This window comes from Primulina tabacum, chromosome 16, assembly GCF_025594145.1.
Source record: "Primulina tabacum isolate GXHZ01 chromosome 16, ASM2559414v2, whole genome shotgun sequence".
Lineage (NCBI taxonomy): Eukaryota > Viridiplantae > Streptophyta > Magnoliopsida > Lamiales > Gesneriaceae > Primulina > Primulina tabacum.
The window spans coordinates 30,818,872-30,927,344 of record NC_134565.1 but is presented as its reverse complement, the minus strand read 5'-3'; the positions used below and the strand labels follow the sequence as shown (position 1 = coordinate 30,927,344).

Below are 108,473 nucleotides of genomic sequence, written 5' to 3'. Positions count from 1 at the left end.
CAGATATAATACAAATCTATATATTTTAATTACCTATTTTATTTTTTTTACATTCTAAATTAAATTGAAAAAAAATTATTACTAAAAAAACATATATATTAGAAAGAAATAAAATTAAATTATAAATGATGAGTTATTAGTAATTTTTGCGAGATAGATAGTGTAAACATAATAGGGTATTTTATTTAAAACAAAAAAAGGTTTCACGTCAACACCAAAATTAGTATTTGTATATTTGCTATATACAATAATAACTATATAAAATCAATGTGATTCGTGGTCAAAGCTGATATATTTCATTTTAACACAAAAACTTTAATAAAATCATCTGACAAATCAATTTTGTGATACATATATATCTTCTAACCCGATCCGACCCAATTAATAAAAAAATACTTTTAACTCGTCTTAAAAAAAACTTAGTCGTATTTTAATTTGTTAACCCTTCATTTATAAATAAAATATTGCAAACGTTCACTGGTGAAAGCTTTGACATTAATATGCGTTAATTGTCACCTTACAAAATAATTAGCGCCAAAAACGAAGGAAAGAATATTATGGTTAAACGATGTCATTTTCTTAAAATGTTGTATCATTTGGTGCATATGCCACCAAACCTAAAAATCCCGATGAAAGTTATATTAATTCATTTAATAATCTTTACATATTACATTACCTTCATAACAAATTATGTTTCAATGGAAGTTATATTAATTCATTATATATATATATATATATTTAGAAGATGAGTTTTTATTTAAAATAATAAGTTCCCATAAAAAACGATAATTCTAAAAAAAATAAAGATATATAATGGATATCGAAATAAGTATATTGCAAGAAATGGTTGAAAATATTTAATTTTATGCAATTTTTATTGATATTATTTTTATAAAGACTTTTTTATTTTCTTTAGAAAAACTCAAATGTGAACTGAAGAAATTTGAAAAACTTCAATTATTATTTGTAATAATTATATCAATTCGTTAAAATTTGAATTTAATTCATTTTTATGTCAATTCAAATATAATTTATAAATTATATATTTTTTTCTTTATTCAAATTAAAACTGAATTCCATTGAAAACATAAACTACTTCTATATTTTTGCATTTTTATTTCAATTCGTTTCATTTTATATATGATTTTGTGTTATTTGATATATTTAATTGTTATTATAAACTCTATAAATAATTCAGTCTGATTTCTGTATCACGTTCAAACAATCAATTTTCAATCATAATTAAAAAAAAATGAATAATGTTCAGTATCACTCGTGAGTTAAATTCAAAAATACATTTGGCGCTTAAAATCTGATTAATTCGTTGATTCGATCTACCTGCATACAAAAATAAATACATAATTAAATATGAATTTTTTTCAATTTATTTTTTAAAATTCAAATTTAAATTCGATGTTACTTGAAAATATAAACTAAATTTAAGTATCTCCATTGATTATATCATTCTATTTAATTTCGATTATAGTTTTAAGTTGTTTGTTACTTTTATATATGTATCTTTACTGCTCCCTATCATACTAAATAAAATATAAAAGCTTTTATCTAATATTATGTTTTTCAACTTTTTAAAAAGGTGTCCATAAACTGTTATCATCATTTGAGCATTACCTCAAATGACATAAACATTTTGATATAATAATTTTTTATAATAGAATTTAAAATTTAAATATATGCATTATAATATATCAACAATTTTAAATAATTATTCAGACTCTAATAATTACTAATTTTAATCATTAGTTATAAAATAGCATTTCATAGATCGCATGGGTGAAATGCTACTAATAAATAAAAAAATTTGTAGTGGCAATAGCTGCTAATTTATTTATATATATTGTTTTATAATCTAGTATAGATTTTGTGGGGACCGGAATGCTAATTCATTCCTTAATCGTATTTAGGAATAATTCAAACAATTATAATAAACAGGATCTAAATTTTTTTTTAAAATACAAAGCGGAAACGTAATGTAATTCAATTCAAATTACATATTAAATATAACATACAATTCTTGTATTATCTACAAGAATTCAACTAGGTTCAACTATATATCAGTGCTGAATCCTAAGTTGCTTCGAAGCCGGATCTCCACGCTATCTAGTCCAGCCTCTTTCTCTTCTTGACCCTGATTCTATCCCACCTGTTGCCATGCACACATACAAACAAGACAACAGCCGGATAACTCCAGTGAGAATTACATTCTCAGTACAAATAATGTATACATGCAATCATAAAACAATATAAAAGCATATAACAGATATGTCTAACATGTATTCAAATCAGAATATAAATCCATATCAAGAATAAGTCATATTCTAAACATGTACCATCATCAGGAACATAAATCAATATGTACCATATTCAAGAACATAATCAACATTAATCAATATAACTGTCAATTAGACTCATGACTTCACAATTAAGACTAGACTCAATCCTAGTCTAGGGATCCCGGTTTCCAGAAGCTGGCATTCCCATATCGACCAATAGTAATAGAAAAGACTCCAGTTCTATCTACGTCGATAGGGTATCGATCACCAGTAATAGAAGAAATACCAATTCTATCCACATCGATATGGTATCGATCACCGGTAATAGAAGAAGCTCGTATTCTATCCACATCGGTATAGTATCGATCACCAGTAATAGAAAGAACTCTGATTCTATCCACATCGATATGATATCGACCATTAGTAATAGAAGAAGTTATGATTCTATCCACATCGATACGGTACCGATCACAAGTAATAGAAGAAGCTCCGATTCTATCCACATCGATATAATATCGATATCATCAGTAATAGAAGAAGTTATAATTCTATCCACATCGATAGTCAAACATCCGGTGACAGACTTTGGCACAATCGCCAATACACTATCTTGTGACATCGTGCAATGTGCCCGTGGCGATCCCACCACTATCAGGCACTTCTGTCACAAGACTACTCGTCTAATACCTGCTCTCTATAAATCAAGAGAACAAGTACATCAATCAAATCAATACAATAAGGTAAAGTATGTGATTTAGGGAAACTCGAGCCCAAACCTCACTCGAGTTGTGCAATCTCAACTCAACATTAATTTATACCTTTATCTTCTCGGTCCGACGAAGACGAAGTATTGAAGTCAACTCTGTCCATACCCAATCTGATAATGACAATCGAATAGATACAATATCAGTATATGACTCAGTTCAAAACCTTTTCTGATTAATACTCAAATCATGTTCTGATTAATACTCAAATCAAAACATAATCTGATCAATGCCAATCGACATATGATACAACCATACAATCTCAACCAATACCGAATCTGCTCAATATCAATCAACTGATGTTTCGACGGCATAACAATACAATTTCGATAACCCCGTCAATTCCAACACCACAGATATAATACCAGAACTCATAATTTCAATAACAATACAAATCTGATATCGAATCTCAATTAATCAATTCCAAAAATCATAACAATTACATAATCAGTACGTTTCTTAATCTGACTTCGATTCTATGATGTCTAACATGTCAAGAACATCATATATGACGGGTATTCAATTCCAACAACATCATAATTTCAGAACATGTCTAAACGTAACAAAACTTACGTCCAGTTGTAGCTGTCGTCGCTAGGAACTCGGTGCTGTACTTAGATTCAAAATCAGAAGGACGGATCACTCGTAAATCTCAAATCTCACGCAAAGCTTCCTCGGTGCTTCCCTTCTCCATTCTGAGGAATTTGTTTGGATATACCTATATATATATATATATATATATATATACACGTACACGTTGCCAGGTTATGGCAAGTGGCTTGTTCTTGTTTTGCATGCCGCGCGCATATGCGCGCCCAAGGCCCGCGCATATGCGCCGGAAGTTCTATCCGGAACTCAGCTGCTGGACTGCTCGCGATATGCGCGCACATAAGTCGCGCATATGCGCGAGACCTACAGTCTCGGCATTTCAATACTCGCGCATATGCGCGCCTTCCTCCGCGCATGTGCGCCGAACTCTCTGGACGTTCCGCGCATGTGCGCGCATTCCGCCGCGCATGTGCGTGCATGGTTCTGTCTTCCTCGCGCATGTGTGCCCATACACGTCGCGCATATGCGCCGAACTCTTCTTGCACAAAATGTCAAATCGTCTTTCGACTCTCCCGGTCTGATCCGTTTCATCCATAATCATCTCAATTAATAAATAAATCATTCCAGATTAATCTCGGATTACGGTAATTAAAATCTCGGGCCTTACATTTTTCCCCCTCTAAGATATGATTTCGTCCTCGAAATCACAGGCGATCAAATCAGATAAAGAAGGAATGTATAATAGAGGTTGCTTCAGCAAATTCATTCTATCAAACCATTCTGATAAAATTACTTGCAAATATTGGCTATACAACATCCGTATATACCAATCAACAGCTCATACCCAATCAATATCATCAGCTGTTATCAAATTCAATCTCAGATATCACCGTAATATCATTCCCATTCAGCGGAAATCTGCAGTACTCACTGTACAATGTCTCGTCTGTAGCTATCTCAATACTCGTTTGATAGCTATCATTATACAATAATTCATAAAGTGACAAGACATCAAGTCACTAGTGCTAAAATCCAGCACTACAGTTCCTGGATATCCTCCAGTATCTAGATAGTTCGCTCCGACTATCCGTCAATCTATAAACCATAGATAAAAAAATCATGCTATACATTCTGCCAACAGTACTAAATCAACCAAAAATCACGGTATGATATAATTAACTCTGGCATTCAATACCATCGGACCCTTTTTTCTGACATACCTCTCAGTCGTCTTGTCATATCTGCACGTCATCTTGTACAATATACATATGCCGATTTGAACAATCGTTCAATCATAACCACATCCTGGTACATTCTTGGCACGATTTCGGTAAGTCTATCACCAGATCCATAGAATTATACTCCTATTTCTATTCAGGAATCGATAATCTGTATAACCAATCTTCTGGTTTCTATCTTCCTGTCTTCATCTGTCAGCGATTTAGACATTTCAATACAAATTCTGACATAACTGATTTCATTTGTTTACATCAAAACTGTCCGTTCGAATTATCACACATTTCCTGTTACCAGAATCATACTGAATCTACTACTGTGTGCCTCTGACAATACCTGTCATTTCAAATTCGAAATATCTGGCACAAACAAATCATCTAATTATATAAAATAAAGCATTACCTACCTGGTATTCTGATTAACACACTGTTCTGACTATCGAAATCAAGTTCTGAACAATCTGATCACTGTCCCAACTGTGCTACAATCAATCAGTATACTATCTTCAGATATCACAGACTCTGAATACAATATGTTGCAATCTGGATTCATAGCCGAACAATTCTGTATACAACAATCTCAGTTCCCAGAATATTCGATACATATTTCAACTGTTCGATTCAATCAATCATACGCTACGAATATATCAAAATATCATAGATAAAACGAGCATAAGATCATCAGAACACTTCGGAACACAGGATTTATCAACCCATACACAGAACTGAAGTATTTCTCAGAGGAACACATAATGAGATGTAACTCTAACTCTCAGGCAGTAAATCTTCTAACTGACATTTCAGTTCTTTCAATTCACTCAATATCATTATGTACAGAGGTCTAAAATGAAATCCATACCTGATATCAAATCAAGGTTGAAGTCACTCTCCCTGATATAAGACAAACCCGGAATTTCATCTGGAACAACTATAGCAACTCTCCATGCTACTGACAAATTATTTCGAGATAGGCTCAACTTCAGTAATCAACTGAATACATAAGGAATTTCTCCATTCTTTTCGATAATCATCGAATCATACATAATACGGATATCAAGGAATTCAAAATCGAGAACCCTTACCATATATCATTCGTTCATCGGCCATTTCAGGTCCGAATCTTACCATCTCCTGGCAAGAATCTATAATAGTTCTGTACTTGTTAGCATATTAATATCAATAATGTAATCAGAATCAGATAACACAAGTACAATACAATCTAATTCAATCTCATTCTCTTTTTACTGCAGTACACAATATATCACAAAATTCACTGATATCAATTCATTTCCCCAAAAGGTACAAGGATCAATACTACAGTACTACAGACCCAGCAGGTACAACATATATCAATACAACTCAGTCAAAGATAATCGTAGGGAATGTATTAGTATATATCAATACATATGCAACATAATCATAAAAGATTATTACCTGCCACTATATCATTACGTATGTCCTGGGTCTGTTCCTCGATCACTACCACCAGATGATTCTGCTCCCTGAAATCTTCGGGAACCTTTCTGTGGACAGACTCTAGCAAAGTGTCCCTGCTGTTTACAGATATTGCACTTACCAGTCACTCCCTGGCACTGCTCCATGGGATGTCTCCCTCCGCAAATCCTGCAATAAACTCCAGTATAACTCGGGCTAGAACCACTGGAGCTAGATGAACCGCTCCCTAACTTCTTGAACTGTTTCTTTCGAGCTTTCAACTGCTCTTTCTTTCCACTACTGCTGCTGCCAATCTCAATTCTGGAAGGCAGTTGTTGTGGTATCGATGTTGGAAGAACATATGAAGCTTCCTTTTGTCGCCTCAGAACGGTTTCTGCTCTTTTTGCTCGATTCAGAATATCAGCAAAATTACTCGGTTGTTTCACATTCACCAATGTGCGTATCTCCGGATTCAATCCCTGGATAAACTGATCAGATACAGTTGTATCATTTCTAGCCACTTGAGGGGCAAAATATAGCAAGGTGAAAAACTGGGCCAAATACTCATCAACATTCAACTGACCATTGTCTCAGATTTGTAAACTATGCACTTTTATCCTGTCGGTATGATAGAGGTACAAACCTTAGATAAAATTCAACCTTAAAAATTTTCCACGTAATCGTTGAACCATGCTGTGCTATGGCTTCCCTAGTTACCAGCCACCAACTCCTAGCGACTTCCCGTAGTTGATTTCCAACCACTTTAAATTCTACAATCATCTGTAAAACCAAGAAATTTAAATAACATTTCTATATCCTCCAGCCAATTCTCACAATCGACTGGCGCCTCAATACCCCTAAGAATCGGCGGTTGAAATGACTGAAATCTCATCAACTGTGTTTCCATCAGAGTTTCTGACACATCCATCAGATCAGTCGAAGTACTACCTCGTTCTAGGAATTCTTCTAGGAGGAATATCTGATAATCACAAACATTAGTAGTAACAGGAGACAAAGCCCTCTCAATCCCAATCCTGATCAGCTTACCTCTGATCAAGAATTGGTTCTGATCCAGTTTCAAATAATACATATTACCAAATCAACTCAGATATTCAGGTAAAATGTAACTTCCTAAACAGTAAAAATATACTGAAATCTTAGCATATACAATGTAATTTCAACATTATATTCCATCATATGCCATGCACTTAGGCAGTAAAATATAACATCATGCTAGCATACACATGCAAGGAAAGAAACTCCTTCTACCCCGCTCACTAGCTTCTATCTCAGTCCAAGAACCTACAGTTCTAGAACCTAATGCTCTGATACCACCTGTTGTGGGGACCCGGACGCTAATTCATTCCTTAATCGTCTTTAGGAATAATTCAAACAATTATAATAAACAGGGTCTAAATTTTTTTTTAAAATACAAAGCGGAAACGTAATGTAATTCAATTCAAATTACATATTAAATATAACATACAATTCTTGTATTATCTACAAGAATTCAACTAGGTTCAACTATATATCAGTGCTGAATCCTAAGTTGCTTCGAAGCCGGATCTCCACGCTATCTAGTCCAGCATCTTTCTCTTCTTGACCCTGATTCTATCCCACCTGTTGCCATGCACACATACAAACAAGACAACAGCCAGATAACTCCGGTGAGAATTACATTCTCAGTACAAATCATGTATACATGCAATCATAAAACAATATAAAAGCATATAACAGATATGTCTAACATGTATTAAAATCAGAATATAAATCCATATCAAGAATAAGTCATATTCTAAACATGTACCATCATCAGGAACATAAATCAATATGTACCATATTCAGGAACATAATCAACATTAATCAATATAACTGTCAATTAGACTCATGACTTCACAATTAAGACTAGACTCAATCCTAGTCTAGGGATCCCGGTTTCCAGAAGCTGGCATTCCCATATCGACCAACAGTAATAGAAAAGACTCCAGTTCTATCCACGTCGATAGGGTATCGATCACCAGTAATAGAAGAAATACCAATTCTATCCACATCGATATGGTATCGATCACCGGTAATAGAAGAAGCTCGTATTCTATCCACATCGGTATAGTATCGATCACCAGTAATAGAAAGAACTCTGATTCTATCCACATCGATATGATATCGACCATCAGTAATAGAAGAAGTTATGATTCTATCCACATCGATACGGTACCGATCACAAGTAATAGAAGAAGCTCCGATTCTATCCACATCGATATAATATCGATCATCAGTAATAGAATAAGTTATAATTCTATCCACATCGATAGGCAAACATCCGATGACAGACTTTGGCACAATCGCCAATACACTATCTTGTGACATCATGCAATGTGCCCGTGGCGATCCCACCACTATCAGGCACTTCTGTCACAAGACTACTCGTCTAATACCTGCTATCTATAAATCAAGAGAACAAGTACATCAATCAAATCGATACAATAAGGTAAAGTATGTGATTTAGGGAAACTCGAGCCCAAACCTCACTCGAGTTGTGCAATCTCAACTCAACATTAATTTATACCTTTATCTTCTCGGTCCGACGAAGACGAAGTATTGAAGTCAACTCTGTCTATACCCAATCTGATAATGACAATCGAATAGATACAATATCAGTATATGACTCAGTTCAAAACCTGTTCTGATTAATACTCAAATCAAAACATAATCTGATCAATGTCAATCGACATATGATACCACCATACAATCTCAACCAATACCGAATCTGCTCAATATCAATCAACTGATGTTTCGACGGCATAACAATACAGTCTCGATAACCCCGTCAATTCCAACACCACAGATATAATACCAGAACTCATAATTTCAATAACAATACAAATCTGATATCGAATCTCAATTAATCAATTTCAAAAATCATAACAATTACATAATCAGTACGTTTCTTAATCTGACTTCGATTCTATGATGTCTAACATGTCAAGAACATCACATATGACGGGTATTCAATTCCAACAACATCATAATTTCAGAACATGTCTAAACGTAACAAAACTTACGTCCAGTTGTAGCTGTCGTCGCTAGGAACTCGGTGTTGTACTTAGATTCAAAATCAGAAGGACGGATCACTCGTAAATCTCAAATCTCACGCAAAGCTTCCTCGGTGCTTCCCTTCTCCATTCTGAGGAATTTGTTTGGATATACCTATATATATATATATATATATATATATATATATATATATATATATATACACACACGTACACGTTGCCAGGTTATGGCAAGTGGCTTGTTCTTGTTTTGCATGCCGCGCGCATATGCGCCGGAAGTTCTATCCGGAACTCAGCTGCTGGACTGCTCGCGCATATGCGCGCACATAAGTCGCGCATATGCGCGAGACCTACGGTCTCGGCATTTCAATACTCGCGCATATGCGCGCACATAAGTCGCGCATATGCGCGAGACCTACGGTCTCGGCATTTCAATACTCGCGCATATGCGCGTCTTCCTCCGCGCATGTGCGCCGAACTCTCTGGACGTTCCGCGCATGTGCGCGCATTCCGCCGCGCATGTGTGCCGAACTCTCTGGACGTTCCGCGCATGTGCGCGCATTCCGCCGCGCATGGTTCTGTCTTCCTCGCGCATGTGCGCCCATACACGTCGCGCATATGCGCCGAACTCTTCTTGCACAAAATGTCAAATCTTCTTTCGACTCTTCCGGTCTGATCCGTTTCATCCATAATCATCTCAATTAATAAATAAATTATTCCAGATTAATCTCGGATTACGGTAATTAAAATCTCGGGCCTTACAGATTTATTATCTCTTGACGGCATGGCCAATTTAAAAAATTATCGCAATAGTCATGGTCGATTTTCATAATTATGATATTATTTCTATTTTTAATACAAACAAAATAATTATAAAAAAATTTGCTTAAGCTCGAAAGAAATTTTTTAAGCTTACGCAACGCATGCACCATAGCACTAATATTTAACGCTATATCATTAATATCAATAACTAACGTGCAATTTGAAGTAGCGGTATAAGTTCTTGATAACACAAATTTTTGTGTAGCAAAGGCGCTCTAAATTTTTTGTTTGAGATTAAATTTATAAAAGATGAGACCGAGCTTGTAGCTCAATGGTTTCACCCTCTGCCGGATTAGTCGGTATCCCGGGTTCGATCCCCCCTTCTCGCGTATGTTGTAATAAAAAAAATAATTTATAAAAGGATTAAAAAAAATCTATATTAAAAAATAAATTGCAAAACAATGGTAGCGCCTACTACCTAAAGCTGAAAAATAACATCCTTAGAATATCTTGAAATTTCAACGGCAACACATGCAATCTATATATAACCTTAAAAATGAAATTATTAGTTCCGGGGACGAGTATTTTCCGGTGAGGCGGTTCCGGTGACGACTTTCGCAACATCCAGTGCAGTAGCCTCAGGTTTCTTCTTAGAGTACAAGGTGAAATAGCCAATGATAGCTGCACACACGAACCCGCCAATGGCCATTCTTGCCGGGCAAAAAGGCATCTTGCTCCTCTGGTGGAGAACCTCTGTGTTATGTTGTGTCGCCGCAGGCATTCTTGGCGGCCCTTGGTAAGCTCCCTCCGAAGCCATGGTGGGGGTGACTACCCCCGCAGCCTTGATGACTGGCTGGCCCTGCCCCGGTGGAGGTGGTGCCCGCATTCCTGTTGGATTCACATTCCCTGGTGCTACTACCATTGTTTATATTTTGTTTCGTTTTTTGTTATGTTGTTTGATGAATTTGTACGAGGGGGATTGAAAGAAAAATAGGGCTGGAGATTGTTACATATTTGACAAGTGGAGTGCGATCAGTGAATTAAGCATTCTAACAAACAGGAATCGTTTTTATTTTCATCTGCTGAATCGGTCTCTATATATGAATGCAAATATGTGGATATGTCTGTGTAAAAAAGTGGACTTGCAATGCGAATGCTCCTGTCATGCCAGAACGGATCCAGCAAACAAGTTAACGAAATTAGCCACTAATTAATGCTATACTAATTAAAAAAAACTCCCTTAATTAATTTAAAATCATCCTAATAACAAAATCATAATAATGCCAATCCGAATTCAACAAAATCAAGAAAAACACAATACATAAAAAACATTATTCTAATACCAACCAACATGCCATGCAAATTGTCTCACGAAATAATGAACTACTGCTTTATAGTCATATTTCTCTAAATCGAAGATAAAATTCCCACCACAGCAGCGCCGGTGACAAACCACCATGTCTTTGGTCCAGAGCCAGCGGTCGAGGGTGCCGGAGCTGGTGCAAGGTGGTCTATATCCGCTGGAGAAGGTTCCGGCGTCACGGGCTGCAGGTGGCTGTGGTTGGCTGACAGAACTTTGATCTCAAGCTTTTGGCCTTTCTCGCAGTGGCCTTCTGCCCCACTGATGAAGAAAAATGGGCCACTTTTGTCTAATGTGATCTTTGTATTTCCATCACTATAAGATCTAATCGGGTTTGATTTGTTGCAGTTATTGTAGTTTTCTTCCGTCACTTCCAGCGCAGAATCTGTCTTCGAATCGTACTTCAACACTTTGGGATTAAAATGTGAGAAATGTCAGCGCAAGATCGATTTAACGTGGAAAAAAAATCAGCGATATCTTATTACATATATGTATAATACAAAAGGTTCTTGAACAGCAAAAAAATGGTGATACGTGCGTTACAAGTAAAATTGGTTGAAAGCAAAACATAAAAAAATGAAAGATGGGTTTTAAGGAAAAAGTTTTTGAACCACGAATTTATATGCCAAACTTCAAGTTAAAAATGGATGGTCCGATCAGTGGCAATTTAGTTCCTAAAACAGATTATTCTAAATATTTCCATCAAATGAAAAACCATGCAAGATCCAAAAGAAAATAATCTGAAAAAATGGATTTACCAATAGAATCGCCTATTTGGAAGCGAATTTTGGCAGCCCATTTGTTGAATTCGTCAGAAGAAGACGGGATTTCCCACTTCTTCTTATTTCCACCAACCACGAATTCTCTTGCTTCGGAGAGATTAGTAGCCATAAACAAGGAAAGAAGAATATGAAAACAGCAAATAAGGGTTTTCAGAGAAGCCATTTAGCAGACTGTAAGTATTATTAGAGAGAAAACTACTGAGAAAGGGGAAGAGTAGGATTTTGGTCTTACACAATTGCTTCCTATATATAGTGCTACACCAGGTGATTTGGCTTGGTTCGGGAATCTCTATGGGAGGTTTGGTTTGGTTGGGCTCTTTTTCTGAAATTAAGTACCTCGGCAATTAATTTATTTTCTGACTTTTTTTTCAAAGTTTTGTGTTTTCTCTATTTTAATCAGGGAAAGATTTGAAAAGAAACTAAATAGGAAAACTTGTAAAAATCATCACGTAATTTAACATGTTTTACTTTTTTGATCCAAAAACTAGTCAAAATCTTAATCCGATAAATTTTTTTTTTTTCTGTCACAATAATAAGTAGTTTAATATTGCTGAAGTGACACCATGAAATTGTTCAAATGAACTCGAATTAGCAATCTTCTCTTATTAAATAGCATGAGTAGGTCTTTTGTAAGACGGTCTCACGAATCTTTATCTGTGAGACGGGTCAATCTTACCGATATTCACAATAAAAAGTAATACTCTTAGCATAAAAAGTAATACATTTTCATAGATGACCCAGATAAGAGATATGTATCACAAAATATGACCCGTGAGACCGTCTCACACAAATTTTTGTCTAATAGCATAGACTAAAGTAGTCTTTGAATGGTTAGTTAAAATGCAAAAAAATATGAAAAAAGATGTTGAATTATTTCAAGATTTTTTTTTAAAAAAAAGTTAGAAAAACGAATTGAGCAAATAGGTTAGGCATTTCCGAGGCTCCATAGTCCACACCAGAACAAGTGACGCGTGCTCGCAAGAAATGTGGGATTTTTTATTTTTCGAACGTTGGGTCTAAATTTACTTAAAGGGTAATTATTCTTCATAGTTATTATTAATTAGTAAAAAACAGAGCCGTTTCATGTCATTTTTGTGATTACCGAAGAAGGTGTTAAAAGAGAAATTAATTACTCCTATTTATGTAAACAAATGAAATTTGAAAAAGAGTCGTTTAAATTTTAAAAACATGAAATTTGGATATATATGTGTGTGTGTTTGTTTGTGTGTGAGATTTATCAAGAATAGTAGATCTTTCGTTAGACGAATTCATGTAACTTTATCCGTGAGACGAGTCAACCATATTCATATTTACAATAATAAATAATACTTTTGACATAAAAAATAATATTTTTTCATTGTTGATACAAATAGGAGATATGTCTCACAAAATTGACTCGTGAGATTGTCTCACAAAAGTTTTTGTGTATCCAGAATCGTGTTAATTTTAATTTAAATTTAAATTTTTAATAAAATTTTAAGCGGTAATAATTGGTGTTCTAAACAATTATTTTTGGAATTTAAAGATTTTAAAATTTTCCTTATATATATGCGTTGAAGGATATTATGATATTATCTGCTGATGATGTGCATGTGTGTCTAAGTATATAATTTAGTTTTTCGAGTACTATAATTTTTCATGTTAAGTAATGTTAGTATTAAAAATTTGGAGATTATATATAAGATATTTGGTAGATGTGAACCAAAAACCAAACTAACCCAGTGATTTGTATCGATTTTTAGTCAATTATATGTTTGATTGGTTTTAAAATCAATCAAATCGAAAAAAATTGGCTCAGTTTAAATTTTACTTAAAATTCCTAACTGATCTTTGAGTATGTATCTTGTGAGACGGTCTCACGAATATTTATCTATGAGACGGATCAATCATATCGATATTCACAATAGAAAGTAATACTTTTAGCATGAAAAGTAATATTTTTTCATGGATGACCCAAATAAGATATTCGTCTCACAAAATACGATCCGTGAAACCGTTTCACACAAGTTTACCCTCATCTTATACATATGAAAATTATAGGATAGGCTTTGTTTAAAACTCAAGTGGCAATTATTTTTTTTAATCATAAGTACTTTTTTATTTAGATTAATCACGAGGTTCTTGATTTGTTGTAATAATTGATTTTATTTTCTTTTTAATTTAGTTATTCCTCTTTGCTATTTTATATAATATTTTTGTTGGTCCATATCATAAGTTATAACGGATGCTTGTGGAGTTTCTTTTGAAGCTAAAATAAATCATATCATGAGGATTTATTAATCTTTATTTTAAATTTATAATATCATTATCATGAACTTAATTTTTATCGAAAACAAAACCCTAACTTATTTTTAAAAATTTATTTTAAGATTTAAAAGACCAAACAAAATAGCATCCCAAAATTCACTGAGACGGATGACGGATCCCAAAATATGTCCAAAAATTATATATATTTGTATTATTTTCAAAACATCATTTTTTTTTTGTAATTAGGGTAATAAAAAGATTTTATAATACAAAATATATTAAAATTTTTCAGCTCAATTATCTTATTTCTTATTTTATTTAAAAATATTATCAGTTTACTTTAAAAAAAAATTTATAGTTCAATTCAGGGTTTATAAAACTTAGCACGTGTGGTCAGTATATTATATGGATAATTTTAAATAATCATGATTCAAATATTAAACTTATTAATTTTCTCATTAATTACATAAAATAATATTTTGTACATCGTACGAGTAAAATACTAGTAAATCTAAATCGCAAGTGATGCATAAGATATATGTTACTGTGTGGCCACAAATGGTCTACATTTGTTGGGCTTCTTGTTAATGAAATTAGTAGCAGGCCTTTTGTTCGGCTGATCTTAATTAAAGCTTTAAAAATTTACTTATTGGGATAACAAACGACGTCCATTTCAATGTACACTCGGCTTTAATTTTCATCTTGGACAACTTTAAGATTAAACATGTGCCATCTCAACATAAAATTCGAAGTCAATTTTTTTTTTTTTGGACATATTTCATGCAACAACCATATAACAGCGGTTAGATATAATTGGATTAAATCTTTAAAAATTTTACATATGAACTTAGACAATCTTTTCTCTTGAACTTGCTTTTAGGGTTGAATTATGTCTAAATCTCAATCTCAACATGATATCATAATCAGATTTACTGTTATGTGCTGGATTACATAGTAGCTGAATTTTTAGAGGAAACATATGTATATATATAGTTCACTATTATAGACAAAATCTTTTTAAAAAAATTAAGAATTTTCAGAGGAAACATATGTATATATATAGTTCACTATTATAGAAAAATCTTTTTAAAAAAGTTAAGAATTTTTTTAAAAAAATATGTTAGATTATTTCAAATATAATATATTACGCGGATCATCCGAATTTCTATATTCGCCTAAATATCATTGACATTTGGAACCGACCCCTTTGGAATTTTAAGGGATCCTTTGCTTTTCATTAATCACTTGTCAGACTCGCTCACAAGTCACATGCATGGTCACTGTGTTATTGGTTCTTACTCAATTGTGATTTTTTTTTTTTTGGTTCTTTTTTGAGATTTCGTTGAGTTCACAATTGCAGACTAACTTCTTTGTATATATAAATATTTATGCTCTTCGAAATAACTAAATATATTTTCACAATAACATACTCTATAAACCAAAATTTAATTATATAAGTCACATTTACTTTTCCGTTGGTCTAAAATATATAGACATGTATTCATACTTAGCAATATTTCTCCTGTTTTTTCCTAACATATCACTATTTAAATTAAATAGTTTTATCACAATTAACTAACTATTGAAAAGATAACAAATTGTACAATTTTTAAGATCAAACATTTATCACTGGACCAAAAGTTATAGATGTTACTCAATGCACAACTTTATTTTCTTATACCCGTGACTGTGCAGAGTGCACCTACTTTGATGTTAATAAGTCGGGCTGTTAGGCCCATGAGTTCGGGGAGGTACGTGTTTATTTGCTGGTTGTGTTTCATATATCTTAGATATCAGTACTATTCTTTTCCTACCACAATATTACTAATTAAGATCTAGTGTCACTCTTTTACGACACACATCTCAGTTTGACACACGAGAACTTCCTATGAGGTCATTTATCTGAGAGCTACTCTCGTTCATACACGCTTAACCCAACATCCTCCAATTATAGAAATATGTTTTTAGAAAAACTTGAACTCACGACCTCCTTCTGATACCACCTAACCTATTACAAATGTCGATGGATACACGATTTCGTTCACGGGACAACGGGCGTTGATGTCTTTCAAAAAACGGGTTATGTAAGCACTCGCTAAATGAACACTTACTAAATAATAGTTAACTTGGAAAGTTATTTGTATAATTGATATCTTGAATTTTTTAATTTGCGTGAAAGAAAAAAAGAGAAAGATGTATAATTGGGACGGATGTAGTATAATAAAGATATTTTTTTAAAAAAAATTGTATAATAAAGTGCTGATAAATTATTCAAGATATATTTTGAGTATGCATGCAATCTCATGGATTATTCTATTTACACCTGAAGTATTTCTCCCCTTGTGATATGGTTAAATCTTCGTTCTTGAATCACCTATGTCAATTTTTACAAAAATTTGATAGATCCATATAATCTACTGATATTGGAATATACAAATAAACACTCTCGATGTAGTATAGACTAACTCGCACTCTCATTTAATCATGCAACTTCATTTTCCCTTTTTCTGACTAGTTCAATTATTTATATAGTTTGTCACAAAAAAATTAGCGGAGCCATCTAATAAATTAGTATGTTTTGGATTTTAATCCTCTAAATTAATCAAAACATTTAACTTGATGCGATGTGTTGGTCAATCGACAAACAGTAAATTATTATGGATTTATTTATTATTTTCGTCCAACCTCTCAATCTCAATCTCAAGTTATAAAAGTGCCAGCGCTATGACAACCGTTTTTGTACCCCAAAAAAAAAAAAATCTCACGAGTTTGCTGAGTATTTATAATGCAATTAATTTTTAAAATTTGAGAATAAATCTATGTAAAGATTCTGTCAGATAAATTAATTAATTCAAATTTTGAGGAAAAAATAATTTATTCTTGTGTAAACTTTGATATAATTGGGTATACATTCAAATTTAATGTATTTATTTTAATATAAATGATAACTTTGATATAATTGGGTATACATTCAAATTTATCTATTTATTTTGGAGTAGATCTCTTATAAAACCCCAATATAATCCACTAAAACGAACAAGTTATATATGATTACAACTCTCTCTCAGAGCCACACCACCACCGAGTTCTCAATACAATTCTATATATGTATAGCAGGCTTGTATATAGTGTTCGGTCTCCCTTTTTTCAGCAATTCTGGACTCGAGAATTATATAACGAAGGAAGGAAGTCAGAGTGAATTGAGTGCTCTGTGTTTAGAGAGTTTCACATGAAGAAGAAGCTATTTTTAGTTATCTCCGGTTAACAACCTTTTAACCACCTCATTCCCATATAATCCGTTGATCTCAAAAATATTAGTCACAACCATTGGATGAACACCCTTTAGCCATAAGTAATATCAGCCATCCGATTAACATAATGCGTCAAATAAATCTTCACATCGATAAATCACCAACTTCATCTCACCAACTTACTAACACCATTGGAGATGTTCTAAGTGAGACTCTTTGGGGGCGTTAAAGAGGCGCTCACAAAAGTTATTTTTGGTTGGACAACGATGGGAAAACAAATAATACTATTTATGAGTAACCCACGCTTTACATGCACGTGAGGGCTTCTTTGCGGTATTTATTATTATTTTTTAAAAAATTATATACAACTACATAAAACGCAGAAAAGGGTGGAAACATTATCTCTGATATTTCGGAAAATGTTTGCTCCATGGAGACTATTCATATTCACACAATTCCAACATTTTATTAGATAATTTAAATTATTACGTGCCATTTATTTTTTCTAGATGGAAATTAATTTGGAAATCTATATTTCAAAAGTACATAATATAGTTTTAGAATATTTTCGTGAAAAAGGAAAAAAACCAAACTTTAGCCACAAGTGTACGTCTTGAAATCGAAATAAGATCCCTACAAAACACCCATCTGTATTTTCTTGGTCAACATGACACTAATGCTATAGCTTTGCAAATTCGTTCAATTCTCTAAAGCATATGAAAAAGATGGCTAATGGAGTAGCTTATCTTATAGCTCCGCAAGTTGTTCATGACTTTCGAGTGGTTTAATGATGAATTTCCACCATGTTTATTGAATGTTGTAGAATATGATGTAAAGTCTTTGTCTTAATGAAATTTAGTTTCTATATATATATATATATATATTGTGTTTCTTACTAAAAATATGGATACGAGTTACAATTATCATTACAATTAGAGTTCCACTTTTTTCCGATCCAGTTCCTCTACCATCGCGAACCCAATGAGATTCAAGCATGCTACACTTTTTAGATATTGGGAGAACATAAATACTCTCTTTCGAATTCAGGAAACAAGACTCTAAAACTTGTAGATCACCAATTCACCTCTAATTCATTTCAAACTTTAAAATTTTGAAGGAAAAAAACCAAGAAATACATGTATCGGTGATGGGATTCTTTGTTCATACACATAATAGGATTTAATTTATCGAATGTTAGAAATAATATTGTAATATTCAGAGTCGAATATCTTTCCTAAAAGATTCAAATATTGCCAAAAAAAAACATTATGACAAATTGAACTGAAGTTATAGCTAAGGTAGTATACCGTATTGAACCGCAAATCATATATTGAACCGAGAAATATTGTATAACAAAATATATATCGATACATCACCAAAATTTTCGTTACGTATAACTAATATCGATTATACCGAAATTTTGCGGTATACTGAGATTTTGGTACGACATTGGTATATACTGTTTTATACCGGAAAAAAACTCTATATTTTTTAAATTTATAACTTCAACATTTAAAATTATTAATTATTTTTTAATTTATATATATTATTTTGATGTTTCGATATATACAAATTTTTTTTAAAAAATTTCATACCGCTACCATACCGAAAATTTTGATATCGTTATCAAACCATAACGAAATCCTCGATATACCGAAAATTTCGATAAATTCGATATTTTTCGATACGATAACCTCGGTACATCAAAAATTTCTACATTTTCTCTTACCCCTAGTTATTTATGGCTCCTACTCGTTGCAAATCAATTATTTCGGTATAAAGAATTATTTACCAATACTGATAACTATTTTGACAACTAAACTCTTTAATTGGTGATAATTATTTCAAGATTTGAATCATCCTATAATCAGTCGAGAATCAAGATTAATCGAGTAATCTCACGCATAAATTGAAAGGAAAATTCAATTTTCTAATTGTGGATTAAGACCCTTGTTAAATAATGAATTGTTATCCTGAATTAATTATTTATATTCGCATTGTCTATGAAAAGTAATCGTGATACCAAAACCGTTACAATCAAATTAATTGCATTTAAATCAATCTATATAGTCTATACTTAGGATCCTACACAATAAATTTTATCTATTATTGCACAATTATACGTTGTATATAATTATAATGTATCTTGAAATTAAATTTTAAAATTATAGCGACGGTCAAAACCGTCGCTAAATCCGTCGCTACAAGGGTATGGCGACGGTTTTAACGACGGTTTACATGTCCGTCACGGGAAGTCGCATCGCCTTCTATAGCGACGGTTTCTCAATAACCGTCGTTAATTTGGCGACGGTTTCTTTAAGAATACCGTCGCTTAGCGTAGCGACGGTTAAAATAAACACCGTCACTGAGTTAAGCGACGGTTTTTTATAACCGTCGCTAAAATAAGCGACGGTTTTGTCATCAACCGTCGCTACAATACCGTCGCTCTAATAAGTTTTGTAATAAACCGTCGCACAATTAAGCGACGGTTGTGTCGAAAACCGTCGCTTAATAAGCGACGTTTTTTTTGAAAAAACCGTAGATTCATGAAGCGACAGTATTTAATCCAAATACTACGCAAAATTTCATAAATAAAATACTACGCAAAAATAAAATATTAAATTTTCTGTAAAAAAAAACGCTTTAAAAACTTGACGTGCGCGAAGATATGCAGATCTACGTAACGTTGAAATATCACACCGACGAGCAAATCTACAAAATTAATACGAAAAAATGTTAGTACAAAAAAAAAAAAAAACTTGAAAAAAATTGATAGACCTTAAACTCCCAGAGAAAAAAGGCGCAAATCGCGAAAAAATGTTCGCAAATCTCGGTATATATAGAACCATAGCGACGGTTATTGCAAAAACCGTGGGCACTAGCGACGGTTGCGATTTCAACCGTCGCTATTGGCGACGTTTTTTTGATAACCGTCGCCGATCTAGATCGACGACGGTTAATAACGACGGTAAAAGAAACCCTCGCTAGTCGCGACGGTTAACAAAAACCGTCGCCGAATTCAGCGACGGTTTTAGAATTATTCTAAAATCGTCGCTTTTGTTTTTCTTAAAAAAAATTTCTTAAATACGTAGTTATATAAAAATATATTTTGTCAAGTATAATTGAAAAAAAATTAACAACAACATTTGAGAAATGTAATTATATTACTAATCTACAAATAATAATACAAGTGTTTGGTACAAATGTCGTAAAAAAAAGCAGAAAAAAACGTGGATACGGTGACTGGGATGCGATCTCTCAGCATGGCGTTCTCCGAGGACTGACTGACACCCGATGACCCAACACTTCGACCCGGAGCTATCTCATCTTGATATAAGGTGCTGGCCATCGACCCACACCTATACATCCTCCCCTTCTTCTTCCCCACAACCACAGTCTTGAACATGCTGTTCACCGACTGTGGGCTGGGACAACTTTGATTTTTTGTCATCGACTCAGTCATGTAGCGCTCCATCTCCTCCTGTGATGTTGATAAAAAATTAATCATGTCGATTTTTCTTAATGTAACGTTAATGTGAGTAACGAAATTTCATAAACTTACGTGGTGCAGGCAGGATCGCGGGTCAACGAACGATTACTAAATTGTTGAAAGAGAAAATTCGTAGCGACGGTTTTTTGCTAAAAACCGTCGCTAAACCGTCGCTTTTAGCGACGGTTTTGAATCAAACGTTTTAGACAAACGGTCGCTAAAGGAGATCGGCGACGGTTATGGTTTAACCGTCGCTATTGGCAATGGATAAAAAATATTGTCGCCTTCTATTGCGACGGTCTTGTTTTATACCGTCGCACATGGCAACGAATAAAAAGCCTGTCGCCTAATATGGCGACGGTAAAAAATCCCGTCGCACAAAATGGCGACGGGTCAGTTCTAACTGTCGCAAAATAGCGACGAGTTTTCAAAAAATGTCGCTATTTCAGCAACGGTTTTTGAATAACCGTCGCTATTATAGCGACGGTTTATTATCGCTTAATTTATTAGGCGACGGTCTCTCAGATCGTATTTTGTGAGACAGATATCTTATTTGAGTCATTTATAAAAAAAATATTACTTTTTATGCTAATAATATTATTTTTTATTGTGAATATCGGTAGGGTTGACCCGTCTCACAGATAAAGATTAGTGAGACCGTCTCACAAGAGACCTACTCAACTTTATATAGATGACGATAAATGTTACATGTACAATGAGAATTATAAATACGATTTGACTTTGTTTTTGATATTAATAAACTATCCCTGATATATTTTTGAAATTAAATTGAATTTGAATGTGTGATATTATTATCATAACAATAAATGATTAGAGATGAAAGGGCCAAAGTCCCGACTGCCATTAAGCTCTGCGCAATGCATTGGAATGGACCACAGTATAATATTGAAGCCATTTATAAGCTCTACTACTCGCCCAAATCCCCATATCCTCTCTCTCACGCGCACCAGCTAGATCGCGAGAGAAGGGAATGGGAAGGTCCACCGAATTAATGCGCCAAGTTCAGAGAATTCAATACCGAACCCATCATTGTTGCATCATCATCGTAGTTAAAAACCCCGTGAATCTGCTCCAATCTCAAAACTAAGATTGCTACCTAGCTAGCTCTCTCTCCACTAATGGGTTCACGGAGATTAATTCTCCTGTCTCTCTTCATTTCCGTCTCCCCGTTTCTGATCATCGCCGCGGAGGAGCAGCAAGAGTTGGACCGTATAACGGCGCTGCCAGGGCAGCCGCCGGTGAAGTTCGCGCAATTCTCCGGGTACGTTACTGTGAACGAAGAGCAGGGGCGTTCACTATTTTATTGGCTGACGGAGGCTACCGATCACGCACACGAAAAGCCTCTAGTTCTTTGGCTCAATGGAGGTTAAGTGTGTTATTTTTATTTCTATTTCCATTTTCATTTTTTATTTTTATAAAAACTTAAAAAAATCAATATATATATATATATATATGATTTATTTTGCCCCATAAAATGAAATATATTAAATGATTTTAAATCTTGGCTTAAGAATATATGGAAATCTAGAACACGAATAATCAAAACATATTTGAATATGTCGATGTACGTGCATGTATGGTGAAAATATTCAATTGTGCACTCACTCGTACTACTTGAAATTTTTTGATTTTGTCGTTAGATATTTTCATTATTGTTTATGGCTTTCAATTTTCCATAGTACGTATTAATTGTTTTAGGGGGAAAAAAATTACTCACGTGAATTATGCAGGGGTCATCAAATAAAAATTTAAAATTAAAGAGTAGGTCTCCTGTGAGACGGTATCACGAATCTTTATCTGTGAGACATGTCAACCCTACCAATAATCACAATAAAAAATAATACTTTTAGCGTAAAAATTAATATTTTTTCATGGATGACCCAAATAGAGACCCGTCTCACAAAATACGACCCGTGAGACCGTTTCACACAAGTTTTTCCCAAAATTAAATTCAAATTTAGCTAAGCTATATTTTTACAAGAAAAATCTAATGACACAGTCTCGATACAATTTTCGTGAGACGAATCTCCTATTTGATTCGACTTATGAAAAATATTAATTTTTTGCTCCAAATATGGATCAAGTCGATAATCTAACGAATACCATCTCACAAAAAACTTTTTCGTTTTTTTTTTTTTGAGTTGTGGATAAGTTTGTTATAACTCTTCCTGTCGAACTACGTAGACGAGTTAATTATAAGCTATTGGCAAAATATTTTTATGTTTGTTTTTTTAAATAAAAAAAATTAATTTTTAAAATATAAATATTAAATTAAAATAAAATAGAAGTTCAAACCAATTCAATTAAAGGAGTAGACCCACACTGCTGTTGCATTGCTTGTGTCAGCAAGCTTCAAAAAGTCATCCTCCCCGACTGACCTACTTCCTGTTCTCGCCCATGATACCATTCCCCCCACCCCCTGCCCACATTATCAAAGCCCAGCATCCCCTCACTAATATGCGCCCTCACAAAAAAATTGTCAATTTTGATATTGAGATTATATCATTACATTGAAAAGAAACTACAGAAAGAAAGAAACAAAAAGAATCCCTTTTGGGAACATTTGAATAGTAGAAAGCATAATTCTGTGCTGTATATTCTGTAGCAAAGTGCACTAAAATGCCATTTGATCGTGGCTTTTATGTTTTGACTTGTTTGTTTTGCATATGGAATATATTTTTGTTTGTTATATATGCAACCATGTTTCCAGTCAAGTGACTTTCTAACTAATTTGCTGCTGTCCATTACTTTTTCCATCTCAATACCAATAAATAAGGCAAAAACTTGTGTGAGACGGTCTCACGAGTCGTATTTTGTGAGACAGATATCTTATTTGGGTCATCCATGAAAAATATTACTTTTTATTGTGAATATCGATAGGGTTGACCCGTCTCACAGATAAATATTCGTTATACAGTCTCACAAAAGATATACTCAACAAACAAAGCATGGGCAACATACCCACAAGATATACCATATTCCCACCAGTCACCACCCCCTTGCCTAAATAAGATGTTCATTTTGTAAGATTTCTAGCGTCAAGGAGTTTCTATTTTATCCTGCTTTGTAATTTATGTTTTTTATATATAGATAATATTATTTAATAATCTATTTAGTAATCAACCAAACATTTTAATTCATACTTTGTTCGTGTCACAGAAATCATTACATCGAGTGGTGTTGCAACATATTAGGCATATTTAGTGCTCTAGGAGGTTGGTTTGTGTAGCTTTTGCATAAAATATATAAATAAAAGGATATGAGCATTAAAATATGTTGAATGCCAATCGATAATTTGACTAATTTATTTCATATCTCCAATATTTGGACAAAAAAAAAAGAAGATTCATTCATCCTCATTTGTTTCTAATTGTCTCATTACAACAGTTAATCAATCAATGATTTGTCTAATTCTTTACTCTAATGTTAAATCAATATTAAATTTTCTTTATTCTTTTTGAAAATGATGTTTTCATATAGTATCAATGACTTTTTCTTTATCGTTGTTCATTAAACGAGTGAATAATAAAATAAAGAACACAAGAGCACACAGATTTTGATTTGGTTCGGTCCAACTAACTTACATGCACGGACGTTTTGTTCCCCGAAACTCGCGCACACAACTTATACTTTCTCATAATAATAGAACCATCACAGTGTCTATCACCCCACATAATCTCCACAGCAGATTGAATATATCTTGAGTAGTTTTATCATCTTCCTTTGAAACTTGCAATACTAACCTAACCTGGACAATTATTCCGCACATATTATTTATAGATAATCAGTAAACGTAAGAGTTTTGATAAGCCGTATCGACATCGATATAATCTGAATAATATCTCTCAATCATACTTTATCAATTTCCAAAAGATAAAAACAAACCACTCTTATCACTATTTCAAAGAATATCAAATAAAATCCACAACCATCCATATCTACTAATCAACCAATTCCATACCTAATTTCTCTAATTATTTATACGAGGGCAGTACTTGCGTTGACAGAGTTGGCTAGAACCTAGAATTCCACAGAGAGCAAAAGTTGGATAAGTTGCCAACTTTTAAACATTTATCATGATTCCAAGTCACGCACCTAACAGGGAAAAAAACATTATGTTCGGCAAAAGGCTTTAACCCACATCTCCTTTTGACTTCAGTTAGCTTTGAATTAGAGATTCATAGGAAACCAACACAATCATTACATCATATTCTTGAGTAAACCCTGAAATTTAACAAGTAAAATATATACAACTCTCGATATAACATTAAATATTATACATCTATGTTACGTTTTGCTCAAGTTCGTTACAAAAAATCGTAATTATAATTTGAGCAAAATGTTAGACGAAATAAGAATGTATATAAAAAAATTTGTGTGTATATCGATTATTCTTAAATAGTATATCATCTGTGATTTTATCTCAAGGATCAAAAATTGCTGACTGCTGATCTCCTTTGTGTAAATGCTGTATAAAATTCAAAAATTGTCATTCATTAATTGCATGGATAAACGTGTAGGTAAGGCAAAGAAGTCATTGAATATGCCTCCTAAAAGGGTGTGTAACATTTACTTTCTACATTGTATATATTATCTGGAATCCCTTCCTATCCTGTCCCTCTTCCATTCACTTCTGCACACTAGTCTACTGTCAAACGACTCCTTTGCTTCTATTTTCATGTTCATTCTTGCATGTATGCACATTTATTAATACGCTCAACCAACTTGCATTTTCTGTGACGGCTTTATTGATTTCATTTAATTATCAGCATGCATGTGTGAACTACACAAATCAACATAATCACTACACAAATAATTCACGTGGTTTGTAAAGCCAGTAGGTTGGTCCAAGAAAGTAAGACGGTCGTTAATATCCTCTATAATGCTCGTCATGGCTAGCAACACGAGCCCGTTGTTTGATAGAACTGCCTTGAAATTGTCTATCAAACTGCAAACCATGTTTACCAAACAAAAGTTCATACTTTGCTCAAACTTAATTCCATTCAGTTTAAGGTGGAACATATATCACATTGTTAACTATTAAAATTGGATTGTTCAGGACCTGGATGTTCATCTATTGCATATGGAGCATCTGAGGAGTTAGGGCCGTTTCGAATTAACAAAACTGGTTCATCTCTCTATTTGAACGAATATGCTTGGAACAGAGGTACAAACAAGCGTCAACTGACGTTAAATTTAGGCAATTTTAATTGAAGATATATCAAGTAGAAAAGCTTAATGTTTCAAGCTTGTTATGTAAACTGATCAAATTAACTTGTAATAATCTTACACTGATAAGAACAATAAAAAATTTGTCTCAAACTTATATTTACATGCATGTTTTGTGAATTTTCTTATGCTGACAGTGGCAAATATTCTGTTTCTTGAGTCACCGGCTGGTGTTGGCTTCTCTTATACAAACACAAGCTCTAATCTAAAGGATTCTGGGGACAAAAGGACAGGTATATACTTGTTACTTTCTTTATATAGATCAATCGGAACATGGAGTTTGTAAGAAAATTACACATCTAGAATCTTGCTAGAACATCTATTAAAAAAGGGGAAAAAATCTGGCTAGAATGCAGCTAATCAAGGTTTCCTATTTTTCGTCACAGCTAAGGATGCTCTAGCTTTCCTCATTAAATGGATGTCTAGGTTTCCACAATACAAATACCGAGAATTCTACATGTCTGGGGAGAGTTATGCAGGTAAATTGATCACCATGACGTTCGTCATTTTAACGATGGTTTTTACTTAAGTTCTCTCTCAGAATACGTACAAAATTTCCTGCATTCACAGGCCACTATGTCCCACAATTAGCACAGAGAATATATGATTATAACAAGAAATCTTCCCATCCAATAATCAATTTGAAAGGATTCATTGTAAGATTCCTTTTTCCCATCTGAATAAATTTGATTTTTTATTTCTGTTTCATACAATGGCGGATCCAAGAATGTACTTGATCCATCCCTATTGCAAAGCTATGCAGCGGTACAGAATCAGATATGTATGAAAGATGTATATATGCAGGTTGGGAATGCTGTTACAGACAACTACTACGATAATGTCGGGACCGTAACATATTGGTGGAGCCACTCCATGATATCAGATAAAACCTATAAATTGATTATGAAACTATGCGATTTTAAGTCGGTGAAAACATCACACAAATGCGATGAAGCTTTGAATTATGCCATGAACCACGAATTTGGTGGCATAGATCAGTATAGCATTTACACCCGGACGTGCAATTCGTCAAAGACAAATATTAGGAATACTCCAAGGCTCAAGAACACTCTTATACGCCCAAGATTTTCTGGGTACGACCCATGTTCCGAGAACTATGCTGAGAAGTTCTATAACCGGCCAGATGTGCAGAAGGCCCTCCATGCAAACACCACGGGGATCGAATACAAATGGACTGCCTGCAGGTTTTTACCAAGCTCAATTTATCTTACTAGCAACAAATTGAATTATAAAATATTTGATGAAATTGTTTACCCGTTAATGTGACAGTGACGTGCTTTTACGGAACTGGAAGGACGCGGATTTTTCAATGTTACCAATCTACAAAAAACTAATCGCTGCCGGGCTTAGAATATGGGTGTTTAGGTACAGATATATGCTAAAAATATGTGTTTTGGTTAATAGTACTTGATGATGAACCTGTTGCCATATTTTACAATATCAAACGTCCTAAAAATGGGAACTTCTCATGTTTAATGTAGTGGAGACACAGATTCGGTGGTGCCCGTTACAGCGACTCGGTTTTCCTTGAGCCATCTTAATCTCAAGATCAAAACTCCATGGTATCCTTGGTATTCTGGCAATCAGGTAAGATTAGTATTTGTTTCTTTAATTATATCGCAGGAACTACATTGTAACTTGATCCTCTAGCCCTGAGGTGCTGGGCTCGTCATCGGAACTTTACTATAATAACTTCTGCTGCTATTTTAATCGGTTCTCAATTTGCATTTGCCAACATGTTTAACTTAAATTGTTAAAGAAAACACTCCCTCGATCTTGTAAACTTTTTTACACTTGCCAGAAACCAAAATGGGTTTTGCAATCACCCATTAAATAAGCAGTGTCATCACCCCAATACACATCTGTTCCAACTCTCTACACTGATATTATGCAAGTTGTATGTCCCCTACACTGCCACTATCTTGCTTTTTGACAGCAGCCATTCCTATGATCTGTAAAATCTGCATCGCCCCAAAGGACACTTCCTTTACAAAGAACCTACCACACAATGAACTATGTTCAATACCGTGTTTCACTTCAAATTGTGTTGTAAAGCATGCGGAACAGTTGCTAGCACAGCCTAGCATGCCGGGCGTGCGAGGCATTGACATTCGATATGATACTCTAGATATCAATTTATACAGTGATTTCGGGTATCATGCAATGCAATAACTGCAGATTATTTTACAGGTTGGGGGATGGACCGAAGTGTACGATGGGCTAACATTTGCCACAGTTAGAGGAGCAGGGCATGAGGTTCCTATGTTTGAACCTAGGAGAGCTTTCATTCTTTTCCAGACATTCTTGTCTGGCAAGAACTTGCCAAAATCTTGAAGTGTTTCTGTCACAGAAATATAGACTGTGGTTCTCGTCATATATAAGAAATAAAATAGAAAAGAAAAGAAAATAATAGGTGGGAAGGTTATTATTAGATTAGGATAATCATTCGATTCCAATTGTATTTAAATTTATGAATTATAATATGCTTGATTGCAGTCAAGCTGAACTGTACTCTAGTGATCTACTGTTACAATTCTCTTGTTACTTGTCACAATCGGAAAATATCTAAATTGGGTTTGTTTGGTACGATCTTCTTGCTAAATATTGGTTTAATTCTTATAATTTATTTTCTTTAATGTGAAATTCCGATGGATTTTTTAAATTCTTCTAAAACTAAATTGCACAAACTTGTGTGAGACGGTCTTACGGGTCGTATTTTGTGGGACAAAACTCCTATTTAGATCATCCATGAAAAAGCATTACTTTATATCCTAAGAATATTATTTTTCATTGTGAATATCGATATGGTTGACTTGTCTCATATGTTAAGATTTGTGATACTGTCTCACAAGAGACCTACTCAAACTAAATATACGTGTAAAACTTATAATTTGGATCAACCCACAACTACATCAAGTCTTCCAATCCATAAAAAATGGGGATGGTGTGAGAATCTCGACGAAACTTTATTCTAAAACTTAATCGCATGTTGTTGGAGGTATAAACAATGTATATTCTTGTGACTTAGCGATTGAGAATATACTTCTATGAATGATTTTAATGTAAGATGATTGAAATCTTTAGATTTCTCCATAAGCCATAAAAATAAAATTAATTGAAATCTTTAGATCTCTCCATAAGCCATAAAAATAAAAATAAGAGCTTGAGAGATGTTAGAACTGGTGCTTCACCAATAATCAATAGTTCTATTTTTTTCTACTAATATTTTTTTCGGACGAATCCGTCGCACAAAATTTGTGACTAGCGTGGTTACAGCTATTACACTAATTTAGAGATATAACCAACGTGTAACATCATGAAAAATAAATAAATGAAAAATAAATTAAAAATGAGATGGTGTACAAAATTCAACGTGTGCGCTATGAATTGGCTAACCTTCCTCCACCTTCCGGAGGGAAAGGAGTTGATTGAGGGTGCTGGAGTGTTTAATTACAATATTACCCTCCAGCAGGGGACACCAAGTAAATGCCTGCAAAAACCAACCCAAATTAAATGAAAATCTGAAGTTTGAGGGCTATAAGTGTAATTACAGCCTAGAAAACATGCTCCTCCTACAGTCCTACGAACAACGCATCAAGAAATGAAAGAAACAAACAGAGACTTCATTTGATCTCCAGCACCCTTTTTTGTTGTCGCTTTTCCATCATCAGTCTCTTCCCAAAGAAATTACTCTCTCTCTATCTCTCTCTCTAAATTAACATAAAGACTCCTCCTTTCTCTCTCTTTCCTCCAGTATACGTACACGTTTTGTGCATATACACAGCAGGAAATAAAGAAAAAGGAAGACTCCACACACCACCAAACCATCTCTCTAATGGCCCAGTTGGACCATTATTTATGTATGTATGTATGTGCAAGCAGGAAATATGGGGAAACAAAAGTCTTCGGAATTCCTCAAAATTAACGCAATCCCACTTCATACACAGCACCAAAAAGGGGGATTTTTCTTCCCACAATTGCCCTTCTGCCATCTCCCAAAATAAATCCCATCTTCGTCATCGACTTCACTATCTTCCCATGCAATTATGTTTTTATTTTTTGCCCGAGATGTGTGGGCTTTTTCGGCCTTCGCATTGGTCAGAGTTTTTCACAGAGAAAACAGGGGAAAGCAAAGAAAGAGCCTTCCCACCTTCCCCCTCAATTTTTTCTCTCTTGCTGTCCTTTCTACATCTCTATTACTCTTATCTTTTCTTTATTTGCTTATATACAAACCACCTTTCATTATTGCTGGCCAACCCTTTCTTTTCTTCCTATTCATACCTATCGCCATCTATTCATTTTCTTGTTTTCATCCCTATCTGTTTGTTACGCATCTGACCTTTTGATTGTTTTTTTAATCTATCGACTGATTATTTTCGAGATCTCAATTATTTGGCAAAGGGGCTTGCTTTAATCTGGGATCTGATGTCTGGGAAGAGTAAAGAGGCGTTTCTGGGTCAAACTCCTTTTTATGGCGTCGGAGCATATGAGGATGCTAAGTCCAGGTTCAGGCATCAGGCTCTTATGCAGGACTATCAGGAGCTGCGAAGGGTATGATTTTCCCTTTATGGGTGTTGATTTTCTTTTGTTATTTTGATCATCTGGTGCTTTATTTGATCTGATTTCGTGGTGGGTTTGGTCTCGAATGCAAGGTTTGCTTGGATTTGAAGGCTTCGGTTAGTTCTGCTTTGTGGGTTGATCTGTTTTTTTTTTTTTTTTTATCCCGAATTGCTCTTTTCTGATTCTTCCCTCTTATATTTTACACGGCCTTTATTTTTTTCTCTCTCTTGGGGGGTTGTGTTTTTGCTTTATCTGTTGTTTTTGTTCAGAATTATGTTTGATCGTCTGTTATTTCGTATGAGTTATCCGTTTCTTGATATTATGTTGATGTCCAGAAATAAGTCGTCTCTTATGGCTATTTTGAATCGTTTTTTAGTCTTGGGCTTCATTTCAGGATAATTCAGGATTTAGTTTGTGTTTTTACTATTCACTTTCGTAGTGCATGTATCCCGTTGAATATCAAATGTTACTTTACCCGAAGTATCCAATATGCCTAATTGGTTACCTGGCCCCGGATTTCTTGATACCTGTTCTTGGGATGATTACAATTCTCAATGTTTAGTGAGCTTGGTGTATTTGAGATAAACAGTTGGAATCAATGCTTGTTGAATTGAATAGGGTAAAAGACTTCAGCAAAAGCATTTGATCCACGAGATTTGGTGTCGACACACCCTTCTTTGTTTAATTCAAGTTCTTTATTTATTCTACTTGGGCAATAAGTAATAAGCTCATGTATAAGATGGAATGTGAAGTGAATGTTTATTTTACGTGATGTTTTCATTGCTTATACCCTATTGGTACTCGACTTCATATAAATCATAAATGTTTTCTTGTTTCGTTAAATGGGCAGTGGTACTGATTTTCTCTAGATATATATTCATAAAAAAAATTTATTTAAATGTTTAACTTTAGATTGCATTTGGTTTGCTAGAATTGCTTTTGATGAGTGGATTTATGATTGGATTTCAGATTACTCCAATTTGGAAAATGATTGGAACTGAATGTTTAAGATGTTGAGGATTTGAATCATGGTTTAAATTCCTTTTGTATTGAGATTGAATCATTTGAATTTTGTAAATTTATAAGATCAGTATTTAAAGATTTCTTTTTGTCCAAAACTTACAATTGAAGTTGATGAAATCCATGATTTGAAAATCACTCGTCAAAAAGTAAGAGTGAATTTTTATAAGAAATTTGAAATCCAAATTGCCATATCCTTCGATCCAAAGGCAAGCCATCCAAACAAACTTTTAAGTTGCATTTGGATTTTTAAGTCATTTTAGTTCGAGGAATCCAAATATTCGATTTCAAATCCATTCTGGTTGTCTCAATACTTTCGATATTGTGAGATCTCCAGTATCCTTTAAATTTTAAGCTTGTGCATAAACAATTGTAATAGATTTCAGGTGTATCAAATACGAGTATGGTTTGGAACCTAAATATGAAATTCCTTCTCTAAACATTCAAACCCCTTTGTGGCTTTGGTGGTATAAATTCATTATCAGAGACAAGAGGAGTTGTAATTGTACCATGTTGCAGGAAGCTATTGTAATGAGAAGCAAATTGGAGGCAGCAAAACAGAGAAAGCTTATACTTGCTACTGAAGTACGGTATGCAAATACTCACCTAATTCTGTAAATTACTCAACATAACGACCCTGCTTCTGAATTTCTGGGAAGATCACTTTAATTGTTAAATTACTTGCAATTAGTCGTTTTATTTGCTTTGAATAATTTTTGCAACACTTGTGTGTCAGTGATTCAGTTGCAGAAAAGGGGCCGTTCTTGACCAAAAATATTTTGCAGTGTGTCTCACCAATGTGATGTAATTCTATTCTAAAAAATAAAAGCATCACATGATGTATAGTAACTAATGCGAGAAATTTTATGCTCAGTCCTATTAATTGTCTCATCCGCACATATGATGTAATTGCTTCCTAATCCAATAAAATAGTTTCTTATCAAAAAAATAAATTGTCTCAGCTATATAAACTCAGGGCCTGAGGTGGATCTAGGATCTATGACTAGGGATTGGGGGTGATTAATTGAACTCTGGGGGATGAAACTTGCAATTGTTATACATTAAATTTTTCAAACCACTCCTAATTGCACTTCATGAAGTATTCATTCCCATTTTTAATTCACTAATTAGTAGTAATTCAAACACAATATTATACCTTATTTCTCCCCAACTAATTACTAAATAAATCATCGAAATATGCAGCAATAATAAGAGCAAAGCAATCGGCAGCTAAGGGAATGAAAATGCATCTCAATTCCATTCAAATTCCCACTTGTAACTCTCAACTAAATGCATTTCAATGCCTATTTATCACCTCCTATAATACTCATCTCTATTGGCAAGCAAACACACACCATTACCTTCGAAGATCATCAGAAAATAGCAACTAGAATCGAGATAACAACAGCTGAAAAACAAGGAAGAAAACCAACTCGACTCCGCCGCTCGTATTCGTCGTATTGATTTGTTTTTGTCAAAACAAATTTCCAATTTGTCGGTTTTTTGGTTGAGTAGTGTGATCACACTCTACTGGGTGTGACATTGGTCACAAGTTGTGACTAAATATAAATCATTCGATACAGCTATTTGTGTGTGGTTACAACTGGCCCAAAATTCATAATTGTGGCTGATTATTCATCATTTGATATATTGGTAATTTCTTTTTAAGAAAACTTTTTTCTCTAGAACATGGAGTTGATCATACATTCATACTGTTAGGAGTGGATTTAGGAGGACTGAGCATAAAATTTATCGTCAACCTATAAATTATTATTTCGAACTCCTTGAATCCCCCAAGCGTTCAATAAATCCTTATTCATCGGATTTCTAAGTGCACCGCATGTAGTTGGTTTTTTCACATCTTGTTTTAGAATATGTTTACCTAATTTGATCTTTTACAATACACAGGTTTTTGCGGGGAAGATACGAGATTCTTGTCAAAACAAAGGCTTTGAATTCATCACTAGATGCGAAACATGTACAGTTTCCAAATCCGACTAAGAGAACCAAAATATTGAAAGAAGCTACAGTCCATAGGTTACCACCAATTACAAGACAAAAGCCAAGGAAGAAACATAATTTTCGTAAGGAAGCCACTTTACGTAGTGCTTCCGCAGTGATTGATCGCCATAATCACGAAATAGTACATGTTGGAAATGAAGCTGCTCAACCCATATTGATTACCGTTTCTGGTATGGACTACAAGAGAAGGAAAAATAGCAGGAAAGTTGTTTTATCTCACAACACAACCCCGATTCTCGATTTAAACCTTCAGGCAAAAATTCATGGTACAAATGAGGCAGCTCTGAGGAATTCGAACATGACTTTTGATTTGAACCTAGACGGTAGTCTTAGTGGCAAAGAAGCTTCTTTGCCTGGCCGAGCTCCAATCTTTGACTTGAATGAGATCTCGGTACGTAAACTAGTTTTATCCAAGTCGTAACATCCAACTTTTCATTAAGAACATAATGGTAATTTATCCTTTCATTTTTTAGACTGGGGATGAGGAATTCCAATTCAACACCGATGCAGCAATGTTTGAAGAAGCTAAGAAAAGTTTGATTAGAGGTAATGAAGAGCAACAAACCGATTTAAAGTTATCCATCTGCCGAAATGCGGGGGAGGGTTCGTCTCGTACGGGGAAGCGGAAAATATCATGGAAGGATCCTGTTGCATTGAGAGTTTAGATTTTTCGGGGCAACTGAAAAAAGTTTGTGAGCTGACTGGTATTCAGCTCCCTTTTAGACTATTGACCCAGCGCAATTCCTAACGCCTAGAGGATTCCTAGATTGGTACCAGTATTGTAACCATATCAAGATATATGTTAGAAACAGTTGTCTGTAACAAGAAATATTTACTGGAGTTGTTTCCTCTGAATTAGTGGCTTCTATGGTTGAATCTAAGGAAAGAATGAAGTTTGGATACTGGTACATGTATATGTGTTTCAACACTATCATCGACCACAATCAAATGCCACCATCCCACTTGGCATTTCGGGAGCTTGCCAGGAAATCGGGTGTAGATGTGGCGAATCTCACCAGTTCAAATCTCTGTGTCGCCTGATTGAAAAACCCAAAATCTCTTCTTTACTTCTGTTCTTCTGTACACTCGTGGTATACTCAGCAGAATTATTCTTTGGTAGAGACTTCTCTTCTGTTGGTATATCGTTTTGTAAATTTATATGGGAATATGAATATTTTCATAGTCTAACGACTTGAATTATACTGCGTACTTCTTTGAAATCAGGGTGGACTAACTCGGCAGGGTAAAGAGAAATAGCCTCACCTTAAAAACAAATGTCTAATTAATGAAAATATTTGCAATTTTAGTCTTTTTATAGAAGAATACAACAATTTTGTTATGACCTACGTTTTTTAAAAACAAATTGCACTGATTTTTGATAATTTGCTTGGTTGCATTATTTCATTCAACTAATTTTCCGGGTTGGTGGATGGGTGGCTGATATCCATATGGATAATGTCTTCATCCATTCAGTACAAGACATATGTGCTAGATGTGATCATCATTTATTTACTCAACACACGTGTCTTATATTGAATAGATAAAAACACTACTATGGATAATATCAACAAAATCTAATTTTTTTACGCTCGTTTATTCCTAAAATTGTGGAGCTTGCCTCCGCCTACATGTCCAATTCCAAAGGGGTATTCAAAAGAGGACATATTTTAGCAGTGATTTGTGGGATTTGTTTCTTTTCGGGTACCACATACTTGATATAACGTTAAAATTGAATTAAGAAATATAATCTCGATGTGAAATTGAATTAAGCCATGGCAGCCCACAAATGCCAAACAAGCTTATAAAAAAAACATTCGTCATATTAAAAATGGAAATTTACAGATAACTTTGCTTGAATATACTCACTCATTAGTCTTTAGGACGTTCAGAGATTTGTCTAAACATGAAAAGCCATTAGCCTTGAGAGAATTAAAATATAAGGATAGAAAGCAACAGGAAAATCACAATAAATTTCCGAGTGAACTGACTTGGCAGCTTTCTTGGGAAAAAGTGGGATGCTACAGTTTTTCCGGTCCTACGAGCTTCTCAATGCAGCCTCTTTCAACTTGTGTTTCTTTCCATGCATATGTTCATTTAGATCCTTTTTGCTAGTGGCACTAACTTGGCAAAGGGCACAGCTCCACTCCTTAGACTTCTTGTTTGCATTAACATCAGCAGGAAGCTCAATGTTCCACAATTTATGAGCGTTCACGACTTTGCTAAACTTACTACTCTTCTCCCTCGGATCATTCTCATTCTTCTGTACATTTTGAATCACTTCTGCTTGAGTTTTCTTCAAATGTTCTGACTTTGGATTTTGTGACAATGGCAAATTATCTTTCTTTGATGTTGCCTTACCCCCCTTCTGAGAATACAAAGATTGAGCCTTAAGTTTCACCCCCTTCTCTTCCACGTGAATTGACTTGGAAGGTTTCTTGGGAAAAAGTCCGGTGCTAAGGTTTTCTCCAGTCCTCTGAGCACTCAATGCAGCCACTTTCGACTTATGTTTCTTTCCAAGCACATGTTCATTTAGATCCTTTTCACTGGTGGCAATAACTTGGCAAAGGGCACATGTCCACTCCTTAGATTTCTTATTTGCCATAACATCAGTAGGAAGCTCAATATTCCCCAATTTATGAGCGTTCATGATTTTGCTAAATTTACAACCCTCCTCATTCTTCTGTACTTTTTGAATCACTTCTGCTTGAGTTTTCTTCAAATGTTCTAATTTTGGGTTTTGCGACAATGGCAAATCATCTTTCTTTGATGTTGCCTTCCCCCCCTTCTGAGAAAACAAAGATTGAGCTTTAAGTTTCTCCCCCTCTCTTCCACGTGAATTGAGTTAGTAGGTTTCTTGGGAAAAAGTCCGATGCTATAGTTTTTTCCAGTCCTCTGAGCTCTCAATGCAGCCACTTTCAACATATGTTTTTTCCCAAGCACATGTTTGTTTAGATCTTTCTCGCTGGTGGACATAACTTTGCAAAGGGCACAGCTCCACTCCTCCTTAGATATCTTATTTGCAATAACATCAGGATGAAGCTCAAGATTAACCACTTCAGGGGGGGACACATCCTTCGTCTTCGATATAGATACATTTTCATCTGGCTTGCTCTACAAGATTGAAACAAAATCAATATGCTGTTATTGTAGTCACCACAGGGAAGGTGGGAAACATAGGGGAAAAAAGAATAGGAAATGAGATATTCTATCAAATAAATCACTGAATGTTTTACTTTTCCAACATCTGAAGGCACCAATGATTGTCACTAGGAAAAGAAGAAAATAAAATGAAGCGGGGGGTCACTCACTATGTTGTTTATTATCGATTCAGGGAGGGTGGAACATTTAAGAACTCGAGTAAAGAAAACAAAAACAAAGTAGGTATAAGCTTATGTTAACATAAACAAATACCTGACCAGAACCAAGCATATGGTCGAGGAAGTAAACATAAATTTTGGAAAAAAAATCAGAAACTAACTTTAGAAAAAGATACAAAAAGGAAAAGGTCTTGTTTTAATGTGCAAATTGATCAATAGGACGCAAACACTGCGATATTAGCTGAAAGTGCTATAAATACTTCCTGTGTCACTCTGTCATTATCAAAGACATCATGTATATTCCTTGTCCCACTTTTCGTTTTAGGAAACTTCAACTGATTGTTCATGGTTCATTTCATGCAAAACTCAATTTTAGAAATCTACAGCAGACCTGTTATTGCTTTCACCCAGATGGCGACATAAATGTTGAATTCATATAATAATTGTCCACAATGACTAAGTCAAACTTTCATACAGTATACAACTTAAAACAATCCCAACATTCATTAAAAAAAACAATTCCAACATTAATCAAATTTAGTAGGCAAAGTAGAGTTGATTACTCCGTCAATCATCCGATTCATTTACGTCCACAAGATGAGAAATGAGCCTGCTGAAATAACAGTAAATGCCAGTGTCCTCATTTCTATTTGTCGCACATTTTGGCATACTTAAAAAATTATCTACCAGTAACACTAGGTATATATCTATTAACAGGCACCAAATAGAAAAGAGGGTAACCATGCGATGTCTAAGTTTCTCAAGTGTAACATTGTTCCGAAGATCTTGACTATGCAAAATTACATTCATGTTCCCACTCCTCAGTTATGCTAAACTCTAATTCTGATTCGATCCTATTGGTGGAATGATGTTCTAGCCTTCAAACACCCATGAATTATCACTTTTATGATCTTTGATACATGTAATATAAAAAAATGTGGTAAATCATGTAGGTACTCAAGGAGATCGATTCTAAGATGTCTGCTTTCAAATCTTTCCCAATTTTTTGCTTCTACTTAATTCAAGTATCCAACTCTAACAAGGAAAAAGCTTTGATGGGCATTCTATAATAAAATGCGTCAGAAAATTCAAATACCAACATTTGCAACTCCTCCAATGATCCTTTAGGCGCTTACAACTGACAGCTGGAACACGTTATTCGGTCATCACAAAATTTTAGTTCCTAGACACTCACACATGAAAGACCTAGAGGTATACTAACCAGCAAAAGAATTCTTTGTTTTTCTATGTTACCCTCTGATGCAGGTTTAATCTCTGAAATCCTCAGGTCAGCCATACCCCTCTGAAATGACACAGTCTCCAATCCTCCATACTCACTCCTTTTCAGCTTCTCCTTATCCTGAAGTGACATTCCAAGTCTTTTCTCTGCAGACCATCCTTCTGCTCTTGTCACCAAAAGTGAAGGCCTCACTGGTGATTCCAACCCCATTACTGGTGGTGATGAACCAAATGGAAACCCATTGCGATCTTGCAGCAGAGCCATTTCCCTCTCCATCATCAACTCCCTCCTCACCTCTGCTTCTAGAACACGCCTTCTCACAATCTCTGACATGATTATTTCCTTCCTAATTCTTTCCTTTTCGATCCCCCTTTGAATCGCCTCATGGATGTCTTGAAGATAAGGGTGGGGATATTCATTTCGTCCATATCCATTCTGATTCCACCTAAATTCTGGGTTCATATACCCAGCTGAAACAACATAAAGCAAACATGAAATAAAGTCAAAACTAACACATCAGAAGTGGCATTTCAAGTCTAATGCACAAATATCAAGTCTTATCAAAATATGGGAACTACAAGACAAACTAATCAAAAACCAAAATGGTTAATGTAATATTCCAGAATGAAAGAAACCAATGCTTCCATAAAACACCTTTACATGTCCAGATCATAATCTAGCTAATATCATTACACATACGCATCTTTGCATACATTTTTTCAATGTAAAGGTAAACGTGAAAAGACACATTAAAAAAAAAACCCAATTCTCATCTCATCAAACCACTCTCCCATCCTCCAGAAGGTCAAAATACACGTACAAACTCATACACAGTACATACATCCTAAACGAGTATAAAAAATCGCAGAAAATAAATAAGAATAACAGCCAGTAGAAATATCGAAGATCCAATATTGGAAAAAATTACGATCAAAGCAATTGGGAGAGTGTACGTACCCCCATGGTATACAGGATCCATGTCTATTACTCTTCAGTTGACGACGAGTGAGTATGAACAGACTTTGGACGTATGGGAATCTATAAAAACAAAACCAAACCAAACCCCATTTTTCCCAATAAAAATATCGGACGCGCAATCAGAACGCGTAAGCTTACTCAATTGTATGCGTTGCGTATCTATACAATTTATTTTTATATAAGGTTTTGCGTGTCTATATAATTCGTTTTTTAATTAAAAAAAAAACAAATGGTAAAAAATAAAATGAAATAAAATAAAATAAAACATAAAGAGGTCACACCAACTTACCAAAAAGTCGATCAACCAACCATCTAGTTGTTATAGATGAATGGAGAATTGTAATTATGGTGCCTAAATATGAAAATTTAATGATACTCATGGAAAATTTAGGGTATTCCAGCAAGTGTCACTAATCCAGACGCATGTTTCAAAATTGTCCCGAGCCTGAAACCACAAATAAGAACGTTAGAAGGAGGTCAGGAGGGTATCATAGCGTAACCCCTCCGACGCTCAAGTCAAAGACCGAGGATATAAGTGGCGAGAAGCTAACGGTGCTGTTGAAAAACAATATAGTGAATGAATGAATTAAACACTCAAACCTGATATTTCTCACCCCTCCAATTTCTCTCATGTTCGACACATTAATCCCATCTTTTAAGATTTTTTTTGTGGAAATTGAGTTGAGTATTTCTCCAAATTAGAATTTTTGGATGTTGGGAGTTGAAGCAAGTTTTGTGGTCGTTAAAAGCGTTTTTTTAGGCACGCTTGGGTTATTGTTGTCGAATCGTCCCTATGAGTCTCCGCTCGTTCACTCTTAAAAATGTGCACACTCGCTTCCACCAACACACGAAAGAAAGGAGGAGAAACTTACAGTAGTGATTTCTGGGATTTGTCTCTTCTTTTGGTAGCAATGGCATACTTATTTTTATGCTAAATTGGAATTAAGAAGTATAAAACATCCCATAAACGCCAACCAGCTAAAGGAAAACATAATTTTAAAATAAAAAAGAAAAGGAATGGACATCTACAAATAATCTAGCTCGAGTACACGTAACTCTTGAGGATGTCTAGAGGTTTCATCAAACTTGTTAAAAGGTAATAAGCCATTAACCATGTTGAGAGAATCAAAATAAGATGTGAAAGCAATAGGGCAGTCGCAATAAATGTCCCAAAGACATTAAAATTCATGTTCTTAGACTTGCGGCTTAGTGATTGAAATCATGGAATAAATAGTTTGTTATTGGTCCTCGGGCTCATCTTCATCATTTTTTGAGTCACTTGCATCTCAGGTTTCTTCTCTGATTACGCCTACTTCTTGTGATCTTCCTGCTCGACTGCATCCAAGAATTTCTAAACCTCGGACCTCTTTTCATATAAAGCCTTGTTAATATTGTCAGAATTCAAGGTTTCTCCTTCTTGTTCTTCGTGATGGAATGCATCTAACAGCTTGCGATCCTCTGAACTTACTCGATCCAATGCCTGGTTGAACTTTACTGAATTTACGCCTTTTCCATTTTCAGAAGCCTCATCCATGCAAGCAGCGAGTGCAGCACTCTTCTTTTGGTTGATTGATCCAGTTCCACCATTTTTCTCACAATTTCTCAATCTGTTGAGATGTTTCTTCCCCTTTTTATGATCGTTCATGACTTTCATAGATAAAGTCCCTACCTGACACATCTCGCACCAAAACTTATAAACCTTCTCCTTTGGATCATCCTCATTCTTATGTACATTTCGAATCACTTCTGATGGGGTTTTCTTCAAATGTTCTGATTTTGGTTTTTCCAACAATGGCAAATCATCTTTCATCAATGTTGCCACTCCTGCCTTCTCAGAAAACAAATATTGAGCTTTATGTTCCACCGCTTCCTCTTCCCCTGGATCAATGGTCCCAACAACATGATTTGACTTGGAAACTTTACTAGTAAAAAGTCCAATGCTATGGTTTTTCCCTCCCCTTTGAGCTATCAATGCAGCCTCTTTCGACTTGTGTTTCTTTCCAAGCACGTGTTCTTTTAAAGCATTTTCGCTGGTGGCACTAACTTGGCAAAGGGCACAACTCCACTCCTCTTTAGCTTTCTTGTTTGCAATAATATCAGCAGGAAGCTCTTCCTCAGATGGTGTTACGGCCTTCCTTTTTGATCCAGATACATTTTCATCTGGCTTCGTCTACAAGATTCAAACAATCCATATATGTTATTATAGTCGCTGTAGGGAAGGTGAAATGCGGGGAAGAATAAGAAATGGGATAATCTTTCTAACAAATCACAGCTGAGCAGCACAAATAATTATGACCAGGAAAAGAGGAAAATAAAATGAAGGGGACCATTCACTATGTTGTTTACCATCAATTCAGGGAGAGGGAGAGCAAAAACTCAAACAAAGAAACCCAAAAAAAAGTAGGTATTGATTTGCATTCATATCAACAAATACCTTACCAGAACCATACAGTCGAGGAAGAGAAAAAAATAATGATGCAAAAAAAAAACCTAAAAAAGAAAAGCCCATAGTGTTCATGAGCAAATTTATCGATAGAGTACAGATACTGCAATGTCAGATAAAAGTGCTCCAACAAATAATACTTCCTGTGTCACTCTGTTTTGATTAAAGACTTCATCCTGTACATTCCTTCTCCCACATCTCATTTAAGGCATCTTCAATGATGGTTCGTAGTTTGTTTAATGCAAAACTCAATTTTAGAGAACTATAGTGAACTCGTAATTGGTTTAAATCATATGGCATCATAAGTGTTGCATTCATATACTGATTGTCAACAATGATAAATATGCTATATTCAACTTTCATACCCTAGAATAGTTGAAAGAACTATGTTCGACTATCATACACTAGAATAGTTGAAAGAACTCTGACATTAATCAAATTTAATAGGTAAAATAGAGTTGATCACTACTTCAATCATCCCATTCGTTTACATTCACGATAAGAGAAATGAGCCCTCTGAAATAACAGTCAACATTGTATGCTCTTTCATATTTGCCACACATTTTGTCATATTTTTAAAAAAAATTATGTGTCCATAAATCATCACAAAAATTACAAGTACCATTTGGCATGTATCTACTTACAGACACCAAATAGCCAAGAGGGAAACCACAGTGTCTAAGTTTCTCATATTTAACCTTCTTCCAATATCTCGAGAAGTGCAAACTACATTCATATTATTTGCATTCTTCAATGCAGCTGAAACACCTATGGATTATCACTTCTACAGTCCTCGTTACATGTCGTAAACCAAATGCTTCAAAGATGTCTGCTTGACAATCTTCCCCAATATGTGCTTCTACTTGATTCAGCTATCCAACTTTATCAAGGAAAAAGCTTTGATTAGCATTCTCTGAACACGATGCGTCGGAAAATTCAAATACCAACTTGTGAAATACCTACAATAATCCTTTACATGCTTAAAACCGACTGCTGTCGCACATTATCAGGGTCATCACAAAATTTAGTTCCTAGACACTCACACACAAAAGACAGAGATATACTAACCAGCAAAAAAATTCTTTCTTTTTCGTTGTAACCCTCTGATGCAGGCTTAACCTCTGAAATCCTCAGGTCAGCAGACCTCCTCTGATAGGGCAAAGCACCCAATCCTTCATTCTCGTGCCTCCCTCTCTGCTTTTCCTTATCCTCAAATGCCATTCCAAGTCTTTCCTCTGCAGACCATCCTTCTGCTCTTGTCCCCAAATTTGAAGACCTCATTGGAGATTCCAACCTCATTGCTGGTGATGAACCATATGGAATCCTATCGCTGCCTCTTCCGCATAGCCATTTCCCTCTCCATCATCAACTCCCTCCTCATCTCTGCTTCTAGAACACGTCTTCTCACAATCTCTGACATGATTATTTCCTCTCTAATCCTTTCCTTTTCGATTTCCCTTCGAATCGCCTCGTGCAAGTCTTGAAAATGAGAGTGGGAGTGATGGACATTATGGGGATAGTCATTTCGGATGTATCCATGCTGAAGCCGTCTGAACTCTGGTTCCATATGCCCAGCTGAAACAACATGAAATAGGTCAAAACTAACCCATCAGAGGTGTTATTTCACGTCTCATGTATAATTATTATCAAAATACGAGAACTCCATGACAAACTAATAAAATACAAAAATTAAAAGCAATATTCCAGAATAAAACCAATACAACACTTTCAATGTAAAGTTATAACAAGTGAAAAGGCAAGGTACTTCATTCCCCCCAGATCGCAATCAAATTTCAAACAACCCAACCATCCTTTACGATATAACATGCAAACAAACTCATACACCGTACACTTATTCTAAAAGGGTACCAAATAAAATAAAGAAAAATAACACCTAATAGATAAATCGAAGATCAAAGAAAATGGGAGAGCGTACGGACCTCCATGAGCTTGCTCTGCTGAAAAATAGTAACTGGGGGAGATGACATGAGGAATGCGGGGACGTATCTTGTTCGTTGTTGACGCGATATTTGGGGTCCATTGTTCTTCAGCAATCCTGTCAAGAAGTATCTGAATACATCATAACGAAGATGGGGGAATTTTTCGGGATTTGGGTTTTGGAGCTCCAATTTTTTTTTTAACCTATATTCTTGCGCAAATCGCGAAAGGTACGAAGAAACGACCGAAACTTAGAGTGGTTTGTGGGAATGGTAGCCAAATAGTTGAAAAAATATTATTTTTTATGTTAAAAGTATTATTTTTTATTATGAATATCGATAGAATTGACTCATCTAACAAATAAAATTCGTGAGACTGTCTCACAAAAAGATCTACTCTATTATCATTAGTGGTGTTTGGTGGATCATCAATATCATTTATTTTTTTTGTGAAGGTTTATTTTTGCAAAAGACTCGGGGTTGCTCTAAATTCTCTTTGTATAACACTTGCATTAGCTTAACATATTAGATATTGGTTGTGTTTTATATGAGATTTTTTGGATAATATTTGATTTGATTTTTTTTTTTACTATATGGATAGGAAAATTTGTATCTACCTACACAATCTATACAAGTGAGATTCTAACTCGATTTCCTTTGGTATTGAAGCACGTATTTGTTATTAGACTAAGAGATCCTTGACATATAAGATTTAATCGCGATCTTATCTTTATTTTATCCTTGAATCTTGAGTAAAAGGGGGTTAAATTTTATTAAAAAAAATTACTGACAAAAAATTAATGAAACAAGATATCTTACATATTATATTAGTCTATTAATCTCTTAATCTTTGTGTATATTTAATGCAATTATAACTATTAATAATAATAACTAATAAAAAACAAAGTTGCATAAAGATTTAATTAGATGAATAAATGTATTTTTTAAAATAGTTTGATGTCAAATAATTATGCTCTATACATTCGCTTATTAATGAAAACAATATTGCCCACTTAGTAGAATTTTTGGTTTTTACTTTGCTAACCGGTTACTTCGACGATTATTAATTATGAAGTAGTATACACCAATCAATTTAGTAATAACACCGATGAAGTAAAACATTATTTTTTACTTCAAAATTTAAAAAACACGGGCTTCACTTCTAATTTTTGGTAACATCTTACTTCGACAGAGTAGTTTTGATGAAGTAAAAAATTAAAAAAAAATTAAAATTTATATTTAGTGAACTAAAAAAATGAATCATATTTAACTTTTGATTTCTCTTAATTACTTTGTAAACGATAAGTTAACTTTTAATCGATTTTTATTTACCTTCACAAATTAAGCGGCAGTGGAAAATAAACAACCGTCATCCCCATTTTTCCACAACCCTAGCGGCTACCATTTTGAATCTCCAATTTTCCACCGCCTTCGGTAATCTAATCTATTGCAGTATGTTTTTCACCCAATTCGCCCTCTTTTTTTATTTGACCGTGAAGCATCGAGGGGGCAAAATCTCAAAGGAAGGAGAGTTGCATTCATTGTTTCAACGAGTGGATCGGTATGTGTGAGGCCCGGGATCGAAGAGGGCTGTAGTGATCGCTGGTGCCATGAGGTTGCACGGATAATGAGCTGCTCATAGCAGGCTTCTAGATGGAAGTAACATGGATTAACCAATCTTACGAGACGGATTCCAAAACTGTTCAGATATGAGACTGTGCAGTTTAAGAGGATTTAAAAAATTTCATATGTACTACTCATATCAATAAGGTGCATCTTCTTTTCGACAGCTCATCACATAAGAACTACAAAGTTAAGCGTGCTTGACTTGGGACAATTCTGGGATTAGTAACTCTCTGAGATGTTTCCCAGGGTGCGTGTGAGTGAGACATAAGCACTGGAAAGACTCGTCTTGATAGACAGTTGTCGAATCTGGAGCGTTACAGTATGCTTTCTTTTCTCCTTAAATTTATTATATGAATGTTGAAAGCTGCTCGTATTTTCTATGTAAAAATTTCAAGATTGCTACATTTTTTTTTCCTCGGAAATATGAAAAAAAAATCACCTCTGAATTGGGGGTTAATATGAAATTAAAACGTTGGAATTTTTTGGATTTAGGATATATCTACTTAATGTGCATCAGGACTTGTCCAAATATGCCCAAATGCTTCGTAATCACTGTGCAATTTTACATGGTGCGATAATGTGGAAGAAATGTCAGATCTTTGTTGTACATTTTGTTCCTGCCGTGGGCTCTAACTCTTCAAATATTAAATTCTTTGCAATAATTTTGTGAGGATATCTTATCACTGATGTGTTATAAAACATATGCTTATTGGATTGGAAATGAAAAATTCATTGAACGAAATATTTCTAAACCAGTTCTGAGGCTTCCGCTTCTTGATCTCAAACATATAAATGTGTGCTTTGTTGGTCCATGATGTTGAGAATATTCAAAGATAATAATAAAGGATTTTGGTTTGAATCCATGAGGTCGATCCCCGTAATTTTCCTCAGTGGTAAACATTATTTATTATCGGTAAACTAATTATTTTCTGAAATTGTTATAACACATGATATTATGCATCCTAAATGGTGTTTTTATAGGGAAACACCATCATGCATTTCAATTGACTTTTATTGGAGTTTTCTTACACGAACTTCAGGAAATTTATCCCTTCTTCTTTGAAATTTGACATAGATTCCAAGGTTTTTTTGTCAACTATTATTCATTACCTCTACATCAAAATTTCAAGTAAGCTCTTTCAATTTATAAAAGATTACTCTAGCTGCAAAGAATAGTAATTTTCTATGTTAAATGTGGTTTGTATTGATACCTATGATTTGTAAGCTATATACCAGATATAATTAAATTTTAAAAATAAATTTACAAAGAATCATATTTAATTAGGTGTTAATCCCTTTCAAAAAAAAATCAGGTGTTAATCATGATATTAGTAGTCGCGTTTCTTTTATTCTCATTTTTCTGCTGATTGTTTTTATTTTTTTGTACTAACTTTCTTGATTAAAATATATGCTTAACAAAGTTTGTTTATTTTCATTAATAGTTATTCTTCTTTCGTTTTTGTTTTTTGTGTTCAAGAAATTAAATGGCAAGTGACATTATTGAAGTCGATATTGAGAATCAGAATGTTACTTTACCATTTATTTTATCGTTTTGATTTCTGTGATCTCTAAGTGTTGGATTCTATAGCTTTACACAATTTTATCGTATAACTTTTTCTTATTTACTATAATATTTTCAGATTTTGATCAAATCCACGTTGAAGAAAGTTAGGATCCTTGAAGCAGTTTGAAGAAAATCTTCATCCAGTGGTAAATAATACAAAAATTTATCGTGACATAACACCCTTGTTCTTTGGAGGAGTTGAAGGTTATAACAGAAGATGCTGTAAGAAAAAGTGACACATATCAATTCATATCAGAAGAAGAATAAATATGTAGGAAATGACGACGGCCATAGCCTACAATTTTGAAAAAACGGTACATGCACCGCCTCAACTTTAGAAAATTGAGACGCGCATGCGGCTCTTCTTTTGACAATAAAGCTCCCGCAATCACTTATCGATGGTATGAGAAATGTCTATAAATAGCTGATTGAGGTCCCTAAGCACACACTTTATAAGAACAAAATACATCATCTACAGATAGGGTTGAAGTGTTTTGAAGGCATCAATCGGAGAAAAAAGAAAAACTTTCAAATTATTTAATGACCGGAGGTAACACTTGATTCGCTTCGGCATATTATTTATCACGTTTATAATTGTGTTGAAACATGATTTTTGTGAAAAAATTCTGACTGATGCAACTGAGGTGGATGACAAGCAGGGCCATGTAAGGTAGAATTTTTTTTTTTGTTCTGTGTTTGTGCCTTGGGTATTGATGTTCTTTCAGTCTCATTAAAAAAAGGATCTTCTTCAGGGTCACATTTACTCCAATGGTCGAGCATTGCAGCACGGCCACGATAATTGGCTTTTGCTTGCGGATTAAACTTGTGCGATGTTTGCCGCCTCGATACAAAGTCTGCCTCCATAATTTCATTGTGTCTGGTTTTGGTCCTTATTGATGAATGAGTGGGTGCACAATTATTATTTGTATACCGCGATGCTAGTCATATGTCTGTTTGTGTTTGTAGAAATTGATGTCGAACTTAGTTTTGTACATGATAAAAGAAGAAGGAATTTACACAAATATATTTGAATCAATCACACTATTTTCAGGAATCCTCGTTCTTTAATTTTGAGACTGCTTCTAACATCATTTTGTTTTGATACGAGATTTAATTTGGAGCAGCACTCCTTTGATGCAAAGCCATGAAATTTTTCCAGGTTAGCTTTTTCCTTTTTGTTGGGGAAGGTATTACAATCCTTTTTTCTGATGGTGCAAGACTATAGAAACCCAGGATATCCAAAATATTACCTATTTTTGTTACTAATAGTTATTGAGCATCTTTATTAAAATAAAACTTGTACAGAGCATTTTCTGTTTTTTCTTGATCATTTCTCTGACATGTAGCGAAGAATGCATGTGTAGCATGAAAACATGTTTCAATGACTAGTATTTTGCAAGATTATGATGTTGTAATGGATTTATTAAATATCGTACGGTGTTAAGTATTGTCGATTGATTTTTTAAAAACTTGCGCTAGTTGAATTTTATGACATTATTTGCTGTTTCAATTTCCTTTTCTAGTTGGTTTTATTTTACCCAAGTTGTTTAGAATGGGAAAAAGAAGCGGCTTTCACACAACGTCTCATAGGGGGTTTTTTTCATGCTACCCACATGGATAATGCTTTTATCTACTCATCACATAACACAGTACTGAGTTGATAAATCGTGACTAATACATATATCATGTGTTGAGTGGATGAGAACACTATCCATAAAGTAGCATCTACCAAGTTCTCATAGTCCAGGTCCCCACTTGAGGAATTTTCTCTTGTGAAACAAGATTAAAATTTTCAGCTACTAAAAATCCCTGTGTGCGGTTTCTTCTTTATTCATGTTAACAACGATGAATCGGCTTCATTGCACACGGGTGTAAGTATATAAGATTGATTGAAGTTAGTATAGACATGGGACAGTTTTGATAATGCCGGAAGTTTGCAACCGATCTTAACAATTTTTACTTTTCCAATCGAACTTGTAGAAAACATGTTTTTAACTTTGGTAATTTCAACCTCTACACTTGCGATTGTTGTTTGGTGCATTCAATTGTCAGTTCATCATGATCTCTAAAACTAATGCTAGTGTCACTTTATTATTTTTCCCAGGTGGACATCAGAGTAACACCTGGTTCTCATGCCACCGAAGCTGCAGCTCTCTCTCTCTCTCTCCCCTCCATTTGTGTGCGTTTGTGTGTGTTTTTTTGGGAAAGTTCACAATTTGCCACACGATACGAGGATTTCTCCGGTTGATGAAATCCTACCTACGTAGGCACTACCCTCACTTCATTTCAACGGGTAAAATCTTGCCGCACATACAATTTCAAAAAAAAGTAGGTCCTACATATACATGGGCAAATCTTGGTCATCCATCATATCATGGGGCAATGCCCACATGGGTAGATGAAATAAACCGATTTCTCCCCATATAGCATAGAAAAATCTGGGGGTTGGAGGGAGGAATGTGTCGCTCTTTGAAAATTCAATATAGGAAACCATAATGCAGCCTTTCATGATAAGCTCAACTTTTAAATCAGAACCCAATTCAAATCTATTCAAAATTCTGCTTGTAGGTCCAATTTTTTGACAATCCCACCATTGTTTTGCCTTAGCATACGTGGATTAGCAGCTAGTTTCATCTTTCTTCGTTTAAAAGTGTAAATCTGTTATATTGGCCACCATCTTTGGCTTGAGTTATATAGTGCAGTTATTATACAAATAAAATAGAATAAGCACCAATTATTTGATTCTCGACATTTTCCGATTCTTTGAATATTTATTCAATCATCAGTTTCTTTGTTCAGTGAATAAACAACTGAACGATAAAGAACGTGTTGCTGCTGTTTTGGATCAGTGAATGGACTCAATGATTAATGGCGCCGTAATCGATTCGTTACGAACTTGGGAAAAAACTTTCTATATAAACCAAAAAATATCTGATAGGCCCCAATTCCATCTCAGTCTGACGCAAAACAAAAGCCATTACATCCAAGATTTGCAGGCCTTCAACATTTTGCTTCCGACGTATCTTACACCATGAACCACACCACCAGTCAACAGACCAGCAACAACCTGTCTCGCACTGGAAACTGCCACTTTCCGTCTCAAAATCTTGCGAACACATTCTGCGACCTCTTTCTTTGAATTGATCACCACTGTCTGTACAGCTCGACCTGCATAAAGAAGCCTCCTTATCACATGCAATACTTTACGTTACGCACTTTTGGTTTTAGTTCTCTGAACTCGTTTTTCATCCCCAAAATGAAAACTAACACCATCACATTATTTTTTATATTTTTATCAATGTCCACACATTTGAAGCATATTTCTTATATTCAATTCAACTTTTCAACCACTTCTCAAATATAGATTGTTACTGTATCATGGCTTCAATCAAATATACTGATTTTATGAATTTAAACAATCTCAAATTTAATTACCACAAAAATTATAAATTCAAATTCATTTAACAATATTTACCAAACAAAATACTTATTATTTGAGATACGCTGTATAAACTCTGAAATAATATCAAACATTCCTTTTATTTTCCAAAACTTCTTTATAAAATATTTTCCGGAAAAATTTTCCCAAAACATAAATAAAATCAAATACGGCATTCAAACTTGTGAAAATCGTAACAAAATAAATCTCGAGGAAATCAGACATGAAAATTCAACTCAAATGCATTGATTGAATTTGAGGCTATGGTAAAATTGTCATGCCAAATACTTATCAAGTTATTTCTTAAAAGAGAGCACACATGTATTTCATAGCAATTGACTGTCTGAGATCAAGTCAGAAATCATACCAGCTCCATCAATAATTTTCTTTTCTCCAAGTTTAGAACCCATGAGACCTCTGAGTTGCCAAGGAAGGGAAGATACTAAGGAATAAACGGTAGACAACTCGCAGTCCTGGTTTGACAATAAAAATAGATCAAATATGTTCAGACACAATTATGTAATAACCTCCTAAATTAATTAACTTGAAATATTGCAAGAGTTTCTGATAAAAAATCATAACTCAAAATCATCAGACATTGATGTTTTCCAAAATGTCTCCTATTTTAAGATGTTATGTCAATAGCCCCTCAACGCACCATTCACCTTCAATCTTCCAAGTTCTACATTCAATTAATTTCCAAGTTCATACAACATGCGGAAACATAACAACTCAGTTTGCTTAAATAAGGATAGTGAAGGAAAGAAGACCAGGGAAAATCAACTCTTAACCTTGAAAATTATTTTTATAAACATATCTTGAAGATTTGAATAACCTGCATTATATTTATATTTGCTGAAGATGAGAATCTAAGCAAGTCCTGGGCAGCATATTCTTCCAGTGTTGGTTTATACATAGTTTGGAATAAATTAAACTGTCCTTGTACGATCTTTTTCACCTGACAAATGGAAACAAAAAATAAGAATATTTACAGGATTTTAAAACAGAAATGATAACAGCTAAAATGATTTTTTATTTTTTATTTTTCATTATTTGTTAACGTGGTCGTTTTTAGAATAGCTACGGTGACAAACTCAATGAGATCAGAGCCGTACCTCATGTGAGGCGACAGAGGCCATCGCCTCAGGGCCCAGCCTTCACAGGGGCCCAAAAAAAATATTGGTCCCATGTTGTTGAGGCATGCACCTAAATAATATTTACATTAGACATTTTAAAAAAATTAGACATTGACATATTGAAAATATAATTAAATATGATTATTGTGTTCATTGGGATTTAATCAAATTATGTAGAGCCAAAACAATAAAGCTACATGGCTCATTAATTAATTTTTTAAAAATTTTGTATGCATAAAATAATAATGTTTATCCAACATATTTATTATTTTATCTTGTGTCAATTCATATGTTAAATTTTTATATTTTACTTGGCGATTATTTGGCCTCTTTTCTTGAATTTATATAGTTGAACCCATTTCAAAAAATAAAATACAAAAAATTGTGATACTTACCTATTTTACATATCTTTATTTTATATTTTCTTGAATAAAATATTATATTTATTATTTAAAACAAATCATACATTTTTACAATATTGATTCATTATATTTATCATTTTGTTATTTGATAGTTTATATTGATAAATTTCAATTTTAGCAACATATCTTACAATTTTTGTCAATTTCAATCTTTTTCCAATATAATTGTTCATATGACACTGCATTACGTTATAGCTATGTTTATGTTGTAGAGCACGAAGAAAAAAATCACAAAGAGATAAATATATAACTCGTAAATTATATTTTCTTTATATCTATTGTTTGGTTATTTTTAATTTACAAACTGAGCTTTACGGTTATTTATCACAACAAGATTTTTTTTTAACATATCGCTTCAGGCCCTGTGAATCACAGGTACGGCTCTGAATGAGATAGAGATAAAATTTCGAAAACTCGGCTTTAGATTAGGAGTTCTCTCTCAATTAAATGATCGTGATACTTACAGAGAAGTAAAGTCATTTATCCTCACTATACGCTTATAATTTTAATGGTATGACTGAACTACAAGGGATGCCAGCCTCATAAGCACAGCACATGCATGAAATCAAAAGTTAAGTTATCTTCGAAAGTTGCTTGCTAGTGTTTTTGTCATATTTCACCTTGTTTTTATCCTCATAAGCACAGCACATGCATGAAATCAAAAGTTAAGTTATCTTCGAAAGTTGCTTGCTAGTGTTTTTGTCATATTTCACCTTGTTTTTATCCTCTGCAAAAAGCATTCGAATGTCACCCATGTATGAGAGACCACATATTTTGGCATATAATTCCTCCTGCATTTTTGACAGATCATACAATAAATGCTTCATGATTTCCTCGCGTAACAGACATGAAAAAAATGTAAAACGGTAAATGTGAGACTGAAACCTCGCTGAATTTTGAAGGTAAAAGGAGGAGAGCTGCAGAGGTTGCAGCCTTTAAATTTACGGAATTCAGTTCTGCTATACGCAAGTAATCCAATATGATATTAACCTGGAAAATAGAAATGTCTATGATGTCAAATGCCAGATATGAACCTAATGTGTGTGCCTGTATCTACTAAAAGATACAGCATATCGGGAAAAGTATATCTACAGTAATAAAATAAATGACAGCAAGGATAAAATAAATTAAAATAATTAGCTAATTATGAACTGTTCTCATATGTGATTGCTGTAAGATTCGATAATTCACATAAACAAAATTTCATAAATTAACTAGGGAGGAAGATATAAAAGCTACACAAATGACAGCGCGTTCAAATACAATCACAACAATATATCGACCCACAAAATAATACAAGTACAGAGTCAGTACTTGAGGAAACAAAAAGAGAGAAATGCTCGTTCACATGAATTATAGCTCTCTATGCCATTGAAAACAATAATATTCTTCCTACAGAATATCCACAAGATACAATTGACGAGTCCAGATCCAATCATGCTTTCTTCCAAGTCTTTTAAACACATCTTCTCTCCATTCTGTTATTCTTCTCATTTCCTTCACACTCTTCATCGGCAGGTAAACCCCCTTAAAACGCTCCACAAAATATACCAAATCAAAAGACAAAAGCAACAAAAATCATTTCAATGATAACAGAGTTCCCATTCTTAAATTTCTCATCAAGATGTAGCCTTTTGAGAGATTCTCGACAGATATTTGTATTTCTTTGACCTAGCTTCATCAATTAGTAGCGAGAGTGATTTTCAAATTCATACCAGTGACATATTGTCTTAAAAAGTTCAGAGACATTTATAAGTTGTAATTTTTATAGCCAATATATTTCTTTGTAGTGAACCTATCAATTACAAACTTTTGAACAAAGAATCAAGTGGCTTGGAAACACAAGTCGCAATTAGTTATTTAAGAAACCAGAGGAATGACCAAAAGCAGGTAACAGTGAGGTTTAAAACGCAATTACTTGTATAGTGGATGATAACTTCACATTAGCACGCATGAAAAATGGAGAAAAGATAAAAGACAACATAAGAAAGGGAATGACACACCGGTTTCTGTAGACGTCCGCTCAAATAGAACCTCTCCCATCCTAAAACATCCTGAACCAAATCATGCATTCGGACAACACCATACTTGAAGCTCTAGAAAAAAATTTGCACCAAAATTTCAGAGTAAGTAAACAGAATTATCTGTAAGTAGTTCAAACATCCAAGTATATTTTAACACTCAAAAGAATATAGATAAAAATAGCTAATAGAGCTTCTTTACCCTGTCGTTGTGAGTTATAAATGGGTTGAAGTGTACGCCAACCCCAATATCATCAGCAACATCAGTGATCTATCTAACCAAACATCACGTCAGAATAAAACAACATAGAATCATATTTAAGATTAGGAAATAAAAGCAGTACCAGTCGTGCTCCACCAAGGCGCATCATCCAAGACGCATAATGGCTCGGATTCAGTTTAAGATTCTTAATTTAAATAAGGATATAGCATTCATCAGTGATATAAACACAAATTATAAAATTCAAGACAATGGAGAAATTCTAATTGTTGGAAGGAACAATCCGCAAATACCTCTGCATGCCATTGCCGGGGGTCTGCTACACCAAGAATGTAATCTATCATGGATGTCTGGTCAAACAAAACAAACATAAGAAACATCATAAAACAACAAAAAATCAACGAAGGTGTGTAGTTGGTAACTTCATTAAACCTCAATAATATGCTCAAACAATGACCTAGAAAAAATTAGAAGAATAAAGTTTCCAAAACAATAAAAGGAAAAGGGTACCTTGTCCAAATTGTTTGGATGGAGGGAGGACCCATAGATGCAGCAGAACTCAACTGGAGGAAGAATTTCTAGCAAACTTGTCAGCTCAAGTCTTTCATCGTTATCCATTCACTATTACTGCCACTTCTAAGAATGCAAAAAGTATGAATGTGAATAACTAAAAATACACATTACGTCTGAATATATGATGAGAAAATTCGTCGAACAGGTTAGGTGCCTGGCTCATTTTCAAGTTTCAACTATTTACGCAATTCATATTTACAGAAAAGTTAATAGCCGGAAAGGGTTTGGTTGTAACACACAAATCATACGGCCAGCGTTGGGCAAATTGATAGGCTTGCCATGATTGCTAACAGATAACAGTACAGCAAGATATTCACCATTACCTAAGGCAATACAATTCTAGTGACCAGCTTTGCCAAGAAATATTCAGACAAATGTGTATGAGATGGGGGTAAATCAAAATCAAGACGCCATTAAATAAACTGGTCTCAAAGATTAAATTTGGTGATATGAATTTGAATAGGTATTCTGAGACTATCTCACGAATTTTTATGTAATATTTTTAGTATAAAAAATAATATTTTTTCATGGACATTCAATTTTATCAAATAAGTTATTATAAAAAAAAATATGAAACTTAACTAGTATGAAACTTAATTATATATATTATATATAAAATTATAATATTTTAATACACAAACAATGATGTGTGCACCACGATTATACATGTCAAAACGGGTTGACGAGACGGGTCAGCCTGCAACCCGCTATTAAGCGGGGCGGGGCGGGGCGGGGCGGGCCTCTAAATGGCCAACCCAACACAACCTACCTTGGGCCACAGGTTAGGCGGGCCGACCCGCTTATTATTTTTTTAAAAAAAATACTAAACAGTATTAAAATAAACATAGAAGAAAAATATATTTCAGTCAAATAGTTTCATAATAAACTTAAAAACATTGAAATAAAATATTAAAAACATACAACAATCAATATAATCCATAAAAAAATAAAGTGTTTATTCTAATTAACACAAGATTTCATCGTACACATGTACTAAAAATTAACTCATGTAATATCACCAACCGTAAATACAATGAAACCTTTAAATGTGAATTCCAAATCTTTTTTAGTATACACTTTCTCCAGTTTCTTAAGGGTTTGTCTTCACAAGAAAACAAAAATTAACGATCTTAAGGGTTTGTCCGCACAAGGCACCTAGCTCTTACCATCCACATTTTCTTAAAAAGTGAGAAACATTGGAAGATAACAGAAAATCGAGGAAACATATGGTTGCAAATTTCAAAAAATATTATGTGTTCAACAATACACATAATTACTTTATTTACTATATTATTTCGATAATTCTGGATTAGTTCGAGTTAAACATTAAAAAAAGGAGGAGACTGGAGAGTATAACATCTTCAAAAAAAAATAGAAGCATAGAGATTTTATCAGATTGATTGAAGTTAGGCACATGAAAAAAAATAAGGAAAAAATAGGATTTTTTTATATAAAACTTAAAAATATAAAATTCTACTCTGATTTGGTCCAAACAGGCTCAATCCATTTGGTCCGCAATCAAAATGAGCTCAATTCGTTTGACCCACCTCCAAACGAAAGCTACTCCGCTCAATTTTTATGGCCATAGCCTAACCACGATGGCTGTTTCTTGTTAATGTAATCACATTTGTCAAGATTGACAGCGAAAGAGATTTGGATGGATAAGATGAAGTGGCTGCATGATGTGGAGGACTGATTCCGAAGCTCCTTCCTCCTCCAATGGCAGGTCTCTCCACTACTTCCCACCATCCCTACATCTCCGAACCCCTCAAACCATTCTCTTCTGCACACCTTCTCACCGCTTCTCTCCGCCTCCGCGGCCTTAACGACTCTGTCCGTTTGCCATTCGTTTCCGGCGCCAACACCATCTCCGCCCGCTACGGAGGTGGCGGTGGGCCCTCGAGAACGTCCCAGTCAGATGATGAGGAAGCCCTCGACTTGTCTACCATTAGGTTGGTTGAGATTGACTCTATGCTTTGATGTGTTGATGAGTTATTGTTTTCACCGCCCGTGGACGTGTTTTGAGGGCGAAAGTTGAAATTTTGGTATAGAAATATATAGTATCAATTGAAATATTTGATCATTTGATTGTTGATTTCGGTGTGGGTGGTTTGAAATAGGTCAGATTCTGTTAGGCTTATTGATCAGCAGCAGAAAATGGTGAGCTCGGCTGTATTTATCATGTATGTACGTGGAAGATGATTGTGTGCAGGGAAGGTTTATATTATTTTTTGTAATTTTTTTAGGTGGGAGTAGTTTCAAAAACTCAGGCAATTCAAATGGCTGATGATGCTGAGCTTGACTTGGTATGCTATTAATCAATCTTCTCGAATCATAATTTTTCTTCAAGTTATTGTTTTCTTTTCCTAAAAACTTATCGTTCTAAATTTTTAATGCGGTAGGCGCCTTCCATTGATCTTCGGCATTGTTCTCTTTATTAGGCCTAAATTTTCAAATAAATAAGTTGATAAAAAACTTGACATGTAGATATGCTGTAATCCGACAAATTGGGGAGTTAGATTGATTGACTAGTCTATTTGATCTAGCTACCGAGGCAAAAACATATGTTTCTTTGGTTGGAATCCAATCCTTGTACCTAAAACCCCTTGTAGATTAAGGGAACTGATCAATGATCATGAAGTATCTATCGAACAGGTTAGATCAGCTATGCAAATAAATGTCCAACATGGGATCAGAGAATGCGATTTTCACTAGTGTAGCCGGTTTAAGACAAACTTGGATTTTTCCACGGTATAAAAAAAATACAAGAGTATATCTTATGTCAAATTGCAAGAAAACAGTTTTGTACATGTAATCTTGAGTGTGAATCTGATGTTTCTTTACTCTTTTCTTTTTAAATAATCTGAGGATGCTTGCATTCAATCAATTCATCACACAGTTTGTACAGTGAAGGCTTTTAATCATGACTTGATTAGGAGATAGACTTCTGTTTAAAAAACTCTCATGTAATGACGCTAATGCATTTTTTTTTGGTTTTTGTATATCGTGCAAACTATATTGCTTGATGTAGAAGTACCCTACAAACTGTGGATAGTGTAACTTTTGAACAAGTCAGGCCTGTAGCTTTTTCTTTAACTGTTGTACTTTGTTCACTCCAGGACACTTACCAATGATCTAGTGATTGATCTTACCACCATACCCTCACAATGCCTTCCCGACATATCCTTTTGAGTTAAAATTTTAAATAGAAACTCCTTTGGTTCTGAATAAGGGATTGCCTGAATTCCTTATCTTAAAGCGAAACCATTATTTTCAGCCAAGTGTTTGGAGTGTTGATTTATTTTCTTTTTGCTTGAAATTTTTTTCTAATGTCTTTCTGCACACAAGTCTATGCTGCTTAATCAATTTATTCTGCGCTTCTTCCATCTTTCCATGACGATATTTAACCTGTCCAATTTTGTCTAGGCTCTCCCCTTCATGCACATTATATTTTATATTTTTTGGTGAAATTTCATGTGCATTGTTGTCATTGAAGTGCTATATTTAATCTCACATCAACTTCTCTTGTTTCATTCAATTGTCTCTGAAGCAACAGATGACGTTTTTGTTCAATTGAGTGCTGTATCTTTCACAAGCAGTGGAGAAAAACAATTTAATCCCAAGATCGAGGTTTACTTTTAATGTCTCTCCTTGTGTTGTGCTCCATGTTTTAGGTGATCTTATCTCCAGATGCAGATCCCCCAGTCGTAAGAATCATGGATTTCAAGTAAGATATATTCTGGAATCTTGGATTCACTAATTAAAAATTGTTTGTTCCATATAACCACTGCTCATGATAATGTATTAGATAATCTATTCATTTTGTGGTGACTTGATTCTTAATAGAATGCTATTTTGATTTATTAAGTATATTACTTTCTGTTTATTTATAGTAGCTATATTTCTTATCCATTTTTGTTACACTGATTGAAGGTTGAAGTGCATCTATGTGTTGCTTTATGACATGCAGTAAATACAGATATGAGCAGCAGAAGAAGAAAAGAGATCAGCAGAAGAAAAGTGCTGGTGAATGCCACCATTGAATTTTTATAATATTTTATTTCTCTTGCATTTAGTAATTTAAGTATCGAAATTTTATGCAACTAAAGTGATGAATTGAATGGCAGCTAGTCGTATGGACTTGAAGGAACTGAAGATGGGGTAAGTGATCTTTAGTTTGATTTTTTCCCCAAACTTTAATAATTGCTAGTTCCTGCTTGATATGGTTTTAATCAATCCTCATTCAAAGACAGCTCAGGCAGCACTGTTTTCCAATCATGTAAGTGTTAATTTACATCTCAGTGCTCAAGTCATTTTTTGAGTCCCTTGGTAGGCATAACTTAGTTCAACTTGGCTTATTTAGTTATAAAGAAATCCTCTAGTTTTTTCCATGAGGTGTTTCATATTCAAGACAATTATTTTGATAAACTATTTCACTCATTTAACTCTAAGTTGTATGCTTTTATATACGATCTTAATCATACCCCAATGGCATTCCTTCTCTGGGTCAAAATTAGTATAAGAAAAGGAAAATGAAAAGGACTATGAATAAAACTATGTAATTTTCTTAATTCCTCTATGACATTCTGCTATGCTGCATAAGTTTTTTATATTCCATTATATATTAGAGGCCAGTTAGTGGTTCAGATAAAAGAGAATTCCACCACAAATGTACTTTTTCATATACTGATACCAAACTATTTGGGTTTTAAAAAGAATTTAGGATACATCGACATGTTACCTGACAACAATTCTACTCGATCCTTGTGATTGATAGCCAGCTATGTCATTCATGCACATTGAATTAGATACCACGCTATTCTAGCGTGCTATGAATAGATTTAAATCCAAGAAGTTTGCTCATGTCTTACTCCAACACTTTTAGTCTTTTGGATATGCGGAGTGAAGGCTGTTCCATGACATGAGGAGCAGCTGGATGCTTGAGAAATTCAACCAAAATCTTGAATGTTGATGTTTCTCATGGTACACGAAGTCCAAATGTGTAAATTAATCATGGAGAAGTAAAGAAATGATCGTTTATAGGAAAACTATAAACCACTGAGTTTTGCCATCATACTACTTGATTCTAGCCATAATTTGACTAATTCCACCTTGGCGTGGATCACTCTAGGAAAATAATTATTCCATCTTGCTTCGTTAATCCATGTCATTCTCTCTGGCTCTCTCTCTCTCCAGTTTGATGATTTCTATATATTTATTTGATATTTCTTCATTGTTATCGCAGTTATAATATTGATGTGCATGACTATTCTGTGCGTTTGAAAGCAGCACAGAAGTTTTTGAAAGATGGCGATAAGGTTGCTTGAAATTCATGAGCTGGATGTTCCAGCAGTTGTATGCAATTTCTTACATTTAGTCAACCCTGTGATGAATTTTTTTTGAGTTGATTTCTGCAGGTGAAGGTGATAGTAAACTTGAAAGGGCGTGAAAGTGAGTTCAGAAATAACGCTATCGAGCTTCTTAGACGGTTCCAAAATGACATAGGGGAGGTATATTCTGCAATATTCTTTTGCTATTTCTAATCAATGTTGTAAATGATATTCTAAAACAGATTAATAACGAATAAATACCCTTTTGCTATTTTTGTACATATAATATTTACTCATATCTCACCACAACCAATAAACATAGTTTTTTTTTATCCCATTTTCATATTTTTTACTTCTCCGGTTGTCTTATTCTTAACAGTTAGGAATCGAGGAAAACAAAGATTTTAGAGAAAGGAACATTTTCATAGTGTTGGTACCAAACAAGGTCGTTGCACAGAAATCTCAAGAACCACCTACCAAGAGAGAAAACCCATCAGAGTCTGAAGTCTCAGCTGGTGTTTAAGCGCATTCGAAGTATTAAAATTATCATCACCTGCCCGAATACGAACAGGTATTGTACTGAACCAAGGTTCTTACAAGATCCTCTGCTCTTGTGTATATAGACAGCTCTTTAGCATAAGATTGTGTACAAACTTGCATACAGAAGCAGCCATTAAACAGTACTCGAGCTTGATTTTCTACTACACTTGTTATGCATAGAAACCAAGACGTAAATTTGTGTTTTTGAGCTGTTAATATTAGCCGCCCTCGTTTTATTCTATGCAAAGTTATGAGCACACGTGTTACGTGTGGATAACGAAATATACATAGTAAATTAACCTTTTGAACTAACATCTTAGTTGATTATCAAAATACATGCTTTTTGTCTCAAGATATTAGGTGTTCTATCGTTATTGCAGTTGTACAGCGACAATAGGATGGAGAGAGTCGAGATAAACAGGATGTTTGGCGTTTGTCTGAAGTGAAAAATGATTGATTTAGCGTTGATGGTTGTACTGTGACAATTTAGCGTGGAATGAACACTAAAAATCACAACAAGATTCAAAAACTCGGTTCGCCATGATCCGATCTGATTGAACTCCATCAGTTGGCATGTTCATGGTCGATTTTGTTGTTAATCATCTACTTGGGTTTGTGATCAAATAATTTTGGATTTACATTTGCTTGTAATGTCTTCCCTGTGCATTTCCGTTATCATGGTTGATAATTTTTTTTAGTTCTTCCCTGTGCATTTCAATTACCGTGGTAGATAATTTTTTTTCGTTGTAAAGAATTTGCTATAAGTGGATCTCGATTTCAAATCTCGTCCCAAACTTGAAACATTAATGTTAGATGAATTACAAGTCATCGACCAGTAACACATAATTCATGGATAGTAGCATTTGATGGATATTTTGCGAATACATGTGTGTTGCTTCCATGGGCTTCAACAAAAGTATCTATCGCCAAAGAAAATATTTGTACTTGCGCATTTATTAGATTTCCATGGAATATAAAATTCTATTACGTATTTTGATTGAAGAAAATATTCAGAAATTCACAAGTTATCAGTTGTTGACTTTAGGTTTAGATTTGGTATATATAATTATTAGGGATGTAAATGAACCAAACCGTTTGTGAGGTATTCGAAGCTCGATTCGATAAAAGCTCGTTTGAGCTCGTTTAATGAGGCTCGTTAAAATAAACAAACCAAATTCAAATTTTACAGTATTCGGCTCGTTAGCTCGTGAACATGTTTGTTGGTAAGTTCATGAGTAATATTTTATATGAAAAAATAATAGTTTTGATATTTAATTTATTGATTTTGCATATTATTTATGAAATATATAAAAAAATCTATTAAATTTATTTATTATAATAAATTTACAAATTTTAATAAGAATCATATATTTTTCTTTAAATATATAATTTATTTTTTAATTAATTTAATGAAAATTTAAATGTATAATTCATATTTATTAAGCTTGTTTAAGCTCGATAAAGGCTTGAATAAGCTTGTGAGCCATGCATATATTCGTTAAATAAAGCTCGAGCTCGGCTCGATTATAAACGAATCAAGCTCAAACGATCAAGAGTTCGGCTCGGCTCGACTCGACTCGATTACATCTCTAATAATTATTAGCTCGAACATAATGTGAAATAATTGTCAAATGAGTTCCTCGTCTACACAAAAACTATATAATTATTAGCTCGAACATAATGTGAAATAATTTTCAAATGAGTTCCTCGTCTACACAAAAATTTTAATAAAATGATCTCATAGATCAATTTTGTTTTCATTGTAGATATAAATCTAAACAATTATCTCACGTAAACAGATATGTGAGACTATTTGACAAAAACTTAATCCCTCGCCTAAACTTTGTTCGAGTGTATGTATATAAACAAGCTCAATCATCATATACTTCAGGATTATATTTAATCATTGTCCTATTATTTTCGGACATCATTACATTCAAATATTATATTTATAGTAGTAGAGAATAATTGAAACAATGTATATCAAATCTAATGTAAAAATGTAATATATATATTTTTTTAAATAGACAAATTGCACACGTTTATTCGGGGACGTATGTGTATTTGTAACGCATGATTGTACATAAAATTATTAAATAATTAATTAAGTGAAATCAATCAACGAAATATTCCTTAATTAATAAAGCTATCAAATATTCGGATCTATCTAATAAATAAGCAAGTATTTGACTCAACTTTAATAATCATTAAAAACAAAACCTTTGTCTTAATGGATATACAACTCATAAATATCGAAGCTTTTGACAATAAAACTAAAAGAGTACTTAAGCAAAATTACACCTGAAAATCATTTGGTATGAAAGACAGAGTGATGTTATATACACAATGATAGTTACAAACACGGTTACACATTACTTTTGAGATTATAAAATTATCCTAAGCACTTTAATTTCAAAAATACATTTGTAGTAGTTCTGCAATCTCAAAAACAATATGCAACCGTGTATGTAACTCTCAATATATCCGTAAGAATAATCTTGAGCTAATAATTGATTATTTATTATATGAAAATGCCATTATTAACAAGCTAGATTTATGTGAGTTGATCTTACGGATATTAAATTTTCAAAATTTTTACGCATAAAATCTTAATTTTCTTTGGTTTGAGATGGATCCATTCTCGGTTATTTTGCTATTAGATTTAAGATATATTTATATAATTATTATCGACAACAAATTTTTTTAATATAATAACTTGAGCCCAAAAAAAATATGAATGAATAGGTAGTCCCTTGGTGGGGTTGGGATGGGAATAGTTGTAAAAGAAGGCAGAAGAGAGATAGCTTAAGGTGGTTGAAACAAAGAAGCTTAACTTGGAGGCAATGGAGACTCTGCAACCAACAGAAATATACTCCAAATGTTGCCTTCATTAAGTGGGTAAAATAGACGAGAAAGTGATACAAATTCTGCCCGAGCTACCTAAAATGCTGTATTAAAAAGAACCCTTTACCATATATTCCATTACAACTCACCTCCATTTTCTTGTACTCTCTACCACACACAGTATACCATCATCACCGGCAATGGAAGCCAGTGCCGGTCTCGTTGCTGGTTCTCACAACCGGAACGAGTTAGTTGTCATCCATGGCCACGAAGAGGTATGTAACGTTACCTTGCTTTTATGCATGCAATATAGATATATAGGATTATAACCAGAACATCCACCCAATTCAATGAGAAAATGTCTCTGATGTTTTCTCGTCTTTGCTAAAATATATTAAATGCTTTGCTTCGGTCGAAACAAAACCATAGTTTTAATCAGGGTCAGCAAGAATGTTACTCTAATGGATTTTGCAGCCTAAGACACTGAAAAATCTGAATGGACAAGTCTGTGAGATATGTGGGGATGCGGCTGGGCTAACGGTGGATGGCGAACTCTTCGTGGCATGCAACGAGTGCGGTTTCCCAGTGTGCCGGCCGTGCTACGAGTACGAGAGAAGAGAAGGCAATCAACTGTGCCCTCAGTGCAAAACCAGATATAAACGTCTAAAAGGTTTAGGCACCGGGCTAGCACTCTTTCCTTCATGACAATGCCAAATTTGCTTCCAACCGAACCAAAATTATTTTGTTTCATAGCTTGCTGCAAACTCGAATATATTCATTAACAATTTATAAATATAACTGAATTTTGTCGAATCGTTATTCTATCATTTGCTGAGTAGAGCTCGATTCTTCCTCTAATCTTATAACAAGACTCTAGTTGATCAGGCTCAACGTAAAACTTTTGTTGCACTTCGCCCTCAAGTGATGACTAATGATATGTGACTCAATTCAGTCACCAATGAAAATCATAAAGGCACTATTGCAAAAAAGAACTTTCTTCTTCTTCTTTTTTCGTTTTTTAAAGACAGAGAATACTTATTCAACATATACTTTATGAGAACGAAACTCAAATTCTATCTTGGAGCTCAAGATCAAATTTAAACCTGGCAATCCAAGTCTTTTGGGATGTTTCGTGGGTTTTCCTATATCATCTTCCTCTTATATTTGATTTGAAGGGAGTCCGAGGGTCGAGGGAGATGATGACGAGGAAGATATCGATGACATTGAACATGAATTCAACATAGATGAGCCAAAAAATAATACAGATATTGCTGAATCCATGCTCCATGGGAAGATGAGTTACGGAAGAGGACAAGACGAGGAAAACGCTCAATATCCGGCTGTTGTAGCCGGCCGTCGCTCCCATTATGTAAGAGCGATTCACCACATTTATTTTCTCTTTTCATCTTCTCATGCTGTAGCTTTCGGAGTGTGATACGACACTTCTTTGCCAAGAGAAGTTACTCCTTGTTGCTTCTTATAAAAATGAAGGTTAGTGGAGAATTCCCGACTCCAAGTCATGCTTATGGTGGAGACCAAATGATGGGATCCTCTCTGCACAGGCGCGTGCATCCATATCCAATCTCTGATGAAACTGGTAAAAAGAACTGTTGTAGAACCATTTGAAGAGTGTTGAAAAATGAAATTTTATAGCGAACTTTGCACTGAGTTGTAAACTTCAAATTGCAGGAGGTGCAAGATCGGATGATAAGAAACTGGAGATGGGTTGGAAAGAAAGGATGGAAGACTGGAAAATGCAGCAAGGAAATCTGGGGCCTGAATATGACGACTCCGCTGATCCGGAAATGACCATGTATGAGTTCGATATTTCTTTTCATCGTTGGCTCTGTTACATACTATAATCTGATGGAGTTTCGAACCGTCATATGTATGAAATGCAGTTTAGATGAAGCAAGACAACCGTTGTCAAGAAAAGTGCCAATTGCTTCGAGCAAAATTAATCCTTACCGCATGGTGATCGTGACTCGGCTGGTGGTACTGGCCTTCTTCCTTCGTTACCGAATCTTGAATCCCGTGCATGATGCATTTGGCCTCTGGCTCACTTCAATTATTTGTGAAATCTGGTTTGCTTTCTCATGGATTCTCGATCAGTTTCCAAAATGGTTCCCCATTGACAGGGAGACGTATCTTGATCGCCTTTCCCTCAGGTAAAATTAAACACAATCAGAAACTAAAAATCTTGCAAGATACTAATCGTATCTTGAATATATAACCTCCGCTTTGTAGCGGCGCCAATATCCGCCCTTTTAAAGAAGAAAAAGGAAAACAAAAGGAGAAGAAAATATAGGATACAAGTACAGAATACAGCACCACGTGAATAATATTATAGTCGCTTCCACTGTGACAAGTATAACCAAAAAGTAGGATCATGAACGGTAAAACATTAAATATTCTTTTTTTTTATCAGGAACGTTAAATATTCTTGATAGTACATGTTTGCATATGTTCTATTTTGGCAACTGTTTATATTATATGGGTATTTCGTGAAATTGTAAATTCTAACAAATTTTGCTGCAGGTATGAAAGGGAAGGTGAACCAAACATGCTAGCTCCAGTCGATATATTTGTCAGTACAGTAGATCCCATGAAGGAACCACCTCTTGTTACAGCCAATACGGTTCTCTCAATACTTGCAATGGACTACCCTGTTGACAAAATCTCATGTTATATATCTGATGATGGTGCTTCAATGTGTACCTTTGAAGCACTATCAGAAACAGCAGAATTCTCTCGAAAATGGGTTCCTTTCTGTAATAAGTTCTCTATAGAACCTCGAGCACCGGAGATGTATTTCTCGGAGAAGGTTGACTATCTGAAGGATAAAGTGCAGCCAACTTTTGTGCAGGAGCGAAGAGCTATGAAGGTATAATCTCAAACCATATAATTTGCTCATCCTGAGGACTATAAAACAATGAGAAAGTTAAAAAAGCTTATTATTATGTGTAACAGAGAGAATATGAAGAATTCAAGGTCAGAATAAATGCACTGGTTGCAAAAGCCATTAAAGTTCCTCCTGGAGGATGGATCATGCAAGATGGGACTCCATGGCCTGGAAACAACACTAAGGATCATCCTGGTATGATTCAAGTCTTTCTAGGCCAAAATGGAGGCCTTGATGTGGAAGGACGTGAACTTCCTCGCCTAGTTTACGTTTCTCGGGAAAAGAGGCCAAGTTTTCAGCATCACAAAAAAGCTGGTGCGATGAATTCCCTGGTAAATATCATCACTACACCATGACTTTTGGCTTTCCATTTCATCCATGTGGCAACATAATGGTCAGCACGTAGTCAAAATCCTTCATCACTATAATTATTCCCATGCCGCGAAATCCGCAGATTCGAGTTTCTGGAGTTCTTACCAACGCTGCATTCATGTTGAACTTGGACTGTGACCACTACTTAAATAACAGCAAGGCTGTAAGAGAGGCAATGTGTTTTTTGATGGATCCTCAGGTTGGAAAGAAGGTTTGCTACGTCCAATTCCCTCAGAGGTTTGGTGGGATAGATAAACATGACAGATATGCCAACAGAAATACAGTCTTCTTTGATGTAAGTCTCTGCAAAAACAGTGAAAAAATATCAACACTTCTTAACCGAGTAGTAAAGATATGAATAATAGCAACAGTTTTTCGCCCACAATCAAGTGAATTAGATGACATTCATCTTCTAACTTGCAGATCAACATGAAAGGTCTAGACGGCATTCAAGGTCCAGTCTATGTTGGGACAGGGTGTGTCTTTAGAAGACAAGCTTTATACGGCTATGAACCTCCCAAGGGTCCTAAGCGTCCAAAAATGGTAAGCTGCGATTGCTGCCCATGCTTTGGACGCCGCAAAAAGCTTCCAAAATACTCTAAGAATGATCCCGATGGAGGGGCAAACATTCAAGGTTATTTGAAGCCATTAAGATTGTCATAATTTTTCACGTGTTGACATATTAAGATAATTAGTTTATGTTCCAATCCACTGAAACGTTAGAACCTTCATCTATTTGAAACAGGATTTGATGAAGACAATAAGATATTAATGTCTCAGATGAATTTTGAAAAGAAATTTGGACAATCACCAATATTTGTGACTTCAACCTTCATGATTGAAGGTGGTGTCCCACCTTCCTCAAGCCCAGCAGCTTTGCTAAAAGAAGCCATTCATGTCATAAGCTGTGGTTATGAAGACAAGACAGAATGGGGTTCTGAGGTACTGCCGACATCCCTAAACGAGTCGCATATTATTATCCCCAATAACTTTGTAGCTTTTTATAATTTATGCATCATTCAAATTACATCATGATTCATGAACATGCAGCTGGGTTGGATTTACGGCTCTATCACAGAAGATATCCTCACAGGATTCAAGATGCATTGCCGCGGTTGGCGATCCATTTACTGTATGCCTAAAAGGGCTGCATTTAAGGGATCAGCTCCAATTAATCTATCAGATCGTCTCAATCAGGTGCTGCGATGGGCTCTTGGCTCTGTCGAGATCTTTTTCAGTCGCCACAGCCCTCTCTGGTATGGGTACAAAGAAGGAAACTTAAAGTGGCTAGAACGATTTGCATATGTCAACACGACTGTCTATCCCTTCACCTCTCTACCACTTCTTGCCTACTGTACCCTCCCTGCTATCTGCTTGCTCACTGGAAAATTCATCATGCCAGAGGTATTATAAATACAATATCTATCAATGCTATTCGGCAGATACATCATTGTGTACTGATTTTTCTGTTTCTCTGCATATTCCAGATAAGCACCTTTGCAAGTTTATTCTTTATTGCTCTCTTCCTGTCAATATTTGTGACGGGTATTCTAGAACTAAGGTGGAGTGGAGTTAGCATCGAGGAATGGTGGAGAAACGAGCAGTTTTGGGTGATTGGCGGTGTGTCTGCTCACCTCTTCGCCGTTATTCAAGGCCTTCTAAAAGTTTTGGCAGGAATAGACACAAACTTCACAGTAACATCCAAGGCAACAGATGATGAGGATTTTGGGGAGCTATACGCTTTCAAGTGGACAACACTCCTTATCCCTCCAACAACTATTTTGATAATAAACCTTGTTGGTGTTGTGGCTGGAATCTCGGATGCCATCAACAACGGTTATCAATCATGGGGTCCCCTATTCGGTAAGCTATTCTTTGCCTTTTGGGTGATCGTGCACCTCTACCCATTCCTCAAAGGTCTCATGGGCAGACAGAACAGGACTCCCACTATTGTTATTATATGGTCAGTGCTTCTAGCTTCAATCTTCTCTTTGCTTTGGGTTCGAATCGATCCCTTCATACTAAAAACTAAGGGGCCTAACACCAAGCAATGTGGGATTAACTGCTGAAATATTGGTTCCATTATTTCAGTAAGCCACCTATATAGTATGGTGTGTGCATTTTGATATTTGAGGATATAATGTGTTGTTCGACAAAGCGGAGTTGCACAAATACAGAATAAGGATAGCTGTGAAATTTTGCTCAAGTATCAAGAATTATTTACAATTTTGTACATTTCTGGAATAGATGATTCAGAGACCGATATTGTTTGCTGATTGTTAATTATTTTATTTGATTAAGTCTACGTGTTTCCCTGGGGTGGCTTTGCAGGAACCATACAAGTATATAGCATAAAAATATATTAGGACAAAAATCACTTAAACAAGGTGGAACCAATAAAAAATTATTGTGAATTGTGAACATATATATTAATCTAAAATGTTGACAAGCTTTGAGTTGAGAATGTACCTCATGGACACCCTCTAACTACGCTCCCGTGAAGCCCTCTAAGTAATCTAGAGAAATATGTCAAATACCACCACATAACAAAACCTGGATCCCTGCAAATTCCTGAAAAAGAAAATGAAACATTTATCATTGGATTCAGAAAGCTAATACAGGCTCGATGAGGTAGAAGACCAACAGTTGTATGTTCTCTTCTACTGCACACAAATATTGAATATTAATTACTCTCAGCAGGTTTATGAACAAAAAAGTTCTATCACCAATAGGCAATAGTTTCCACAAGAACAATCACCACCTTAGAATTATGAAATCAATGATCATCCCATGGATTTTTTTATTACAGGATCGTGGGCTAAGTTCCATCAAGATTTGCTTGAAGAGCTGCCTTGGATTGCACTATACGTACAACCTGATATAAAGAGGGAAAAAAAATCATTCTTAGCGCTTCACAAGTAACTACATTTTTAAGAATGAATTAATAACCAAGAGAATTGAGACATGATTGAAGAAGGGCCTTCTCACAAAAAAGAAAATGTTTCCTCAACAAACATTGATCGCAGAGTACTCTGAATTCTAACATGATTAACATCACAAGTCACAACACAAGACATCGCAGCTCCATTATTACAATCAAAATCATAGATCATTGAGGTCCGAAACCAAATTCAGCCTCCCAATCAACCCAAACTTACAACTAAGCAGTCACTATGTCCCCACTCTTGGAATACAAAGAAATCATAGCAGTAAGCGCATGATCGGGAACATACCAGCAAGCTTCATATCCGGTTCTGACCCGCCAGCAACTCAGATACACCAGAAATCACCTCAGGCCTCAACCATTGTAACCAAGCAGAATTGCCCAAGTCCTCTTTTTTGAAGAAATGATATTAACCAAATACCGAAAGAACCGTGTCTGACTCAAGTGTTCCATCAAACATCTTAAATACAAGTCCAAACCTTTCGCCAGAGCCCAGACGGCCTTGAACCCACAAATCAATTCAATCCTAGCCATCCTCGGGAATTATCGTAACCCCCGATAAAGCAAGAATCCAACATTTTCGGACCCAGATGAAAGAAATGCCTATTCCGTTTACCAACGTGTAAAATTTAACTGACAGCATTTCTGATCCGCGTAGGATTGAATAAAAGGGATATTATCTGTTTTGTTGTGAATATCAATAATAATATAATTGAGTTTGGTATGGGTACTTATTAAATTATTATTTAGCTATATTTTTATTTAGTACGTAGTTTTTTTTTACCAAGTCAAAATATAACTAATTAATAATGTAGATTTGATTTCATTTATATACTTTTAAAAAAAAATAGTTTATACTAGTAATTTTAAGTATATCTTTCAATTTTTTTATCAACTAACTTATATACAATTTGTTTATATATCAAAAATATCATTCTAGATATTAAAAAAATCACAGCTATATGGTTTATATATAAACATACGATAAAATATCATATTGTGTTATACACACAAATTGATATCATTGATATCAAAATCGAGTCAAAAAATAATCTCAAGACGAGTTTTATTGCCTTGAAAAACCAAATAAAGCGAATTGAACAGAGACAATTTGATGTTTTTATCCCTTGTAACTTAAGTACATATGGAACTTTAGCTTCGAAATTAACCTAATGTTTGCCTATATACGTTGGTTGTGCAGGTGCTCATCTCTTGATTTCTTTCTCTGAATTTTAGATGTGACCAATTCCAGATTCAACAAAAATGCAAAAGATCGTTACACAACATTCAATAGCTAGTCAACTGAATTTGTATGCTGATTAAATCGCAATGAATCAACAACAAAAAAATGCCTAAAGCAAGTTAAGTATCGACGCTTTTCTTTGACATTTACTTGTAAAATTGGTTTTACAAATAAAAAATATGGAAAAAAAATAAAGACACGTTTGAGCCTGTTGACTAAAAAACAGCTTGTCAGCTCTAACTAAACTATTAAAAATAATGACAAGAAACCAAAGGGGGAAAGTAAAATCAATATGCATTCACAAGCAAATTGTTACCATAGTCCTCCACTCGATTCATTGCCGGCGAGACAGAAGCTAAAGTTGTGAGCATCGAATTTTCAACTTCTTGAAGGATTTTAAAACCCGAATATTTCTGATTCGTCATTTCTCAAAGCTTGTCTCGACTGAGATATATGGGTTCTGAGGCTGTATTCTTGCACCTGCTCATGTACATTCAAGCTGATCTTCAGGAATTTCATATACCAAATATGTACTAGTCCTTGTAAAAGAAATGTAATGCGAAACAACAAATAAAACAACAGAAATACGTGATAATGATGTCTCTTTAGCAAAACTTGAGTGTCTATTTATGACTTCTAAAAATATACGTTGATAGTTAAAGTAGATAAATTTTATTTGAGAAGAAAAGTTATATAACCTCACCTGAAATGCAGCTGTAATGCTCATTAGTGATTCACATTCATCAAGCATTGCTCTTTCTTGTGCTGCTATATCAGCAACTTGGGAAACCAAAGAATTCATCCCCTCCATCTGTATGATACAATTGAAATCTCAAGGGTGGTTCGTTTGAATAATGTTATCCACAAACATCAATGAAAAAATAGACTACTCAAGATCGGTGACTCATGGAATAAATAAGACACCAATCTCGTCAACTTTTGTGAATCAATTGATTCCCGCATTCAACAGCTCATCCACATCAACATTTTTTGTGAATCAAATATAGTCACAAAGTTTTAATACCTTCTCAACGTCACTGACTTATACAAACCAATACCTACTACGACAATGATAATGTCATCTTACCACTCAAATTAACGACTCAAAGATACACTGGAAAAATATTATGACAACCACGTAAATAACTCGTCTATTCTTCCACCAACTGACGAAAGCAGGTAAACAATCCCTTCACGAATGAAGGCTCGACTACTTCAAAATCAGTAATTAGAGCCTAATATGCCAGATTAGAAAGCTGGTCAACCTTACCACAAAATGTCGGCTTAAAACATCCTATGGTAAAACATAAATATAATGCCTATTCAACATAGACTTTAGTAATCGCATAAACGAAATAAATTCTTATCCATCCAATTCATCTCTCCATTATTTCACAATTAGTTACTACCTTACAACATTGGAGAATAGCATAAATGAATAGTGCATTATTCCTGATAAGTTCCCTCACTCACCTATTATAAAAATGTACACTTGGATAGAGGTAGAATCTTGGGAGTATCTATAATTAGTAGACATAAAATTCTTCTCATGGTGGATCACGCCATCAGGATGTGGCATAAGATAAACGTACACAGAGCAATAATATTCTCCTTTTATGCATTAAAAGATATAATATGATGGGCAATAAACCTAAAGTTCTCACCTGTGAAAGAATGGAACATAAAGAGGATCCCATAGCCTGCATCACATCAACAGCAGAGCATACAGCTGCTTTAATAGTTTCAATATCTCCCTGTAAAATATTAGATTGATTTTAATGACTTTTGCTTTATAAAAGTGAACATGGAGAGCTAGTCAGCTGAAATACCCTTGCTCCTTCAGTGACTGGAATACGGATGGTACCTTCTTGCAGTTCTTGGGTGACCAAGGTTAATGAGTTGGCATGGTCTCTTTCAACCAAAGCCCACTGATCAAGACAAGCCAGCTGAGGAAGTTACATTTTGAGTTAGTAAATATATAAACCAGCTGTTTCCTATAAATACAGAGTGATGCGAGAAAAATATATAGTTCCATGCATATATGACCACTGTTTAGAATACATGAAAATCAAGAAAAACGTGACCAATGGGAAGACAATGCTGAGATGCCTATTGAGAGAGACAATCTATAGAAGCTAAGCAAGTAAACGCTGAAAAATAACAGCAACTCCAACCATGCCAATGGTTTCACAACTGAAATCATCTGGTCACCCAAGATTATGTATCATGTTTTCCTATACCCGTCAAATATATTACCACACGAATTTATGGTACTCGGCTATAATGCCTTTTTCTGGATAAATAAGGTGTTACAATGTGCTACCAAACATCAAATTAGGTCAAAACAATATGCTTTGAAACTAACCCACATTATTAATTCAGCAAAAAAATCGTAAACATCAAAATTCGTTGACTCTAAGTCGTTCACTATCATGAGAAGAAGAAAGGGATTACATGATAATCCAAAATTGAGTAAAGTTTCAAGACGAGCCTCAGCTCCTGAAAGTGTATCCTTTTTGCGGTTGCCGAGTCCAACAGAGATGCAATTGTCCTCCACGTGCTATACAATATTTTCTGCAATTTATGGGATTATGGCCACATGAAGATGAAATTAATTTGGAATAAATAATAAAATACCGTTGTCACCATCACCGGTTAATTCATTACATAAATATTTGTTCGATGGTTAAGATTTGAGAGAACATCACAAACTTTAAGTTGAAAACTAGCCGGTGAGGAACCTCTACCAATTATAGAATATGAAATTCTGAGCAAAACACCGTCAAAGCATGAAAACTGCAGTAAATTGCGCGGAAAGAGAAGAATTTTGAACTTGGTTAAAAAAATTGAAAAGATTTATATCTGAATCAGTCGACAAAAAAAAAAAACCCATTGATGTAAGTGAAACATTAAAATAGACTTGCTAAAGTTTCATAGAGATATACTCGAACCTCTGCTTTTACTTTCAGTGAATGCAATACAGCATCACTTCGGGCATTTGCATAATGCCATTGCAAGTGTCTATTGTATAACAACCGCAGCTGATGCACGTCTTCGATGTGATTTGCAGCCTTATTTCCTTTCTTAATATCAGCAATAAAGCTAAGAACAGAAGTTGAACTTTGAGGTTGTCGGGATGGACTGGATTGCCTTGCCCGAGCAGGACTGGGTCCTCTAGAAGAAGGCTTGCCAACCTTATTTCTAGCTGGACTAGTCCCTCTAGACACCGGTGGCGATGGAGGGCGCAATCCAGAAGTTGGCAGAGATTGGGCTCTTGCTGCAGCGTACATCAATGGTGTTTTATCTGGCGAACTTGAAGAGGTAAAATGTGTCCTCATGGAACTATCATCAGATGAGCATCCATTCAACATAACTTTGCCACTGTTAGAGCAAGTTCTTGACATTAACAAATCACTGGTAATTTTTTCCAAAGATAATCTCCTGGGGTAAGACTCAGCCTTAATGGAATGGGATAAAGATGCAGTTTCGCTTATCTTATCAGTCAGATTGATGTTTCTATTCAAAGCAGAAGAACTCGCTTTTCCGTTAACTCTTCTCGGCCATCGATGCTGATCCACTAGACAAGCAGGTAAACTGTCAATGGGTTTAGAATTCTCTGATTTATCAAAAGACCTCTTTCCTTTATTTGAAGTACTCCTTCTCTCTGGTGTGGATTTTCTTGAAGCGGGTAGTTCAGTCTGTTTATGAGCTATGTTTGACGAAGGCCTCAGAGCTGGATCAGAGAGAACATTTGAAACTGGTTTTTCTCTCTTGCTCATAGGAACAGATATGATATCAGATTTAAAAGAAACGCTGAGACTCCGCATTGCAGATGGTCTTAAAGACTCAGGTAACTTATTGCCCGCGATCTTTTTTGATGTCAGTAGCATTTCTGAGGAGGTATCCTGCACTGGTGTTGATGGAGATGGACTGGGTGGTGATAATGGTCCACGGGAGCGCTTTCTTTCTGTTGATACAGCCCTCTTTGGACCAGATACAGTCGAGGTTGGAGCTGTCTTGCTGGTTTTGGGCGAAGGGCAGCGTTTCGGTCCAGTGGACCGTGCGGGTGACTTGTACCTAGAACTAATTTCTCTGATTCGGGACTGGAGGGTTCCATGATTGTTAACAGCTTGGATCAACGGAGGTTTGGTTGCATCTGATATAGATTGCTTCTCTAATGCTTGCGGTAATTCACATACGTCCATCCAGACTGCGCAAATCAGACCACATTGATGTCTCTTTCATATGCTATTTACAACTGTAAACATACTTTTCAACAGTCTTTCACAAAACCCGATCAATATGTCATTAACGACACCAATTACTCTAAAAGAAGGATCCTTTCCTTGCACAATATCTGCATCCCATATTCGCAGTCATAAGTGTGATGCTATAAATTGGAAAATGGATAAAGAAAAATAAAATGCACCTTGAAAAAGAGAATGATGATCAAAAGAACACATCTTTAAAAACACCCAGATCTCAACAACATTGAATTCACAATTACAACTGTGCCTCCTAAGACAATAAAACTAAACCCAACTTAAGACAGATCTCACATCTTGGCAAAAGTAAAAAAGAGGTAATCAAATGAAACAAGGAAATGAGAATACACAGTAAAAAGCAGTCCCTTCCTCAGTCTCAGGGAGGCGTCGAAGAAGAACAAGGGATGGGAAAAAAAAGTAGAATAAAAAATTGGAAAATATTAGGATAAATAAAGAAGCCTAGCCCCCTCGCTTGCTTTTAGTTGTCATTTATATCTTACTTCCTTTTCTTCTCCCCACTTTTGTTTATGGTCCCGACCATTTGTCCCTCTCGCGGGAATGCCATAGTAGATGTGATGGGGCTGCCTCCCTAACACAGTCCCCCACCCCCACGCAATATAGATACACGTAGAACTCACATTTAGAGCGTTGCTCTCCCTCTGTCCTGTTCCTTCTTTCGCCTAGCCAACCACTTGACATGAAAAGCGGAACGAATAGCTGGAAATGATATCTTCACACAGAATGCAATAAGAATATTTTAAATAATGGAATCAACTCAAAATAATTCTAGGAAAATGGGAACTGTGGTCGGAATCACGTGCGGTTAGAGTTTAAAGTGCTAATATTACAGATTACAGTAGTATTTTAGACGATAATTAGCCATTGATATACAAAAATATGTAAAACAACAATATTATTTCTTTTGACCTCTCCACTTCTTTATTTGCATTTCGCAGACGAAACAAAACTCGACGCGAACTTAGCGAAAATATCTAGGAATTTTACATCTGCGCTTCGACTTTGTCAGATTTAGTTACCAAATTCGCGAACGTCCGTAGATTTCACGTAAACTGCATCAAAAATTACCCATCGGTAATTTATGATAAAAATGTGAAATTTTCCAACAAAAGGAAAAAATTCCTCGTAATATACTCATTGATTCAACTTCCGCCACTCAAAACCAATTGGAAAATGAAACAAAGATCCCGTCCAAGCTTACTCGTCATGAAAAGCATCCATCGAGAAGATCACAAAAACGATTTAAATCCCAAAACCCACATTGGAAAATGAAACAAAGATCCCGTCCAAGCTTACTCGTCATGAAAAGCATCCATCGAGAAGATCACAATAACGATTTAAATTCCAAAAACCACACACACACACAGTTCAAAAGTAACGAAGAAACAGATAAAATTTGCTGAAATAATCGCTTCCATAATTAAATTAAACCAAAGACACAAGCTAACATACATCGGCGTAACCAGAAAAACCGTACTTTTTCCCGGCGACGAAGATTAACCGAATTTCTGTGGACTTTAGAGCAATTTTTACAGTCTTTTTATAAGGCCAAAATTACATAGAGAAATATAGTAAGGAGAAAGATTCGAACGAGAATTTTCAGTTAAGGTGGACGAACGATGGAGCCAGGAGACGAGGCGGCAGTTAATTTCGCGCCACCTATTTTTTATTATTTAGAAAAACTTTCTTAATTATTTTTAATTTTTCTATATTCTCGTAAGAAACCTCCTGTTAGGTCTACTCAACTATTAAAAAAAATTTGTGTAAGAGAATCTCACGAATCGTATTTTGTGAGATGGATTTCTTTTTTGGGTTATCCATGAAAAAATATTATTTTTTATGCTAAGATATTACTTTTTATTGTGAATATTGATAAGGTTGACTCATCTCACAGATAAAGATTCGTGAAAACATCTTACAAGATAACTACTTTCGAGATTGAGTGATCACTGATTGATTTATTAAAAAAAATTTCCAAAAAAAAATTTTGTATTCAATTTTAAGAAAAAAAAATTATAATTAAAAAATATTATTTTTTATATTAAAATTATTATTTTTCATACGAGATATAAATGTAGATCTGTCTCACATAAAACTTACTCCTAATATTTTTTTTGTATTTAAAGGTTGATTTTAATCGTTTCAAAATTGATATGCAAAATATAATTCTAAAATAACGTTGATTGAGAACGATTGAAACATAGTTTTTAGACTATAATATGTTTGCAAGACCATCACATATTAGCATCTATTACGAAGTTAACATATTTTTATATCATTGTTGGTGAAGTGCAGCAATCACATGTTCAAAGGCTTGTTTTATTTAACGTTAAAAGTTATATTTTTTATTGAGTTACAATTAATATTTATTGTGTTGTACTCTACGAGATATAATTTTTTATGCAGGCATATGCACATACATAAAAATTTAACATACAACATAATGTGTATATACATATATATATATATATATATTGAATGAACTTCTTCATTCGAAATACATTTTATTTTTTAGAATGAATGTTACTATGATATGTTGTTTACTCGTCGTATTCATATACATGTCCATCATTGAGGTGACATTCATCTATTAGATATAAAAATTGATATACTTCATCACATTTAATAGATGAGTGTCATATCATAACAACGTATCAAAACATATATATATACACACCTTAAATTCTGCCGTCCAACGCTGCATATTTTAAATTTGGGTAATGAATGAGCATAAATTTGGAATCTGATATGGGTTCGAAGAAAAGTCCTCATTTGTACTGATTACAGCCAAAACAAGGGCCAGGGAAAGTTCCAAGTTATTTTTAAGGTAATTTAATTTTAGATATATGTAATAATATATTACAAAAATTTGTGTGAGACGTCTCACAGAGTCACAGGTCATATTTTGTGAGACGGATCTCTTATTTAGATCATCCATGAAAAGTATTACTTTTTATGCTAAGATTATTCTTTTTTATTGTGAATATCGGTAGGGATGACTCGTCCCACAGATAAAGATTCCTGAGACCGTCTCACAAGAGACCTACTCATAATATATTTGCGAGATTCATTGAAAAATCAATGGACTACACATATATGAATAAATATTCACTTTTAAATAGGTATTTTAGATAATCTGTTAAAAATAACATCTCATTTCTCATAACAAACTTACAAATTTGACCTAGTCGCAATTAAATTGCCATAATTTAGTGCACAGACTATTTTGTTTTTTTGTATTTATATAGATATTATATAATACTATTAGATATCATTTACATTATTAATAAAAACAAATCATAGCAATAAGGGTGAGTCTGAAAATAATTGGATAATTAATTAGGCTTTGATATTTGGGAAGGTACATTTAATAATTACAAAATAAATCCGGATATAAATACTTCTTGTAGTACTACGGATGTTGCATGTATTAAATAAAGGGAAAAAAAAATTTATTAGATATATCTTATGAGTCAATTTTATGAGATTGATCTACTATTTGACTTGATCTACGAAAAATTAGTATTTTTATGTCAAAAATATTATTTTTCACTACGGTTATAGATCGAATCGACTCATTTCACGGATATAAATACGTGAGACTGTCATATCATAAATGTATTCATTATTAGTGTCTGCACAAAGATATATGATGAATACTTCTTCCCATTATAAATGTTATAACAATACTAAAAATATACAAAATCTAGTGACCAACAAATGTATGTCTTTTGCTACATTTAAGATTTAAGACAAGATAATATTTACATTATAGATGCTCTTCGGGAGGAATCCAGGGCCCAATTTCAGATTATAAATACAAAATTTAAATTACATTTGAAAAAACACAAAATTTAAATTACATTTAAAAAAAAACAAAATTTAAATTACATTAATTTTTTTAAAAAAATAGAGTAATTAATTACAGTACAGTTTGAAAAAGTAGACGGTGGGTCTTACGTGATTGATATAAAGTTGATAATAGTAATATTAGTGTATTAAATTTAATACATATTAAAGAGATGGGTGGCTAGTCTAATTTTATTATAGAAAGATAACAATTTTAAAATTTGTAATTAAATACAACCGACAATATTTCAAAAAAAGTGGTTGATAAAGAAGTTAGATCCACTTAGTGCCATGTCATGAATGTACAATCCCTTGTGACAATAAAAGGGTGGAGTATATATAATTTGACAAAAACTTATGTGAGACGGTATCACGCATCGTATTTTGTTAGACGTATTTCTTATTTGGATCATATATGAAAAAATACTATTTTTTATGCTAAGAGTATTATTTTTAATTGTGAATATCAGTAAGATTGACCCGTCCCACAGATAAAGATTCGTGAGATCGTCTCACAAGAGACCTACTTTATAATTTGTGATCAATTAGTAACATATTTTATTTTCTATCAATATTTTTTAAATTGAGTTTGTTACATAAGCTTATTTAACGTTATTTACTTTGTTGACGTGATTTACAAGTTATTGTGTTCATCCCGATAGTTTATCTAGTACACATCTATATGTAGCTACTGAGAGTTTCTCCTTATGTGTGTGTGTGTGTGTGAAATTTAAATTTGATACAATGCTACAACTATTGTGGTGTTGTAATGGTAACATGATTACTTGATGATAAGATAACTAAGATATTATACTAAAATATAGACATTTTTCGTCAAATATTTGAAATTTTAATATAAATTATTGAAAAGTTAAAAAAAAAATTGTTGAGGGTGAAATAAGTTTCGGAGCAATTCAAACGATAGCATTTCGACTGTTTTACGACTTAAAAGTTTTGAATTACAATATTATCATCAACTATAATTTTTAGTATAATAACAAATATTAAGCCTTACATAATTTCATTTATTTTTTAAAAAATTGGTGAATTTTAAAATCCGATTCCATCAGCGTCGGAACAGCAAAAAAATGTCAAAATAATATTTACAAAAATGACAAGAATTTGCAGCCCATGTTATGATGAGAACCAGTCAATGCCATGTTGCACTCTCTTCTCTCCAAATGCGTTTGTCCCCACTTTTATCAAGTGTGGTCTAACTCTCTGCGTGATTAATTAAAGATAAAAATTTGTGTGAGACGATTTTACGGGTCGTATTTTGTGAGACGTATTTTTTATTTGGGTCATCCATAAAAAAATATAATTTTTATGATAAAAGTATTACTTTTTATTATGAATATCGTTAGTGTTGACCCGTCTCACAGATGAAGATTCGTGAAATCGTCTCACAAGATACCTATTCTTAATTCAAAATGCCCCTATACATTGCTCTCTGGTTATATTTTAATATGTGTTTTTGACTTGCTTAAGCCTTCGCAATGCAATCAAGTTACTTTTTAAAATATATATGTATGCCAAAATATCCATAATATATTATGATATGATATTTTTTAAAAAAAAAAAACTTTAAATGACATTAGTTACAAATAACGAATTAAACAGAAAATATGTATCCTCAGATATCGTCTCGCAGATTTATCCGTGAGACGATCTCATATATCTATATGTGAGATGAGTCCACGTAATACTTTTACATATATATATCGGATTGAATAAGATATTCATATCACAAATTGATATGTGATACAGTCTCACATCAGTTTTTATGCTAACAAACAACCGAATAATTTTCGGTGTCATCAAGTGTTTCCATAAGGTTATATGAAACAAAAGCTATATCATAAAAATGTCCATGTTTATATAAACAAAAAATTAAAATGCAAGTAATATATGATTATGTTGAAGCTTAATTAAGAGCCTTGTATATATATATGATAGACTTTCTCCCGCAAAGGAAATATGAGTGTTTTTCACTAACAAGTACGAGAACAGACAATGTTCGGTGTAGAAAAGTTTGAGGTGAAAACTGATTTGTTTGATGACGTCACCATGTCATTGTGCTTTTCGTTAATAAGTTTAAATAGTTAAACTGCTTGAACAAAATACATGCACATACTTCACCAACGAATCATAAATATTCTCTTTTTCTTTACCAAAAAGAATCACATACATGTGTGATGGAAAACAATAATCGTGAGGGTAGAATGATCGAAACATAGTGTTTGTAATACCGTAAAGTTTAAGATGTTGAAGTTGTATCGTTATCGTTATAGTTTTTTGGGATAATACTTGAACTTATTTTGGTGTATTTATTAAAAAAAACTAGTGTATAGAGTTTCAAAACACTTTATAAATCCACTTTAAGAAAACAAATTATAATAAAATTCACGATTATTTTATCATACACATTCATTCGATATCAATAGTAATATTACTTTTTCTCCCCAAAAAATAGTAATATTACTATATCTCTTCCCATCTGATAATTTATTTTGGTATTGTAAAGCAAATGGATAGAGGTGCATGCAGCATTGAAATTGAACTTGAAATTGAACTTGAAATGGAAAGCTATGAGATGAAGCAAAGGGCAAATGATTGTGAGTCATGTGCTTTGCCCAAATTGTGTTATTTTATTCAACTTTCTCCTGCTTGGAAAAAAAGGGATTTTGGGTGACCTACTTGTCACTTTTGACAGGTTCATGCCATTCTGCCGGCAGATTACGTAAATAATAATCTCATGTGGGGTTTCATTCTTTTGGAATTAAAGTTTGTCATTTGTCTTTCCACTGGTACATAAAGTTATGATTGAGGATAACGATATAATTTAATCAATGTTTTAAAAGACATTGTCTAAGACCGTCTAGGTAGTGTTTAGACGTTAGGTGGTCACTGATCGTTCCGATTTTTAAAAGTTAGTACGTCTAGGTGGCTGCCTGATATAATATATTTAATTTTTTTATATATAAAAAATATTGTTTGACATATTTTTTAATCAATTTTTATCATATGAAGGAGAATAATTTGTCATCGTTTTTGAGTTTGAATTCGCTTAGGCGGATGTGTGGGTGAGTGGTATGCCGTCTATCGCTTTCTAAAACAATGATTTTTAATATATAGAAATATACAACAATTCAAACGTTATGTCTCGATTGTACCTCTATCGTTCTTGCTCCCAACAATATTATTCTTTATTTTTTGAAAGAAACATAGCAGTTTCTAATCAATTACAAATACATAATATGCATTAAAAAAAAATATTGCTCCATATACTTCTTGTTTGATACTATGCGAATATTCTATTTTAATTTATTTTTCGAATCAAATCGATTCTTCTCTTCCTCATCCACCTAGCGCGTATATGATGGATGAACATAGCCCAACTGGCCCGATTTAATATCTGATTTATATTAAGTTTCGTTTAGATAAATATTTTATAAAATATTTTTCTAAAAAAAATTAAAAACTTACTAACAAATATATGTTTGAACAATTATTCTAAAAAAAATTACAATTAAAAATTATAAAACTTGATTTCTATCATATTTATTAGTGTAGATTGATACATATTTTTTCTATTTTCAGCATTAATTTAATCACTGATTAATCTGACATTTTATTAAAAAAGTGAGCATGATATAAAATATCTAAATCATGTCATAAAATGTAAATGAAAAATATTTTTTATATATCCGTTCTAGTTTTAAATTGAATTATTGTAGTTACAATTAATATTTTCAAAGATATCAACTATTATATGATTATATTCCACGGAAAGCAATGTAAAATTATTTATCAATGCAAGCCAATTGTCTCGAGCTGCTAAATAATATTAATTCACTGAAATAAAGTTTTACACATATGCTTCAAAAACTCAGCCAACAATTGCTTTGATAGGGATGCTCTTACTGAAAAATTAAAAAAAAAATTAACTTTCTAATTTAAAATTATTTTTACTTATAAATATTAAGATTCTTTAAATTCAAGATCTTCCATAAAGCAATTATACACATGTATCGTAATGCCCGGGATTTTATTTATTGTAATCTGAGATTAATCTGAAATGATTTATGGATTAATTGATGTGATTATAGACGGAAAGAGGTGCGAGGGTAGTGCACTCGCGCCCATGCGCGACTTGATGCGCGAGCATGCGCGGAATGGGCAGAAGACCCCGCGCATATGCGCGGAGTGAGGGCGCGCATATGCGCGAGGTGTCCAACAGCATTTTCAGAGAATGTGGCGCACATGCGCGGAAGACGAACGCGCATATGCGCGAGAAGCCAAGCGACAGGTCCAGAGAACCTCGCGCATATGCGCCGAGGGAAGGCGCGCATATGCGCGAGAGCTGCCGAGATGCACGCGCCGAGACTTTGTGTCTCACGCATATGCGCCGAGGAGGGTCGCGCATATGCGCGAGACGTGTTTCTTGAAGGAACGAGCCACGTTTCTTCATCATGCAACGTGTATATATATATATATATATATACAAGAAATTCTTCTCTAAGAATCAAGAAAGGAAGAGCCGAGGGAAGCTTCATATGGGATTTAAGTTACGAGCAATCCGTCCATCCGAATTTAAATCTGAGTACAACAATGTGTTCTTAGCGACGACAGCTACAATTGGACGTAAGTTTTGTTACGTTCTGATATCGTTTGAAATTATGCTATTGGGGGAAATTATGACTTGACTAATATTATGTGTTCTGAATATACTGATCAGTATATAATCGAAGTCAGACCGAAGAACAGACTGTTTATGTAATTATTATAATTTTCTGAAATGATATGACCGATATTATACAGATTTGAGATTATGATCTGTTATGGCTGAGATTATGATAGTTTGGATATCGATTATGAGTCGTGGTATTGTATCTGTGATGTTGATATTGCTGGGTTATTGAGATTGTATTGTTATACCGTCGAAACATCAGTGGGTTGATATTGATCAGATTCAGTAGTGACTTCGATTATATTGTGATATCATCGATATGGATTAGATTGTATCTTGATCCGATATTGATCAGATTATGTCTTGATTTGCGTATTAATCAGAACAGGCCGTGAATTGGGCTGTATATTGATATTGTGTCTATTTGATATTGTCATTGCCAGATTGGTTATGGACAGATTTGAAATAGAGACTTCGACTTCGTCAAACGGAGAAGACAAAGATATAAATTTATGTTGATGCGAGATTGCACAACTCGAGTCCGATTGACTTGAGTTTCCCAAAATCACATACTTTACTTTATTGCATTGTTATTTGCAATTGAATGAGATTGATATCTTTGATCTATTGATTTATGTATTGAGTCATAGGCGGATATGCCTAATTGAAAATGAGTAATCTTGTGACAGTAGTGCCGGATAGTGATGGAATCGTCACTGGCACATTGCACATGGTCACAAGATAGGATATTGGTGAAAATGCCAAAGTCCGTGACGGATAGGTCAAGACACCGGATGTTTGGTCATATCGAAGTGGATAGAATTGGAGTTTCTTCTATTACTGACGTTCGATATGGAAAGGGCCAAAGTCCGTGAATAAGAACATACCACCACCCCGATCGGGAGTGTAGGTGGGTGTATGTTCTTATTCCGATCGGGATCCTTAGATTAGGACGAGTCGAGTCAGAGTCCATGAGTCACTGAGTGTGATTCAGAATTTGTGTTAATTCATGTGTCGGATTTGATACATGTTATATTCAGAGTTTATATTGATTCATGTTTCTGATTTTGATACATGTTATGAATGTTTATTTCATGCTTTTATAACTGTTTGTATGAAATGCATGTATACATGATTTATACTGGGAATGTAATTCTCACCGGAGCTATCCGGCTGTTGTCTTGTTTGTATGTGTGTTTGACAACAGGTGGGACGGGATCAGGAAAAGGATGAGAGATTATAGTTAGCGTGGAGATCCGGGCCCAGAAGCAGAGTAGGATTCAGTACTTGATGTATAAATGCTGAACCTAGTTGAGATAGATATCTATAGTGCATGTGTTGTACTTTTATACTGACATGTATATTAGATAGAGTACATTACGTTTCCGCATTTATAATTTAAAAAGAAAATTTTTAGTCTCATTTTTCTTAATTCTTATTTGACGTTAATAATGATTAAGACATGAATTAGCGTCCGGGTCCCCACATGCATGTTCTTCAAAATTTCTCTCTATAACATTCAAGAGTCGATATAGTTTGTAGAGTCGTCGAAACAAACTATCGGTCACAATTTGAGTGAAAGTGAGAAATTGGCAACACAACCTGTCTATTTAACGGGACATGACGGGTTTGGCTAACAGTTTTTAATCATATATAGCGGGTCAAGTAGATTTGGCCTGCCATTTGGGCAGATTGGGAAATGGTCGATCCAATCCATTTTGACGACTATAACAATTTGTAGTTTAACGCCGTGTTAAATACACCTAGTGCAGTTGTAGCATTTGAATGGATTTTGGCCCTCATAAAATGCCTTGGGCCTCGCACCCATAAATGGTGAATAGTCCACTGGATGTGTTATACTCGATGAGACATATTTTTTTATGCACATACATAAAAATTTAACATACAACATAATATGTAGTTTTTTAATATAATATAATTATGTTGGATGAACTTCTTCATGACAAATAATTTTTTTAACTCTTAATGTTATATATGTGTTTGTGCGCGCGTTCGTGCGTATGTTTTGATATGTTTATTCACCGTATTAATCTATCTGCTCACAGTTGAGCTGACATTTACTCAATCACATTCAATAACGAGTGTCATTTCAACAATGAACACGGTAAATGAGCAGAATATCAAAATAATATATAGTTATGTGTGACTATTGATATAGGGATGTACCTTAAATTCTGCCGCCCGATGCTGCATATTTTAAATTTGGGTAATGAATGAGAATAAATTTGAAATCTCATATGGATTCGAAGAAAAGTCCTCATTTGTATTATTTACAGCCAAAACAAGGGCCAAGAAAGTTTGAGTTATTTTTAAGGTAATTTAAGTGTAGATATATGTTGTATATTTTTCGTTCGCAAATACACAGTTGTCAAGTTTTAATAAATTAGAGTAAAGTATCGTTCCCACGAAGAGTTTATATGTAAAAATATATCAGTGCTTGTAATTAAAATAGTCCCGACTCTATTCAGAGTAATCAATAAAAGGTTTGATCTACTTAAAACGAATCAACAGAAAATAAATAAGAGTCGAAGAACCGAATTTATGCAAATATCAGTGAGAGAAAATATTTAGGTGAATGATTTCACTAAGTTTCCATGATAACCATTCCAGATTTTATATTCATGAATTCCAAATGTATAATAGCCAAGAACAATTAATTATTTTATTTTCTCTTTCCCAAGTGACGAATAAATTGTATCATTCAAACTTTGATTCAAACATTTCTAATAAAAATCTAAGTTATAAGAATCTAAGTTTAGATGATATATGCAAACGATGATCTTACCTATGTCTCGATAAAGTTATACGTCTTCCGAACAATATAAACATTTAACGATGTGTCTCTAATGATCCATAATTCTAGTCTCTCTCCCGAGTTGTAGAATTAATTAGATAACAAACAATTTACAGTAAATTGAAAGCGAATAAAAATTAGAAAATAAAATTAAACCACAGAAAATTCAATCATATAAACAACTGAGTCAGAACATATCAACAAAGCTACGTCATCCTCTAGAATGAAAAAATTACCGCATGACAAAATATAAACAAAAACAACGCATGTTTGAAAGTCTAGACATCTCAACACATGAAATAAAAAGATAAAATATTATATAACAAATCAGAAATGACGTCTCTGTCCTCAGATTCGTCGTTGTTCGTTTTCATGATCGATCTTTGCGCTCCAGATTGTCTCCCACGTGTGCTCTATGTCTCTCTCACCTTTTTTTCTCCAAAAACGGTCGTCCCCCTTAGGGGTGTGCAAAATTTCGGTTAAGCCGAATTAACCGACCGAGCCGAATTAATTCGAAAATTCGGTTCAGTTAATTCGGAAGTTCGGTTTTGATATTTTAAATAATCGGTTCGGTTTTGGGTTTAATTTGAAAAATTCGATTAAACCAAATTAAGAAATTTTGTATATATATTAATTTAAATTGTATATGAGCGTTAAAAATACATTAGAAGAAAGCAAAACTTTTCATACATTAGAAGGAAGCTCATTTATCCAATGATTTTATCTTCAACTATTTTTTATTGATATTTTTTTCAATATTTTTTGTTATTTATGAGCTCTGCATTGGTTTTTTTTTTTTTTGTGTGTGTTAAAATTCGCATTTTTTTAAAAATATATCGATTATTTCGGTTGGTATCCAAAATAACCGAATTGAAAATCGGTTCGATTAATTCGGTTTCTATGAATATTTCGATTGTTTCGGTTATTCGTAAATAAAATCAGTTAAATCGATTATAGGTCTATTTGGTTCGATAGGTAACCGAATAGATCGATTGCCCACCCCTAGTCCCCTTTGTTCTAGGTTTTCCTTCCTTTTTTATACACGATCAGCGGCCGTACGTTTATTTATGCACGCCTCTACCGCACGCAAGCTCCTGGAGTACTGCATCTGTGCGCGCTCTCACGTGGCCGCACGCGAGCCCCTACCTTTCTGCGGCCCTTCTGTACGCGTATTGCTTTTATGTGCGCGCGGCTACATGTGATTTGGTGCGGGTGCGCGCACAGCTCTGTCCTTCTCATATCAATGTGGCTTCATGTACATATTTTTGTCCATTCTTGTATTGACATTCAAAACAACCCAAAAACGAATAATTTACTTCAAATGGTCGTAACTTCATCATCGGTCGTCAGTTTTCAAAATCGATTGTAGATTCGGAAAGCCCACGGCATAAGCTTTCTTTTAATACCAAATTTTCGAAGTTTCTTTGTCGTCTTGAAATAAGCCATCGCCCAACGGTCGCCGTTTTCACCAAAAATCATGGAGGAATCTTAATGTTAGACTTTCTACGGCTCGTTCTTATTGTTCTTAATTAGATTTCGAATTTTAAGGTAATTTCAGATTTTAGTGTTTCGAAATTTAGGTATTTTGGTTTTTTTAAATTTCGATAATTGATATATATTAAATGGTTGATTGTAGGTACTGTATTTGAGCCGATTGATGGTATTGATAATTTTTTGGAATTTATTTGAGCATTATTTCGAATTTTCAGATTTTATATTGGGGATTGTCGATTTTTAGTGTTGATTATTTATTATTTGGATGTTTAGATGATATAGAAAATATAAATGCAAATTTATGGAATTTTGTAGGAATTTTTAAAAAATTCAGAATTATATAAATGAGATTTTCAAACTTATAAGGATGTAAAAATTTTTATATTTAATTATATTATGCCTTAAGATTTCAAATGTTAACTTCGGAATTGTTTTGAAATAATTATAATTGTTTGAGGTTTATTGGATTAAAGTAACAATTATTTAGTACTGGTAATGTTGATTTGATTCAGTTAACCATAATAAGTTAAACTAAAGTGATATTTTATGGTGTAGACGACAAAATAAATTAATAATAAGTTAAACTAAAGTGATATTATTTAGTGCTGATAATGTTTTTAGGTTGAAAAAATTGATAACGATTTAATAATTAATGAGTTTTATTCTAAGAAGAATTGAAGAGCACAATTTCAGTAGTGTTTTAGCTCCATGTTTTTGAATATATTAAATATTAAATACTCTTATTCTATGTTTTCATAAAATCAATGTTTACATATTTTTTATTTTAAATTTTTTAGTTAATTATTTATTTTATTAAATACAGAATGGGACGGAGCCAGCCCCAGGTAATTTTGAATCCTGGCTCCGCCCCTGCCTAGTCCCTATTAAATTGCCATAGTTTAGCTCTCAGACTATTTTTTTTTCTAAAATGTTTTATTATTAATATCATTTGCATTATTAATAAAAAGCAAATCATTCACTTTATCCGGGTTAAATTCATTTGTCGAATAAAGGTCTATTAATCCAAACTCAACAAAAAATCGATGAAATTGTTACATAGCAAAAGTTGGTGTACGAAAACGATTCGAACCCAATTTAGAAAACGAATCTAATTTTTATTTATAACTCAAATCGAATTTTTATATATATATATATATATATATATATATATAAAATTCTGAAAATAATTGGATAACTAATTAGGCCTTTGAAATTTGGGCAGGTGCATGTGATAATTATAAAATAAATCCGACTCGGAGGTAAATACTTCTTGTACGGACTAGGATGTTGCATGTATTGAATAAAAACAAAAAATTTATTTTTGTACGACGAATCTCTTATTTGATTTTACTCGTCAAAAAATATTAATTTTTACGTTAAAAATATTATTTTTTACTATGAGTATATATCAAATCAACTCATCTCACGAATATAAATACGTGAGACTACTCAGAATAGATATATCATAAATATATTTATTAATGATGTGAGCACGAGAGATATTATGAATATATATCTACCCATAATAAATGTTATAACAAAACTAAAATATACCAAATCTATTGACCAACCAATGCATGTCATTAGCTATATTTAAGATTTAAGACAATATAATATTGACGTCATAAATGCTTTTCGGGAGAAATCCAGGGCCCATTTTCAGATTATATATAAAAAATTAAATTACATTTAAAAAAAAACAAAATTTAAATTACATTAATTTTTTAAAAAATATAGAGTAATTGATTACACTACAATTTGCAAAAGTATACGGTGGGTCCTACGTGATTGATATAAAGTTGATAATAGTAATATTAATGTATTAAAATTAATACATTTAAAAGAGATGGGTAGCTAGTCTAATTTTATTATAGAAAGCTAACAATTTTAAAAAAAAAAATTAATTAAATACAACCGACAATAAACTTAACGTTCTATACGATTATTTCAAGGATCGTCCGATGCTGATTTTTAAGTCACATCCAATTTCAAATATTTTATTATTAAGTGTGAGTTGTCATAGAAAATTTGTATGAGACGATCTTATGGGTCGTATTTTGTGAGACAGATCTATTATTTGAGTCATCTATTAAAAATATTATTTTTATGCTAAGAGTATTACGTTTTATCGTGAATATCGATAGGATTGACTCGTTTCACTCCACACTTATTTCACTAGTTGTCTTCTGAACTTAGCAGATTGAGATAGGCTAATTTCTTTTAACATCAGTGATAAGCCATTCATATTATTTGGCAAAGAGAAATTTAAGAGGTATTTATTCACATCTTATAAAAACAATAGCCAGTATTAACATTTTTTAATAATTAATTATTTTATGATATTCAATTTCGTCTTCGTCCTGAAAATTCTAGCTCTCTCCCTGTATCTCGGCTTAGTTTCCACATTCTTTTCTTCTTATATTGAGATTTTATTTATTCTTTGCTTCGACTATATCAATGATTTGATTTATATCGTAGAAAGTCTGATGCTGAGAAAAAAAAAGAAGAAAATGTCAGAGCCAAAACTAATGGCGGTAACACGAATACAAAATTTGCAGGTTTGAATTATTTTTCATCGACCGATTTAGGAAATGTTTTAAAAAAATTAATTTATGTGTTTTTACCTTATAAAGTTGCAAAATTTTATGAATAAAACTTGTGTGAGACGGTTTCACGGGTCGTATTTTGTGAGACGGATATCTTATTTGTGTCATCCATGAAAAAATATTACTTTTTATGCTAACAATGTTAGTTTTTATTGTGAATATCGATAGGATAGACCTGTCTCACAGATAAAGATTCGTGAGATCGTCTCACAAGAGATCTACTCAAATTTTATATAAAAAAATCCATAAGCACTTTTGTGAATACTATCGTAATTTGTTTTAATTTAAGTTGCAACTTGACAAAAAGATTTGTTACCCTAGGAAAGACCAAGTATGCACGTGCTTATGAACAAATGTCAGTTGCACCTACCTCCACAAGTAACACCCCTTCTAGATAATCTTCATTTCCCATCGTTCTCCCCAATAACCCGGCGGCGGCTAAAAGAAAGAAACCACGTGGCCACATTATTATCATAAAAATAAAAATAAAAATAAAAATAAAAAATTAGAAGATCATAAATTTTATTTAAGTTATTAATTAAATATTATTTTTATTGTAAAAATATTTTTATTATTGTAGATATAGATATGGATTGACTGATGTCTTCGTTATTATAATTTATTCATGTCTTCATAAAACCGGACCTACAATAATTAACACAATTCTATTTGTTGTTGTTTGTCTGATTAGGTTTCTTGTATGTGTTTACAAGAAATAAATTATCGAGGTAGATGATGAATTTAGTCCGTATTTAGGTCTCTTGTGATGCGGTCTCACGAATCTTTATCTGTGAGACATGTCAATCTTACCGATATTCATAATAAAAAATAATACTTTTTCATAAATAACCCAGATAGAGACCCGTCTCACAAAATACGACTCGTGAGATCGTCTCACACAAATTTTTGTCAGTTATTAATACGTATTAAAATCCATTTATATTCGTGTGTATTCTCAAATTTTAATGTGTGTTATACATTTAATTTGTTATCTTCGAATGTGTGTGTGAGACGACTACATTCAGTAGCTGAGTCAAGAAAATTAATTTAATCGATTTAAATTTTGTAATTTTTTAATATTTTAAATTAAATTATCGGATTTATCCAAAATTTTCTAAATTTAATATATAAAAGAATTGGTGGTGTGACTACTAATGTGGCTACATGGAATCTGCAATGTGTTGTGAAAAAGTAAAAATTTATGGTAAAAAGTAAAAATCTCAAACTCTCAAAATTTACCAAACTACACACTTTATAATATTTTTCTCTCTACTCAATTGTGATTTTCTTCACAAATGAGAGATCTATTTATAGGAAATCTTTACAAATAATCCAAAAATAAAATACATCATTACCTACATCATCACACACTAATTTTCAATATTTACAACTCTTATTTTCAACATTCAAATATTCAATACACACATTTTAAATATTATTTTCCAATACTCCCCCTTGTGATGATTATCATGATACGATGATGTCTTCATTACGTGTTTTTGTACTGCCTCGTTAAAAACCTTACTAGGAAAAACCCAGTGGGATAAAAACCATAGCAAGGAAAAAAGAGTGCAGTCACGTAAACTCCCCCTCATGTTGATACGAACAATTCTTCGCAAAATTTCGTAGATTGCGCATCCCAATATTATATATATGCTTTCTGAATATTGACGTAGGAAGCGCCTTTGTGAAGAGATCTGATGAATTTTCACTTGATTGAATGTGACGAACATCAATACATCTATTCTTCTCAAGCTCCTTGGTGAATGCGAAGAACTTAGGAGGAATATGTTTAGTTCTGTCGCTTTTTATGTATCATTCTTTCATTTGAGCAACACATGCAGCATTATCTTCATATAGTATCACAGGCTTCTCATCAGATGATAATCCGCATGAAATTTGGATATGTTGGGTCATTGATTTTAACCACACACATTCACGACTTGCTTCATGTAGTGCAATAATCTCGGCATGATTTGATGAAGTTGTTACGAGCGTTTGTTTCTGAGAACGCCAAGATATTGCAGTGCCTCCACGAGTAAATACATATCCAGTTTGGGAACGTGCCTTGTGTGAATCAGATAAGTATCCAGCATCAGCATAACCAATTATACTTGGATTAGCATCTTTTGAATACAAAAGTCCCAAGTCTGTCGTTCCTCGTAGATAACGGAATATATGTTTAATTCCGTTCCAGTGTCTCTTTGTTGGATATGTGCTAAATCTTGCCAACAGATTCACGGCAAAAGATATATCAGGCCTTGTACAATTTGTAAGGTACATAAGGGCACCGATGGCACTTAGATATGGTACTTCTGGACCAAGAATATCTTCATCATCTTCACATGGACGGAATGGATCCTTTTCTATGTTTAATGATCTAACAACCATTGGAGTACTTAAAGGATTTGCTTTATCCATATTAAAACGTTTAAGGATCTTTTCTGTATAATTTGTCTGGTGAACAAACATTCCACATTCTTTTTGTTCAATTTGTAAACCCAGACAATACTTGGTTTTTCCAAGATCCTTCATTTCAAATTCTTCCTTCAAGTATGACACAACTTCTTGAATTTCTTTATTCGTTCCAATGATGTTTAAATCATCAACATATACAGCAATAATTACGCATCCGGATGTTGTTTTCTTAATGAAAACACAAGGGCATATTGAATTATTTACATATCCCTTTTTCATCAAGTGATCACTTAGTCGATTATACCACATTCGACCTGATTGCTTTAACCCATATAATGATCTTTGTAATTTCACAGAATAAAATTCCCTGGGTTTTGAACTTTGTGCTTCAGGCATCTTAAATCCTTCAGGGATTTTCATATATATATTACTATCAATTGATCCATATAAGTAAGCTGTAACAACATCCATAAGACGCATTTCTAAATTTTCAGATACCGCCAAACTAATCAAATACCGAAACGTAATTGCATCCATCACAGGAGAATACGTTTCTTCATAATCAATTCCAGGCCTTTGAGAAAAACCTTGTGCAACAAGTCGAGCTTTATATCTTACTATTTCATTTTTCTCATTTCGCTTTCGAATAAAAACCCATTTGTATCCAACAGGTTTTACACCTTCAGGTGTAAGGACTATAGGTCCAAAAACATTACGTTTATTTAGCGAATTTAATTCAACCTGGATGGCATCTTTCCATTTTATCCAATCCTGCCGATTTTTACATTCACCAAAAGATTTTGGTTCATGATTTTCTCTATCATTTATGATGTCGATTGCCGCATTATAAGAAAATATATCATCAATTTCATCTATATCTTTTCGGTTCCATATTTTTCCAGTATTAATATAATTGATAGAGATTTCATGATTCTCGTCAGTTTGTGGTTCTGACAGAACATTTTCATCATCATGTGTTTCTTTAGGAACACCATTCTCTATTTTGTGATCATCATGTGTTTCTTCAGAAACATCATTATTTATTTTGTGATCATCGTATTTCTCTATGAATTTTCTTTTTCGAGGATTTTTATCCTTGGAACCGACTGGTCTTCCACGCTTCAGGCGTTTAATGACATCATGAGTATCTTCCATTTGTTTCTTTGGAATTTCAATTCGAGCAGGGGCATTTGCAGCATGTATATATGATTTAGTTACCCCTTTTGTGTCTGCAAATGCATCTGGTATTTGATTTGCTATTCTTTGCAAGTGTACAATTTGTTGTACATCCTTTTCACATTGTTTTGTTCTTGGATCTAGATGTAACAATGATGATACATACCATGTAATTTCTTTTTCGGTATGTTTCTGTTCTCCCCCTAACATTGGGAAGATTTCCTCATTAAAATGACAATCAGCAAAACGTGCTGTGAACACGTCGCCTGTCTGAGGTTCAAAATATCGAATGATTGATGGACTATCATAACCGATATAAATTCCACCCTTTCTTTGAGGTCTCATTTTCTTTCGTTGCGGTGGGGCAATAGGCACATACACCATACATCCAAAAATTCTCAGATGAGAAATGTCTGGTTCTTTACCAAATGCAAGCTGCAATGGGGAGTATTTATGATATGCACTTGGTCTGATGCGAATTAATGAAGCAGCGTGTAAAATTGCATGTCCCCATATAGAAATAGGGAGCTTTGTTTTCATAATCATTGGTCTAGCAATCATTTGCAGACGTTTAATCAATGATTCAGCCAATCCATTCTGTGTATGTACATGAGCAACAGGATGCTCAACAATGATTCCCATAGACATACAATAATCATTGAAAGTTTGGGAAGTAAATTCACCAGCATTATCAAGTCTAATTTTCTTGATTGTATAATCGGGAAATTGATTCCTCAATTTTATTATTTGAGCAAGTAATCTTGCAAATGCAACATTTCGAGTTGATAATAAACATACATGTGACCATCTGCTGGAGGCATCAATCAATACCATAAAGTATCTGAATGGTCCACATGGTGGATGGATTGGTCCACAAATATCACCCTGAATACGTTCAAGAAACATTGGTGATTCAGTTTGGATTTTGACTGGTGATGGTCTTATAATAAGTTTTCCAAGAGAACATGCTTTACATTGAAACTTATTATTCTGAAAGATCTTCTGGTCTTTCAGTGGATGACCATGTGTATTTTCTATAATTTTTCGCATCATTGTTGACCAGGATGTCCCAATCGATCATGCCAATTGGTTAATATCGAAGAATTATCAACTACCATGTTTGATTCAATGGGACTTATATGTGTATAATGCAATCCAGTAGGGAACATTGGTAGTTTTTCAATCACATATTTCTTTCCTGATTTATATGTGATAAGACACATATATTTCTCATTCCCTTCATTCATTGTTTGAGTATCATACCCATGGGAATATATATCATTAAAACTCAACAAATTTCTTTTCGATTGTGGTGAATATAAAGCATCATTGATAAAAAATTTTGTATCATTAGGTAAAAAAAATTGTGCTTTACCACATCCTTTAATCAAGTCTACAGGACCTGATATTGTATTCACCGTTGTTTTTGTTGGTTTTAGTTCCAAGAAATATCTTTTATCTCGGAGGATAGTGTGCGTTGTACCACTATCGGGTATGCAAACTTCAGCTTTGCTCATAGCATTTTCCATATTTGAACTTCAAAAAAATTATGCAATGAAATAAATTACTTGCAATATATATTTAAATATAACACAAATCATAATTATACAATAAAACATTATTCTATGAATACATGAAAAATAGATTATTGTACATTTATATTCTACCATTATATTGTTAATTTTTAGAGAAATCGTTGAGAAAATCTGCAGCATCAATATTGTTCATTTCTATCCCACCAACATATTGATCATTTCCAGAGAAATCATTCATAAAATCACCAGCATCAAAATGAGTTGAATCACTCAAACGGTCACTGCGTTCAGTGAAGTTGGTCTCCTTTTCTTTCCCCTTTAATGATTCTTTATAAAGTTTACAAAGGTGCTCAGGGGCTCGACAAACTTTGGACCAATGTCCTGGAGTACCACATCTGTAACAAGAACTTTCATATCTTTTTGAGTGCTTCTCATTAACACTTGTATTCTCATGATGTCTTTTCTGTGGATGGTTTGGGACGTTCTTTTGAGATGAGTTATAAAAATAACTATCTCGATTATTTTCAAAACCACGGCCTTGACCACGACCACGGCCAATTCCACGTCCACGTCCGCGTCCGCGTCCACGACCTCGACCTCGACCAAAACCTTGTCTTTGAATTTGATTTTGGTTTCCATGTTTAAATTCATTTTTATTTACAGCATTTACTTCTGGAAATGCTGTTGATCCAGTGGGTCGGGACTGATGATTTCTCATTAATAGCTCGTTGTTTTTTTCCGCCACAAGAAGACAGGCGATGAGTTCAGAATATCTCGCGAATCCACGTACTCTATATTGTTGCTGTAGAGTAATATTTGATGCATGAAACGTGGAAAATGTTTTTTCAAGCATCTCAGATTCTGTGACCTCATGTCCACAAAATTTTAATTGCGAGATTATTCTATACATCACCGAATTGTAATCACTGACTTTTTTAAAGTCTTGGAATCTCAATGTATTCCATTCATCCCGGGCGGTCGGAAGTATAACTTCTCTTATATGTTCGAATCTTTCTTTTAATCCCTTCCACGAAGCCATGGGATTTTTTTCAGTCAGATATTCACATTTCAATCCATCGTCGAGATGTCGACGCAAAAATATCATGGCTCTTGCCTTTTCTTGTGACGTGCATATGCCATTTTCTTTAATGGTCTCGCTTAGACCCAATGACTCAAGATGCATTTCTACATCTAGAGTCCATGACATATAATTCTTTCCCGTGATGTCGAGCGCAACAAATTCGAGCTTTGTTAAATTTGACATGGTGGTACTAAAAAAAATTACGATGCATTTTATTAGTTAATAATTATTGCAATACAAAGTAACGGATAAACAACAAGTACACGTATTTGTAAAAATAAAGAAAACGCACGAGGAGGATATTCTCCGATAAATACAAGACTCGTGAGTATGACAACCAAAATAATTAAAAATATCATTGAGAAAGCCATCTTCTTTTTTCTTCGAAAAATTTGATGATGAATAATTTTTAGAGAAGAAGAGAAAGTTGGAGTGATGGAATGTGTTTGTGAGATCATATTTATAGGGCAAAAACTAGCCGTTTTTTACCATTTATGACCGTTGGGGTACAAAAAAAATAAAGGTATGTATTTGTATAATTTTATGGTAATAATATGATATATATAATATTAGACATGTTTAAATAATTATGTATATCATATCATAGTATTATAATGAGTGTCATAATTTATTTTGTTTAAAAACCTTATAGGCTTTTATACTTGTCGTATCCCTTACCGGGAGTGTGGGATGTCGTCTTAACATCCTCCCAGGATTTATAACAAGTTTATGAAAAAATTATTTTTATTATTTCTAATAATAACATTATATTGTATATTAAATAAATACACAATAAATAAATAACAGTAAAATAAATATAATTATTTTTGTTACCTTTTTCTTCTGTTTGGAGCTTGGAAAAGTATGTAGGACTTTTAGAGCTTCGTGCTGATAACGTGTTGTGAAAAAGTAAAAATTTATGGTAAAAAGTAAAAATCTCAAACTCTCAAAATTTACCAAACTACACACTTTATAATATTTTTCTCTCTACTCAATTGTGATTTTCTTCACAAATGAGAGATCTATTTATAGGAAATCTTTACAAATAATCCAAAAATAAAATACATCATTACCTACATCATCACACACTAATTTTCAATATTTACAATTCTTATTTTCAACATTCAAATATTCAATACACATATTTTAAATATTATTTTCCAATACAATGTACATATATATATATATATAATATAATCATGTAACGTGCTCTTGTCACTTATTATTATTATTATTATTATTATTATTATTATTAATTAATTAAAGTTAAAATATATATCGAGATTTTTAAAAAATGGAATTAACATATTTAGTGAGATACAAATGAGTAGTTGCCACCTACCACCACCCATCAATCTGCAACTCAGATTGCTCGCGGGATATATATATATATAATATTCAGTCTTTCTTTCTTCTTCCATTCACCCCCGGCAATCATCCACAAAAATGGTAACTCTGAGAGCTACACATGTCGTCCGGCCGGCGGAGCCGACCCCAGATGGAGCCATGTATTTCAACGCTTCTGATCAGATCAAAGATATATCACACACTCCGACTATTTACTTCTATAAACACTCGGCCGCGTTGGATGCCGGGGATGCCATTTCGATTCTCAAGGATTCGCTGAGTAAAGCGTTGGTACTGTTTTACCCTCTGGCGGGGCGGTTGAGCTGGTCGGCCGAAGGTGGCAGCAGGGTGGAGCTTCACTATAATGGAAAAGGTGTCCCCATTTTTGAGGCGGAGTCGGAGGCGGCGGTGGAGGACTTTGGGGACTTTACTCCGACCTCGTCTATACAGGATTTGATTCCTTCCGTAGATTACACCACCCCGATTGATGAAATCCCGATGGTTGTAGTGCAGCTAACGCGTTTCCGTTGCGGCGGAGTTAGCATAGGCCTCGGGATCTCACATGTCATGGCGGATGGGCCGAGTGCTCTCCACTTCGTGGACCAGTGGGCTAAAATTTCACGCGGCGGTGAACCCATTTCTGCGCCATACCTCGATCGGAAAGTGCTGGAAACAGACAAGCAACTTGATTCCACCTTCGACCCATCGGTTCTGCGTCCGCCGCCGACGATAATTGGCCAAGAGGACAACATGGAACAGAGAAAGAAGCCTATCACTGTCGCTTTTCTCAATCTCAGCAAACTTCGAATCGAGAAACTCCGCAACAAAGCGAACCTGGAACTCCAACTAGAAAAGAACACAACCAGCCGCGGATACAGCCGATTCGAAGCCGTCGCAGCTCACATCTGGCGTTGCACAAGCAAAGCACGCGGCCACGTCTCCGAGCAGCAAACCAGCCTACACTTCCCCGCTGATTTCCGCAACAAAATGAATCCACCCATTCCAAGAAACTTCTTTGGCAACGCCCTGATCCGTGTTGAAGCCACTGATAACTCCGGAAACCTGTTATCGAGCTCCCTCGGTGCAGCTTCCAAGAAAATACGCGAAGCAGTTGAAAAGGTGAGCGAAAATACAGTGAGATCCTACTTGGAATTCTTGAAGAATCTACCAGACGTGGGTCGATTCAGATCATTGGATAACAACGGCCGGCCGAAGGGAGATTTCTACGGAAACCCGAATCTGGCGATCATCAGCTGGACGGCGCTGCCGCTCTACGGCGCAGATTTTGGATGGGGGAAGGAGATCCATATGGGACCTGGACCGATGGGTTTCGATGGGAAAACGTTCATAATTCCTAGTCATAATGGAGATGGCTCGTTTAATATTGCCATATGGCTGCAAGAAGAACACATGCCAGAATTCAAGAAATGCTTCTACGATCAAATATGATATAATCAATGGATGAGTTCTCTGTTATGTCCTCCTTCCTGTTTTTTCTTCAATGATTGGGTGGTATATTTGAATGGGGGTGAATTACGTATGTATTTATGCTTCAATTTTTTGTTTTCCAATTGAGTTTTTCAAAAATTTTGCAAATTAACCCTAATATTTTATTTATTTTTATTATTTTGGACGACAATGTAATATACCGAATTTATCTTTCGAAACGCACTTGGCAAACATCAGCTCTCACAGAGTTTTGAAAACTAGCATATTGGTCTTGCATTATGATAAACCATCCCACTATCTTTCGATACACATTCAAAAATCCAGCTCTCTCAAAGTTTTGAAAACTAAGCATATTGATATTGCATGATGGTATTATTATGATTTTTGTGAGACGGTCTCACGAGTCTTTATCTTGAGACGGATCAACTTTACCGATAGTTATAATAAAAAGTAATATTCTTAGCATAAAAGTAATTTTTTTTTCAGAGAAGACCCAAATAAAGATTTGTCTCACAAAATTCGTGAGATCATCTCACATAAGTGTTTGCGCAATGGTAAACAGACCCATGGATGATGGAATCAATTAGTTCCGACATTTTCTCTATTTTTTCTTATACTAAAGAAAAACAACTTATTCATCTAACTGAACTAGTTCCTACACTTTTTCCTTCGTTGAATTTTTACCGCCAACACTCTAAGAAACCTATGGATAAGTCTGAATTAATGTTTTTTAATTCACGTTTTCATGGCTGCACTTCTAAATTCAAGATGCGTTAATTTGTTAATATTTTTTTTAAAAAAATACTAGTGCTAATTTTCAATAGTGGAATCTATATATATATAGAGGCAAGTATTGCTTTCATTTGAATGGATAAAGGTATTAAAACATCATTGAATTGTTGTGCTCATTAATGATGTGACACTCATCTACTGTCACCTATTACATGTATAATTTGTATATATTTCATCATATCCATAAATGAGTATCACTTCATCGTTGGATATGGTAGGTGAACAACATATATATATATATATATATATATAAACAATGGTATGATTAAGATATCTTTGTATAAGATTTTTTACTACAATTTGTAATTAATATAATCAAGTTAAGATGTGATTGGTATTATATTTACAACCTAATACCCATGCTCTGGTTGACAGTTGACATAGCGGATGGGACGATATAGAAAAAGGCTATCATACTGAAAGTAAAGTGACAACAATATAGAGTGGCACAGCGCCGACGTCGGTTTCTCAAGGGATAATCAATGTTACACTTGTTTCATATTGATACATTAGACAAATAGCAACTAATTATAAACTCAAAAAAGTTATACCACTCAATAGCCAAACATTTTGGGATGGTATTTTTTTAGGTTTATAACTTAACAGCTATGTTTCCGGCAGCATTGCCAAAATCTTTCATTTCCTCTATTTCTAGTTATGATAATACATAGACAAAATTTCAACTTTTTCCCGAGCACTCAGAACTCTTAACTAAACTCTTCAACATTTTAAATATTCATTTGTTTGTTTTTTCTTAAAATTTCGGTTAATTCGATCACCGACCAAAATAATTGATTTTTATGTTGGTTCGTTTATTTCGGTTTTCAAAAAATACAATGAGAGTATCATGGACGGGGAGTAATATTCTCCATGTATAATAGAATGAGCCATCTATGAAGAATTTGAAAGTGACGGCTAGATCCATTTATCATGAATACCTAACTATTTCTGCGGATGTGCAAATTTAATGTTAAAAACATACTATGTCTTTTAACTAAAATAAGATTCAACTGCGACTGGCTCTGTTGGTAATTATAAATAAAAATAAAAATAAAAATAATTTGAGCACGTCTCTCGTCTTCTGTACATATGTACTACATGACGTATACGGACGTCGAACGACGAGCTACTGTACATGTCCGGCCTCCGGGATACACCGGGAAGGGTTGTGACAGCGGATTGTGTCGAACACGATCACACAGTTATGCTTATGCAAGTTTGAAGCAATAAAATCAACGTTGAAGCCAATTCAACAAGTAGGCTTGCAATGTTCAAAGACCCTTAAACTATGACTTTAATAAATATATAGTGTAATCGTGTTTTATCTTTTCATTTACGTAAAGATGAAAATGAAAGACACGAAGACTATTTATTATTTTTTTTTAAAAGTAGCATAGCCCTTTATTGACTTAAATGAAACTATATTTTATCAAATTCGGCACGAAAGAGAGTTCGATTGGTCTCCCTATGTATATAAATGGAGCATCAGATTCAGAACAAGTGAATGATTTTTATTAATTTAATCATTTTCACCTTGAAGTAGATTAATCCTAATTCGCGCATGAAAATTATTGATAGAAGCTAGTCCTCCGGTTATGATTATGAATTTTTTTTCCATGTAATTTTGATTTTTTTAGTACTACATGTAGATGACTATTACAATATACTTTTTTTAAAAAAATATAATTATTATACACGCAATGGGAGCATATAATATATATGAACATACAAAATCTTGTGACACAATCTCACACATCAATTTTGTGATAGGAATCGTCAATTTAGGCCACTTATGAAAAATATTATTTTTTATGTCAAAAATATTAGTTTTTATTGTAAATATGAACATGACTGACTCGTCTCGTGAATAAAAATACATGAGTTTGTCTCGATCTACTCAAGTGTGAATATGTAAACACGTTGAACGTTGTCAATAACTCACTACAAGAAAAAAATCAAACTTGTCAATAACTCCACAAGACTTGGCAATGGCAATTTAATGAGATCACACTTGAGTTGTACTGATTTCAAAAAAATCAAAAACAAAATTTATTACAACTCAGTAAAGTAAAACATATAAAATCCTGAAATTATATATATATATATATATATTATATCTTTATTTTTGTAAAAAAAAATGAACATGACATTATTATTTAAACAGATATGGCAAGAAACTGATATATTCATGCTTTCAAACCTGATAGTTTAATTTCATTAATACATTAACGTGTATGTATAATGCGTGTATATACACACAATAAAACCAAACAAACTGAAAAGTTATTGAATTTGATACATAAACAAATTGAATCACTTGAGAAACTTCCATGTTATAGCTTAGAATAGAAGTTGATGATGATCAAATATCATCGTAGAACCATTTCTTGAAAGCTGGCATGTGTTCTTCCTGCAGCCATATTGCAACATTAAACGAACCATCTCCATTCTGTCCAGGAATTATGAATGTTTTCCCATCAAATCCCATCATTCCAGGCCCCAAATGAATCTCCTTTCCCCACCCGAAATCTGCCCCGTAGAGCGGCAGCGCAGTCCAGCTTATAATCGCCAGATTCGGATTGCCGTAAAAATCTCCCTTTGGCCTCCCGTTGTTGTCCAAGGATCTGAATCGACCCACATCCGGTAATCCCTTCAAAAAATCTAAATATGCTCTAACTGTTTCCTCAGTCACTTTCCCTACGGCCTCCCGTATTTTCCTGGAAGCCATGCCGAGGGAGTTTAGCAGTAAGTTTCCTGAATTATCCGTGGCCTCGACTCGGATCAGGGCGTTGCCGAAGTAGCTTTTTGGAAGGGGTGGATTCATTTTGTTGCGGAAATCCGCGGGAAAGTGTAGGCTTGTTTGCTGCTCAGGGATGTGGCCGCGTGCTTTGCTTGTGCAACGCCATATGTGGGCTGCTACTGCCTCGAATCTGCTGTAGCCACGGCTGCTCCCGTTCTTTTCTGCATCGAAATCCATGTTGGCTCTGTTGCGGAGTTTCTCGATTTGTAATCTGCTGAGATTGAGAAAAGCAACTGTGATTGGCTTTTTTCTCTGTTCCATGCTGTCTTCTTGGCCGATTAAAGTAGGCGGGGGACGCAGCACCGCCGGGTCAAATTTAAAATTCAATGGTTTTTCGGTATCCAATATTTTCCGATCAAGAAACGGTGGAACATTAGGCCCGGCGGCTTCGCCGCGAGCGAATTTGGTCCATTCATTGACAAAATGAAGAGCACTTGGACCATCCGCCATGACGTGGGAAATCCCCATGCCAATGCTAACTCCTCCGCATTTGAACCTTGTCAACTGAACAATAACCATCGGGATCTGATCGATCGGAGTAGTGTAATCCATGGAAGGAATCAGGGCCTGGATTTCAGCATTTGGCGTGAAATCCCCGAAATCCTCAACTTTAGCGTCGGACTCAGCTTCAAAAATGAGGACTCCCTTCCCATTGCAGTGAAGCTCTACCCGGCTGCCACCTTCATCCGCCCAGTTCAGCCGCCCTGCGATCGGGTAAAACAGCACCAAGGCTCTGCTGAGTGAATCTTTGAGCCTAGATATGACATTTACAGCCTCCAAGGCCGCGGAATGTTTATAGAAGTAGATGGTAGGAGTGTGTGTTATATCTTTAATTTGATCACATGCATTCAGATACATAACCTCGTTCGGGGTCGGCTCCGCCGGCGGCACGACATGGGCGGCACGGATATTCACCATTTCTACTGAATCCCAACACAGATGGCTTTTGATTTAATTTACTGCAAGAATTTGAAGAGGATCAGTTCAGAGAAAAAGAGAGATGGATGTTTTTAGCATCATAGGAGTGAATTTATAGGCAATAACGTGGTTGGTCACAAACAATTAATTAAAGGATGATAAATCCATGTTAAAATAACAGAAAAACTTGTGTGAGATGATCTCACATGTCGTATTATATTCTATTGTGAATGTCGGTAGGGTTGACCCGTCTCACAAATAAAGATTCGTGAAATCATCTCACAAGAGACTTATTCTAAAAATAAAACACAAAATTGCTAGAGTGTTAATTAACCATGTTGTTGTTAGGTGATAGGAACTGCAATTTTGAAATTTCGTTAGGAAATTCTTATTTTCAAACTAAAAAATTCAGTATATCTTTCGCTTTGTTAAATCAAGATTCATATAAAACTTGGATAGATCGAATTTGAAATCCAAGTCGAGCCAAACTCGAGTCGAATTCGAACACTTTAAAATTCAATTGTAGCAGTGTGAACGAATATATTATAGCTCGGGAAAGCATACAACAAACCCATCAACGTGTGTTGTGAGATAATTATTAAAATCAACCTTGTCGACTGACTTTTTCCAATCGCCCCCAGCAGGCTGCGATTCCACTTCTTAGGTTGACCCATTAAAATTTGGATAAACGCGCTTCTGCGGAAAATTCCTCCATTTTTATTTGTTGCCATAAATAAAATATTACAAGCTTTTAAAAGTTCTATATTTAGTGTGTATTGGTTCGATGATTTTATTGACTTTTGCATAGTTTAAATGTTAATATTTGATTTAGACTTCTGTATATTTTATAAAAATATAGTGATATTCAATGTAAAATTTTTGCAGAGTTTTAAAATATTACGTGGTATTCAAAGTTTAGATATATTCAAATGTCAATATATTTTTAATGATTTGATGAAATTCTATTAAGTATAAAAATTAAAACCTAAGATACAACTATAAAATGTCTAGATGCGATTTTTAATGAATAAAATTTAGTTTTTAAATTAATTATTGTATAACATTTGATGTTTAATTAATTTTATAATTTTACTTAATCTTCATCTTAATTTTGATTATAACTCAAAACTAATGCATATCACAGTGAATAAAAAAAATTTATATACTCGATTATATATATGTGTGTGTGTGTGTGTTGTGTGTGTGATTAATCGATACATAATGTATTTTTTAAAATTTATGAACACGCATATAGAGATAATTATATAAAATTAAATATATTAAAAACTTATTAAGTTATTCTTATTGCAAATATTTTAACGTATTTATTTTCTATTTTCAGGTTCAAAATAATTATTTTATTTATTTTGTTTTTAAATATATAGTCAAAAACAAAACTGATAAATTTTTATAAAAAAATTTGCGTAAAATTATTTTAATTTTGAAAATTATTGTTATCTATCTTAAAAAAGGTTGATTAATTTAATAAATATGTTGAATTGGTTTGAATAATTAATGTTTAATTACAATAAATTTATTTTTGACTTATTTATCGTTTTTTCATAAATTACATCGATAAGTAAAAAATACTTATATAGTTCAAATATAAAAATAAGAATAAAAAATTACAAAATCTATAGGATTTTATGTAAAAATTTACAAAAGTCAATAAAAAAATATGCATAATAAATCTATAAAATTCATTTAAAATCTTTATAAATACGTGAGATTCTGTCGAGCTCAATAGAAATCTATAACTCCACAAAAGTCTCTTATTTAAAAAAAAAATTACAAATCTCAGCAATGAATACACTTATACACCACTTTATATATGTAACTATTGTAGATTTATGAAGGATTGGAAAAATTGAAGAAATAAGTAACAACAATATTTATGTAAAAAAATAGGGTTAATATTTTTGGTGTAGGAAATTTAGAAATTACCTTGATTTGGAGATTACATTTACAAAATTTTTTATTTTAAAAAAATATATAATTTCAACAGCCCCCAACCCACCATGAAAATCAAAGCCCACATTAATTTCAGTCAAAAAAATGACGAAAAATCCTACCAAACAAAAAATGACAATTAGAAATTTAGAACCACAGAACTACCTAATTTTTTATGGATTCGCTGATTTTTATAAATTTAAACTATTTATAATTTATTTATTTAAACAAATAACATTAAATGATTTTTTTTAAAAAAGTAATCAGATGGGGTCGATAAATTCCTTTTGTCCACTCGAAATAATTTAGTTCACACCAAAAATATATACTCTTGGCAAAAACTTGTGTGAGACGGTCTCACGGATTGTATTTTGTGAGACAGATATCTTATTTGGGTAATCCATGAAAAAGTATTACTTTTTACGCTGAGAGTATTATTTTTTATTATGAATATCGGTAGGATTGATCCGTCTCATAGATAAAAATTGATGAGACCGTCTCACAAGAGACCTACTCATATTATTCATACCAAGTTACCAACAAAATCAACTAAATTCAAAAAAAAAATTTAATCATTGGAACTCAACCTGTAAATTATACAGAAAGACCCAACAATAAGCATAAATTTCATTTCAGTCCCTGGACCCACACGCTTTTTCTTCTTTATTATATTATCGATGAGCAAAACGATTACAGTGGGCGGAATCATATTAATTATTCAATGCTTGTTAATTTGACTGGTCTATCGTTAATTATTCAAAATTTTATTAATTAACGATTTTTTTATTTGTCGGATATAATATTAAAAATAATGGATGTTGAATTTCATGCTTATTTAATTAAAAATAAGTTAACGTATTTTTGATTTAAACAAAACAATTAAATAGCAAAAACTGAGGTGAGACGGTCTCACGAGTCGTATTTTGTGAGACGATCTCTTATTTGGATCTGAAAAAATATTACTTTTTATACTAAGAATATTACTTTTTATTGTGAATATCGATAGGGTTGACCCGTCTCACAGATAAAGATTCGTGAAACCGTCTCATAAGAGACCTACTTTAATTAAAATGGATGAAATCACGTTAACTGTTCTAATAGTTATTAATTCCTAAGATATCAAATGCTTAAAGAAATCATTTTATGTTAAATAATTTTTTTAAAAGATAACATTTAATAATACAATGTAGTATAATAATAAAATATTATCAACTATGAAAAGCTTAAAATAAAGAGTATGTAGATAATGTAAGGGTTTTTTTTAATAATAAATTTATATTTCAAAAATATTTCAAAATAAATAATTTTGATCGGTGCTTCATAAGCACGGATTAGAGTCAAAATGGCTACGTCACATGTCACATATGCTCCACTTCACTCTACTAAGACCGAATCCAACTCACACGGCGTGAAAGTATATTTATAAATATATTATTATTATTTTTTATTATAGTTTTTAATAATTAATTTAATTCGAATAAAAATATAAATATTTATAATATATGGTAATTATTAAATATTTTGTATTATTTGGTTGGGTGATTGAAAAATTAGAGATATGAGAGGATTGAATTGAGAAAATTAAGGAAAATAAAAATAATAGTCTTTCACAAATACATCAATAAGAGATTTAACTTTAGCATATAGTATCGATAAACTTACGCTGAATTATAATATTTTCATTGTATTCCTAAATTTACATTATTTATTTTCTATTAAGCTATTATTATTAGTTAAATTTTGAATCACAACATAAAAATACAAAAAAATAAAAGACAATATAAAAATACAATATTAGTGGAGTGAGGTGGATAATTTTAAATTAATAAAAAAAACCCATAATGTAAAGATTGATTTGGCGTATGTTTTTATTACAAAATCTTGAAGGAAAAACAAGAATATATGCCAATTTATCTCCCCCATTTATCGAACTTTATTATTATTATTATTTTATGTTTTTTTCCAGACATTTGTGGCTCCCAATCGTAAAGGGTAAGCGGCCAAGATCATCTATCCAAATGACAAAAAACCTCGTAATTTCGTAATCGCACGAAAATTCTTTCAAAAATTCTTTAAAATCTATGGCTA

General features: G+C 33.9%; 12 protein-coding genes and 2 long non-coding RNA genes across 33 annotated transcripts in view; 7 read left to right on the top strand and 7 right to left on the bottom strand.

The window, feature by feature from the left end:
- Positions 1–11,329: 11,329 nt before the first annotated feature.
- Positions 11,330–12,429, bottom strand: LOC142529720 (early nodulin-like protein 14). Its single transcript, XM_075635333.1, has 2 exons — positions 12,207–12,429; positions 11,330–11,857 (listed from the first exon to the last, which is right to left on the bottom strand). The coding sequence occupies exons 1-2, from the start codon at positions 12,391–12,393 to the stop codon at positions 11,496–11,498; spliced, it is 549 nt and encodes a 182-aa protein (XP_075491448.1). The 5' UTR covers positions 12,394–12,429; the 3' UTR covers positions 11,330–11,495.
- Positions 12,430–22,136: 9,707 nt separating this feature from the next.
- LOC142529669 (serine carboxypeptidase 24-like) lies at positions 22,137–29,079 on the top strand. The gene is made up of 9 exons (XM_075635268.1): positions 22,137–22,604; positions 26,299–26,406; positions 26,606–26,701; positions 26,855–26,947; positions 27,039–27,124; positions 27,273–27,673; positions 27,759–27,854; positions 27,971–28,076; positions 28,680–29,079. Exons 1-9 carry the CDS (start codon positions 22,358–22,360, stop codon positions 28,821–28,823), a joined length of 1,377 nt encoding a protein of 458 aa, XP_075491383.1. The 5' UTR covers positions 22,137–22,357; the 3' UTR covers positions 28,824–29,079.
- A 1,283-nt stretch (positions 29,080–30,362) lies between these two features.
- On the top strand, positions 30,363–34,946 carry LOC142528784 (uncharacterized). The gene is made up of 4 exons (XM_075633953.1): positions 30,363–31,040; positions 32,589–32,659; positions 33,978–34,482; positions 34,565–34,946. Exons 1-4 carry the CDS (start codon positions 30,915–30,917, stop codon positions 34,754–34,756), a joined length of 894 nt encoding a protein of 297 aa, XP_075490068.1. The 5' UTR covers positions 30,363–30,914; the 3' UTR covers positions 34,757–34,946.
- A 980-nt stretch (positions 34,947–35,926) lies between these two features.
- LOC142529487 (uncharacterized) lies at positions 35,927–39,758 on the bottom strand. Its single transcript, XM_075635033.1, has 3 exons — positions 39,606–39,758; positions 38,631–39,118; positions 35,927–37,202 (listed from the first exon to the last, which is right to left on the bottom strand). The coding sequence occupies exons 1-3, from the start codon at positions 39,625–39,627 to the stop codon at positions 36,816–36,818; spliced, it is 897 nt and encodes a 298-aa protein (XP_075491148.1). The 5' UTR covers positions 39,628–39,758; the 3' UTR covers positions 35,927–36,815.
- An 871-nt stretch (positions 39,759–40,629) lies between these two features.
- LOC142529486 (uncharacterized) lies at positions 40,630–44,268 on the bottom strand. Its single transcript, XM_075635032.1, has 3 exons — positions 44,010–44,268; positions 43,138–43,644; positions 40,630–41,796 (listed from the first exon to the last, which is right to left on the bottom strand). Exons 2-3 carry the CDS (start codon positions 43,366–43,368, stop codon positions 40,978–40,980), a joined length of 1,050 nt encoding a protein of 349 aa, XP_075491147.1. The 5' UTR covers positions 43,369–43,644; positions 44,010–44,268; the 3' UTR covers positions 40,630–40,977.
- A 1,076-nt stretch (positions 44,269–45,344) lies between these two features.
- LOC142529973 (uncharacterized) lies at positions 45,345–48,303 on the top strand. 2 transcript variants are annotated; one of them, XR_012816002.1, is made up of 4 exons: positions 45,345–45,776; positions 45,879–45,951; positions 47,273–47,866; positions 47,949–48,303. It is a non-coding gene; the product is annotated as an uncharacterized LOC142529973 (long non-coding RNA). The 2 variants fall into 2 exon arrangements; XR_012816001.1 differs by having other exon boundaries at positions 45,345–45,951.
- A 1,626-nt stretch (positions 48,304–49,929) lies between these two features.
- On the bottom strand, positions 49,930–55,469 carry LOC142529764 (uncharacterized). 7 transcript variants are annotated; one of them, XM_075635391.1, is made up of 11 exons: positions 55,331–55,469; positions 54,945–55,070; positions 54,728–54,784; positions 54,559–54,621; positions 54,417–54,485; positions 54,197–54,289; positions 53,079–53,183; positions 52,907–52,984; positions 51,471–51,593; positions 51,003–51,108; positions 49,932–50,364 (listed from the first exon to the last, which is right to left on the bottom strand). In XM_075635391.1, exons 2-11 carry the CDS (start codon positions 55,050–55,052, stop codon positions 50,174–50,176), a joined length of 993 nt encoding a protein of 330 aa, XP_075491506.1. In that variant the 5' UTR covers positions 55,053–55,070; positions 55,331–55,469; the 3' UTR covers positions 49,932–50,173. The 7 variants fall into 7 exon arrangements, with proteins under 7 accessions (XP_075491512.1, XP_075491506.1, XP_075491509.1 ...); XM_075635394.1 differs by having other exon boundaries at positions 55,207–55,461; XM_075635392.1 differs by having other exon boundaries at positions 54,945–55,067; positions 55,207–55,460.
- A 1,176-nt stretch (positions 55,470–56,645) lies between these two features.
- On the top strand, positions 56,646–61,574 carry LOC142528695 (translation initiation factor IF3-2, chloroplastic-like). Of its 4 annotated transcripts, none has more exons than XM_075633794.1 (10): positions 56,646–56,959; positions 57,128–57,167; positions 57,254–57,313; positions 58,682–58,734; positions 58,978–59,033; positions 59,135–59,168; positions 60,253–60,325; positions 60,425–60,517; positions 60,717–60,908; positions 61,258–61,574. In XM_075633794.1, exons 1-9 carry the CDS (start codon positions 56,727–56,729, stop codon positions 60,858–60,860), a joined length of 786 nt encoding a protein of 261 aa, XP_075489909.1. In that variant the 5' UTR covers positions 56,646–56,726; the 3' UTR covers positions 60,861–60,908; positions 61,258–61,574. The 4 variants fall into 4 exon arrangements, with proteins under 4 accessions (XP_075489909.1, XP_075489911.1, XP_075489910.1 ...); XM_075633796.1 differs by having other exon boundaries at positions 61,238–61,574; XM_075633795.1 differs by having other exon boundaries at positions 61,231–61,574.
- Positions 61,575–63,806: 2,232 nt separating this feature from the next.
- On the top strand, positions 63,807–69,308 carry LOC142529066 (cellulose synthase A catalytic subunit 7 [UDP-forming]-like). The gene is made up of 13 exons (XM_075634451.1): positions 63,807–63,996; positions 64,196–64,391; positions 64,897–65,090; positions 65,213–65,318; positions 65,411–65,534; positions 65,623–65,889; positions 66,260–66,605; positions 66,692–66,955; positions 67,078–67,290; positions 67,419–67,629; positions 67,741–67,937; positions 68,046–68,399; positions 68,483–69,308. Exons 1-13 carry the CDS (start codon positions 63,922–63,924, stop codon positions 69,062–69,064), a joined length of 3,129 nt encoding a protein of 1,042 aa, XP_075490566.1. The 5' UTR covers positions 63,807–63,921; the 3' UTR covers positions 69,065–69,308.
- On the bottom strand, positions 67,060–70,631 carry LOC142529068 (uncharacterized). 4 transcript variants are annotated; one of them, XR_012815824.1, is made up of 4 exons: positions 69,984–70,631; positions 69,757–69,870; positions 69,465–69,566; positions 67,060–67,298 (listed from the first exon to the last, which is right to left on the bottom strand). It is a non-coding gene; the product is annotated as an uncharacterized LOC142529068 (long non-coding RNA). The 4 variants fall into 4 exon arrangements; XR_012815826.1 differs by having other exon boundaries at positions 70,154–70,631; XR_012815823.1 differs by having other exon boundaries at positions 69,465–69,870.
- Positions 70,632–71,267: 636 nt separating this feature from the next.
- LOC142529067 (AUGMIN subunit 8-like) lies at positions 71,268–77,085 on the bottom strand. 7 transcript variants are annotated; one of them, XM_075634455.1, is made up of 7 exons: positions 76,943–77,085; positions 74,134–75,539; positions 73,637–73,756; positions 73,012–73,128; positions 72,847–72,936; positions 71,886–71,993; positions 71,268–71,662 (listed from the first exon to the last, which is right to left on the bottom strand). In XM_075634455.1, the coding sequence occupies exons 2-7, from the start codon at positions 75,385–75,387 to the stop codon at positions 71,579–71,581; spliced, it is 1,773 nt and encodes a 590-aa protein (XP_075490570.1). In that variant the 5' UTR covers positions 75,388–75,539; positions 76,943–77,085; the 3' UTR covers positions 71,268–71,578. The 7 variants fall into 7 exon arrangements, 6 of the variants coding, with proteins under 6 accessions (XP_075490570.1, XP_075490569.1, XP_075490572.1 ...); XM_075634454.1 differs by having other exon boundaries at positions 76,918–77,084; XM_075634457.1 differs by lacking the exon at positions 76,943–77,085 and adding an exon at positions 76,086–76,177.
- A 21,444-nt stretch (positions 77,086–98,529) lies between these two features.
- LOC142529103 (spermidine hydroxycinnamoyl transferase-like) lies at positions 98,530–100,120 on the top strand. The gene has a single exon (XM_075634496.1). It carries the CDS (start codon positions 98,576–98,578, stop codon positions 99,923–99,925), a length of 1,350 nt encoding a protein of 449 aa, XP_075490611.1. The 5' UTR covers positions 98,530–98,575; the 3' UTR covers positions 99,926–100,120.
- A 2,764-nt stretch (positions 100,121–102,884) lies between these two features.
- Positions 102,885–104,532, bottom strand: LOC142529842 (spermidine hydroxycinnamoyl transferase-like). The gene has a single exon (XM_075635499.1). The coding sequence runs from the start codon at positions 104,433–104,435 to the stop codon at positions 103,080–103,082; it is 1,356 nt and encodes a 451-aa protein (XP_075491614.1). The 5' UTR covers positions 104,436–104,532; the 3' UTR covers positions 102,885–103,079.
- A 3,833-nt stretch (positions 104,533–108,365) lies between these two features.
- The window catches only part of LOC142529528 (large ribosomal subunit protein bL35c), a 2,639-nt gene continuing 2,531 nt past the window's right edge, over positions 108,366–108,473 (top strand). The window contains exon 1 of the mRNA XM_075635076.1: positions 108,366–108,473. This exon is cut by the window's right edge and continues 251 nt beyond it. Within this exon, the coding sequence (XP_075491191.1) occupies positions 108,467–108,473 (7 nt within the window). The 5' untranslated portion in view covers positions 108,366–108,466.

Excerpts from the sequence above, each read along its gene's own strand:
- LOC142529720 (XM_075635333.1), bottom strand. The coding sequence starts at position 12,393 with ATGGCTTCTCTGAAAACCCTTATTTGCTGTTTTCATATTCTTCTTTCC. Across the intron at positions 11,858-12,206 it reads CCAAATAGGCGATTCTATTG|TGTTGAAGTACGATTCGAAG; the intron begins GTAAATCCATTT and ends TTAATCCCAAAG.
- LOC142529669 (XM_075635268.1), top strand. The coding sequence starts at position 22,358 with ATGGGTTCACGGAGATTAATTCTCCTGTCTCTCTTCATTTCCGTCTCC. Across the intron at positions 26,948-27,038 it reads GTCTGGGGAGAGTTATGCAG|GCCACTATGTCCCACAATTA; the intron begins GTAAATTGATCA and ends CTGCATTCACAG. Across the intron at positions 27,855-27,970 it reads CTTAGAATATGGGTGTTTAG|TGGAGACACAGATTCGGTGG; the intron begins GTACAGATATAT and ends TGTTTAATGTAG.
- LOC142528784 (XM_075633953.1), top strand. The coding sequence starts at position 30,915 with ATGTCTGGGAAGAGTAAAGAGGCGTTTCTGGGTCAAACTCCTTTTTAT. Across the intron at positions 31,041-32,588 it reads ACTATCAGGAGCTGCGAAGG|GAAGCTATTGTAATGAGAAG; the intron begins GTATGATTTTCC and ends ACCATGTTGCAG. Across the intron at positions 34,483-34,564 it reads TTGACTTGAATGAGATCTCG|ACTGGGGATGAGGAATTCCA; the intron begins GTACGTAAACTA and ends TTCATTTTTTAG.
- LOC142529487 (XM_075635033.1), bottom strand. The coding sequence starts at position 39,627 with ATGGATCCTGTATACCATGGGG. Across the intron at positions 39,119-39,605 it reads GGATCCTGTATACCATGGGG|CTGGGTATATGAACCCAGAA; the intron begins GTACGTACACTC and ends ATGTTGTTTCAG. Across the intron at positions 37,203-38,630 it reads AACAAAGAATTCTTTTGCTG|AGCAAGCCAGATGAAAATGT; the intron begins GTTAGTATACCT and ends TCAATCTTGTAG.
- LOC142529486 (XM_075635032.1), bottom strand. The coding sequence starts at position 43,368 with ATGAGGTTGGAATCTCCAATGAGGTCTTCAAATTTGGGGACAAGAGCA. Across the intron at positions 41,797-43,137 it reads AAGAAAGAATTTTTTTGCTG|ACGAAGCCAGATGAAAATGT; the intron begins GTTAGTATATCT and ends TGAATCTTGTAG.
- LOC142529764 (XM_075635391.1), bottom strand. The coding sequence starts at position 55,052 with ATGGATAACGATGAAAGACTTGAGCTGACAAGTTTGCTAGAAATTCTT. Across the intron at positions 54,785-54,944 it reads ATCCAAACAATTTGGACAAG|ACATCCATGATAGATTACAT; the intron begins GTACCCTTTTCC and ends TTGTTTGACCAG. Across the intron at positions 50,365-51,002 it reads GAAAATTATTGATGGAGCTG|GTCGAGCTGTACAGACAGTG; the intron begins GTATGATTTCTG and ends TTCTTTATGCAG.
- LOC142528695 (XM_075633794.1), top strand. The coding sequence starts at position 56,727 with ATGGCAGGTCTCTCCACTACTTCCCACCATCCCTACATCTCCGAACCC. Across the intron at positions 59,034-59,134 it reads TCAGCAGAAGAAAAGTGCTG|CTAGTCGTATGGACTTGAAG; the intron begins GTGAATGCCACC and ends ATTGAATGGCAG. Across the intron at positions 59,169-60,252 it reads TTGAAGGAACTGAAGATGGG|TTATAATATTGATGTGCATG; the intron begins GTAAGTGATCTT and ends TTGTTATCGCAG.
- LOC142529066 (XM_075634451.1), top strand. The coding sequence starts at position 63,922 with ATGGAAGCCAGTGCCGGTCTCGTTGCTGGTTCTCACAACCGGAACGAG. Across the intron at positions 64,392-64,896 it reads CAGATATAAACGTCTAAAAG|GGAGTCCGAGGGTCGAGGGA; the intron begins GTTTAGGCACCG and ends TTTGATTTGAAG. Across the intron at positions 66,956-67,077 it reads CTGGTGCGATGAATTCCCTG|ATTCGAGTTTCTGGAGTTCT; the intron begins GTAAATATCATC and ends CGAAATCCGCAG.
- LOC142529067 (XM_075634455.1), bottom strand. The coding sequence starts at position 75,387 with ATGGACGTATGTGAATTACCGCAAGCATTAGAGAAGCAATCTATATCA. Across the intron at positions 73,757-74,133 it reads CACTGAAAGTAAAAGCAGAG|AAAATATTGTATAGCACGTG; the intron begins GTTCGAGTATAT and ends CATAAATTGCAG. Across the intron at positions 71,663-71,885 it reads GCATTACAGCTGCATTTCAG|GTGCAAGAATACAGCCTCAG; the intron begins GTGAGGTTATAT and ends GTACATGAGCAG.
- LOC142529103 (XM_075634496.1), top strand. The coding sequence starts at position 98,576 with ATGGTAACTCTGAGAGCTACACATGTCGTCCGGCCGGCGGAGCCGACC.
- LOC142529842 (XM_075635499.1), bottom strand. The coding sequence starts at position 104,435 with ATGGTGAATATCCGTGCCGCCCATGTCGTGCCGCCGGCGGAGCCGACC.